The sequence below is a fragment of the Callospermophilus lateralis genome, unplaced genomic scaffold, assembly GCF_048772815.1.
Source record: "Callospermophilus lateralis isolate mCalLat2 unplaced genomic scaffold, mCalLat2.hap1 Scaffold_194, whole genome shotgun sequence".
Classification (NCBI taxonomy): Eukaryota; Metazoa; Chordata; class Mammalia; order Rodentia; family Sciuridae; genus Callospermophilus; species Callospermophilus lateralis.
In genome coordinates, this window is record NW_027512953.1 from 487,382 (window position 1) to 631,560 (window position 144,179).

General features: G+C 35.6%; 1 pseudogene; it reads left to right on the plus strand.

Moving 5' to 3' along the window:
- The first annotated feature begins 28,281 nt into the window (after window positions 1-28,281).
- On the plus strand, window positions 28,282-104,184 carry LOC143640355 (kynureninase-like; annotated as a pseudogene).
- Window positions 104,185-144,179: the final 39,995 nt, after the last annotated feature.

Genomic DNA, 144,179 nt, shown 5'->3' on the forward strand with positions numbered 1-144,179 from the left:
CAGAAACCCTATTGCTAAAGAACTTTTGGTCCAAATCCTATATTCACTCTTCTTCCTAAACCTACCAACTATCTTCCTAATCCTACCAACTATCCCTTTTTGACTGGATGTTCTCTTCCACAATCAATCATCCAATGTACAAGGTCCTATGCCATTGTATATGGATTTATCTGAGACATCTGTGCAGAACGTAATTCAACACTAAGTATCACTATCAAGGGAACAATGCCCTTCTGGGCTTCAAATCTTAGATTTCTGTTTTAATACATATATTTCACCTATATATTCTTATAAATATCGCAGGTTTCCAATACCATTATTCATCCAGCAGAATGATTCGTAACACAAATTAAACATGTTATTAACACTAACCATACACACTTCCCTCAATCTAAATTTAAAGAAGAGCAGGGACAGAGTTGGTCTTACAATACAGGAATGTAGGGGATCTTCCACCTACTGAGAACCTCAAAGGTCCATGCAGGAATGATCCCTGGAGAAGATGTAGGCAGCTATGGAGGACCTGAGTGAGCAAAAGTCATTTTCCATGGTGAACAACCTGGTCAGGATGAAGGGTTGTGACGGATTAGCCACTCTCCTCTTAATGTAGAGAAGATGGACCGAACCAGGCCAGTGTGGAGAGCTGTTCCCGGGTGCTTATGGTTGATATACCATTCTAAATTGTGAAAATATCAGAGCAAGTAGGTGCAGCCTCCATCTCATGGGACCCTTGGAAGCAACTGTTAGGACATAGTGGTTGCCAAGGTAGTGACCTCATTCAGTTCCTGAAGGAAGTGACCTCACCTCACTTCCTTGGTGATGGAACTCTCTGAACTTGTGATCCAGGAAGCCAGGCATCCAGAGCCAGTCCCAGTCCAAGTCCCAGTGGTCAAACTTGTTTAGATTTACCAAGGACAGAGTCAGTCTTTCTTGGTACCTACTGATGTGAAGATGGCCAAATGGCAGGAAGGTCTGAAGAGTGGCCTTTCCTGAGAAAGCAGGTAGTGGCTCACTGCTGGCTCCTGACAGCTTCACAGAGTTGGCCACGGAGACCAGATCTGAGAAAGGACAGCCCATTATGGGGGAATATATTATGGCCCACCAGTCAAAGAACACTCCGTATTGTCACAGACCTACTTGGGCGTCTGTGTGGGTGTGGGTGTGGGTGTGGGTTTGTGGTTTTGTCTCATTTTCTGAGAATAGGTAGGAAAGTCGGTTTGTTTGGTTTGGTGTGAATTGTTTCTAGTAAGTTGTTTGACAAGGCGAGTGTTTCTGGGTCTGTGTATCCCACTGTGTCCGTGGTTGTAGACATTAGAAAAGATAATGCATCAATACATGTGTCCTGTTTAGGAGAAATCTTCCAAGCATTCATCCTGCCCAATTTATGAATGGTCTCCGGCTTGCCTTATGGATGCGCAACACCTAATATCTTCCTAAGTTCCTGTTTTCTTCCTGAATTCTGGCCAATCTCCAGAATAGGCTCATGGTTTTGAGTCCAAGATATGTACCAAGTCCACGCTGTGTGACCTGGCCCTGTACTGGATAGCTGACAGGAATGGTGAGCATCTCACAAAACTCAGATATCAGTGTGACCAGGAAAGACTCAGCGGAGAAACCCTGCTTTGGGACTTTGATTACCTATTGTTCTGTTGCCCTAAATATCAGGAAGGTCTTTGACTCAGGTCACCTTTTTGTGAAGCAAGAAGAAAGCAGTTTTCAAATGGAAATAAATGAGCATCACCTGTGGCTCTTTGCTTAATTGCTTTGGAAAGGGATGTGTCTGAATCAGCCTCTTGGCCCTGTGAGGCTGTGGCTTAGATTCTAAGCACCTGATGGATCTAAAGAAAGAAGCCATGTGTGCATCCAAAACCAAAATGGCCAAAAGAGCAGTCATTGTGGATGAAGCCTCTTGCCTTCCTCTGTTAGGGTACTGACCTCCATCAAGTAAGAATAGGGAACCTTTGGGACAAATGGGTTCTTCAAAGCCATGCAGTGGCTTGCCCATAGTGCTTGGGTTTTCTCATGCCTCCAATTCACAAAAAGAATCTAAACCCCACAGTCAGTAGGCCTCAAATTGGAGAAGCGGAGCAGTATTAATGGCAGGCCTATTTGATCACTCCTGGTTCACAGGAAGGGTGTCCATGCCAACCTGACTTTAGGCAAATGAGGGGCAAGGCAGCTTATTTTGGACACTGTCTTGGGCTGTGCCCCTCATGGAAACCTCCAGCCAGAGTTTATGATGAGTGTCTATATGGAAGAAGATGAGGGCCATGTGGGAGTGTTAAGGTTTTAATTGTGAGAGATGACTGGTTCCACCTGGGTTGAATTCTGGTGTGATTCCCCTTAGAGACTTAGTTCTAGAACTGACCTCAGAGAAGTATTGCCATGAATTGTGTTAAGATTTTAGGAGGCCATACATGAGAATCACCCTTGGAAACTGAGATCTAGGCCAGGGTGGCTTTCCACAGTTCACTGGGAATCTCAGCCAGATAATCACATGATTTTATTCTGAAAGACTTGGCAGCCACAGTTGAGAGTCAAAACACACATGGACCTCACATTGTAGACCTCAATGGGCCTGGCTTCAAGTGCCATTTTGGTCACTCTTTGGGAAGCCTTGCCTGTGAGAGTTCTCCAGAGCTTTCATTGAAATGAGCTTCCTCACCATTTAATGGTTTCTGAATAAATTGAAACCCACAGTGCCTCCAACTTCATCCTTGAAAAATGGTTACATAAATACCATGACTTTTTTAAAATTCCCATGACCAGGTGGCACTGGAGAACCTTAAAATGTCCTGTTGCTGATCATGAGTATACCAGACAGTGCCTTGATTGACTGGGTTTCCTGAAAATGGTGTAGAACAGAGATGCCAATAAGTTGGAGCCTGCTGAGTAGTGGGCCTAGAGCAGTGGTTGGAAGGTGTGTGAAAAAACATCAGTGGTATGGCCATGAGGATCTACCATTGGATTCCAAATGGCTTGTGACTGACATGGTGCAGCCAGCAGACCCTTCTATGTAAAGGCATCTTGTTATATGGAGAGGTTTCAGGGCAGAAGATGAGTGTCATGTGGGCATGTTTTAGTTTCAATTTTGGTCATTTGTGTGGCAGTTGGAAGAGATGTCTTGGTCCACCTAAGCTTGAACTCTGGTGTGATTCCCCTTAGAGACTGATTTCTGGAACTGACCTCAGAGTAGTATTGCTATGAATTGTGTTGGGATTTTACGAGGCCACTCATGAGAGTCACCCTTGGAAACTGAGATCTAGGCCCAGGGTGGCTTTTCACAGATCACTGGGAATTTCAGCCAGGATATCACATGATTTTATTTTGAAAAACTTGGCAGTCATTGTTGAGAGTCAAAACGCACATGGACCTTACATTGTAGACCTCAATGGGCTTGGCTTCATGTGACCTTTTGGCCACTCTTTGGGAAGATTTGCCTGTGAGAGTTCTCCAGAGATTTCATTGAAATGAGCTTCACACCATTTAATGGTTCCTAAATGAATTGAAACCTACAATGCCTCCAACTTCATCATTGAAAAGTGGCTAGATAAATACCACAAAATTTTTGACAATCCCATGACTAGGTGGCACTGAAGAACTTTTTGATTTCCTCTTGCTGATCATGAGTGTACCAGACAGTGCCTTTATTGACTTGGTTTCATTAAAATGGTGTAGAACAGAAATACCAGTAAGTTGGAGCTTACTGAATAGTGGGCCTAGAGCAGTGTTGTGCAGGTGTGTGATAAAACATCTGTCGTGGGGCCATGTGGATCTGCCATTGGCTTCCAAATGGCTTGTGACTGACATGGTGCATCCAGCAGAACCTTATATGTCTGAAACTTCTCCATATAAAGACATCTTTTTATATGGAGATTTTCAAGGCAATGTTCAGAATCAGTTTGCTATAGTCAAGGGGGCAATCTATGTGGGATAGAATCCTGGTTGTTGCATTCTCCTGCAGACCGTGACCCACCACACGTGACAGAACTCCCTCCAGCACTGGGTCCCAGTTGAACTCGTTGTATTTCATGAAGCAAATACCAAACTCCCAGTGCAGCAGGAAGAAACACTATGAAAAGTGGAGGATGACCAAATTGCTTCACAGTCCACATGGAGAGACACTTAGCCTTAAGTGGCCACAGTTTACCTACAAAGAGTGAATTCAGCAGTGCTACCTCATGTCCTTTGGAAAACAAGAAACCATGTCCTCTATGTCACATAGATGTAGACACAGCTTTGATGCTCTCACTAGAAAGGAAGCTATAGCTCCTGACAACAACATATATTTCAAGTGCCCAACCTCAGAGGGAGTTTCTCAAGAAGTCTTTAGGCCGGCAGAGCTCCATGTTTGTGGAGTGTTTACCTGTTAGACCAGAGCACAAAAAAAGACCACTGACTCCAATTAAAATCAAATTAAAGCAAGCTTATTATTTCCACTGGTCGGGCTGCGTCTCCCTCCCAAAATTCCGGGAACAATACAGCAACCCCACCTTTCCTATAGTCCAGCTTTATAGCCCAGAAAGTTACACAAAACGGGGGTTACATATAACAGATCTATGACAAGCATCACACTAATGGTAGTTTACATTTTCTTTTGCTGGCCCCAGTATCAGAATTTATGAGGACCATTAGAACATCAGAGAGGGTCGTTTTCTGGCCAGGGAAGGCCAATATTTATGAGGTGTCACTAAAGTTTCAGAGAAGGTTGCTATCTTGTCAGAGAGCCAGGCAAGGGTGAGTTCAAGGCACTGGCAGGCATTCCAAGCAGGTTCAGAATTTGCAGTAATTTATAGTTAAGCCAAAATTATCTTTTCATGGCTTTGTGGCAAGATGGCTCCCAATTTTAATAAAAGATCAGGGTGGGTCTATCATTCCCCCCTTTTCTAATGTGTCCCTTTCAAATCTTTGATAGGGTAGGGGAAGAGCACTGAGGAAATTTTAATCCCTCAGGTAACAGTCTCCAAATTTTTAGAACTCACCCAAAACTGAATTCCTGATTTTTCCTGACTTAATTAATTACTTATATTGATAGTCTATTTATTTTTGGCTTCATTGTTGTAAGAAGAGAGGCGTCACACATTTTGGCTTCTTCTGAGCTGAAAGAGGATGATGTGAGGGGGCACGGTGTGAGGGACATGAGTTGCCTTTTAGAATTCAGTTGAAGGACATGAGTTGCCTTTTAGAAGTCAGTTCGGTTTGAAGTCTGGTTGGGTACGAACAGGTTGTAAAGTCATCTGGGGATATGTTCTTCTATGAGAGAAACAAAAAACATGAGAACTGAATAAATGTTGCAGCAGATAGAACATGTCACTGTATAGAAGTTCCCTCACCAGTCTTTAATATTCCCAGTTATCAGGACTGTCATCTTAATATTTAACTTTTAGTGTTACAGTTGTCCTTCCACATAAGTTACAGTTTAATAATTTAATGTCACCTGATCTTGCAAAATCCTTCTACTAGTATGACCTCTGTGTCTAATAGAGAAATTTTTAATTCTGTTATGCAGGGCTGGATAATCGTACTAGCAAACACGAAGCCTACCTGTGTAGGTTAGGAATATCTGTAGACCTTTAACCAAAAACTTCTGCCTATGGCAGCTCCTCTTGATAGTCTCTTTTTATGGTTATCAGGCATTCCTGTCTGAGAATCCTTCTTTGTAACCTCCAGTCTTACTGATTTTGGGAGGCTAACATAAAGTGTATACCTTAAAATATTATTATTATTATTATTATTATTATTATTATTATTATTCAAAATGGACAGGAATGGCTGTATTTTGGTTTTCACTGTCTTTGCTAAGTATTTAAGATGAAGCAGTGAAACTGACTTTTGTTTCTATATATTGTTACCAGTCAGCTGAGCTTTTATGGGAGTCATTCCTGGAGAAACTTGAGAGCAGCTTCTCAGTTCTGTTAGTGCCATTTATGCTAGGTGGGTCCAGGTCTTGCTTGACCATTTGGCTTCCCTTGGAAGCATCAGGGATGTCTCCCTTCTCTGATGACTCTCATCTTCGTAACAAATGCACTGATTGGCTTTCTGTTCTCCAGTGGTCTCATTAATCTCCCTGATCAGGAGGTTATGTGGCTCAGAGATGCAAAGCTCTTTAGAGAAGTCCCCTGTTCCCTGGATTCAGACTGACTCAGAGGGCGAGAGCCAAATATTGGTTTTCTTGGCCCTTTTCATTTAACTTTAATTTTAAATCCTAATCTTAAACATCCAGCAAATAAATTTTAACAGCCTTATGTTAAGAGTACTGGGCTTTAATGTCTATAACTTTATAATTATTTATCTTTTTATTAATTGGGATCAGTATTATTCTGTCTGTATTGTAGGTGATGACTTATTATCTTGAATAAACCCATGTTGTGTTCTTAAAGCAACACATCTTTAAAACACTAACAGGGAATCTTTAGATCACTTATAAGAAAATTTCAAAATAAAATTAACAAAAGTAAAAATACTTAGTTCGTGTAATAGCTACCCTGAATTTTTTGGCTGAGTTATGCATTATATCCCTTGTTTGAGATCCTAGTAATCTTGACAGAAAAAAAAAACAACAACTTTTGAACATAACTTTAAATGAAATAAAATCTAACCTACTGCTTTCGTAGTTATTCTCACATATAGTAAGTTAGGACACAGAGCCTTATCTCAGGTAAGGCAGGACTCTTTATAAATCTTAAGTGTTTTAGTTCTAAAGCTGATCTTTGTTTTTTTAAATATCATTTTACAAAGTTTACATAAATTGTTTGAGATCACATGAACCTTAGCTAACATCATATGATATCACATTTAAAACGTGAATTAAAGAAAGGTTGAACGTTCTTAACCTTTACATAGATTAGGCTCTCATTAAATTAAAAATATATTTAAATTGCTCCCAATCTAAAAAGGAACATAAAACTTTACATATATTATTGATAACAGGTAAATGAATGCCCAATATATTTTTTTTTTACCATACAACTTCAGAACACCAGCTTGTTATAATGCTCTTTTAAGTTTCTACCTTACAGACTTGTATACCTGGAAGATATGAGCATGTTAATAGCATCAAAATTACATTGATGTTTCTACATTAACCCAGTTTAGCTTTTAAAGAAATGGCAGTACAGTGCTCTAAAATAACAGTTCTTATTTAATCAGTTATTTAATTTTTATTGTTGCTTGCTCTAGAAAAAATAAAACTTAATAAACACAATATTATGGGTAAACTTATGTTTTAAGAAATGTTTGTCTCTTTAACACATGACTGATTTTTACAATCTTATACATACTTTAGTACAAACTTATACAGACCTTAGTAAATCAGATATCTAACAAAAGTACTCATGAATGAGTAATCCCATATCATATTTCCTTAATTATTTATCAAAATATTAGACAAATGTATTGAACAGTGTAAACCATTTTTTTTTAAGGAAAAGTCCTAGAACCAAGTCATATTAGACATCTAATAGACATTAATATTTTATTAGATTTTTGAACACCTAGAAAAACTTTTAAGCTTAAATTTAAAGACGTTTATTATTATCTGTTTATCCAATTTCAATTGAACCATTTAAATCACGAGAATTAAAGATCTTTGGATCCACTTTTTAAAATTTGTTTTTATGAGCGCTCCTTATATATGTTAATTTGTGTATCATATGTATGATATATGGACATATGTATATATAGACATACAACAAATAACAAAAGTGTGCACACATAATAATAGTAAAGGCCTTGAGGCTTTTGGCAGGTTAAATCTCCATTGCAATGTTTCAAAAACTCTACAGTTGGTGAAAGATAGATCTGATCAGAAAAACATTAACCTAGGTCTGCAGGATCAAAATCATGAGCCCCCCCCCAAAAAAAAAATCCAGAATCTAAGGAAAAAAATAAGAGTCCTAGAAAAAATGCCTGGCCAGTAATTAGTAAATACCATCCAATTTACCATTTTTTCCCCTTACGCCTCAGATCAGTCTCCTACTGAGCTTGCAGGCTTCTTTCATTTGCATTTCAACATAAGTCCTGGCTTAAGTCTAGAAGGAGCAGGAAAAAACTGCTATTCTGAGCAGACACCTCAGGCCTAAGGCATTTTAACCATAATTTTCAGGTTAGTATGTTAAAAATTATGATACATGTTTAAGATACAATTCACAAAATTTTATATCTTTACATCTTGTTTTGTCAACAGATACCATACTATGATTTACTATCCTTGTCCAAATTAATGCACTGGTACACACAGTGACATTTTCCCAGGCTACCCAATTCAAAATGGTGAAAAAAAGACTGAATGTTTGGGAAGTTACTTGCCAACTTGGAAGTAGAGTTCTTTAGTTTTCCATCCTAAGTATTTAAGTTCTCTGTCATGAATTATCTGAAATCATAAACTAAACAATTACCTAAACCCAACTTTTAACTGCAAGATTGTGCAATGCTTCAAAAAGGCATTCAGATTCCAGATTGTTACAATAAAACATCATCATTTAGAAACACATTCAGCTAAGATCATTTCCACGAAACAATTTATAATATCAACACATTATTGTACATGTCTGAAAGGGCCAGAAACAAAGGAACAAGACAGACAGAAAGGAACTCCAGACTATGGGTGACAGACAGAAGCCTTTAAAACAGAGCAGATAAGAGAAAAATCTCCTACAGCAGTGGCAGCACAGATATCCCCACAAGGGGACCAGATGTTTTTACAGAGGAGCAACCTGAAATGTAAAACCAAGGATCTCCATGGTGACTTTACTGCATTTAGTGTCCCCGTTTTCTTTTTCTCTTTTTTTAACAAGTCAGAGGTGGCATAATCCTTACAGTGCAGGGAAGGAAGGAGGGAATTCCCTGAAGCAACAGGGCTTTAGCAGCTGCTGGGAGTCCCTCAGTCCCTCCTTTTACTTACAGGATTAGCTCTTCTGTTTGTGTTCCACCCCATGCATGCTCCATCTCCTAACATTTCAGTAGTCAGCTCTCAAAAAGTTCTGGTACCCTCAGGGTTATACAAAATTACATACAAGAGGTAGCGAGGGGAAAGGGAAAAATATTACAAGGGGGAGATATGAACTGCAGTAGAGGGGGTAGAGAGAGAAGAGGGGAGGGGAGGGGAGGGGAGGGGGATAGTAAAGGATAGGAAAGGCAGCAGAATGGCAATATATAAATCAATGGAAGTGTAACTGATGTGATTCTGCAATTTGTATACAGGGTAAAAATGAGAGTTCATAACCCACTTGAATCAAAGTGTGAAATATGATATATCAAGAACTATGTAATGTTTTGAACAACCAACAATAAAAATAAAAAAAAAAAAGTTCTGGTACGGGGGAGGGTATCAAAATTTGTAACTTAAAGTTTGGTTCCTGACCTTGAAACAAATTAAAGCCAATTTAATAATGAGGACAGGATTTTGAGAATAAGAAAATGGGATGTTTATTGCTTTTCTAACAAAGGAAAAACAAGGGGACTCTGCCCAAATGTTGTGACTCTTTTGATCTGGAGGGACAAGGGGTTTTAAAGGAGTTTCACTTGTTAACCTGGGAGATACTCAGTTCTTCGTTCCTCAGCAGGCACTGCCATCTGCAGTGGGTGTGCTCCAGACAGCCAGCTAGGGGCTTCTCTCATCCTGCTTATCAAAGGGTGGTAAAGTTCATCACAGTTCCTTAAAACACAGTCCAAAGGGGTCTCAGGCTTACTTGCTTTGTTACCCATTTTCACGTGCAATATCCTTAAGATTTACCACAGAAATCACACAACAAAATGCACAAAAATAAACAAACAAAAAACATATAGAACACAGAACAAAACACAAAAAAACAGAATCCCGGTGCCAAAACAGAAAAACAGAGGAGCAATGCAACGTCTTACTAAAGCTCTGGGGTAGGACCGCCCGCGTGCCCGTCGGCACCTCTCTACCTTTCCAGAGGAATTCCCTACAGAACAGAACAGAGGACACAATGATTCTCATTACTGTCCTGGACAGGAGTGTATGTGAGCCTCCCCAGGCCACCTCTCTGTCATCTGAAGAGATCTCCCTTAACCAGATATCAGAAGTTATAAAGGCGCCACTTACCTATGGAGGCCTCCTCCACCAGGTGCTTTCTAATAGTTTTAGTGCGGTGGTTCACTGCAGTGCTCCCCAGACCGAAGGCTCACTCAAAGGCCTTGAAACATCTCAAGTTGCACACCGCCTAGAGTGGCTCTCCAGCCCAGTGCCCTGGAGAGAAGGCCAGCTTCAGAATTTTCAGCAGTCTGGTCTTGTGATCTGGTCAGGCAGGGTCATCTCGCTGGGGAACTCCAAAATGTTGGACTAGGATGCAAAAAAAGACCACTGACTCCAATTAAAATCAAATTAAGGCAAGCTTATTATTTCAACCAGCTGGGCTGCCTCTCCCTCCCAAAATGGCAGGAACCAGACAGCAACCCCACCTTTCCTACAGCCCAGCTATATAGCCCAGAAAGTTACACAAAAGGGGGGTTACAGATAACAGAACTTTGAAAGCATCACATTAATGGTAGTTTACATTTTTTTGCTGGCCCCAACATCAGAAATTATGAGGACCATTAGAGCCCTAGAGAGGGTCGTTGTCTGGCCAGGGAAGGCCAATATTTATGAGGTGTCACTAAACTTTCAGAGAGCGCTGTTATCTGGTCAGAGAGCCAGGCATGGATGTGTTCAAGGCACGGGCAGGCATTCCAAGCAGGTTCAGAATTTGCAGTAATTTATACTAAAGCCAAAATTATCTTTTCACGGCTTTGTGGCAAGATGGCTCCCATTTTAATGAAAGATCAGGTTGGGCCTATCAAGCCTGTCCCTTACTTTTGGAAACTCCTCTACAACCTCCAAGGTTGTGAACCCCTGAGAATTTTATATTCCAGATATGTATTCACAGATTTTCTAACTCTTCTCCTGCAATTGTGTCTTACTTGGGGCGAAGGTAATATCAAGGCATTGTTCTGGATGAGAGTGGGAAGATTTTTGTGTAGCACATATTTGCATACAAATTTAGGAGCTCACTCCTCCTAAACATTGTTGGAACAGAAAATTCAATCTATGGGGGAGCTTCCTAGTTGAACATTATACATAAATCCAAGTTCATTAAATAAATAGTTTTGGATCAGTTGATGATATATATTTCAAGATGAATTTCAATTGGCATATATATTGCTACATTTTAATGTCCGTGTGTGTGTTTTGTTTACAATGTTTTGTGATTTATGTGGATTTATAATCAACTTTTCACAAGATTATTCTCAGAAATATTCATCCACCTGAAATACATATTTATTTTCTAGTACTGAAAACTAACTTCAGTGAATGGTGCATAAAAATCCTAATATTTTTACAGTAACTGACCCAGATTAACATCAATGCAAGTAGATTCCAATGGGACATGATGTGTATTTTGATGTTCATTTTTTATTCAACACTGATACATTACTATTTCTGCAGTTTATGCACATCATACTATATATATTTCATCCAAAAGTTCGAAAATTTATAGGCATGTGTTTCATGTTCAATCACTTCCTGCTTCAGAACACACGTATTTCTCCATGTTTATTGACTATTCTTTTCATGAGACTTCTTTCCAAACACATTATTTTTGATTTTCATAATCACTTTTGAAGCAAAACTCACACATCTTTCAGGATAAACCATAAACCTAATCTTACCATTAGATGTATAACTTGTTGGAATGAATGATTGTATATCAATATAAGATTTCCTTTATATTTTCAGATATCAATTCAATCCATTATTTAAAGTGGAACCAGTTATATTATTTACACACAGAATGGTCTATTCATGCATGATCTGCATATTCATAGACACAAGGTATACCTATTTATACTCCCAATACTAATTTTTACGTCTACAAAATATTGCTCCAGAAATGGTGAAAGAAATACTCATGTCACCTGATCTATATATACATTTTATCACAATAATATTCTGGACACAAAATGCAAAGGTCACACTTATAATTTTACCAAAGCCTAAAAGGAAAGTGAGCGTGGATTACTAAAAACATCCATGTCCTGGTTACCTAATGCTCTCAAAAGTCAATCCTATTTATGACAACATATTTGTTTCTTCCTAAGATTATATATTCAAACTCAACCCTGTTGAAAATGTCTAAACCAATTACACACTTTATACCTTTGCTGATTTCCTAATGTCTCTATTTATATCTGCTTTCCTACATATTATCCCCAGTTCATCATTGTGCCTGACTTTTCACATGTGCTGACATTTACATTCACTCTCTACCCGAAACCCAATTTGTAAAGAACTTTTGGTCCAAATCCTATACTCACTCTTCTTTCTAAACCTACTGACTATCTTGCTAATCCTACGGACTATCCCTTTTTAACTGGATGTTCTGTTTGTTATTCAATCATCCAAAGTACAAGATCCTATTTCATTGTATATCAATTTATCTGAGACATCTGTGCAGAATATAATTCAAAGCTAAGTATCCCACTCAAGGGCCCAATGCTCTACTTGGCTTCAAATTTTTCCTAGATTTCTGTTTCCATACTTATATTTCCCCTATATATTCTTGTAAATATTGCAGGTTCCCAATACCATTATTCAACCAGCAGAATAATTCCTAATGCAAATCGAACATGTTATTAACCCTAACCATACACTGTTCCCTCAATCTAACTTTACAGCAGTCCAGGGACAGAGTTGGTCTTACAATACAGGAATGTAGGGGATCTACCACCTGCTGAGAATCTCAAAGATCCATGCAAAAATGATCCCTGAAGAAGATGTAGACTGCTATGAAGGACCTGAGAGAGCAAGAGTCATCTTCCATGGCAAACAACCTGGTCAGGATGAAGGGATGTGTCTGAATCAGCCTCTCTCTTTTTAATGTAGAGAAAATAGACCAAAACAGGCATGTGTGGAGATCTTTCCCCCGGTAACTATGGTTGATATACCATTCTAACTTGTGAAAGTGTCACAGGAAGTAGGGGCAGCCTCCATCTCATGAGACCCTAGGAAGAAACTGTTAGGACAAAGTGGTTGCCAAGGCTGTGAGCTCATTCAGTTCATGAAGGAAGTGAACTACCTCACTTCCTTGTTGATGGAACTTTCTGAACTTGGGATCCCGGAAACCAGGCACCCAGAGCCAGGCCCAGTAACAGTCACAGAGGTCTCACATGTTTGGATTTATCAAGGAGAGAGTCAGTCTTTCTTGGTACCTAATGATATGAGGATGGCCAAATGCCAGGAAAGCTTGGAAGAGGGGAATTTCAAGAGAAAGCAGGTAGTGGCTCACCACTGGCTCCTGACAACTTCACAGAGTGGGCCAAGGAGTCCAAATTTGAGAACAGACAGGCATTTCAGGGAAACATAGTATGGCCCACCAGGGAGAGGACACACCAGATAGTCACAGACCTACTTGGAGAAAGGAGGTGCCTTTGTGGGAATGAGTGTGGACTTGTGGTTTTGTCTCATGTTCTGAGAATAGGTAGGAAAGGGGATTCCTTTGGTTTGGAGTGGACTGTTTCTAGTAAGTCAGTTGACAAGGCGAGTGTTTCTATGTCTGTGTATCCCACTGTGTTCGTGGTTGTAGACATTACAAAATAAAATGCATCAATGGATGTGTCCTGTCTAGGAGAAAGCTTCCCAACATTCATCCTGCCCAATTTATGAAAGGACGGAGGCTTGCCTTATTGATGGGCAAGACCTGCTATCTTCCTAAGTTCCTGTTATCTTCCTGAATTCTGGCCACTCTCCAGAATAGGCTCATGGTTTTTTGACCAAGATATGTACCACCTCCAAGCTCTGTGACATGGCCATGTACTGGATAGCTGAATGGAATGGCAAGAATCTCAGAAAACTCAGATATCAGTGTGACCAGGAAAGTCTCAGTGGAGAAACCCTCCTTTGGACCTTTTGCTTACCTATTTTTCTGTAGCACTGAATGTCAGGAAGGTGTTTGCCTACAGCCACCCCTTTGTGAAGCCTGAATAAAACAGTTTTCAAATGGAAATGAATGGTATCACCTGGTGCTTTTTGGGTAATTGCTTTTGAAAGGGAGGTGTCTGAATTAGCCTGTTGGCCCTGTGTGAGGCTGTGGCTTAGATACTCAGAACCTGATGAATCTAAAGAAAGATGCCATGTGTGCATCCAAAACCAAAATGGCCAAAAGAACAGTCATTGTGGATAAAGTCTCTTGCCTTCCTCTGTAAGGTTCCTGACCTCCATCAAGTGAGAATAGGAATCCTTTGGGTCAAATGAGTTCTTCAAAGCCCTGCATAGGCTAGCCCATAGCAGCTTGGGTTTTTTCAAGACCCCAATTCAAATAAAGAATATAAACCCCATATTCAGTAGACCTCAAATTGGAGAAGCAGAGCAGTATTAATGGTAGGCCTATTTGATCACTCCTGGTTCACAGGAAGGGTGTCCAGGCCACCATGACTTTAGGCAAATGACGGGCAAGGGAGCTTATTTTGGACACTGTCTTGTCATGCACCCCTCATAAAAACCTCCAGCTAGAGGTTATGATGAGTGTCTATATGGTAGAAGATGAGGGCCATGTGGGAGTGTTTTGGTTTTAATTGTGGTCATTTGTGTGGCGGTTGGAAGAGATGACTGTGTCCACCTGGGCTTGAACTCTGGTGTGAATCCCCTTAGAGACTGAGTTCTGGAACTGACCTCAGAGAAGTATTGCCATGATTTTTTTGGGGATTTTTAGGAGGCCACGCATGAGAGTTGCCCTTATAAACTGAGATCAAGGCCCAGGTTGGCTTTCCACGGAGTACTGGGAATCTCAGGCACAATATCCCATGATTTTATTCTTAAAGACTTGGTAGCCACAGTTGAGAGTCAAAACACACATGGACCTCACATTGTAGACCTCAATGGGCCTGGCTTCATGTGACATTTTGGCCACTCTTTGGGAAGCTTTGCCTATGAGAATTCTCCAGAGTTTCATTGAAATGAGCTTCCTCAACATTTAATGTTTCTTGAAACCCACAGTGCCTCCAAATTCATCCTTGAAAAATGGCTAGATAAATACGGTGAAATTTTTGAAATTCCCATGTCCAGATGACACTGGAGAATCTTTGAATGTGCTGTTGCTGATCATGAGTATACCAGAGAGTGCATTGATTGACTGGGTTTCATGAAAATAATGTACAACAAAGATGCCAGTAAGTTGGAGCCTGCTGAGTAGTGGGCCTAGAGCAATGGTGGGCAGGTATGTGATAAAACATCTGTGGTGGGTCCATGTAGTTTGGCCATTGGCTTCCAAATGGCTTGTGATGGACATGGTGCAGCCAGCAGATCCTTATTTGTAAAGGCATCTTGTTATATGGAGAGGTTTCAGGGCAATGTTCACAATCAGGTTGATATGGTCAAGGGTGCAAGCTATGTGGGAAAGAAGCCTGGTTGGTGCATTCTCCTGCAGACCCTGACCCAACACACGTGACAGAACTCTCTCCAGCACTGTGTCCCAGTTGAACTTGTTGTATTTCATGAAGCAAATACCAAAGTCCCAGTGCAGCAGCAAGAACCACCACGAAAAATGGAGGAGGACCAAATGGCTTCACAGTCCACATGGGGTGACACTTAGCACCCAGTGGCCACAGTTTACCTACAAAGAGAGAATTCAGCCCTGCTGTCTCAGGTTAATTGGAAAATAAGAAACTATGTCCTCCGGGTCACATAGATGCAGACCCCACTTTGATGGTCTCACTACAAAGGAAGCTAAAGCTCCTGACAACAACATATATTTCAAGTGCCCAACGTCAGAGGCAGTTTGTCAAGAAGTCTTTATGCCAGCAGAGCTCCATGTTTGTGGAGTGTTTACCATGTCCCTTACTATTGGAAACTGCTCTACCACCTCCAAGGTTGTGAACTCCTGAGCGTATTTCATTCCAGAAATGCATTCACAGATTTTCTAACTCTTCTCCTCTAATTGTGTCTTACTTGGGGCAAAGGTAATGTCAAGGCATTTTTGTGGATGAGAGTGGGAAGATTTCTGTGTAGCACATATTTGCATGCACATTGGATTCATTTTCCAATTTTCCATTCAAAATACTGAATCCCTGACATGAACCCATACCCTACTAGACTCTGACTACTATTCCTAATATGATGGAGAAAAATAACCCAAACAGAATAGAAATACAAGCAGTTCAGAAGAGGCATGGTGTATAGTTGGACTTGCCTTTTGCATAATGTAGGGTAGGTGTTATAAATCTTGTTAATTTTTAATTAAAATAGTTCTCCATGTGTTTTTAAAGTTAATAAATATGTGAATTCCTGTCTCCCTTTCTCTGTAACCTATTCGGCACATATATTTTTATATGCACATATAGAATCCTACCTGGTATCACATATACATTCTTGTGAGGTGGCTGACTTGGCAGATACAAATTATGAGAAGAGATCACTCCTCCTAAATGCTGTTGGATCTTAAAATTCAACCTATGGGTGACCTTCCTAGTTGAACAACATTATTCATAAATCTATGTTCAGTAAAATTAATATTTTTGGATCAGTGGACGATACATATTTCACCATGAATTTCGATTGGGAGATATATTGCTAGTTTTAATTTCTGTGTGTGTTTTCACATGGAAATGAATGGGCATTACCTTTGTGTTTTACAATAAAACCTTCACAGATTTGGCTCTCATTAACTTAAAAATACATTTAGATTGTTTCTCAGTGTAAAAAGTAACATGGAACTGTACATATCTTATTGATAACAAGTCCAATTATAGAACACAAATGATATACATAAATCTCCAACATGTTTTTCTTTTAAGCCTAGAATTACCATCCAACCTTAGAATACCAGCTTGATAGAATGCTCTTTTGAAGCTTCTACCTTACAGACTTGTATACCTGGAAGATATGAACACATTAACACCACAATTACATCGATGTTTTTGTATTAACCAAGTTTAGCTTTTTAAAGAAATAACATGGCACAATTTTATGAAAACAGTACTTTTTTAACCAGCTGTTTAATTTTTTAAGATTACTTGCTCAAAACTTACACATATAACCAACTTACACAAACCTTTTTTTATTATTTACTTAAACCCTTTTAATTACTTAATCATATAGACTCTCTTATCCAGAAACACATTTTTCCTCTATTAAATCTATATCTAGAACCTTTTAGTTTCTCTTTTCCATCTGCTAACCTCTTTATGTTCACATTTTGAAACAATACTTGTAAATTTATGAATTTAAGCAGATCATTTTATAGACATCAACATTTCATTAGGGCCTTTTTGAACACCTAGAAAACTTATAGGCCTAATTTTAAAGACATCTCTATTTTTATCTGTTTACCCAATTTGAATTGAAACATTTGAATCACGTGAATCAAAGATATTTGGATCCATTTATAAATTTTTCATGAGCGCTCCTCATCTGTCAATTGTCATATCACTGCATGATATATGGACATACACACATACAGACATACCGACATACAACACGTAACACAAATGTAACACATAACACAATAGTAAAGGCCTTGTAGCTTTTTCAGGTGAAATCTCGATTGCAATGTTTAAAAACTCCGCAGTTAATCAAAAATAGAACTGATCAGAAAACATTAACCCGTCTGCAGGATCAAGATCATGAGCTCAAAAAAAAAAAAAAAAAAAAAAAAATACAGAATCTAACAAAAAGCAAGAGTCCTAAAAAAATGACTGGACAGTAATTAGTAAATAGCATATAATATACTTTTTTGGTTGGGTCTAGTTTGAGTTCAGGTAAAAAGACACTTTTACTCCTTTGTATCTGTCTCCTGCTGAGTGCTGCAGGCTTCTTTAATTGGCATATCAACTTAAGTCCTGGCTGAGGTCTGGAAAACTGGAAAGACTGGAATTCTGAGCAGAAACCTCATGCCTAAGGCATTTTAGCTATAATTCATAATTTCCAGGTTTGGATGTTGAAAATTATGATGCAAGTTTAAGATGTAATTCTCAAAATTTTATATCTTTAGATTTTTCTACACTAGAAAAACTTTCTCACACAAAACTGAAAATAGGATCATTTTTTGATACTGTAAAAGCCACCAACAGAAGAAGTTACTATAGGATCATTAAGCCACTTTCTTTGTTCTGAAGTTTCTAAAGTAGTATTAAGTTACATTAAATTGGCTGAAAAATTTTTAAAAAGAACCACACACTACCATGTGTATCCGAAATTAAGCTTTAAAAATTTCCAAGACTGTTGCTAATTAATGTCATTTCAATAAGCCAGACTAATGTTTTAATTTAGCACCTTTTTTAAAAATCTTACACACTGACGGGAACAGATACCATATCATAATTTATAATCTTTGCCCAAGTTAATGCACTGGTATATATAGTGAAATTTTCTCAGGCTACCTAGTTCAAAATGAAAACTCTTTAATTTTTTTTATCCTAAGTATTTAAGTTTCCTAGCATGAACTACCTGAAATCAAACTAAACAATTGTTTAAACCCAACTTTTAACTGTATGATAGTGCAATGCTTTAGAAACCAATTTAGATACCAGATTGTTTCAATTAAAAAAAATCATTTTTTGATACACATTCAGCCAAGATCATCCCCAAGAAACAATCAATAATATCAACATATTACTTCATTCATTGTCCCGTTTGTTAAGTCAACAGAGGTGGAGTAATCCTTATAGTGCAGGTAAGGAATAAGAGAGTTCCCCACAGAAAAATGGCTCTGGCAGCTGCTGGGAGTCCCTTAGACTCACCATTTACTTACAGGATTAGTTCCTCTGGTTTGGTTTGACCCCCAGGCACCAGGCATATTCTATATCTCCCAACTTTTCAGTAGTCAGCTCCCAAAAAGTTTATCCTCTGCTTGCAGTTGTTTTGAGTGCGAGGCTTCCCCAAGAGGGCAGAGTGGGATTCATTTAAAGTCCCCTCTGGGGTGTCAAAATTTATGACTGAAGGCTTGGTTCCCATCCCCAAAGCCAATTAATGAAAATTTAATAATGAGGACAGGGTTTTGAGAAAAGTTTAAGCGATATATCAAAGTTCTTAGACCCCAGGCATTTCCCTCTGCAGTGGGCGTGCTCAAGCAAACTATGGAAAGAAAAGAAAACACTGATTCCCTAATCTCGCTTAACAAAGGGGAGTAAAGTTTATCAAAGTTCTTTAAAACACAGCTAAAAGAGGTGTAAAAGGTGAGAACCAAAAACCTGACGGTTCTATTGACTTTTGGTTCCTCACAGGAGAAGCATTAGGTTAAAATTTAGCTAAAGTTACTTCCACACATCTAAGGCAGGTTGTAACTCGGGACTCTGCATCGGTCCAAACAATGCCATCACATTTAACAGAAACAGACAAAAAGACACACAAAGACCACCATGCAGCTCCCGTTTGTTCACAACCCCAAGATCTACAATCTTGTGACTCAGGAAGAATGGAGGGAAGAGGGGGAGGAGCAGAAAGCTTGAGTGATAGGATCGTGGGCGAAGGGGTTGGATTGGAGGCAGGGACCAGGAAAGGCTTCAAGGAAAGAGGCATGGAATGGCTTTGTCCCATAATGAGAGTTACTCAAACAGAGACAAGGACAATACAAACGTGACACAAACAAGGACACAGAGTTAACATTTAACACGAGTTCAGAAGTAAAGATTAGAACCTAGTAACTGGCAAAACATGATGGGTTAGACCACAAAGACAGACAGTGAATTCAACCTGTGAGAAAAAAGTAGCCGGCAAGACCTGATGGGTTGGCAGCAGAGTCACCTAATGAGGGCTCATCCGTCCCTCCTCACCTAATGAGGGCACTTCTGTCCCTCCTCATCTAATGAGGGCACATCCATCCCTCCCCGAGTCCTCCAAGGCATCCCTTGCAAGGATGTGTCCTGTGGCTTTAGGACACATTTGTCCACCACCGCCAGGGGGAACTTACGCTCTCCTCTGGCAACAACTCTGCCAACCCAAACCGAAAACCGAAAAACCGAACCTGAACATAAAGCTCTGAGCGATCGCAACGAAAAACGGAAAGAGGCGCCTTACTTACCCCCAGAGGGATCTGTTGGGGTCTCCTTGTCCTGCGTTGCATGATTCCCGATCAACACACCAAATGTAAGGGTCAGGCAAAGGTCGGAGGAAGAGACCACCAAGAGACCGTGGCTCATGCAACAGCAAAAGGCGTTTATTGAGGATCCAATCCAGCATGCTGGGGCTACGTGCTCACTCAAGAAGGGAAAACAGCCCATATCCCCGAGCAGGGGTTGAGCAGTGCTTAAGTAAACTTTTTGGGGAGGGCAGGACTTTACATATATCACAGTCTCCTTTAAGAAATCATCATACACCACTGGAAAATCAAACAACAATTCATAAACATGATTAGTTCTTTCATTGGTGGGAATAAGTTAGGCAAGAGTGATAGGTCAGTTCTAAAGCGGGGTACACATTCAAACTGATTGGTTTAGGCCCTGCGATGCCTATGTGCCAGGCCACACAGGGTCCTAGGTTATTAAAAAACCAGGCAGTCAGGGAGAATATTTACTGGGCAGTCCCGGAATTGTCCTACAAGCTACAAGAATTTCAGGTTTTACGTGTAGCATAGGAACTTAACAATACCTGGTCCTTTACATTTTAACTCAGGCCTTGCAGCTTAGAAACTTTACAACACCTGGTCTTTTACACTTTAACTTTTACGCTTTAATTTCAATTTCATTTACCCTTACAGATCACTCCTGGTTCACAAGAAGGGTGTCCAAGCCACACTGACTTAGGCAAATGAGGGGCAAGGGAGCTTATTTTGAACACTGTCTTGGGCTGTGCCCCTCATGGAAACCTCCAGACAGATGTTATGATGAGTTTCTTTATGGAAGAAGATGAGGGCCATATAGGAGTGTTTTGGTTTTAATTGTGTTCATTTGTGTGGCGGTTGGAAGAGATGACTGGGTCCACCTGGGCTTGAACTCTGCTGTGATTCCCCTTAGAGACAGAGTTCTGGAATTGACCTCAGAGAAGTATTGCCAAGAATCGTGTTGGGATATTAGGAGGCCACGCATGAGATTCGCCTTTGGAAAATAAGATCTAGGCCCAGGGTGGCTTTCAACAGAGCACTGGGAATCTCAGCCATGATTTTTTCTGAAAGGCTTGGCAGCCATAGTTGAGACTCAAAACACACGTGGACCTCACATTGTAGACCTCAATGGGCCTGGCTTCATGTGACCTTTTGGCCACTCTTTGGGAAGCCTTGCCTGTGAGAGTTCTCCAGAGCTTTCATTGAAATGAACTTACTCACCATTTAATGGTTCCTGAATGAATTAAAACCCACAGTGCCTCTAACTTCATCCTTGAAAAATGGCTAGATAAATTCCATAAAATTTTTGAAATTCCCATGACCAGGTGGCACTGGAGTACATTTGGATGTCCTGTTGATGATCATGAGTGAACCAGACAGTGCCTTGATTTACTGGGTTTCATGAAAATGGTGTAGAACAGAGATGCCAGTAAGTTGGAGCCTCCTGAGTATTGGGCATAGAGCAGTGGACTATAGGTTTGTGAATAAATATCTGTGGTGGGTCCACGTGGATCTGCCATTGTTTTCCAAAAGACTTGTGACTGACATGGTGCAGGCAGCAGACCCTTATATGTAAAGGCATCTTATTATATTGAGAGGTTTCAGGGCAATGTTCAGAATCCGGTTGCTATAGTCAATGGGGAAAGCTATGTGGGATAGACCCGTGTTTTTAATATTCTCTTGAAGACCCTGACCAACCACATGTAACAAAGTCCCTCTAGCATTCTGTCCCAGTTGAACTCCTTGTATTTCAGTAAGCCAATACCAAACTCCCAGTGCAGCAGTAAGAAACACCACGAAAATGGACGATGACCAAATGGCTTCACAGACCACACGGGGAGACACTTAACTCCCAGTGGCCACAGTTTACCTACAAAGAAAGAATTCAGAACTGCTGCCTCGTGTTCATTAGAAAATAAGGAAGCATTTCCTCCAGGTAACAAAGATGCAGACCCAGATTTGATGGTGTCACTACAAAGAAAGCTAAATCTCCTCACAAGTACATATATTTCATGTGCCCAACCTCAGAGACAGTTTCTCAAGAAGTTTTTAGGCCAGCAGAGCTCCATGTTTGTGGAGTGTTTAACCTCTCCTTTACTTTTGGAAACTGTTCTACCACATCCAATGTTGTAAACTCCTAAGAATTTTCAGTTCCACATATGTAATCACAGGTTTTCCAACTCCTCTCCACTAATTGTGTCTTACTTGGAGCGATGTTAAAGTCAAGGAATTGTTCTGGATGAGAGTGGCAAGATTTTTGTGTAGTACATATTTGCATACACATTAGATTCATTTTCCTATTTTCCATTTGAAATACTGATCCCTGATACTAACACATAACCTACTAGACTCTGACTACTAATCCTAATATGATGGATAAAAAGAAACCTAACAGAATAGAAATACAGGCCTTTCATAGGAGGCATGGTGTATACTTGGATTTGCCTTCTGCTTTATCAATGGTATGTGTTATAAATCTTGTCAAATTTTCATTGTAATATTTCTCCATGAGTTTTATATGTATGTATGTATATATATATATACACACACACTCTAGATTTTTCAAAATATGAAATATATGTGTCTTATTAAACACTCCCTAAATTCATTCATGTTCATGTATGTGGATTTATAATCAACATTTCACAAGATTATTCTCAGAAATATTCAACCACCTGAAATACATATTTGTTTTCGAGTACTGAAAACTAACTTCAGTGAATGGTGCTTACAAATCCTAATATTTCTACAGTAACTGACCCAGTTTAAAATCAATGCAAGTAGATTCCTATGGGACATGATGTATATTTTGAAGTTCATTTTTATTCAACACTGGTACATTACTTTTTCTTCATTTATGGATATCATAGGATATATCTTTTCATCCACAAGTACACACATTTATAGGCAATTGGTTCACTTTCATTCACTTCCTCCTTGAGAACACATGTATTCCTCCATGTTTCTTTATGATCATTTCACTAGACTTCTTTCTAAACACATTATTTCCGATTCCATAATCATTTTTGAAGCAAAACTCACACACTCTTCATGATAAACCATAAACCTAATATTACCATTAGATAGATAACTGGTTGGAATGAATGTATGTATATCAATATAGGATTTCCTATATATTTTCAGATATCAATTCAATCCATTATTTAAAGTTTTAAATAGTTATATAATTTATTCAAAATATGGTCTATTTACGCATCATCTCTCTATTCATCAACACAGGGTACAACTATTTGTATCCCCAGTACTAATCTAAGTTTTCAAAAAATTGCTCCCCGTAATGATGGAAGTAATACTCATGTCACCTGATCTACATATACATTTTATCATAGTAATATTCTGGACACAAAATATATATTCTGGATGTAATATTCTGGACACAAATGTCACACTTATGATTTTACCAAAGCCTTTTATGGAAAGTGAGCATGGATTACTAAAAACATCCATGTTCAGGTTGCCTAATGCTCTCAAATGTAAATCCTATTGGTGACTACATATTTGTTTCTTCCTAGGATTATATATTCAACCTCAACACTTGAAAATGTCTAATCCTATCACTCACTTTATACTTTGCCTGATTTCCTAATGTCTCTATTGATATCTGCTTTCCCACATATTTTCACCAGTTCATCATTGTGACTGACGCTTCACATGTGCTGACGTTTACATTCATTCTCTAACCGAAACCTTATTGCTAAAGAACTTTTTCTACAACTCATAGACTCACTCTTCTTCCTAATCCTAATCACTATCTTCCTAATACTATGGACTATCTCTTTTTGACTGGATATTCTCTTCTACATTCAATCATCCGAGGTACAGGGTCCTATGCCATTGTATATCGATTTATCTGAGACTTTGGTGAAGAACATAATTCAAGCTAAGTATCCCAATCAAGGGCCCAATGCCATCTTGGGCTTCAAATCTTTCCAAGCTTTCTGATTTCATACTTACATTTTACATCTATATTCTTAAAATATCACAGGTTCCCAATACAATTATTCATCCAGCAGAATCATTCCTAACCCAAATCGAATATGCTATTAAACCTAACCATACACTGTTCCCTCAATCTAACTTTACAGAAGAGCAGGGACAGATTTGTTCTTACAATACAGGAAGGTAGGGGATCTTCCACCTGCTGAGAACTTCAAAAGTCCATGCAGAAATGATCCCTGGAGAAGATGTAGGCAGATATGAAGGACCTGAGAGAGCAAAAGTCATCTTCTATGGAAAACAACCTGGTCAGGATGAATGATTGTCTCTGAATCAGCCTCTCTCTTCTTAATGTAGAGATGATGGACCAAACCAGGCCTGTGTGGAGAGCTGTTCCTGGGTGCCAATGGTTGATATACCACTCGAAATTGTGAAAGTGTCACAGGGTGTAGGGGTAGCCTCCATCTCATGGGGATCTTGGAAGCAACTGTTAGGACAAAGTGGTTGCCAAGGAAGTGACCTCATTCAGTTCCTGAAAGAAGTGACCTACCTAACTTCCTTGGTGATGGAATTCTCTGAACTTGGGATCCAAGAAGCCAGGCACCGAGAGCCAGTCCCAGTCCCAGTCCCAGTGGGCTCACTTGTTTGGATTTACCAAGGAAAGAGTCAGTCTTTCTTGGTATCTACTGATGTGAGGATGGCCAAATGCCAGGATAGCTCTGAAGAGGGGCCTTTCCTGAGACAGCAGTGAGTGGCTCACCGCTGGCTCCTGACAACTTCAAAGAGTAGGCCAAGGATACCATTTCTGAGACAGGACAGTCCATTTTGCGGGAAAATAGTATGGCCCACCAGTCAGAGGACACTCCGGATTGTCACAGACCTACTTGGGGGAAGGAGGTACCTTTGTTGGTGTGGGTGTGAGTTTGTGATTTTGTCTCATGTTCTGAGAATAGGTAGGAAAGGCAGTTTGTTTGTTTTGGAGTGGACTGTTTCTAGTAAGTCATTTGAAAAGGCGAGTGTTTCTATGTCTGTGTATCCCACTGTGTCCGTGGTTGTTGACATTACAAAAGAGAATGAATCAATGGATGGGTCCTGTCTAGTAGAAAGCTTCCCAGTATTCAACCTGCCCAATTTAGGAATGGAATGTGGCTTGCCTTATTGATGGGCAAGACCTGCTATCTTCCTAAGTTCCTGTTTTCTTCATGAATTCTGGCCACTCTCTAGAATAGGTGCATGTTTATGTGTCCAAAATATGTACCACCTCCAAGCTCTGTTACATGGCCACGTACTCAATAACTGAAAGGAATGGGGAGCATCTAAGAAAACTCAGATATCAGTGTGACCAGGAAAGTCTCAGTGGAGAAACCCTGCTTTGGGCCTTTTGCTTACCTATTGTTGTGTTGCCCTGAATGTCAGGAAGGTCTTTGCCTCAGGCCACCCCTTTGTGAAGCCTGAAGAAAACAGTTTTCAAATGGAAATAAATGGGCATCACCTGTGGCTCTTTGCTTAATTGCTTTGGAAAGGGATGTGTCTGAATCAGACTCTTGGCCCTGTGTGAGGCTGTGGCTTAGATTCTCAGCATCTGATGGATCTAAAAAAGAACCCATGTGTGCATCCAAAAACAAAATGGCAAAAAGATGAGTCATTGTGGATGAAGCCTCTTGCCTTCCTCTGTTAGGGTACTGACCTCCATCAAGTGAGAATAGGGATCCTTTGGGTCAAATGAGTTCTTCAAACCACTGCAGAGGAGCTTGTATTTTCTCATGACTCCAAATCACATAAAGAATCTATACCTGACAGTCAGTATGCCTCAAATTGGAGAAGCAGAGCAGTATTAACCGCAGGCCTATTTTATCACTCCTGATTCACAGGAAGGGTGTCCAGGCCACCATGACTTTAGGCAAATGAGGGGCAAGGAAGCTTATTTTGGACACTGTCTTAGGCTGCGCCCCACAGGGAAACAACCAGTCAGTGGTTATTATGTGTGTGGATATGGAAGAAGATGAGGGCCATGTGGGAGTGTTTTGGTTTTAATTGCAGTCATTTGTGTGGCGTTTAGAAGAGATGACTGGGTCCATCTGGGATTGAACTCAGGTGTGATTCCCCTTAGAGACAAAGTTCTGGAACTGACCTCAGAGTAGTATTGCCATGAATTGTGTTGGAATATTAGGAGGCGATGCATGAGAGTCGCCCTTGGAACCTGAGATCTATTCCCAGGTTGGATTTCCACAGAGCAGTGGGAATCTCAGCCTGGATATCACATAATTTTTTCTGAAAGACTTGGCAGCCATAGTTGAGAGTCAAAACACACATGGAACTCACATTGTAGACCTCAATGGGCCTGGCTTCATGTGATCCTTTGCCCACTCGTTGGGAAGCCTTGCCTGTGAGAGTTCTCCAGAGCTTTCATTGAAATCAGCTTCCTCACCATTAAATGGTTCCTGAATGAATTGAAACCCACAGTGACTCCAACTACATCCTTCAAAAATGGCTAGATAAATACCATGGAATTTTTGAAATACCCATGACCAGGTGGCACTAGAGAAACTTTGGATGTCCTGTTGCTGATCATGAGTGTACCAGACAGTGATTTAATTGACTGGATTTCATGAAAATCTTGTATAACGAGATGCCAGGAAGTTAGAGCCTGCTGAGTACTGATGTGGTCAAAATATTTGACTAAAATGGGTGGTCAATGTCTGTGTTCAACTGTCTCTCTTAACAATTATTCTGATTAAATTACTGATAGAGAAGTGGAGAACTTTAATCCCTTCCTGTTATAATGTTGATTTCTGAGTTACTATTTGGAGTGGCCCAAGATATAAGCTATTTGATATGAGACTCAGTTTTTCTTCTCCCCAGTATGAGGTTTAGTGGGTTAAGACATAGTCAGTATTTAAGTCAGTTTTTTTTTTTTTTTGCTTTGATTGAAAGACCTGACTAGAACAATTGTATGGGAAAACTTTATTTAAGGCTGTGATTTCAGAAGTTTCAATCCATAGAGAGCAGGCTCCGTTCCTCATGGCTCCAAGTGAGGCAGGGACATCATGGGGAAGAATGTGGTGGAGGGCAGCAGCTCACATGATGATCATCAGGAAGCAAAGAGAGAGATTCTATTCTCTGATACAAGATATATACCTGATAGCCCACAATGAACTACTTCCTCCATCCACACTCCATGTGCCTCCAGTTGCCACCCAGTTAATCCCACCAGGGATTAATTCTCTGATTATGTTAGGGCTATAACCCTATCATTTCTCCTCCAAACCTTCCTGCACTGTCTCACATGTGAGCTTTTGGTGGACACCACATGTGAACTGTAACAGTTTCCGTTTTGACCCTTCCTACCAGATCTGTGCACTCCTAGGGTATTGTTTCTGCAGCATATTCTCTGAGGGGGCGATCAGGCAGGCGGTGGCACTGAGATATATTTGGGCCTCAGGTATTGTCAGGTATTGTCAGGTGAGACTGAAAGGTGCCTTCTTTGGAGAGACCAGGTTGAAGTGCCCCTAGGGCTACACTTTGGCTGATTGCTTCTGTGGGTTTGGTTTTCAGGTGCCTCTCAATAAATCTAATTGTGTGTCAGTACTGCTGATCCCGCACTCATTTTTGCTTAGGAGTTTTGCTTTCCCAGGTGTAGTTCCTGAGTGAACTCACCCCTGCCAGCTCTGACTCCACTCCTGGGCTGCTTCAGCTGGTCATGTGAGCCACCAGAACAAGGTTCCCCTTTGCCATTCCAGCTTACGTCCTCCTAGGTAGAGTCCACCCCATGTGTGTTTCTCTCACGTTATGCCAGACAACACCTAAGTCCTTTGCTAGGCATCTGCAGGAAAACTGGAATATTGTGGCTGTGTATGTAGGTATGTTTTCTCCTGAGTTCCACTGATGTCAGCACAGGCTTGCTTGCCCCAAGATGGCTCCCACCTCAGCAATCTGCAGCCAGTCCGGATTCAGCTTGCTTACCCAGCACCTAGTGTGCTTGTCAAGAACACGGGTTGCTGCCCTGCCTCTTAGTTCAGATAAATTCAAGCAGTGTTTTTGATTTCAGATTTCTCCACACCCGTAGGCGCCACAGCACCACCTGAAAGGCGGCTGCCCCAAGTCCTCCTCCCTTTGTCGGTGGAGGGTTGTCTCTGGCAGCTGGAGCCCACAGTGGGCTTTCTTTTTTTATTTTCTTGTATCCAATGTTCTGAGTCCCCAGGCTGCTCTGAGTGTCCAGTATTAAATTCCAGTGGAATCCCTCTTTCCCCCTACCCACATCACCATGAAGTTGCATGTCTGCTACTTTGGTCTCATGCCACGTAACAGCTTGGAAAGCAGTCTACACTACTCTGCCATCTTCCCAGATTCAAGGTCATACTTCTTGGACAAGGTGATTTCTGAGGTGAGTCAGGCTGAATTAAAATTTATTAGAAAAACTGGATATAGGAGAGATTGTATGCTTTCACATAATTTGGTAGTAGTATAGGTCAGTTTAGTACACAGAACAAAAACAAGACAGGAGAACCTGTAGACTTCCTGTGGGGTAGGGGGGTAACTTATGGTGTTAATCTTAGCCTATAGGGAATGTTTTAGGAGGAGAAATAATTGCACCAGACTTTCTTTTACATGGGTCATTTTTTTTTTGGTTCTGGAGATTTATCCCAGGGGTGCTTAACTACTAAGACACATCCCCAACCCAACAGGGTCTCACTGAGTTGCTTAGGGCCTTACTAAGTTGCTGAGGCTGGCTTTAAACTCTCGATCCTCATGCTTCAGCTTCCTGAGCCACTAGGATTACAGGCCTCCACCACCTTGTCTGGCTCATTTTGACAATTTTGACCAGAGAGAAGACAGAAGAAATAATAATTTGGTAGCAGTTACAGTTTGCAATCCAGAGGAGAGAAGGCCTATGTTGGTACACAGCCTGCAGAAATGGAGAAGACAAAGAAAGGGGCAATGAATGTTGAAGGTGAGAGATAAGAAAGAACCAAAAAATTTCTGTCAGGTTCCCAGGTCTAATTGTGGGTGAATATTGAAGGAAGAATCAGGCAGAATGATGAATTTGACACATTGCAGATTTCTAGGTAGAAATCAATATTCATCATTCTCTTGAATATATATGAATCTGAAACTCAAGGAAAAAAATCTGTGTTGGAAATAGAGAGCTATGATTATTAATAAGTCAAAAAGAATGAGATTATTCAGAGAAAAACTAATGAGTAGAACAGTGAACTGAAGAAGTAATGATATGGATAATATAATCAAAGTCTAGCAAGGACAGAAAGAAAGAAGAATTGGTGGTTACAAATAAAATATAAAGAATGTAATAATAAAACAAAACTAGAGCATAGACTATTTGAAGAGAGCAATAGTAAATAGTAGAATCAGGGAGAGATAATAAGGTAGGATTGGTACAAGGGTTGTAGGACTAGTAATTGGAAAATTCTCTTAGCACTCCACTGAGGGTAGTTCAAATATGACTAGAGATTTCTTATCTCCAGAAGTGTGTTATTTCTCCTGCAATTCTTAGCCAGCTTTGTTGGCATTTTAGTGGGAGTAGAAATGAAGAAGGAGGGGGTAGGATAAAAAGGAGGAGGGGGAGGAGAAGAATAGAAAGAAGAAGGAGTATAAGGAAAGGAAAAGAAGGATAAGGAAAATAAGGACGAGGAGATGGAGAAGAGCATTAAAAGAAAGTAAGCAAAACAGAAATTCGAGCCATGCTTGTAAGCTTGAAGCTTGAAATCAACTATGCGACACAGACTGAATAGAGATAGAACAGAGACTGAAATAAAATACAGGAATAATGAACTCATATAGGGGTCACAGAAGAGGATAAAATAGAGGTCAAAGTTCTTTGTTCTGCTGAAGACCATGAAATCAAAGCTCAGTGCAGATGGAGTTTGGGAGATGAAGCAGGACAAATGAACAGGGTTAGGGGGTAGCTACTGGAGTTCCATATTTTGAGTTAATATTTGACCTTAGATGAAGGTGGACTGAGGAATAGGTGACTAATGTAGAAAGAAGTTAAGACCATTTGGTTTAAGAAGGTCCAAATGAATATTTTAGTTCATTCAAGCTGTAACAATGAACTATCATAAACTGATAGTCATTTCTCACAGTTCTGGGAAATCCAAGAACAAGATGCTGGCCCTAGCCACTTGGAAGATAAATATTTTTATCTTTTAACACTTCAAATTTCTGAAATACCAAGGTTGTCTTTTCTGCAACTTATTCCTTCATCAAAAATTATAGCTTCAGGCAGGGACTGTGGGTTTGTGTCTGCCTAGCACAGGCAGGACCCGGGTTTGATCCTCAGTACCACATAAAAATAAAGGCATTGTGTTGTGTCCATCTACACCTAAAAAAAAAAAAAAATATATATATATATATATATATATATATATATATATATATATATATATATATATAAAATGATAGCTTTGGACTGGGGTTATGGCTCAGTGGTAGAGTGCTCACCTAGCACATGTTAAGGCCCTGGGGTCGATTCTTAGCACCACATAAAAATAAACAAATAAAATAAGTATTTTGTGTCCAAATACAACTACAAAAAAAGAGATAGCTTCTTTTTTAAAAACGCCCCTTTCTTGTCCCGTTTTGTCTAATGCAACAAATGGTAACCAAGGTACCTATGTAATATTTACTTTTGCAACCCCGTTTGTGTAATACCACGTGTTTATTACATGTGTCATTTCCCTCCAGGTTGTTTTGTCATCGCATCCTATGAGTTATCATTTTTCTAGGCTGCAAATATAGTTTTCTTAATATAGACACTAATCTTTAAAGCAAAGCCATAATTTCGAGTTTTGTTATGGCAGTGCCTTAATTTCACCTATGCGTCTTTGTACTTGTCAATTTTCCTGAGATAACAACCCCAAACTTAAATGCTTATATTTCTAGATTTTTCTTTCACTCGCATAATTACATGTTATTTATTGTACTTTGGCTCTTTGTTTCTGCTTAGCTCTGCTCTAGAACCTAGGCTGCAGATACCTTCGATAAAGGACATGCCAGTTTTGTTTCTGAAGCAAGATGGAGGGAGTTTAAATACAAAGGAAGAGGAGAAGAAGGGGAAAAATATACAACCTTATATACAAACTAAATTGACCTCTCTTTCTAATGACTTAAATTTGTTTTCATCATGGGCTGAGTTTCTTTCCCAGAGATTTTTCAATGTTACATGCAACTGGGACAAGTTAAAACAATAAGAACTAACATATTTTCTAAATTCTAGAACTATTCTAAGAAATTCCCAAATATTATTTCATGGGTAACTGAGAATTATTATACCTATTGTTACAAAAAAAAAAAACAGCAAATGAGCCATGAGTCATTTAATAACTTTCTCATTGTAGTGTTAGGGGAAGACTCAAAAGCTAAACCTAGGTGTGTCTGACAATAGGAACCATGCTTTTAACTGTTGTTCAAGCTACCTGTGGAAGTTACATCTGTCCAACATGGGTTCTAGCTGGGAAACTACTGGAGAAATAATTATGAGTTATGTTGGTAAAATATAGTATAAAAACGAACATTAACTATAGGATATATTCAAAAGTCATGAGTTGCAGAAGAAAGAATGGGTGGAATTTTTCTATATCTACCATATAGAATATAGAATACGGTGAGTTTATGTTAAGTAGCCATAGCTGTAAATCCGAACCCTGCAGCTATCAGTATGGCATTTGGACCCAGAAATGAAGAGAGAGAAGAGAATAGAAGAGGATAGGATATTGATGCACTAAAAAGCAATAGTATTCAATAAAATGGCCAGATTTGTATATCCTTCTGGTCATCAATCACCTGCAGCATTTTTTATACATTTAATATTTGTATTTCCTGATAGAAAATAATTGCTAAGTTAATCAAATATTGCTTTTAAGAGACAGTATAATATGTTTTGATTCTTTTATTCCTGGGGAAAATCTTGGATAAATGACATTTTCACTGCTCTCAATTTCTATTTGTATGTTTCAACCTATTCTGAGTGAAAGCAAGCACTTAAATGCACTATCAAATCGAAGATAGACCCTCAGGAAAAGTGGTCTCATTTACATGCAGCTTATAGTGCTTTTTGTAAGAACATGTTTGACTTTGCACTTTTCCTTGGTAGCAAATGGGAACAGAATAAATGTAGTGTGTAGAATTCAGTTGACATCTTAAAAACCTTAATAGCCTTTGGTTCATTTTATGCTATATATTTCTAACAATGCAAATTTTCAGGAGAGTAAAATCTCTGGTATTTTAAAGAGAGGCATTTGCATGATTTCAGATTTCAAAAAAAAAAAAAGTAGCTCATGTGATATTCCCAGTGCCTAACAAACATTTTAAAATAAAGGACCCATACACTTAGTTCTCATTCAGTTAAATTAAATAGAAATTGAGTATTTGAAAATGTGTGTGCTAAATGTGAAAATCATTCTTCTAATGATTTTTCTACTGACCTGCTGAATGAGAAATTACTTAAGAATCCTATAAGAAAATAAAAATGTAATGACATTTTCTTTGTCGAAGATAACCTGTAAAACATTTCATATGCAAATAATTTGAAGTCAGAACAAAGAATAATTCTATTTTAAAATGTAGGAAACAATTGCAAATGGGCTCAGCTTTTTTTTTCCCCATGAAATAGTTACAAGAATAAGTAAACTATAAATGCAAATGATCATCCAGTATACAATCTAAAGATATGAACATGAGGTCACATAAATAATTTCAGGTGAATTCTCTTTGTTGACTTAATTGAAGTCACTACGCAGCTGGCGTTTTGACCCATCTATGACTGTACATGAAATTAGTGGGCAAATCCTTGGAGCACCTGGAAAGCCACCTGGAAACAAAATTCAGCGTCCCAATCAATCTCAGAGTTTGTGTGACTCTGTATTTGAGCAATGGTCTACAAATTCTTTTACATGAAAGTTGTTTGCAGTCTATAATTTGCAATTTTTTACTTTCTCTGGAAAATGTCTGTTAATTGGGAAGAAAAATGATCAGTAACTTAGGAATGATTATTTGTAATTAAAAGTATGATCCTGGCTTTGAAGCCACTTCAGTTCCTTTGGGAATTGGAGGTGGAAAAGATGAGTGGATTGTTCATAACTAAAAAATAGTTTTTTGAAACTTTTGTCAATTCAAATTTCTCTTTTATCAATTCCATTTTACTATCAAAATTTGCTGGTAGGTGGGGCTGAGGTTGTGGCTCAGTGGTAGATCACTTGCCTAGCATGTGCGAGACACTGGATTCAATCCTCAGCACCACATACAAAAATAAACAAGTGAAATAAAGGTGTTGTGTCCAACTACAACTAAAAAATAAATATTTTTAAAAAGAAATAAATAAAATAAAAGTATTGGGTCCAACTACAATTAAATAATATTTTTTAAAGAATTTGCTGGTAGCACACCTAACTTTGAGCACATTGCTGCATGTATTTGCATTGGTCATTTTCATTAAAGAACTGTACTATGTTTCTTCAAGTTTATCAAACACATTGACACAGTCATTCTGGCTTTCTTTCATTAAGTGAATTCACAGTGATTTAAAAGTTATACTTGACCTCATAGATATGAATGATAAACGGGAGTGTTAAAAATATCTTAGATCATTATGATAGTGTGTTCCCAGTGGTGGAAATTTGGGGTAATGAAAAAAAAATGATACAGCAAGAGCTGTTTCTTAAAAAACTTTTTTGGAGACCCTTCAAATGCACATGCAGTTATAAGAAATTATATAGGAAGATTATCTATAACTTTAATTTCTCTCAGTAATAGCATCTTGCAAAATTATAGTACAATATCATAGCCAGAATATCTACATTGAGTAATTCATTGGTCTTTATTTTTTTTTTCTTTTTACAATTTTACTTATATTCGTTTGTATCCATAGGTGTTTGTCTAGTTCTATGTAATTTGATTATATGTCTGGGTTCATGTAGCCACCACCACAATCAAGATCCAGAATGGTTTCATCACCACAAGATTTTCTCCTGATACCCTTAAAACCATATATCCTTTTCTCACCTACTTGGCCCATACTTACTCCTTTGCACCCATTAATCTATTTTCTATTCCTGTGAATTTGTCATTTCAAAACTATGATATCATACAGTATGTAAACTTGGGATATTGGCTGGCTGACTTTACTTGATTTTTTCCCTTTCCCTACCTGCTTCTTTCACTCCTTCCTTTCTTCCTTCTGAAGCTGGGGATTCAACCTGGGGTGCTCAACCATTTAGATACATCCCAGTTTTTTTATTGTTTTATTTTGAGACAGGGTTTTAACAAATTTCTGAGGCTGGTCTCAAACTTATGATCTTCTTGTCTCTTTAGTAGCTGGATGACAGTGATCATAAATAGTATATATTTTTTAAATTTTGGTTTCCACAGTTAATTTTTAGATTGCATAAAGAATTTCATAATTTGGTCTTGTATCTTATAACTTTGATGAGCTTATTTATAAGTTCTACAAACTCTATAAATCTGGGCAGCCCTTAGGATTTTCTGTGTGGACAGTTATGTTATTTACAAATAAGAATGTTTTTACTTCTTCCTTTGGGTGTCTTATTTATTTAACTGGCCCTATTTCACTGGCTGGAACTAATACTGCATTCAATTTAGAGTTGTGAAAATTCACATTCTTGCTTTGTGCTTTGCTTTAGGAGGAAAGCACTTAATCTTTTACTGTTTTGGTCAGGGCTCTTCAGAGAAACAAACAAACAACAACAATAACAACAAAAGAATACAAATATATTCATCACAAAATTTATAATAAGAAATTGATTCACACATGATTGTGGAGGCTGTGAAATCCCACAATCTCTGCAGCCTGGAGACCCAGGAAATCTATTGCCACAGATCAAAGGCCTGAGGGCCGGAGAACTGCTGATAAGTTCTCATTGAGGGTTGGAAGGTCTGAGAACCAGAAGTGACAAGGGCAAGAGAGGGTCCATGTTTCTGCTCCAACTGTTAGGCAGAGGGAGGGTGAACCCAGCCTTTCTCCACAATTTCTGTTCTAGTGAGGCTCTCAACATCTTGCAGATGTACACCCACGTCAGGGAGTTCCATCAGCTTTACTTAGTTTACCAATTCAAATGTTACTCTCTTCTGGAATCACCCTCATAAACACACCTAGAAATTATGTTCAACTATCTCGTGTCACAGTCAAATTGACACAAAATTAATCATCATATTTACCATTATATATGATGTTAACTGTGAGGTTTTTTTTTAATCAGGTTTAGCAAGTTTCTTTCTATTCTACTACTAGTTTTTTTTTGAGTAATTTTATCAAAAAGTGGTATCAACAATGTAATTCTGCAACCTGTACACTCAGAAAAATGAGAAATTATATCCTATCTGATTCAGATGTATGATATGTCAAGATCATTGTACTGTCATGTGTAAAACAAAAAAATGTGGTCTCAAATTTTTCAAATGCTTTTTCTGCATCTATGAGATGATCATGTCATTTTGTCTTTTGTTCTATTTATGCCATGCATTGTATTAGTTGGCTTTTAAAATAAAATTCTCCAGTAAACATACCTTTTATTCCTGATGTAATTCCCATTTGATCATTGAGTATAACTTTTTTACATGCCACAAAAATGTGTTTTCTAGAATTTTTTAAAATTGCCTCTAATTTAATGAATTATTTACTTATAACTTTTTTTAAAAAAATGTCTTATCTTCTATTTTAATTTCAGGGTAATTCTAGCTTCATAAAATGATTTGGGAAATGTTCAATCTTCTACTATCAGTGCTATATTATATAAGATTAGTTTTAATTCCTCCTAAAGTATTTGTAAATTTTTTGTGAAGCTATCTAGTCTTGGGAATTTATTTGCAGGGGGGGGACTTTTAAACTGAAAAGGAAGTTCCTTTCGTGATTATGAGATTATTCAGGTGAACAGTTTTTTATCCTGATGAAGTATTTATCAGTGGTCTTAATTAAAGTATTAATCTGTGGTCTTCTACCACTTGGTTCATTTCTTCTGAGAGAAACTTCTCAGTGCTCATTGCTGTTTCTACTATTGTTCTTATCACGGGAAAGATCTGTAGGGATATTCCCTGAATCAAACTTAGTACTTAGGATTTATTTCTTTTCTCTTTTTATTATCTGTTCTGATAGGGGTTTATCAGTTTTACTGATATTTGAAAAAAGTAGCTTTTGGTTTCATTGACATTTTTATAGCCACGTCTGCTTGTTTATGATTACCTACCACAATATAACATTTTCCATCTATCTCATTTTTACTACTTATGTTTGTGTTCTAAATCAGTTTCTTTTGGAATAAAGTTAGGTCATGCTCTTAAAAATCACCCGTGCAAATCTCTTTGATTGGTATATGAATGTTCTTCAATTCAAGATGGTTTGTTTGACTTAATTTTTTTTGAATTTTATAACAATATCAAAGTGTTACATCTTCAGTAGAAACTTTCCTTTGAACTATGTATGTGAATCTTTTATGAGCTAAGAATACTCTCATGATGTTGAGCAGTGAACAACTCTCATGAGAGTAAACAACTGATGATCTACAGTGTGTTATGTTCCTCATGTGTGATGTTTGGGAAATTAGTGTATTAAATGCATTTAAATAAAGATTTTAAGGTTATTTTATTATTTAGTTATAAGCACAAAATTTGTACATATTTATGGGATACTATATGATATTTTGATGCATGCTACATATTCGCAATAGTTAAATCAGGATTAATATATCCTTAAATATTTATGATTTCTTTTGGTAAATACATTCAAAATTCTTTTATCTTTTTTAAATAAGTAGCACATTATTGTCATCTATACTTACCTCCCAAACAATATTATTTAGTAACCATTGATCATCCTTTCCCCATCTTTCCCTTCCCCTTACTCTCCCTAGCTTCAAATAACCACCATTCTACTGTCAACTGCTCTGAGATAAACTTATTTTTTTAAAGATTTTACATATAAGAGAGACATACATGTCTTTCTGGGTCTGTATTAATTAATTTAACAATCTCCGGTTCCATTCATATTGTTGCAAATTATAGAATTCTATCCTTTTAAATGGCTAAATGGTATTCCATTGTGAATATCTCCAAAATTTTCTTTATCCTTTCATCAGTTGATAAAGTCTTAGGTTATTTCCATTTGTTGGTTATTGTGAATACTGATGCAGTAAACATGGGAGAGTAGATTTGATGTATGAGGTTTTCAGTTAACAATGAGTTTGTCTGAACATAAACTCATCATATGTCCAAGAGCAACTGTGTTCTAGACATTGATCTTAAAAGGAATTATAGATATGTCTGCCATTCTATTTGTTGTCTCTTTCTTTGCTTCTTTCTCTTTCTCAGTTTCCTATGAATAATTTTTAGGCTCTATTTTGTCTTATGAATGTTGCTTTTTGGTAAATAATGTGTGCCATTTTTCTATTAATTGCTCTCTATAATAAAACATATGTAACATCACAGTCTATTTGTACCAGTGCTTTATCACTGATGAAAATATTATATTTACTTTACATTTTGGTCCCATTACACTCTTCCATTATTAAAATAGTCAAATTATTTCTGCTACATGTATTAGCATCACAACAGATAGTATTTTAATTTTTGCTTCATACATCAAATATAATTCTTAAAACTAATAAGACAAAAAAAGTAATTTAATATAATTTACCTCTGTTTTACTTATTCTGTTTTCATTCTTTGTATTCTAGAATTTCAAGTACATTCCTTTATTATCATTTTTTTACTGTTAGGAGAGTTTCCTCCAACCATTTTCTACATTTATGCCTGCTGGTAACAAATTTTCTTAGTTTTCCTGGGTAGTATAATATTTCTCTTTCCCCATTAGGCCAAGATATAGCTTTCCAGACATAGAATTTTTGGTTGATGAAGTTTTTTCATCTCTTAGAAAGCATTGTTCCAGTTCCTCCTGGCCTGTGCAGATTCGGATGAAGAATGCCCTGCCAATGGAATTTATTCACTTCTGTGTAATATGCATTGTTTTCTCTAGTTGCTTTAAAAATTTTTCCTTTTTCTTTAGTTTTTAAAAGTTTAACTATATGTTTTGGTATAATAATGAGGCAACAATTTCTTTAGATTTATCCTACTTAGATTTCACTCAGCTTCCTGGATCCATAGAATTAAAGAATTTTACCAAATTCTGAAAGTTTTCAGCTATTTTTTGAGTAGTCTATAAGTTTCACATCTTTCTAATCTATTTCTGAAACTCTAATGATATAAATATTTGATTTATTTGTTATTGTTTTCTGTCCCAAAAGTCCTAATGCTCTGTCCATGTTCTTTATAGGCTATATTTCTTTTGATGTTCAGATTGACTAAAGTCTATTGATCCTTTCTCAAGTTCACTATATCTCTCTTCTATATTCTCTATTCTACTTTTTAGCCAAGACTCCAATTTAAAAAATGTGTTATCACATTTTTCATTTATATATTTTCCATTTTGCTCAATTTTATATAATTATTTGCTGCATTTTCTACTTTTGGATTTGTTGCACAGGAATTCAAAATTCCTCATTGATCTGATTTAATATATTTATCATACAGTCCCAACATTTGCTCCATCTCAATATTGGTGTCAGTTGATTTTCTGTTATCACTCCTGTTGCAATTGTACTCCCTCTTGGAATGGCTGGTGATTTCCAATTGTATCTTAGACATTTGATACCTTAAATTGGGTGACTATATATCCTATTTAGGTCTTGTATGTTAGCTGAGAGTTATCCTGTCTAGATTTAATAGGTAGCATCTAGCCTAACTTTGTTGGCTGTGTTCCAAAGAAAATGCAGATTGGTGAGCTCTTGCAATGCTTTTCTGGTCTGCTTCATTCTTCTGGTTCACTTGAATTCTTGCTGAATCACTGCTTGTTCTGCCTTTGAGGGCAGAATATGCTTCTCCAGGCTTTCCAGTGTTGAATAGTGTCAGGTCCTATGTAACAGTTTATTCAGGGCTGCACAAACTGATCAATGAGGAGATTATGAAAAAACAAACAGACACAAAAGTGGATAAAAAGATGGGCATGGTGGTTCAGCCTGCCTCTGGTGGAAGATATAAAGATTTATTGAGAGAGAGAAAGCGACTTCAAGATAATCAAAGCTGAAGTTGAGGGTAAAAGCAGCCCAATTAGGGCTTATCAGCTTGTGCGTATAATTGTCTACCTCCAGGCAGCAGGTGTTTGAACCCAAGGTTATGAACTTATAAATTCTGTGGCTGGTACAGAATCTCCCTTTGAAAATGGTGTCACCATATTGATTGGGAAATCTTTAGGTGCAATACCTTTTAGGTGCAATACCATTGCACCTAGAAATTCCCAAGGGAGGTTTCACCTCTGTGTCTGGTCAGTTCAAAGACCCATAATTCATTTGCTACTCCTGACATGTTAGGACACAGGGTATCCAGATATGGAAGATGGAAAGTATATTCTCTGGTCTGTTCTCTCAGCACTCAGTGCTACTGATTTTTCTCATTTATCTCTGATGTTTTCTTTCAGGGTTGCAAGACATCTTCTGTCACAGGGAAGAGAGAGAAGTAGTAGGGTACAACTGGTGTACTACCAATAAAAGCAGTTTTGGGAGATCCCAGGGCTAATTTATCTTCTGTTTTGGGGTAGAGGCCTGGGAGATAATGGGCCTGCTTGTACCACCAATGTGGGTGGAAGGACTTGCATACTGCCTGCCAGTAATGGGTGTGGGATGGGTTGGCAGGTTGAGATACACTGATGGTGCTACTTCAGACAGATTGGGTTCCTGCCTCCACAGGGCAGTGGGTCTTACTGCTATGTTCCTGCTCACCTTTCCCTTTCTAATCAAAGAAAGAAGATTTGTATGAAAGATTAAAAGAAGATTAATGAGAAATGAAAAGAAAACCCGGGGCTCCAATAGTGTGTCTATCCTCAAGTCCATAGGATATATTTCCTTCAACTTTTCATAATCTCTTAACTGCTTTTGTAGCATTTAGTTATATTTAGAGGGGAGAAGAATGAAAAAGTGAGTCTATACCATGTTGTTTTTGACTGAACTTTATACTTAAATATATTGGCATAGATCTAGAAGATTACTGCCTGTCCTTTTGTCTTCCACCAATGTAATATTTAGATCTCTCATTGGCTTTCAATGTGATAAACCATTAAAAAAGTAATGAAAATCAAAGACAATGACCCTGAGATAGTTAAGTCTAACATCATCATTTTTTTCCTTCATCAAAGTTTTCCTTCATCTCTTTGGCTACTTTCTAAAATTATATTTGATCAATATTAGCATATTTATCAATAAACACTTATTCATTTATGTGACAAATATTGCTTAAATGACTGCTATGCTACAGGTTCAATTCTAGATAAAAATATACAACAATAAAAAAAGGATTAGAAATGTTTCTCACAGAACTGGCATTCAAGTGGGAGGAGTCACCTGGTTTGGTAGTGATTACCTGTTATCCCAGCTATTCAGGAGCATGAGAAAGGAGGATCTCAAGTTCAAGGCCACCCTGGGCAATTTAGCAAGACCCTGCCACAATATAAAAAATAAAAAGGGCTGGGAATGTAGCTCATTGGTAAAGTGCTTCTGGGTTTAGTCACCAGTACCAAATAAAACAAAAACACAACAAAAAGAGTGGGAAGAGACAGTCTTTAGAAATTAAATGGTAAAATGTAATATACTTTGTTTGATATGTGATCTTGCAAAAATAAGCCAGTCCAAGAGGGAACAAATTGTATTAGGAGTATGGGAATTTTACATTGGGAGATGATGGACAATCTCACTTAGAAAATGTTTGAAAAAAGACCTTCATCTAGTAAGGAAGAACTCTTTAGAATCATCTTTGGAAGGACTTGTGCATTAGTTTCTGAGAATTGGGTTATTTTAAAGACTATTACAAATTAATCCTATGAATGATCAGAAAGATGTAGCTCAGTTACTTAGCACTTTTCCATCAGGGAGGACTGTACTAAAAAATTACAGTCCATCATGGCCCCAAAGCAGAGCCAGAGTCTATGTTACATCTCCTAAGATATTTGATTAATGTTAGCCAATTGAATATCAGGTGCTGCCATTGTTGGCTTTATCCTAATGTTATGAAACTTTAGTTTTGAAATCACAGTGACAGCATCCAATAAACTCAAATAAATAAAAACCTTACATGTTATAACAGGATCTGAAAATTATAGCTCATAGCTGGTCTAAAACCAACCTCCCCTGTCTGTAAACACTCTCTACTGCTGCTTTCTTGGCTTAACTATGTAGGTGAGTAGTTAGCAGGGAGGCTTATGGTCTGCAAAACAAAAAATACCAACTACTCAACCTTTCTCAGAAAAAAATTTTCTTACCCTTGCCATAGAGGTAGGAAAACTTTATTAATTAACTTAATTATTTAATAATTCAAAACTTTTTTTTTACTGCACAGGAAATCTATTTAATAATTTACATGGCAGATAATTTTGTGTGTATTTAAACAAATAACAACAGTTATTATTGCTTTAGCTATAATCACTTTTAATAGTTAAAATTCAATTTTAAAATATGTGACACTATTCTGAAAGGCATAATTTCACACATCATATCAGGAAACAATAGGCAAAATTTCTCACTCAATCTTTTTTTTTTTTAAGCTAAGCACTTTGTCCCAAACAAATGGTACCATGTGTATGACAATAGTATTAGTATTAGTATTTTAAATCTATAAATATTGAACAGATGAATCTTAATCCTATCACATTGATCAATATTTATTGAGCCCTTGAAACCATGTTAGATATTTTCAGAGGAACAAATAAATATTTGGGAGAGGAAGTGATTGAGTCCACTTGTTGTAAATAAATAGGATAGCAAGAGGACTAATTCAGGGAGAAAGTGTAGAATTTAAAAATAGAAAGAAATGGAGGGGAGGTCCCGTTTTGTTTGTACATTAATGATGAAAAAATTCTTTCGGTTATGAAAATAATGCAATTCAGTGCTAAAGATGTGACAGGGCTTCCTAAAAAGGTCATTATAACTGTCACCATTATAATGCAGCTATTTCATTCTTCAGGGTGATCTACTTTGATTGTCTCAAGAGTTACCCTTCTGGAAGCTGTCATAGAGACTTCCTGTCTACTTGTAGTCTGTGAATGCAGAATGTAAACACATTCTTTAACTATTTTTTGTTTGTTCCATCTTATTTGTCAAGATATAAGGCTAAGGCCATGTAGACACCAGTAGGCTCTAAACACCTTAAATTAAAGTCTGCTGTAAACTATAAGGTTGAAGTCTGAGCCATCAGCCTTTCCTCCAGATAAGCTCCTAAATTGTCACATGCCATAAAGTAATATCTTGCCCTTAGCAATATGGACCTGAAGCAATCGTTCAATTAACTTTTAGCATTATTGCATATTCTGCCCAAGTCTACATTTTCTAAGCAGATTCTTTCGAAGAGAAATCAGCATTGCCAACCATGGGTTTCTGGACTCTGATGTATTGATTGACTCAATACAAACAAAGAAATAGTCAAATGAAACTTACCCATTTTATTAAATTAAATCATCCTCTAGAAATGGAGAAGAAACCATAATACTTGAAGTGATAAAAGAGAACAACTTTTGCCTTCTAACTGCACCTAATCTAATTGAAATCTTGATAGCCAACAGCAAAAAACCATTTTTCATCATCTAGGAACTGCAAATGGAGCAGCAATAAAAGGGACAAAGATTGATCATTCAGTTCACTAAAATAATTATGACATTATTAATTTTTATTTTCAGAATGAAGAATTTAAGCAAAAGTTATAAGATTTTCAAGCATTCAGAAGGTATAGAGAATAATATAACAACCACTTACATCACATGCACCAACCTGTTTTGCTGACTCAGTATTCTCTCATATTTGTGCCAGACCCACAAAAATCTTTACAGGCATAGTTTAAATTCACTGTATATCCTTCTTCATCCTCTCCTCTCTGAATTTTCAGATAGCTACTATCCTGAATCACTTCTATCTCTTACAACATGTATATACTTATGGGTTTCAGCCTTGTGACTCCAAAACATGGCACTTTGGCATTTGAGAAAATTGCAGATGCAAGAAGCCCTCCCTAAACTTCCCTTGCCCTTCTTCCCTGGAGCATATCATAAAACTTTTATTCTAGAAGAATCCTCCATGTGCCTGGAGAAAAGGAATTCCTCTAAAGGCATAGGGCTACAGAAAAGAATCAGAAAAGAGTACACTTTGCTAGATTCCTCCCAGTTTATTAACATCATACTTCCTCATGATTATTCACTTCTTCATCAAATTTAGCAGAAAATACACAGATGCTCTTCTGAAGGCTCCTGTGTCAAATAAAACAAATACATTCATGTTTTTTTCTCTTATTATTTTGTCCTTTATTAGAGGTTTCTCTGCCATGAACGTAGCAATGGAAGAGGAAAATATTTTGTCCTCTAGAGTATTACATTACTATATATACTAAGAAAAAAATATATAATCTGTTTGTATGTTTTAACACTTTATGTAATCTAATACAGTACATATTCATATTTATGTACTGTATTTATGTAATATATTATTATGTACTATATTTATGTACTGTATTATTATGTACTGTATTTTGAATTTTTAAAGTTTTAATACATGTAGATCTAGTTCATTTATTTTCATAACTTCTCACAAATCTATTAAATGAATAACTTCATATTAATTTCTCCATTATTCAGGTTAGTGAGCATTTACATTGTTTACAGATTTCTTTTAGTATAAATAATCTTGCAAAAATTATTCTTTTCCACAAATTCTTGTGTACATGTGCATGAATTTTGTATAGTTTGTACCTAGACATGATATGCTGAGTTGTAAGATGAAATTTTTAAATTATTTTTTAAGAATTATAGTACTTTAAAATATTTCAATTTATTGACATTTCTTTTTTAAGTTAATATTATATTTTAATTTTCTCAAAATGATGGGTTGAAAATGGTGTCTGAATTTCCATTTCCCAGATTTCCAGTGAATTAGAAATCTTTTAATGTCTTGTGACTTTTATTATGTTACCTGCTTTTGACACATCTGGATCGTTATAGCTGCCTTTTGGGGGGAGGTAATAATTTTTGTCTGTCTCTTCCTCGCTTACTGTGTGGTTGCTTTTAATATTTACTCTTTTTTCTTTTAGTGTTTTGCAGTTTCTCTACCATATGTCTAATTGTGAAAATAAATTTTCCTCCACTCTCAGAGTTTTTGTTTCCTTCCTGAATCTTGAGTTTACCTTACATCAACTTTTAGAAAAAAATTTAACTATTGTATATTTTGATATTTCTACCCTCTTATTTGGTTTTCTTTCTCTGAAATAGCTCTTTTATGTGGTTAGAAAATTTTAATACTTTTTTTCTTCTGAACGTCATTGTTTTTCAACTATCAGTCTCACTGTGCTGCCTACTATTTAATTTTCTCAGGTTATCTACCAGGTTGCTAATTCAGCTTTTTAACCATATCCAACCTTGTAATTAACCTTTCTGTTAGGCTTTCTTTGTTAAATTCTTAATTCTTTCAAAATTTGCCTCTAATGTATTTAATTTTTACATGTTATTTCTAGTACACTTTCAAATCTGTATCTCTTTTTATATTATACACCATATGTCATTTTTAGGCTTTTATTCATCAATTGATTCATTAATTGATTTATTCATTTAATAGTTACTTACTCATCATCTGCTTAGTGTCAGATATTGTTACAGTGATAAATGATAAATCATTGCAAATCAGACAAAGCCACCACCATCATGGCACTTGTATTCCAGTCAGAAAACAGAAAGTAAGCCTCTTATGGATTTCATATTACTTGTTAATCACACTAATCATTTGGAGTCACTAGAACACTAAACAATTATCCAATTATTCAAAATGGATCAATTCTAGTTTTTTTTTTCAGAAATAGAATCATTACCAGGGTAAGCCTGGCCATATTGCTTTTCTGCTTCATAAGTTCATTTGAACACTATATACTCTTAGAAGGATCTTTCCTTTTTTTTACCTCAATACTCACAGTCTCACAGCTCTTTAAAATCCACAGAAACAAAACCATAATTATATATCCCAGTATCAGTCACAACACAGGACTCAAAGGTCATTCTCTGGATTTAAATCTCTGTTGGTTTAAGTCATTTCTTTAATTACTAGTCTTGTCTTACAACTCTTCAACCATTTAAAACCTTCTACTCTTCAGAACAAATGATTTGTCATTCTCTGAATATCGCTGTTCATCAAATTCTCTGAAGAGTCTCTTTGACTTGTTCTAACTAAATAGCTTTTACTGATTTCTCATCCACACACTTTGTAGTACTGAGCCAGAATTGGGGGGAACTTTTCTCTTTTATCCTCACAGATCTTGTAGAGGAGGAAAAATATTTTCTCCCTATAATTTTTGAATTCTTAGTTAGGACAGTTCTCTGTAACAAAAGGTAAATCAATAAGAGAAAAGCAAGTTTATTAACATGTATACCTCATGTGTACACTTGAGGATCTCAGTGTAATGAGTAAACCTCAAAAAGGTAGCTTGGAATTCAGGAAGAAATATGATCTATGACCTGCAGAAAAGTTGACAGACTGCTAATAAGAGGGTGACTATGAAAAACAAAGAAAATAAGGGTGGGATTTTTTTTTTTTTTGCAAATTCGAGGTGGTATCTTCTTCATTGCCAAGAGAATCTAGTGACCTAGAATCTTCTCTTTCTGGAGCAGAAAGGGACACATCCTTACAGATGGCGATTTTTTTACAGATGTATGTTATGTTTCTTTTATAACTTCTGCTCTGTTTTCAGTGTTTCTTCTATGTCTTCAGTTTTTCCAAATAATCCACTCAAAATAATCCTATGCCAAAAGAGCATATGCTGGAGTGGTACAATCTCGTTTCCTCCACCTTATGTGTGCATGCGTGCACACACACACACACACACACACACACACACACACACACACATATATGTATAATTTTTTCTCTTTCCTAAATACCCCATGCTTGAATCTTGTTTCATAAGATCATAACACAGTAAAGATTTCCAGATATAGTCACTATAAATACAAGATGCACAGTTAAGATTCAGCTTTTAAATGATTATTTTTGAATATAAGTATATGCCAAAAAAAGGAAAATTGTTTATTTGAAATCTAAATTTAATTGAGTGTCCTGTATTTTGTCTAACAATCTGACTCTTAGTATCTTTATTTACTGTTATCCTGAAAGTAGCAGTCACCTTTCATTGAAGAATTTGATTCCCCTCTCTCTTTATTATTTCCATCATCACTGTTCCTTTTGCTGATTTTGGTGATTCTGCTATTCCCATAGATGATTCTTCCAATATTCTGTGTTCTAAATTGTTGACCTCCTTTTCTACATGGATTTCATCTTCCACCAATCTTATCAGGAGCATATATCAGACTCCACCATTACCATTAGCTACAGAAATTACGTATTTTTAATTTCAGTCATTCTGTTCTAAAAGCATAGCCTCCTCAATTTCCAGCTCACTGCCTTCTACTGCTTTCTATAATTATCCCATATTGAAAGACCTAAATAAGTTCATTTTACAACCACTTGACTTTTCCTCATCACTCATATCCTCATTTCTCTGCATACTGTTGAATTATGGTATATGTTCTTATAATCACTTCCCTCTTGTGCATATCCCCAACTATTTTATTTCCCCTTGCTTAATTGTGCTTACTAGCAAAACTCTAGCCTTGATTAAGTTAACTCAGAACATACTTCATACCTATGCCACACACCTAAACATAACTTTCAAAAACACATATCCTCATAAATGGTCTCAATCTAGATCATGGCCACTAATCTCAAGTGGTCTTATGGGAATTCCCAATAATATTTTCTTCATATATTCACTCTTTTCAGAAACTATTTCATACATTCTTCTTTCTTATAAAACTTTAAACCTCTACCACTTATTTGTTGATAAACCAAGTAAAAAATTGGAACTAAGAACAGATCATTGTGAAAGGAATGGATGAGGTTTATGAGTGCTGTTTTATTAGTCTGAAAAGGAAGAAAACCTTGCTAGAATAGGATCTAAAGAGAACTGCAGAAAAATTAAGAAACTAAATATGGTCAAATCTTTCCAGAAATTTTATGACATAGAGAAACAAATAGGGCAGCAGCTGAAGAGAAATAATGGGTCAAAGAGACTTTGATAATGAAATAAGTTATAGAATGTTTCCAAGACCATGAAAATAATCCTATAGGTAAGAAAAAGCTGCTCATCAGCAGATTTCTGGTAGTTGATCACTTGCTCTCCCATCTAAAGCTTTTCCCTTGTTCTTTTTCCTATTTCACTGGTTACTGATTAGGGTTTAGGCATTTTATATACTATTATTTACATCCGACATGCTCTCATTCAGACTTGGAATGTCACTCATACACTAATGACTCCTAAATTTCCATTTCCATCCAGAAGCTCTCCATCAAACTCTACATTTGCATTTCCAAATGGTCTTTTATGATCTTTCCTTGATGAAATTCAGCATCTCTGAAACTCAGTTCTATTCATCTTAAGTCATTTTCTCATTTGTCTTCAATATCTCAAGTTAATGGTTACACAGTCCTTTGTGACTTTTGTTGAAGTCAAACATCTTGATTTCATTTTTACTTTTTTTTTCTCCTTAATTTCAAGTCCTGTATGCAGTCTCATTCTCTCTTTTTCAAAATATTTTCTTAAATTCCACTTTTACCAATGTGGAGCAAGATACCATCTTCTCCATGTTGCGATCTTGCAGTAGCCCTCAATTAATCTTTCCTCTTTCTTTGCTTCTTTCTAACCTTTTTTGGAAACACAATATAGAGTGGCTTTTTTAAATTTAAAGGTCAATTTATTCTGTGAGAACTGGTTTATGTCTCCTTTCTTTACTGTATGTCCCCAATATCAAACACAGTGTCTGAGAATCAGTGAATGTGTACTTATGTACTCTTCCAATGGGGGCTTTAGCTATTGGAAGATTGAAGCATATTTCCTCAAAGAATTCTGGTTCGGTTTCTTCTAAATGTCCTTGAGATTAGACGAGGTTAGAACTATTTTAAAACTACTATCTCACAGAAATTTCTGGACTGTTTAGATAACATAAATTCAAATTCTAAACCCTTGTAAAAATAGGTCTCTGGTTGTGGCATTCCACTTGAGACAGGCCAGTTTCCTTCCCTCCTTCCCTCTGCCCCTCCCTCTCTCCCTTCCTTCTTTCTTTCCTCCTCTTTAGTGATGATGAACCATTCACAGAGTTGTGAAGGAGTCTAGGATTTTTCTGAAAAATCTTGGTTCTAACTTTCCACCTCACTCAGGCCCACGATTACCCAGATTGAAATTATCAGTCTACTCACCAGATTTGACTCTAATTTCCAACATTTATTAAAATTTGTAATGTCAGTTCATTTTATCAGTTTTATTATAAGCTTCCTTGTTAATTTTAAAAGATAACCTTAGTCTAATTTAGAATTTATAGTTGGTCATAGACATTTTGCTTGCAATATTTGAAACAGAGAGAATTTTCCTCTCTTAATTTAGATTATATAATGTTGGTAGTAGAAAATCTAAAATTATTCGTACGTTACTAGCTATTGTTATTGTTACTGCATAGGTTAAAATAAAAATTAAAGAAAAAAATCTAAGCTTTCATTAGAATTTGAATAGAGTTATTCAACTTAATGAGCATTTAAGCCAAAACATTTAACCCTGAAAGAAAAAAGTTAACACCAACAATATCACTACAAATGTCCATATTCGATATCCTTTATTTCTTCATTTAGAAAATTGAAACATTTCAGGGCTGAGAATTGAGCACAGACCACACATTGATTTAGGAAACTTAGCTGAAAATCTTAGTGAAATCCTATAATTCCTAGAGGTTGTGAAATAAATACCTGGGTTGCTAAGATATGACAACAGCCTCTGGCCAGATTAAACTTATTTCACTGTTTTTCAAATGAATAACATATTAAAGTGGTATTTGTTTATACAAAAAATTCTTTCTATCTTATTTATGTGACAAAATTTTCCACTACAAATATATATGAATATATTTTTTATATATTTGTTTTACACACACACACAAACACACACATATATGAATATTTGAATGGATACAAATTCAATGGTGTAAATCAATTGATGGATCTTTCTGAGAAATGTACATAAGAGTAGATTTCTAAAAACGGCTCTTAGTTTGGCATATTCTACAAATAAATATCAGTGGAAGAGGATGTGTAGTCTAGAGAACAGAATAAAATTTCACAAAAAGACTAGTGTTAATCTAGAATTTGAATTGATACAGCACACTATGCAACACTTCAATGGTCCAGCACTGTTTCATTTGGCTTAATAAAAAGAACTAATGTGGGAAACTTTTAAGTAGCTTCTAGATAGGAAGGAGGAGAAAGAAGTTCAGATGAATTTGTAGAGGAGGAAAAACATTCCTTTCTCCTCTCATCTTAGATTCTCTGACTGGGACCCTGAACACTAGGCCAAAAAAGACAACAGAAAAGATGCAGAAGTTTATGGACATGTGCACCACACATACTATTGGGAGAACTCAGTGATAAGTAAGTCAAAAAAACTGGTTAGAACTTGAGCTCATAACAGCATCTTATCAAAGAATAATAATTTTGCAGAGAATTGATAAGACCAAGATCCTCGGAACTTCTAGAAGTGGCAAATAAAGGAAAGGCATATAGTGAAAGACAGGGCTATTTAGGTTTGTTTTGTAGATTTCTCTACTGGTATCCCAGGACTAGGGATCTAGAGAATTGTAATATTTGACTGGGGTGTTGCTCCATGGTAGGATGCCTGCTTAGCATGTGCAAGACCCTGAGTTTACTCCTAGCACTGTGAACATACACATGCATACACACTCACTCACTCTGTCTCTCATAAACACACACACACACACACACACACACAAACACACACACAAATTGTACTTTTCCTTGCTGTATTTTCCTTGCTGAGGGAAGTAAGATAGAGTTTTCCTTGTGTATGTGTATCTTTTTAATTGCCTTTAGTCAAAATAATCCTTATGTCAAAATGGTATATTTTGGGATGTCATACAATGAACTGGTTCACAAATATAATATTTTGCAGTTAATGAAAGTACATGCCCTGATTCAACTACAATATTATATTCACATTTATATCTTGTATCATTGAAAAAAGAAAAGCTATAAATCTGAACATGCTACAGCTGAAGAAAAATATTTTTTAATTAGTTTGGCCTAGGGTTAAATATTTTTGAATTAAAAAAAATTAAACGGAACTTTTTCACAGCTTTTTTCTTTTGAGGTAAAATTGGCAAATCAAATTTATACGAATTTATAATACACAATGTGGTGTTTCAATATATGTGTCCATCACAAAATGATTAAATCAACCTTAATTAACATAGGCATCACCTCAAACACTTATTTTTTGTAGTTAAAATTACAAATTGCTACACTTTAGCAATTTTCAAGTTTACAATACATTATTAATAACTACATCACCATGCTGTAGAGTAAATCTCCAGAATTTATTCATCCAAGCTATACTTTATGCCCTTCCTCAAACACCTCCTCTGATCACCCCTGCCACCCGCTAGCAGTCACTATTCTACTCTCTGCTTCTATAAGTGGGGCTGCTCGGAGTCCACATATAAGTGAGATCATGCAGTTTTTCTCTTTCTGTGTCTGGATTGTTTTTACATAGCATAATATCTTCCAGGTTTTTTCATGTCATTGCAAATGGCAGAGTACCCTTCTTTTTAAATACTGAGTAGTATTCTTTTGTATGTATGTGTATGCTTCTGTGTTTGTGGATTTTCTTGATTCATTTATCTGGTAATGGATACTTAGGTTATTTCTGTATTTTGGCTACTGTGAATAATACTAGAATATAAATGGGAATGTACATATCTCTTTGAAATACTAATTAAACTTCCTTTTGATATATACCTTGAGGTGGGATATACTATACTGTGTAGTAGTTCTATTTTTAATTTTTGATAATCCTCCATAGTTTTACCCTAATGGCTGTACTAATTTACATTCCTACCTACAATGTAAAAGGGTTCCATTTTCTCCATATTCTCCCTGACACATCTTTTTGACAACAGACATTCTATCAGGTTTGAGGTAATAGCTCATTGTTATTCTTGCATTTCCCTGATGATTAGTAATAATGAGCATTTTCTCATATTCCTTTTTGCCATTTTGTAACCCATTTATGTTCTCTTATATTGAGTTTAAGTTTCTCATATTTTGGATATTATCTCATTATCAGATGTATAATTTGCAAATATTTTCTCTGAGTTCATAGGTTGTCTCTTTCTGCATGTTTCTCTGCAGATGCTTTGTAGTTTGATACAATCACATTTGTCTTTTTTGATTTTCTTGCCTGTGCTTTTGAGGTCCAAAAATCATGCTATCTAAAAACCAAGACTATTTTGATTCCTTTTTTCTAATTTGAATGCCTATCATTTATTTGACTTGTCTAATTGCTCTGGATAAAACTTCTAGTATTATGTTGAACAGAAGTGGTGAAAATGGTTGTATTAGTTGATTTTGCATTACTACAATAAAATACCACAGAAAATTAAATTTATTAAGATAAAAGTTTTATTAAACTTACCATTCTTACCATTTTGAATGTTCAGAGTCAAAAATAGCATAGTATAGGCTTGATAGGAGTTGCCTCTTAACTACATAATGGCAATGACTGGGAATTTATGTTAGAACAAAATGCTCACAGCTCCTCCTAGAATACAGGGAGAAAAAATTGTGGACCAGGCTCTCCTAATCCCTTTCAAGGGCACACCCCCAATTACCTAAGGGCCACCCAAAATTCCCTACCTCCTAAAGTTTTTATCACCTCCATATAGCCAAGTTTTTGGCACATGTGCCTTTCTCATCAATGAAAATAGAAATATCAAAGTATATATCTCATCAGTTTGCCTTGAGGATAGTGTGAGATAATACTATTGACAAAAAATAATGACTGTGCTTTAATGGATACAAGAAAATATTTTAGCTTGAGCCAAATATGAGTGACCATATCACAGGAACATTGATTCAAGTGACACTGATTGGCATGTTTTCATATACATGGAAGAGGACAGATAAGCTTTTATAGTCACAGAGAAAAAAAAAGTTCTAAATAAATATATTTACCAATTTTATTGGTGGAACCAACTGTCTAGGAGGAAGACTACAGCAAGGTGGGGAAATCACAGGTATAGGTTTTATAGCATACTTAACTTTAAGGTTAGTGGAAGCTACAGGTCTGCTAAGCTTAGCAATATATTCTGAGAAGCTCATCTGATAGTTATGAAAATGTCAGGTCAGATACCAAACTTAAGGCACATGGCTATTTAAGTGGCTATGACAGCACAAGATAATTTTGTTTCAGAAGTAGCAGTAAGAATTCATACCATAATATAAAGTATCAGCTATAATAAAGCTGTCAGGATTTTGGTTTTTGACCACACTTCAAAGAAATTTTCTTACTGTAGGAAAGACATATGCCACTCCAAGCAATGTGAGCTTATTGTGTCCATCTAGTATGCCTGTGGGGCAGGATTTTATTTAGTGCTGGAGATGTAAAAGGAGACTATTCTCATTGCCTTGATTTCAGACATTATTCACCTTGCGATGAACAGGGAAGCACCTTTTAATTCCTACCACTTGTTCACCACCTTGTAGTATCAAAGGGAAAAATCAGTGTGGAAATAGGAGAGGAAGGTTTCCTTGATGAGGTGAAGATGGTCCCTTCCTTAAATGGTTATGCTAAATCATAAATTCCTAAATTGACTACATATTTCCAACGGCCTCTCCTTGACAAACCTTATCCTGGAATCAATCTAATTGATTTATTATTCTATTTACTGTCTATTGTTTTAAAATGGAACTCTATCAAAAATATGTCTTTGGATATAAAATGTGAATTATGTTTTCTTAACATCTAGTGCAGCCTTATAGACATTAAGGTACATTGCCTATTTTTCTTAGTGTTGGTGAGAAAAACATCATTCCTATTACACAAGTCTAATTACCTTTAAGAGACACCATAAGAACTCAGAATAATGATGGCATCATTACTGTTATTGCACTCTGAATTCTTAAGTGACCATTGTATTCTCTGTCTTTGGGTCTCTTTCTAGTGCCAAAGCCCTCACTCAAAGGAATTAGATCAGACTATGATTGTGTAGTGGATATGATATCTTTGCATGCTTTCTCATTGGAAAATATATGTCTATTATGACTGTTAACTATAGTGCACATATCATAATTTTAAGGCATGTAATTATGTCAGTTTTAAAGTTCTAGTGCATATGAATAGATCCCAAAACCATTTATGCTATTGTATTTTGCTATGTAGCTATTTTTTTTCAAGCAAAATAAAATGGTTCATTATTTCTTTTTGCTACTTACAACTTCAAAAAGGAATAGAATTTTTAGCTAGTTATGTGTTTGTGACTCTAGATATCATTTGATAAAATGAGTCAAGTGGGAAACTTCCATTTCTTTATGATGATACCTCAAATGTGTCCTTATCTCTAAAATCAGTAAGAGGGAGGAAGTACAGAAATCCTCCTACCTTGTTTAACTTTCATGCATCTTTAGAACTTATAATAAAGGAACTAGATTTTGATATGTTTATTTTGCAGGAGCCAAGGAGAAATAAATAGCCCTAATGAATGCTTTGACCATTAATTTACATCTCCTACTTGTAAGTTTCTTTTCCCACCAATGTTTAGAATACACTCATTTATGGGATCTGATGTATTTCTATTTTTAATTCATGAGATTCTGATGGTTTGCTTATTTAAAAATAAGTTGTGAGGTTATGTTCATTTTTACCAGGAAATGATGGCCCATGACATAATGGTTTCTACATAATCATGGAAAAGTTGACTCTTACAAGAAATTCAGAATAATGAAGAGTTCTTAGCTCAGAACTAAAAAAGAGAGTCATAGTGGATAAAAAGAAACACTGCTTGCAAGAACACAAAGCAAAGATGTATAGTTACCAGCAAAGCACTGAGTTTTTCAGAAAGACATTATCTAGTACACAGATCTTTAGCAGAGAGAGATTATGGATCAGTATACATTTTTATAGTCATGGTTGAGGAGAAGCTTAAAAATACCTGAAACACAGAAAGTAAACTGTTGAAAAGAAATATAGTACCTTAAATGAGCTACTGTATTTAAAGTACTTCTTACATGTTAAATATCTAATAAATAATTTTATCTCAAAATGTCAGATGTATTCAGAATTTGGTATGTAGTGTCTATTGTAATTGATGCTTTGAAAAAAATTGACTTCACTTTCTTTAGTATTATTTGAAAACATATCTGTAAATCCAGGCATAACTCATTTTGACTCCCAGGTATGTTATTTAATGTCCATTTGATATTGGACAAAGTTTTCATCATCTGTAAGTTTTAAAGTTCTTCTTTCTAAAAATGACAATAATACCTACCTCATAGATCTGCACAAGGTTTGAATGTGATATGTAAGAACTTATTAAGCAGTTGGGCCAATAATTAACAGCCAAAATATGGCAGCTGTCAATCTTATTATTATTGTCAAACTCCTTATCTAAGAAATATGTGGAGAAATGAAGGGGCCCCCTGGCCAAATGAGTACTTTGTGCTAGTGCCTCTAAAAAAGACAGCTGCTTCATGTTAAAGCTGAAGTAGTTTTAGTTGGACCTAAAATAAATGCCATAAAATAACATTGGAAAAGTGATGTATTAGAAACAAAATTGGTAGTGCAAGATAAGTCATTGTAAATAAAACACACAAAGAACATGATGTTTCAGTCTGATACTAGAGAATTTACTAATAAATACTTTGGGAAGATAATTTTTCAACTAACATTTAAGTATACTTTGGGAATTTGTTTGTATCTGATTTACATTTCCCCCTGAGTTTGCTATTCCATTGATAAACATAATGAGCTGATACCTTCTTCCTTTCATCATTCATTGGAAACAGGGCTAATTGAAAAGCTACCCCTGACAGATATCTTAGATGTTTAATTAATTAATGCCTTTAAATTTTGAAGATTCTAAAATGAAAGTGTGGAATCAACTGAACAAATGCAGAAATTGTATATTAATGCTTTCTCAATAAATCCATTTCATTGCAGTTATCATTTTTTAAGCCTACACCAAAATGGCATAAAATTCTTCTAGAAGCCAAAGCCTTCCCTTCTGATCATGTAAGGATTTCTTCAAATTACATTTGTGCTCTTTCTACTCTTCCTAGAGGGACATGATTTGCCTGACTTGAATGTTTATTCACTAGTCTTTTCTGAATAATCTTACCCTAAAAAGATCTGTCAAATGCTTTTGATTTAAGAATTGTTTATAGATTGTAGATTTATTTGTTTTGTTCAAGTAAAACATGAGTTAAGGGAGGGAAGGATTGAATAGGAACATTGATTTATTAGTTTTTTTTAAAAGACACTGAAGAAACCGCTGGTCTACATGAAATACTCTCTCGTGTATTTCACCTTAAGAGAAGTGTAAGGCCAAGTTGTACACATTTGACATATAAACCCCTGCAGCTTCTATAATTTGGCGCCAAGAAAGTCACACAGAATGATTAATAGGTTTCACATATGATGCTCCCAGGCTATTAAGCCAATATTTGAACAATTACTTCTTTCAGTTCAGAATTACTGTGAAGAATTTAAAGACCTGCTCTCTTCTCTTCTACTTGCCAACATGCAGTAAATTAATGGAATGAAAAGTTCTTGCACCACTGAGAGAATATCTGTTTCACACATCCTACATGAATTGCATATTTCTTGCATAAATGATAGAGTTACTATCAGAGGCTTTAGTTGGAAGTGCCCACAGTTTGAAGTCTTATGAGTTAATTGTAATCTTGAGACTCATCTTTTAGCATTACTAGATGATAACAAGTTAGCATGAATGAGGGACATGTCTTATCATGGAAAACAGTTTTTCTTATTTGCTTATTGCTGCTTCTTCAAAGAAATAACTCATGAACTAATTTATATAGTACTTTCCATTACTCTTTCTTCTTAAAATTGTGGTGGTTAAACCTTATTTGATTTTTTAAAGAATAAAGAGTTTCGGGACTGGGGTTGTAACTCAGAGGAACAGCACTTGCCTTGCATTAGTGAAGCACTGGGTTTGATCCTCAGCACCACATAAATATAAAATAAAGATATTGTGTTCACCTATAACTAAAAAATAAATATTAAAAAAGAATAAAGAGTTTGAATTACCAAATTTTTATTTTTATAACTTAGATTTTTTTCTAATAACTACTGAAATGCTTTATAGCATATAAATACATTTCATTTAATTACGAGATTTCAATATCTATCATACTCCCATTTTATAAAGATTCCAGTCTTCTTGTAGTAGAGAGTATATTACACACACACACACACACACACACACACACACACACACACACACACAGTTAACAGGTAAGGCATTTGACAAATAGCAATAATTATAAAAACTTAAAAGTAAATGGAAGGAGCCAGCACAGTGGCACATGCCTATAAAATCCCAGCAGCTCAGTAAACTGTTGCAGAAAGATCATGAGTTCAAAGCCAGCCTCAGCAACTTAGCAGGACTCTGTCTCAAAATAAAGTACAAATATGGCTGGTGATGTGGCTTGATGGTTAAGTGCCTCTGGGTTTAATCCTTGGTATGATCAATCAATAAAAATAAAATAAAATAAATTTTATTAATGAGTTTTCCTCCAATATTAATGTAATTAGTCTACATTGACTTTAAAAGAAGTCAGATTTAGCACAGCACAAAACTGATAAAAACTTGGTGTATATCTCAATTGTTAGGCTACAAGTATTGAACTGATTTCATTCAGCTCAAGTTGTTTACAAGTCTAAATATAGATTCATTCATATTTTTTACTAAGTAATCATCATTAGTTATAAGGTGATATACTAATTATTTGTAAATTATTTTTCTTTATGTTTGGATCAGTATCTTTCAATATGGAGAATATTTTACTCTTAAGTTAGAAATATTAGGTACTATTCAGATGAAAGATATGCAAGTGATGCTTTTTGGGAAAATAGTATATTGACAAATGCAATATTAATTTCCAACAGATTTCTCTTGCTATATGATATTCGATGGGATTGCACTTTTGGGTGTTTTATTGGATGGGTGTGATGAGAAAACAACCAATAGGTATACAAATAGTAAAGATTAACCTAAAACTTGAAGAACAAATAAGCAAGTATACTTTTGTAATGACTTGTACTTTAAAAAGAATACTTCTATTTTATTATAATTTCTTTTTAAATTGTCATTTCTTATAGAAAAAAGTTCAAATTCTGCTCATTATTAAGGTTTTGAAGAGCATTAATGCAGTGGAAAATTTTCACCTTTAGTTTTCCTTATGGTGAGACAGTTCATGCTGAAATTATAAATATGTGATAAGAGTATTATTGTCAATATTATGTAACTTATACCTAACTTGACATAGGGAGAAGAAATATTAAGGATGGAGGATATTCTTGAAGTAATTGAGAAGGAAGGAGACTCTATTGCAGTGATCTTGTTCAGCGGGCTGCATTTTTACACTGGACAGCTCTTCGATATGCCTGCCATTACAAAAGCTGGACAAGCAAAGGTATGCACATTATTTTCTCCTTCCAGCTCACCCAGCCATTGCTTCACCTGCACTTCTAGTGAAGTACCTTGGTTTCTGGCACTGTGAATTTATTATAAGGAGTTTTTTTCTTTAAAAAAGAGGAAGGCTGGTATAAATTTTAAAAAATGCACTCTGTTCTTTTTTTGCTTTTGATGTCTCTATTTAAAAAGCCAAGTTTTGCATGTCTGTGGTCAGCTTCACTTAGGAACAGCTGCTGTCTGAAGTCTGCTTCTAGTGAGCAGCACAGGCAAGCTCCCCACAGGTGATGTCACTGGTATTCAGCTGCTCAGATAGCAGGAAGCAGAGCAAACACCCAGCCTTGTAACTCCATGTGAGGACTGATAGATCTTTGCCTTGATACTTTGCCATTCTGTAATTCATCCTAAATATAAATTGGTTCTCATTTAACCCTAGATACATAAAGATGGAGAAATGTAGGATCAAACTTTATCAAGAAATTGAGTATTCACTCAAGGTACTTAGGAAGGCCATTTAATTTCTACGAATCTCAAGAATTTTTTTCCTTATACATTACTACATTAAACTTAAATTTTTGACCACTTCTAAATTGTGTCTTTTTTGTAAATAAGTGTTTACCCAGAGTGCTTCTGGTGTTTATCTCCCTAATAAAATAAATAAATAAATAAATAAATAAAGGGAGTAAAATTCAATGCTCATAATTTACATTTAAAATTCTAAAGTAAGAATTCTATTTGATTCACCATGTATTTAAAAAGATGACAATGGAATTTTATTCTGGACATTAATTAGTTATGGAATTCATACGTATGTTAAGTCTAGTTAATATATTCAGTTATTGAAGCTAATGAGTGGAACTAATGAAAAGAAATTTAGCACTGTTATCAGCAGTCTCTAGGAATCCCCAACCAGGACTTCCAACTGGTTTGATGGATAACTGTGAAAGTGGTGGAGTACAAAAGATATAAAGATAATGTATTCTTAGTTTAGACATTAAATGTTAAGCACCAAAATAAAGGGAGGCCAATAAAAAACATCATATTTTAAAATGTTATGCAAATAATCACCAGTCCTTGATTCTTAGTATATATACATCCACGTGTTATTTAACTACCTAAATATGAGACAGAAAGAGAAGAAAGGCAATGGATTTTTGCATCATCACACTGTCTAATGTTCAAATCCTGGCTAGGTCATTTAATTATTATATGATAAAGTCAAGTTTCTTGACTTTTCTGAGTCTCTATTTTTAAAAATACTAATCTGAGATAGCATCTACTTCAAATTCAGTATGCAAATATAGAGTACAAAACACCTCTTTTCTATACCAACTAAATGTATATACACCTCATTGTTCTTTGCCTTCCTATCCCTAATGATTTAACTACTACTCATCAACTCAACTACTACTACTACTGCAAGAAAGCTCTAGTCTACTCTTAGAGCAGAAAACTGTCACCCACGCTCATGTACCTGCTACACCTGGATGTCCTATCCTATATGCACCTTGAGATCAGCTTGGTTCAAATAGATTTGTCTCCCACAAAATGTTCCTACTGTTTTATACTACCATTCGGCTACACCTTCAGATTCATCTCATCCCTCCTGTCATTAATCACTCACTTTTTAATTCCACTCTTAGAGTCTGTCTTTCCCTTCATCTTGCTGAATCAGGTAGGAAGCATTTCAGCTGCAGTAAACAACATCCCAACAAAATCAACCAAAAAAGCAGGAATTCCTTTTCTAACCACAGAAGACTTGAGGTTGTAGTCTGACTGGCATCTCCAGAGTTCTCTTCAGTTTTCTCACACTTTTCACATTACAGTCCTAAGGTGGAGTTGTCCCAAATCCAGATATCCCATTTCTATTTAAGAAAAAGAGAAGAAAGAAGGGAGAAGTATCAGTGCAGCCGCTTCATCTGTCCCTTTCATCTGAAGTGCTAAAGCTTTCCCAGAAAAACCTAGCAAATTCCTTCTTGTGACTCACTGCCTTCTGAAGTGGCAGCTAAAAAAGAACATGGGTGAAGAAAGAGTTCACATTTATAGCCCCATAGGAGAGAAGGACTAGGAAAAAGTGGTTGGAAAAAGATTTGGGCTTGATAAGGCACAATGTTTCCCATTTGTGCGCCGCAGGATCTCATGGTTTCTAACTAGGTCATGTGGCACTTTCTATTTGAGTGCAAACATCTGTTAGACTCAACCACAAGCTGTATTTATTTATTTATTTATTTATTTATTTATTTATTTATTTATTTATATTATGGCACTGGGGATTGAATCCACAGGTGTTTTGCATCTGAGCTATATCCCAAGTATTTTTCCCCCCTTTGAGACAGGGTCTTGCTAAGTTGCTGACACTAGCCTTAAACTTGCAATCTTTCTGCCTCAGCGGCTGAGTTACTGGAACTATAGGCATGTGCCACTGCTCCTGGCTCAGCTATTTAAATTATTAATAAATAAAAATCACAGTCATGGCCCAATCAGTCTGGAAAAAAATTAATAAATAAAGTACTGGGTACAGTGACATGTACCTCTTGTTCTAGCCACTTGGATAGCTAAAGAAGGAGGATCACTTGATCCCAAAAATTTGTGGTCAGCAAATCTCTCTTAAAGAAAAATAAAAAAGGCAGCAGCAGAATATAAATGAAGACATTATTAATAAGGTATTTTAGTAAAATCAAAGACACCCAGGTAACATTCATATAACCTTCACATATAAACATTAGCCTCAAGGAACCATCTAATTAAGAAAAATATAATTTTTTTCTTGAACAATTTTGAAATTCTTCTAGGAGATAAATAAATGACTGATCAAAGTTTTGACAGAAAGCTTGGCTATTATCTTTCCAGGTCTAAAAATAAGGAGTGAGCTCTCATGAACTATTTTTATAGAAGAGTATCAAAAATATTTGCATATGATATCATGTGAGCAAAGAATCGACTAGGAAAAATTATTATCAAACACAACTGTATATAAATATAATAAGAATTGGCATGGTTTATGGATTTCTATTTATAATAAATTAACCTTGCTGGGCAAGATGTCACATGCATGTAATCCCTGAGACTCCAGAGGTTGAGGTAGGAAAATCAAAATATTGAGTTCAACCCAAGCAATTTAGCAACAAACTGCTCCGTGGCACATAGCTATAATCCCAACTTCAACTACTCAGGAGGCTGAGGCAGGAGATTGTAAATTGGAGACAAGCCTCAGCAATTTAGTGAGACCCTGTCTCTCTCTCTCTCTCTCTCTCTCTCTCTCTCTCTCTCTCTCTCTCTGTAAGTGAAGATAACCTCAACATTTTATTAGTGTAATGAAACAATGAAGTTTAGAACTTGATCACTTGGCCTTTTCTCATCTTATCTTCTCCCAGTTCCAAATGCTTGTATCTCTCTTTTTTTTTTTTTGAGAGAGAGAGAGAGAGAGAGAGAGAGAGAGAGAAATTTTTTAATATTTATTTTTTAGTTCTCAGCGGACACAACATCCTTGTTTTTGTATATGGTGCTGAGGATCGAACCCGGGCCGCACGCATGCCAGGCGAGCGCGCTACCGCTTGAGCCACATCCCCAGCCCTTGTATCTCTTAATAGCCAGCATTCTCTTAGATCTGCACTTAGGCTCAACACAGTCAAGCCTCAATACAACCTTCTTTGTAGTTTAGCTTTTTGCCACTCTGTTTCCTGTCATATGCCATTTTCCCTTGTGCATACAGATAATTCTTGCCCTTCTTGTACTGTGTCACTTTATGACCTTGGCATTCAGTACATTTCTTATAGAACATCCAGTGGATCTTAGGAATGTTCACCATATTTGCAGGAGTCTTATCGGCAAGGAAAATAAAAGAAAGACCCTGTCTCAAAATAACAAGAAAAAAGGGCTGAGAATGTAACTTAATGACAGAACATCTCTTGCTTCAATCCCTAGTATTCCAAGAAACAAAAAGAGAAGATGTATAATAAATTACCCATGGCCTTGAACTCATCCATGCAGGAGCCAAACATCAATAACCTGAAATATGTTAGGGAGGCTCAGTCCCCAAGAACCTAAGTTTTTGAAGCTATTGCTAAGAAGTTTTCAGCAGGTGTTTTATTTAAGATTTGACTAAATGAACCATGGGAGAAAGAATGATTAATTCTCCATGGAAGAGAAACATGGAATCCAGATGTTGTTTTAGGATTACAGATATGGGGAAAATCAAGCCTCTTAGTTGTCAATCAGAATTTGTGATTTTGCAACCACTCTTTTCAGTGCTATCAAGGATAACTGTTTCTCTTTATCAAGCTTCATAACATCTAATTTCAGTATCTCCCAAAGAAGACATTACATATAGAGTTTCTGTAAATGATGAGTATTGTATTAAAAAAAATTAGTTTCTTAAGGGCCAGGATATTTTCTCTAGTATTCCAGTTTTCATACCACTTAACAAACCAAGGAAGGCTAAGTCTATGTTAAGCTGAAAAATTGAAAGTGTTTCAATATGGAAAGTATACAACATTTGATGTATGATGGTTGAATTTCCTACAACTCATCTGATTTTTTTTCACTTACTTCTTTAAGAATGGAAAAAGAGGCTTTGTGTCATAGCAATCAAAAGGAAATTCCAAATGATCTTAAATGGGAAAAAAATCCACAATAAAATATGAGAGATTTCTCCAATAGAATTCCTCACACTCTAGTTCTTTCACTAAATTATTTAGGCAACAAGATTAGGCAAAAGTTAGTTGAGTTGAGGAGAACATATCTTCCCAGCAAATAATTTGTCCTAAGGAAAGTAGCATAAAAAGAAGAAACTATCTTATTGTCTTTAAAAACTGTTTTTAAGTGGACAAATTTAAGAGAGAGATCTTCAAGAATTATCCCATAGACTTTCATGCAATATTGTCAAGTTTGACATAAATTAAATATTAAAAAAACAGATTAGGTTGAGGAATTGATTTTTGAGAATGATAAAGTAATAAGTAGAAAAAATATTTTATGGGGAGAGTATACTTTGATCTCACACTTAATGGGACTGTCTCCATACATAACTATGGATACCATCTATATAATTATCATGGGTACATTAAGTAGGTGCTTTAAATCTACTTTATAATGAAACTGGCCCGCATTAATAATTAAATGTTAAAAGTCATCATGCATCTGAAAAGTCAGCTATGCTTTCTTAGGAGGGCTGCAATAGGTTAAATACATGTCCTGGTTGAATTTCCTAGAACTCACCTATCCCAGCTGATTACCATCACTCTTCCACTTGTGCCACTCTTGTGGCATAAATATTCAAATCTTTGTGATTTGGCATATATCTAAATTGTCAATATCATATTTCCCACTGCTTTTCTTTACATAATTTGTCACATAATTTGTGTATCATCAAAGCCAGACCCTGGGAATGTCACCCATACACACAGGGAATGTCCAGATAAGAGACCTTCTGCCTCCATGTTTTGTATTTGTGTATTTGTGTGTCTTTGTTTATGAGCAACTAAACAAAAGCATAAAAAAAAAATAGAGAGATGACAAAACAAAAGCATGAAAGATATGTTTGTTTTTCATGCTTATATTGTGGCAGTCTTGCAGTAAAGGGCAAAGTGAAGTATATTTTACAGGCCCAACTCGTATTTTACTTGAATGACTCTTGTAAAAATCTGAATGTGAAACACTTGACCTTCATTATTAAAATTTTCTTACTCCTATGTGCCAAGATGAATTTATCTTCCTGTTGGACTTCCATAGCATGATGGAAAATGTCTCGCTGACTACCTTTTGCATTGCCTTATAATTATGGCTGTGCCTATGCTAACTCTCCAATTTAGAAAGCTAAATTGTCTGTAGACGGTTCAGTGACTGATTAAGGATGAACCCTGAGAACCTCACAGACTCCTGACAGTGCTTTGTCCACAATGATTTATCTTTAAACACGTACCTGTACCTTTTAGGCCAGCAAATGGTTAAGAGTATGTATATCAGCAAAAGTGTTGGTCAGGCTAATTTGATGGATCACAGTGTTCCAAAAACAAAATAAAATGAAACAAACAAAACAAAAATAGCAGAACTGTGTTCATTAAATATATTTTGAAATTTCTGCAGAATGGTTTATATGGCTACTTATTCTGAAAATTGAGATACTTTTTGTAAATTTCTTCAAATTCCATTTGTATTCTTTGACTCAGTTAGGACATAATGATTTTTTTTAAGTCATTAAAAATTAAGTGAACTAAATTATGCTCGGAAAATTACCTTAAGCTATTTCCCCATTTTGGACCTCTGAAATAAATCAAACAAACTATTTTGTGTGAGGTCCTTCACAGGCTAGAAAAAGCCTGTGGAAGAGAATAATCAAATAGTCCTATAGAAATTGTTTTCTTTTCCTCTTTTTTCTACTTCTAAGTATAATTTTAAGGTCTGAAGACTGGTTTGCTTTACTTTCTCGTGTGTGTGTGTGTGTGTGTGTGTGTGTGTGTGTGTGTGTGTCTGACTATGGATTGTACCCACTAAACTACATTCCCCAGGCCTTTTTTTAAATTACTTTATTGTTTGGAGACAGGAGCTCACTAAATTGCCTAGGCTAGCCCCAAACTTACAATCCTCCTGCCTCACCTCCAGAGTTTCTGGGATTATAAGTATGAGCCACTTCATACAGCTGGTTTTTCTTTCCAGGTCTCCCAAAACCTCTATTCTTACTCTCCACACAGCTATTATCTCTGTCTCATTTCTTCTCAATTTACACATTAAATTTCAGTAAGAAAGTGTTCCCCTTCTCTCCTTCTCTAACTTCCTATTTCTGAATTTGCCAGTCTCATCAATATCTCCTTTCCCTTTCTTTCTCTTTCCTTAATTCATTCCTCCTTTCTTCTCTCCCTCCCTCCCTCAGTCACTCCCTCTTACATGGAACCCAGGCCCTTATGCCAGCTAGGCAAGTGCTCTGCCACTGAGCCATATTCCCCCTCTCAATATCTACACTTTAAAAATAGAACTAAAATGAAGATCTATTTCTGAAATCATACATTGTACAAATGGCAATAATATTTGCTATTGCTAATAGCCTACAGAGCTGCAGACACTTGACATGCACCACACTACACTTATATTTTCCAGCAACTTTAATAGTCAACATCCTGCACTATGTCTCAGCAGACACAACTGAGCCTGAGAGAGGTGAAGCACTTTTGCTTGGCAACTTAACCAGCCAGTGAAACCTGGAACTGGCATCTACTGATGCTGATGCCCAAGTTCTTTGCATTGACTGGGAGAGAACTTTCCCCTGCATTGTCTCCTTTTATATATGCAAACTAATCATGTAATGGCAAAGAGTATTTATAAAAGTCAAAGAAAAAAATATGTAACACCCTCCATTTTTTCTTACTTTTTTTTTTTTTAAATTGGAGACCTCTGTCTCTATAGTTGATGTAATTGTTGCTTTTACAAAGATGGAAAATATAGGGAATGAGAAAAAAAATTCTGCCTTTAAAAAGCACAGATTCTGACTGATGAGATACATAGGAAATTTCTTCAAACACTGCTTTAAAGAAAGATCCACTAATGTGTCTTAGATTAACACAACAGAAATTATAGTTATGCATGTTCAGATTCATTTATCCTTATGACTGGTCCAAAACCACATCCTCTGAATTGGCTCAAGGAGATACATTCCCACTGAGGTTCAAAAGCTGTTATTTCTTTTTGGCGGCATCTTTTCTCATAATTAGGGAACATAACGTAACATTGGTGCCAGATTGTTCCATATCAATTTTTCCCACAGTGTAACTGACTAGTTATGTACATCTCATTACTGGTAAACTCCTAAAAATCAAATAATCTCTTAGATTACATGTATTAATTTCAAAAATATGCAAAAGTACCCTTTTGACAAATAAATTGAGCCCAGAAAGTTCTCCAGAAATTGTGATAGCTTGGCCACCTTCAACATCTGAGTCAAAGTCTACCATCCTCATTCATGAATCCAGGGCTTTCATCCAAAGTCAAGGTCCCTGACTTGCTTTTGTCCTCTCTTTTCTTTCCAACATCTTATGCCCTGTTGATTTATTTTTCAACAAGAAACTTCCATCATATTTTCTTTTATGGTAACTATAGCAATAAGTTACTGCACCTTATAAAAATATCAAGGATGGCTTGATATAGATGAATGTAGTTTGATAAGAAATAAAATCTTAATACTATGTTACTCTAATATTTTGTTACTGTAATTTGCACAGGTTGACAAATAAGTGCCTACTTCAGGAAGAATTTCATTTTCATTTTTTAGCTTATCCTTGAATACAGCCAGAGTTTTTAAATCACCAGGTTAAAATGTTTATTCTCACTTTGTTCTGATTCCAAGTTATAGGTAATATTTTTTTTAATACAACAAGTCCCTTGATTTCTGTGCAGATTTCTATTTACACTTTTTTATGACAGACTTTTTAATTCCAATTGCTCTTTTTTTTTATTTCTTATGTTTAAAATCAAACTTTCTGGAAACTCCCAAGTATATTCACAGCAGCTAACTCCTTAACATGAACCTATGAGTGTGTGTAAATGACCATTGTTCACTTTATAAAGTCCTGTTGTCTCCTCTGTTAGCACATGCTAAGTGATATCAATCAGCAGCTCAAGGACAAAGGATTTTCTAGTCAACTTATTGTGTATAATGTTTGTAATATTTCTCAATACACAAGATATACATTTAAAGTTACTAGACCTTAATCTATTTTTTTTAATGGCAAGGGGTATCACTGGGAGGCATCCTCAGCCTTTTTATTTTTGATTTTTGAGAGAGAGTTTTGCTAAATTGCCCATGTTGACCTGGAACTTGTGATCTTCCTGCCTCAGCCTTCTGCGTAGCTGGGATTACAGATATGCCTAACTTTACCTGGCTATCACAACTTACTCTTAGAGTAATTCATCAAAAGTATGAAGATGAAATTTTGTCAGCTGTCCTAGTTTACCTTTTTGCTATTCCTGTTTGCTCCTGAACTTCATTACAAACATTTAAAATTATCACATTGTGGGATTCCTGGATAAAATGCTGTGTGGGTTATTTTTTCTGCAGTGTATGTTATGATATACTTTTTTTTTGGTCTCATGTATTATCTATAAGAGCCTTAGGACTAATAAAACCAAGTAGCATGACAGCTCTGCCTTGCAGAAAATTACCCTTTGATTCTGGCTGCCATGCTGTTTGGTTTCTAAAGTCTTCTTGGAGCTTCACGTGAAAGATTGTATCTTGTCTCTTTCCCTTGGTATGTTTATTTCATTCTGTATTGTTTTCTATTTTAATAGGGAAGACTTCCTATTCTTACTGAGCTATTGGCATAAATAAGTAAAGGCTGAACATAAAGCACTAAAAAGTAGCAGAAAACAGGATCTTCTATTTCCAAACTAATTTTTGGAAAGAAATTGTGACCCATATAACACATTGACTTTTAGTAGAGAATGAACCTATTACAAAATAATACTTAGTTGCTTCTTATAAACAGAGTCAGAAGAAAAGGAAAAAGAACAGGGATTTTTGAAAGCACTGATATATGAAGTCTGCATGAAAGGAAGTACTTTTATTCACTCAGAAATGAGATATTTAAAGAGCTGCTAGAAGCCCTCTTTCCCAAATTGACTGTTTTTGTTTTTAACATAGCATCTATGTACACTTTTTAACCATAACACCTGAGTGTATTTTGAAAAGTTAAATGCTCTTTCTGATAAGAAACCTTATGTCCTACTCTTCATTTCTTGCTAACATCATCCAGCAAATCCCTAATTGTGGACTTCTTAGGGAAGTCCTAATATCAGAGTTGACTAGCCAAAGGTGTATTATTGTTAATACACCGTTTGTCTACTCATTTATATAGAGTCAATCAGCATGTCAAGTGCTCACTCACACACTTCCCTATAACATCCCCACCACCCCGCTCAGTGCTGGAGATTGATCCAAGGGTTTTGCACAAGCTAAGAGTTCTCTTTTGTGTATTTTTATTTTGAGACAGAGCCTCATTAAGTTGCCCAGGATGGCTTCAAACCTGCAATTCTTCTATCTAAGCCTCCTGAGTAGCTGGGTTATAGTGGACACCACATATCTGGTTTCCCTATAATTTGGAAAAAAGTTATAAATAATATTGGAAAAAAACATTACCTTAAATTTTCCATCACACCCTTTCTTCTTAAAATATATTTTTTAAATTTATATCAGTGTAGTCCTATCATTATTTCCTATTGCTTTTGTATAAGCAAAAGAATACCTAAAGACTTTGTTCGTTGGTATGATGTAGAAGCTGCAGTCTCAGTCATAAGAAGGTCACATAGGAGTACCATCTAGTGGAAATTAATAGCATCCAAGGGACTATGGGGAAACTGGAATTCACCCACCATAAAGTTAGTGAAACTGATGAGGGGACTATCACATCCACTGTTGTCTGAGCAGTGTCTAGCAGTGTACGTTCAGCGACTGAATTTATGAATAGCCATAGGCATGCCTTACAGGCACCTCCCAGGGACTACAGGGCTACAATAATGGGTGGTTAATTAAGTGGTTTGGACAAAGGCTATTTACCTACTTTAATATTTTGTTTTTTCAAGAATCCACAAGCATACCAGAGCATATTTACCCTTATAATTAAATCTGCCACTTATTAATGGTCTTTAGAATTCAGAGAAGTTTTTAAGGTAAAAAATAAAATTAACTGAATAATAACAGTCAACAGTCAATTTGTTACAGAATTAGTAAAATTATCCAAACTTTAATACCTTTAAAAAACTGTCAGCTACACCATTTCGTATTTTATTTTAATAAATAGAAAAATAATGAGTCAAAATTGAGAGGGAATGTATAAGGTCTTCCCCTAGAAAGTTTAGCCCAATCCATATGTATCATAGTACTCAACTGGTTAGAAGAAACCTTGGTGCTGCAATAAGGAAGATGGCAAGAGCAAAGCACGTGTGTGATTCCTTATTTAGGGGGATTTTGAACATATTTTTAACTACTCTTTTGCCCAAGATACTTTATTTTAAAAGAAGCCACATCTGAACAAGTAATGTATATAATAAAATAGCATCAGAAAGACAGAATCTCAAAGAATATTTTATTGGGGGTGGGGGTACTCAACCACTGAGCCACATACCCAGCCCCCTTTTTTTGTATTTTATTTAGAGATAGGGCCTCACAGAGTTGCTTAGTGTTTTACCATTGCTGAGGCTGGCTTCTAACTTGCTATCCTCTTGTCTCAGCCTTCCAAGCCCCTGGGATTACAGGTGAGTGCCACCATGCAGCCTCAGATTATCTTCTTTTAAAGTTTAACATCAGTTGAAAGACTATCTGTTGACAACTGCATGGCTTTATTAATTGCCAGATGGCTGGGCTGGCAAGATGAGCTGAGTTCAAAGGAGCTGGATGCAGCAAAGAATCCATGCAAAACATGAACATGAGTTTCTAAGGACAGGGTAGGACTGCTCAGTTACCCCAAGGGTCAGCTCCACGCTGGGCAGTGCTGGAAAGAACAATAAAGCAAACCCCCAGCCCCTAAACCCCCTATTCGTTGGGTAGAAGACATTTGATAGAATATCCCACCCAAAAAAGGCAAGGGGTAGAGTTTCGAAGGGTGGAGTCTTGCTTGGTGATGTTATGTTGTCAGCAGATTGACTGACATCTTGGCAAGCCACACCCATCTCAGGTGCTGTGTGGGATCACGGTAGAACTAGATGAAAGGCATTTGCATTACACAGCCCAATGAGCGTGCAATGCCAGACCATCCCCTCATATGCTCAAATGCACACACAGCCCATGGATGGCTCACAATGGCTCACCTTTATTTGTTCATTCATTTACCTATTTTTTAATACTTTGTGTACATATTGTGCAAAAGTAGGAGGTAATGAGATTATAAAATGCTGCAAGAGAGGTAAACAAACAGAGCTGTAGGATGACAGATAGGAGAGAGATGGCAAAAGAACTGCCCCGTAGAAATTATCTTGTGAACAATATCTGAGTTAGGCAGGTGTGTGTCTTAGGTCATTATCTGTGAAAACTATAGACTGGGTAGTTTATAAGGAATAGAGCTTTATTCAACTCATGATTCTTGCAGGCTGGGAAGTCCAAGAGCAAGTCACTGGCACCTGCTGACAACCTTCTTTCTGCACCATAGCATAGTGGAGGGCATCACATGACAAGGCAGAGCAAGTGTGCCAGTTTTGGTGTCTCTTCTTCTCTTTAGAGTGCCTGTAATGCAATCACGAGGGCCTCATTCTCCTGACCTTCTTAAATTATAGTCACCACCAAAGGCTTCACCTCCAAATATCATTAATTTGAATTTGGGGATTGAGTTCCCAACACATATAGTCGTTGTAGACATTCAAAACATAGTACCTAGCAAATGAGAAAAAAGAAGCCACATTTGCAAATTAAGGGAGAGTGGTGTGGGGACTCTGAGGCAGAAGAGCTAGAAGAGACCAGGATTTAAGAGTATAAAGAGCCATACCAAGGATTTTGAGTTTTATTTAGAACATAATGCAGGCACTTTCTTGGAATCTGGGAATCCTTTCTATTCAAATGTGTGATTTAGAGAGTTGCTTAGAATAAGACAGGTTGTGAGTTTACAGATTAGTTGAAAAATTACTGCAATTGTTTAGGGATTGACTATAAAGTGTGATAATGTGTTGACTGAACACTTCTATGTTATTATGGGTTGCATCGATGTGAGTATAAACACCTATGGGTAATTATAAATAAAAATGAGTTGATAAATATTTTTATTTTAAAAATTGCATAAAGGAGGAAATCAAGTGCAGAGTATCTGTTTGTGGCTATGTACACAGTGTAACTACTCTTACAGGTAGAATAATGAAAATATCTACCAGGATGACTGTAGTTTGGGAGTTATTCAGTTTTATTCTTTATTTTTAAGATGCTGCCATCTAGTGACACTTTTGTAAAATCACTTTGTGGTAATCTCAAGTTTGCATCTTCCAATCTTTTCTTCCAAACAGTCCCAATTTAATAATTCATGCTTTCTGCCATCCATACGAAAAGGACTATACATGCATTAAAACATATTGTAGAAGCTGCAAGTGATTTTTTGATGTGATACCACAGCTGTGGCCACAGGACTTTTAATAATGGGATCTACTAGGTGAAGTTTTGTGGTTTCTTGGTATCTTTTTTTATAAATAATTAATAATGAAATAAAAGCACTGCCTTTCCTATCCTTGAGTTTTCTAAGAAAAGTTGAGTTGTAAAAAAAATATGTATGGAACGTTTAGTTAAAAAGTGCTTAATAAAATATCATTGTTCTTATTAGAAATGTTATTCAGTAGGAAAAGGATATCAAATTCAGAGAAAGCTTTAACTTTTTCCAAATGGAATTCCAGTACTTCATGTCCATCTTAAAACATGAACAAACTAAGTATATAATGACTATCAAACCTCAATATTGTTCTACAACTTTGATTACCTCTAATTCTGGATGAAAATTAATTATATTTCTTCTCTATCATTCTCAAAAGTTACATAAGCACAGAGAACCTCTCTTATATTATATATTATTATTATATTGCACTAAACCTTGACAAGTGAGAACTTCTTAGGTGTTGCTTTATGGAATGTGAAGAAAAATCACTGAAATCACTAAACTTTCTGTACCTTATTATATTAAAATCCATTGATGTATATTAAATATGATTATACTGAATATGTTATATATTGAATCTATACATGATTTGTAACATCAAGCAATGATCATTTGGAAAATATTGGTTCATTGAATTATATATGTTTTCTAAATATTGACATTTAATTATAAACATTTTTAAAATTATACTTTGTGACTAAATTTATCAGAAATATCTCAATACTGGGAAATAATCATGCTCAGAGAAGTGGATACCAGTTTTCCACAATTCTAGTTGGTCTAGGAAAGTAATTTTATCACTTGAGTAAAAATACTACAGGCTATTTTCCTTCAAGTGAAACTATACATTTTCAAAAGAATGTCTGTCAGATACCCAGTATGAATCACAAGTGTTTGTCTATCACTTGCTTTTTCATGCAAAACTGGTTCTCCATCCATGAAATTTTAAAGTGACTAGTTAAGCTAACAACCAATTACACCAGTGCATTCCTTTGTGGTCACCATCCAATTTCTAAATGTGGTCACACATCAAACATTAAAAACATGAGAAACAAGTCACTCTTGTTTAATAAAAATTGATCCTTTTTGTAGCTTTAGTAAGGATAATTTTAGGTGAACGCTCTCTTTCCCCCTAGTGAGTGGTGGGACAAATGCAGTGACTTCTGATACAGTCTGGTGCTAATGCTTTGTGTTCTGCTAAGGTGCCAGATTTTAGATTGTTGGTGCAAATGTCAACCTAGTGAAGAAAAGGGGGGAGAATAGTCTTTGTGAATCAAAGGTTGAACCATGACTTATGGCATAACAGTTTGCTAAAAATTTACTTAAAGATATTTGTGTTACTATTTTTAATCATTGCAATAAATTCAGATTTTTTCATGTTCTTTCTTAGGGTTGTTTTGTTGGCTTTGATCTGGCAAATGCAGTTGGAAACGTTGAACTCCACTTACATGACTGGGGACTCGATTTTGCCTGCTGGTGTTCCTACAAGGTAAAAACAATTTAACATATTTATAGCCTTTTATTTCACATTGATATTAATCTAAAGGAAAAACTGGCTCCATGGGCCAATTTCAAAGATTGAAGTTACTTTGCTCCATTTCTTTCATTACTGTATGGTCTGATTTGGGTTATAAGTAGAATTGTATGAAGAATGATATGATATTTAATTTTAGCACTTCCATCATTACAGAGAACATATTTCTTTAATTCCTAACCTGTTATGAAAAAATCAAAAGGTTCTAGAGAAAGAGTCCCACAATTAGAACTTAATTCAAATTGATTAGGATTCTTAGTGTTAGTAAGCTGTGAAATTTCTACATATGTAAATATAATTCTTAGGCAATCAGCTTGGTATTTGAAGAAAATTTAATTAATTGGTGAAAATAAAACAAATTTAATATAGGCATTTAAAAATGTGATGCTTTTATTATTATTTCAATATTCTTGTGGCAAAATAATTTAAATATGGGAGCTTTGAAATTAGACCTCAATGGAACTATCTACTAACTGAGGAAAAATTTGATCAAACTTTTAAAAAGACCAGTTTTGTTATCAACCTAACAATACAAATTTTCATTAGGTTTTCATTTAATAAGATTCCCCAGGATTCTGTTTTATTTCAAACGTTCAAAAATTTTAAAGTAAAATGTTATATTTTTATTTAAAAACTATGATATTGTTTATTTTAATATATTTAGGTAGATTCATAAAATTTAACTTATTTTCCATCCAGTATTTAAATGCAGGAGCAGGAGGTCTTGCTGGTGCCTTTGTCCATGAAAAGCATGCCCACACAATAAAACCTACGTGAGTACCATCTTCAAATTCTTCTTTGGCGATGAACAAATAAATGCATTTTCATAGTATGAAAAATTTACAGAAATTTCTAAGATGCTATCCAATGGGAATCAGGATTGGATTGCAATTATTTTACTACTCTATTAACATTAAAATGTTTTATCAAAAATAAACGCTTTTGAAAGACTTCAATTGGTTGAACAAGAAATTTAGTCATAAAAGGGAAGCTTCAATGCTAAAATGAGCCACTGCAATCAGCTAGAGCAAATGGTTATATGAAAAAAAGACTGCTTGAATTTGGTTTTTCAAAAATTAGACTTTAGAAAATTTTGGATTCCTCACAATGATGAATAAATCAAAGAATACCAGAGCTGTGCCTAATAGAGGCTTGAACGTGGCATGTTTTATTAAAATTAAATCTACCTTTAAAGCTATAAAATGTTACAGGATGGCTTGTAGGGAATATCTTTTGTCCTAAAAGATTTTATTTTCCATGAAACCTGAAGAAGCTAAACACTGAACAACACTGATGACATAAAAAAGTAGTACTTTTCTATTTTATATAACTCTCTTTATGTTTTAAAGAAAGTATAAATGCAAATGTAATACACCAACACATTTACACATTTTTATTTGACTGAGGAACTTATAACTGTTCCTTTTATTTTTATCTGGTATGGAGATAAAGGAATAATATTCTGAGAAGTCAGGGGGGTAGCCTTTTTATTCTTGTTGTATTGGAATGTGTGTGATGGGGAGACTGTCTAGACTCCCAATAGATAACATAATAATGTTTGATTAGTTTTCTGAATCCTTTCAGACACTGGCTGAGTGGTATAATCTTTACAGGAATTGAAGTGGAATTAGTAATATGTCTTGCAGCACCTCACATTTCTGAAGTTATGTGCATATATAAATCCTAGGAATTTAAAATGGTTTTCTATTATTTATTTAATAGTGTCTAAAATTTCTTCACAATTTTAAAATTTTTAAATTAAAGAGCACATTTCCTTTAGACAGACATTTAATAAGTCATACATCTTCATTGTTGTTACTACATTAGATTTTTCTCTCTGTCTCAAATACTCAGAGAACATTATCAAGTATATATTATAAGGTTAGTATACATATTTTAAAAGTCCTCTTCTATATTTTTAGCAAATCCCATTGATAGCATCTCACATAGCACAATTATTTTCCACATAGGTGGTACCCAAGATGTTTCCTGCTTTTGTATGATGACTCACCACCCTAGCCATTTCTTATTCTCCTTTAATTAAATTATAGTAGACCAGGTTCATATTCTAGCTTGACTTCTTGCTGATCTGTTTAGGCCTCTTAATGGAAATATTATCAGCATTTACCTCATAGTCAAATTTTGTGAGAAAAAAATGAGATGATGCATCTAAAGCACTAATTGTAAACACTTCAGCATTTTACTATATGTGATTGATACTTGTGGAGCTATATTTTAAGAATCCAAAATAAGAGAAATTTTAAAAAATGATGGGTGACATTTTTAACAATGTCATTGGGGCATTCTTTAATGTTATTCGGTAATTATATAATATTTACTCCTAGATATTGTGTTTACTCATTGTAAATTTGTATACTAACATACAGACTTCTGCCCAGTGGAGATCATTTTTTTCATGCAGTAAAGATAACCTCTAGAGTTACAGTTTGTGACATTATAGGATTTTAAATAATTTTTACCTGTCACCAAGTTTATTTCAACAGATCTTTCCCCAACTGACTGTATAAATCCCCATTCCTGAACTTTCTTTTTTACTGCCCTTTTCATCTCACTGGTTCTCCCATTAATTACTGAGTTGAATGACATATTTCTTGCGTGTTCACTTTGTATTTGTGTGAGAGCAATGCTTTTAGCTTTTTTGAAAATATATGCATTGCATTTTATCCAATTCACTCTGGAGACAGTTGGGACTCAAATCAGGCTTGACTAGTAAATTCTGCCTTAAAGGAAATCCTGTTCTTAACCACTGAGCTCTGAGGCACATCCCCAGCCTTTTTGTTGTTGTTGTTGTTGTTGTTGTTGTTTGTTTGTTTTTGGTTTTGTTTTTTTGGTATTTTAGGGTCTCACTGAGTTGCTTAGAGCCTCACTAAGTTGCTGAAGCTGGCTTTGAACTCATGATCCTTCTGTCTCAGCCACTTGAGCCACTAGGATTACAGGCGTGGGTTACTTACTGCACCTGGCTGGAAACCCTGTTCCGAGCTTATTCATGTTGTTTTCTCACATTCTTAACTTTTCTTAATGTGATGCCTAGTGACTAATTCAAGTGCTGCCAATTTCTATCCTTAATTTCCTCTCCTCTACAAGGTATCATGCAATGTATTTGATTTGTGTTAGAGAATTAGAGCTTTTTAATTACTGATGGAAAGTAGCAGATTTATTTATACAAGGATCTGTTATTTTCATATAATCTGTTCAGTATCCCTGAGAGAAAAAGAAATGCTTTGCCAAACTTTACTTTGTGTTCCATAAATGTATTTTACTTTTTTATGAAGCTACAAATAAACACCACCTTCCACAAGAGTGTTAGAGTAAGCAACAGGAAGACTTGAAAGGCAAAAATATCACGTTGAGCAAGACTCATTGTTTAGATGTTAGGATAATATTCAATAAGTAAAATTATTTTAAAAATGAGGGGAAGAAACATTGCTTGTGGAAAATATGTATAGCGCAGAGATTAAATACAACTTAAACTTCAAAAGTTCCTGTATGAGGACTAACTCTTGCCAGTTAATCATTATATTTTAGCTGTTAGGCTTTGAGGATCAGCTAATTAAATATGTTTAACAAATCTTCCATCACTTGTAATTTTTTTTTTCAATTTTCTTAGAACATTAGAGAGACTATGGAGAGTTTGTGTTGTTAAATTATTCAGTATGATAGCTGAGAACCATATGGAGAACATCGAGTATACCAGAATGAATGTAACTGCTCATATATATATTACACTTTGTGAAGTCATCTTTGTTGCTCAAAGAAAGGTGACATCTAGTGTCTAAATATATTATTTCAATGAAATGCTATCCAAATAACGTTTCTTGTTTTAATTATTCACCCTTTAACAAGTACTTTAAAGTGTGTGTGTGTGTGTGTGTGTGTGTGTGAGAGAGAGAGAGAGAGAGAGAGAGAGAGAGAGAGTGTGTGTGTGTTTAAATGATTGACTATGTGTTTAATAGTACAAGAATTTCATAGTTAAAGCCTTGAAGAAAGAGGAAGAACAGGATGAAGGTGAGAGTCCACGGAAGGGGGAATTCCTTGTGTGTGCTTAAACAGCAGGCTTAGACACTAATCAAGGCTGAGATAAGAAAAGTATTAAGGGAATGGGCAGTCCCTTGGTGCAGAGTGGATTCCAGCAACGTAACAGTGAATTGGAGAGTTTAATATTGGTATGTGATTCTGAAATTGTCATTAATATAATGTTTCCATTAGCATCTGAGAGAATTTATCAAGGAATCCTTAGTAGATTAGGTAAAAGAGATTTGATAAGGTACTTCAAAAGCATATGACTTGAATATTAACAGTATAAAGAAAATGCTGAGTAACTAAAAAAAAATCTTTAAAAACTATTACCTTAAAGGTCATGCTGAAAAGTTAAACATAATATGAAGTGGATTATATTTTGCTACAGTATCATTTTGTCAAAGTACATGCCAAAAAAAGAAACCTATATTTACTATATTGTCTTTTTAAGATGAGCATATTATAAATTTAATCTAAATGTTGTCAAATTATAAGTTTAAATCTTTTATAATTTTTAACTTTATATTTTAATATGCATTTCAGTGACAATTTTTTTCTTTGCTAGGTTTAAAATTGATTTTATTAAGAGACATTTTCCCTTTTGTCTTTAGATGATGAGAACTTCCAGTATGTCTGTATGCATATGAATATGTGTGCATATATGTATGCACGTGTGTGTGTGTGTGTCTATTTTCTATTTCAAAAATTTAATAAGATAAAGTTCACATTTTACTCTGACACAGGTATTTTTCTAAGCTGGTCATTGTTCATGTAAAATTAAGGAAACAATCCTTAATTGATTAAGAAAGCATAAGCAAATATAACCAAAAAATACTTCTGTGCAAAAATCTTTCTTAAAAAATAAAACTTTTGGACTGGGCTTGTGGCTCAGTAGCAGAGTGCTTGCCTTGCACATGTGAGGCACTGGGTTCGATCCTCAGCACCACATAAAAATAAATAAACAAAATGAAGATATTGTGTCCATGTATAACTAAAAAAAAAATTTAAATAAATAAAACTTTCTTGATGGAATTAAAAAAAGGTTATTGTTTATGATTTTTAAATCTTACTGGCCTTTTGGAGAGAGATCACTTAAATATTCAAAGAGTGAGATAAATGACAGAAAACCCAAAATTAGAATATGTGTCCTAAGGCAACTCTAATTAATGGGCCTGGAGAATTCTCAGACTAATTTTTCCATAGTAGCTGTGGAGACAAAAATGACTAACTCAGAGGTTCTTGGGAAAAGCTTGAGCAAGGAGGTAGGAAACTAAAGACACAAATCCTCTGTAAAATAGAACACAGTGTTAACTAAGTGAATAAATTCACTCTCTGTTACTTTGAAAGCTGAAAATGTTGCCTATAAGAGAGATTCACTTCATAAATTTCATAAATTTAAGAAGGTATAAAAAGAAGAAAGAATTATTTAAATGGCATTTTTTAAAGGGATATGTCAAGTGATCTTTTCCTCTTTATCTCTTTACTAGAATTTTTATGGAATCTGAGTTATTGACTTAACATTTTAAATTTTGCCTCATTATCATAAAATATTTTAGAAATTATACATGGTGGTAAAATCAGGATTTCAAGCTCTCACTTATTTCTAGAGCCACACTCATGCATTACATCTGTCCTCTGTCTTGGTCTTCAAATTGTCCCTCCAAGGGGTCCAGAAATGGGCAACATACTTAAAGAACACTCATCTGTAGCATCATAACACATAACCTAAACTTATTTTCATTCAGAAACTGTTTTATAAAAATTGTTAGGAAAGGATTTCTTGTTTTCTTGGCTTGACAATTTCAACTATGTAAAATTTTCCAAATAATTTTCCTGTATGGTGAGTTTAAGCTGCGATCATAAAAATAACTTATTTGTTTGGAAGTGTGATCACAGTTTAAAATAAATTCAGTAAATAATCTATTTTTTGTTTGTTTGTTTTTTGCTACTCAGGAGATAAAATAATCCTAGTTCTTAAATTAAGCCAAAATAGTAATTATCTGTATTTAAAAATACATTAAGTCCACTTCTGTTCACAAATCACTACTCTCAGATAATAATTACATAATCATTAATTCAAGAACACTGAAATCCTTTGAAACCTCAAAATTTATTTTTTGTTCTAAAATGCAGTCTGTTGTCTCTGAAGATATATGGGGGTCAATGATCTTTTCAGACATTAAAAGTAAAACTTATCAAAGAGCTTCAGCTTTTGTTTTAATTGCTTCAAGTTTTTTCCTGAAAGAGACATTTGAAATATACAGGTTTTTTTAACTAACTTGCTAATTTTTAATGTATTCTTATTTACAAAGTGCATGTATTCATCATGTTCTTTATGAGTGCCAAAGGAGCCAGGCTAGAGGTTTGTTGTCATGTCACATGTACTGTGTATGTAGGTGGCTCTTGTATGTGGACTCTTCACACACAGACCAGTGGGGGTCCTGAGACATCGAATACTGGGGTTAGCTTTACAGACCCCAGGACACTTGGAATATATGCTCAGGACAAACATCTAAACTATGGGATCCATTTTATCTTTGTTTACCTGCTTTTACTCTCCAAAGAAGATAATTTGGGTAGGAATTACCCTTTAATCCATCACTTTTATGATCAGCTCCTGTACAGGTAGCATGCTGTTGGTTCCCACATCATTTCCTATTCCCATCAGCTTTGGTCAGGGCTCAGAAGATTTGACATTGACCATGGCAATATATGCCTAAAAAGTATGTGGAACTTTTTTAATGTAAGGGGAATATGATCCTAGTAAGACTTTATCTTAAGTGATATGATTGAAAAAAATTGATTATAAATTTAAACCTTCAATTCTAAATTTTTGCATGCAGGGATATTTTCATTAATATTTCTTTAACAATCCATAGTGATCAAGAATTTTCTCTTGAATTTTGTTAAATATATACCTCTTTACTCTCAGCATAATAGACTAACCATTTTCCAGCATATGGAAGATTTTTACTTTGCACATTATTCTGAAGGTGGGTGTGACTTGCAAAACTCTGACAAATTAAATATGCATTTCCATATGCTTCTGTGAAGACCAAATATATACATGAAAATTAGCTACATAGTTAAAATTCTTCATGAGATTTTAATCAGCATTGATGAACAAAATTCAAATTACATTGTCTCTTTTTTTGTGTGTGGGGGGGTGATACTGGGATTGAATCCTGGGGTACTATACCACAGAGGGTTCCCCCAACTCTTTTATGTATTTATATTTTTATTTTGAGTCAGAGTCTCATTGAGTTTTCCAGGCCTGGTTAAACCTGCAATCCTCCTGCCTCAGCCTCCTGAATAGCGGGGATCACAGCTGTGCACCAGTGTATCTAGCTTTGTATAGTTCTTTCTAAAGTCTGAGATTGAGACATCTTTCTCTTTTTGTACTTGGAACATCTGTATTTATTTCAAAGCATTTCAAAGCATTATAAACCTATATTTTAAGATAAGACAATTCAAAAAGTATATTCAGAAAAATTTCAAAGGCTTTTTTTTTCTGTGTGTGTGTGTGTGTGTGTGTGTGTGTGTGTGTGCCAGAGATCAAACCACCCAGGGGTACTTAACCACTGAGTTATATCTCCAGTCCTTTTTTATTTTGAGACAGGGTTTTACTAAGTTGATTAGGACATCATTAAGTTACTAAGACTGGCTTTGAACTTGCAATCTTCCTGCCTTGGCCTCCCAAGCTACTAGGATTATAGGCTTATGCCACCATGCCCAGCCAAAAGCTTTCTGATTAGTAATGTAGTTATATCAAAAATATCAATTTGGTTCTTATAAGAACAGCATATTATCCTGAGACTTCAGAAAACAATTTTCATTATCTGCATTTTTTTTTATTTTAGGAAGTGCATTTTAATGAGTATGCTTGTCATACTGTTAGCTCACTGGACATATTTGAACGGCTCTTCTACAGAGTGGGATTTGAGAAGGCAATTGAGTATGAGCCCCCCTGTGTATTTACAGGTGGGTGAGCAAATGAGAGAAAGTAAACAAATTGAACTTAGTAAACTTTCTTCAAACTACTTTCTAGAGTAATGTTAAATCACACAGGTTAGAACAGAGCCCAGCAATTCTGAATAAACAATTTTTTTTAGAAAATAGAAATTGATAGAGATCTTCTCTCTGCAAGGAGTGAGGTGATATTCCACCTACTTCCTGTCATGCAATGTCAAGCCTTATATCAGCTATGCCTATGGCTGGCTGCTGGTGTCTAGGGATGAGTATACAACTTATCAGTTGAACCAACTTATTTTGTCAGTTTGAAAATTTTTTTTTTGTTTGTCTGTTTTCCTTAGGACCTTTGAATCTGTGTTTATCACCTAGCCATGCTTTTACTTTCCTCACCAAGGTGCTAATTTACAACTTCCTAGCTTTAAATTCTTCTTGCTCTTTTTCTCACTTTTTTCTATTGTGATTTTCGACCTTGTTTTTAGTTCATACCTAATGCCCTCTGGTCTATATTTGTATGGACTAGCATTACCTTCTTTATATGTGTTTGAACTGCTGTTATTTCTGAACTCCAATATCTACTGAAGTGTAGCAAGTGTTTCTCTGTTTTCCCAACTTTTCTACTCACTGCAAAGATAGATTAAGAACATTAATGCCCTGTCATGAAGTCATGGCTGAAGAATTTTACCAGGGAATTTATGTAGCTATGCAACCAAGCCCAAACCCTACCATACTGAATGCTTGCCAGAAGCAGACTTCCATTATACTCAAACCCACATTAGTTTACATTTGGTTATACAAATTGGATTGATTATCGATCACTTTGGCTAATAATAGAAAACAGAATTTGGATCAAACAAAAAGAAAGAGCAAATAAGTCTAAAATGTTGTTCATGAAAGAAGTTGATATTTTCACTATATGCTGCCGAAGAATTTTGAGTTTTATTTCTTGAAATCACAGTTTCATAATGCCCCTGTGCAACATTTACACTCATTAAAGATATATTTATTGAGCATCTATTATAACACTCCAGGAATTTTTTTAAGTCATTTGGAATATACCAAAAAAAAAAAAAAAACAAAAACACTCACACAAAATAGAGTCTCTAACATGATGTCTGAAAAATCAGTACGTCTTATAGATGATTTTTAAAGTATAAGGGGGAAAGGAAGTATCAGAACATACTAGTGGCATGCTTATCAATGTGACATGCTTATCAATGTGCAATATTAAAAAGGCATTCATGAACGATCACATTGAGAAAGTAAGAATCAGATGAAAACGTGAAGAAAAGAAAAAGAGGGTGAAGCATTTACCTGTGGAAAGAATTTTGGTTAGAAGAGGCATTTTATCAAAGATTCTAAGACAAGTGTACATCTTGGATGCTTGAAGAAAAGCATATCCACAAGCTGCAATAGATTGAAAGAGCTGGAGACAGATGGACAAGAGATAAAAGCATGCAAATGATGCAAGCCCTTGGTTGGCAATATGGAGACTTGAATCCATTGCCTATGTTGACAGAAGAGTGACCCTGACATAAAACTTTTAAAATGATCACACCAGGGGCTCTGTTGGGAATAAACTGTAAGAGGGTTAGGAGTGGACTTTGGAAGACCAGCCAAAGCACTATTGTGGATAACAGGCTAGAGATGAGTTCAAAGCAGAGGGGTAGCAGATGAGGTGAGGAGAAGTGGTAGGACTCTGAATCTATTCTGAGATATATAGCAATCTTTGCAGAGTTCAAAAATAGAAACATGATGAAGTTTTATTTATGTAAGTTGATTACATTCTGGAGAGCTTTACAATATTGTGCCTGTAGTTTCACACAGTGTTGTACACTTAAATTTGTCAGGAGGATGGGGTTACATGTTCTTACCATGATTTTTAAAAAGTAAATAAAATATTAAAATGTAAAAAAAGAATAGAATTGGAATGTCAGTTAACTGATGGATCTTTGCAATAATAGAAAAGGGAAATGCTCACTATCTAAAATGCAGTAATGGCATATGGGATGGAGAAAGCATTACAGTTGACAGTTATTAGGAAATTGAATGAAAAGGGCATAGAGAAAAATTTGGATAGAGGGACAAGAATGAGAGAATAAAGATGAATTTGATGTTTGTGCAAAAGAATACTAAGTCATAAGTCCTATATCATATACTTATTTAATAACTATGAAATGTTTTTCTTAAGCATCTACTATGGGCAGAACAGTAGGCAAGAAATCATTGAAGACAAATGAACCCTCTCATTCTGGAACTTACCACTCAGTGTGAGCATTCCAAGGCAAGAGAAAAGCTGGTTAATTTTGCCAAGGTGGGGGCATTTATGCTGACTGGAGACGTACTGTTAACTCAGACTCTGGGGGAACAGGGAAGAGTGGGGGACTAAGACAAGGTGGTTTCACATGCATCTTAAGCAAGGGCAGAACTTTAAGGTTCTTATGTTCCAAGAAGGGAATTTTAGTTTTATCTTAAGGACAAAGGGGAGCCACTCTTTGTATGGAAAAAAAAAAGATTACAAATTCAGCACTCTTCATCTTTCCAGTCTGTTTTTGCTTATGGAAAAAAAAAATAGATCATTCTGAAATTATCTTTTTTAACTTTTAAACTTTGTGATTCTCAAGTGATAAAAGTAAAGCATCAGGTTAAGGTTGGAATCCGCCTGCCACTGGCCATATCTGTGGCTGTGATGACTCTCTCCATTCTCCCTTTACTTTCCTAAAATGTGTTCAGAAAACTTTATCCCAAACTCTGACATACTCAGTTTTTTGCTTTACTCATGTACAGAAAGGTACCTTTTATATATCTCTGTTTTATTAATGTGGATGTGCTTTGTTATTTTGCTGCATAATAATTATACATATTGAAGAGATGCAGTGTGATTGATTCATGTATACAATGTGTTAAGATGAAGTTAGTGTTATTAGCATATTTCTCACTTTAACCTCCTATTGTTTGTGGTGAAGCATTCCAAAATCTTCTTTTCTGACTATTTTGAAGAATACAATACTTGTATTTTTTTAATCAATGTCTTACCATGCTTTCCAGACTGGTCTGGAACTTCTGCACTCAAGTGATCTTCCTGCTTCAGCTCCTGTGTGTTGGGACTCCAGGTATACCACTCTGCCTGGCTATAATGCATTCCTTTCTGTTTCTTTTTCATTTTTCTTTCTTTTGTTCTTTTTAAGATATGCATGACAGTAGAATGTATTTTGAAATATTATACATCCATGAAGTATAACTTATTCAAATTAGGATCCCATTCTTCTGACTACAATGCATTTCTAATTGACTATAGAAACACTGTGTATTGTAAAACACCAGAATGTTTCTTCCAATCTAACTAGTTGGATACTCATCATTCACACTCCAATTATTCTCCTTATTCCTTACTTTTATAAGCCTATACTGTTCTCCCTTCTATGAGCTCAACTTTTCTAACATTTACACATGTATGAGATCATGCTGTATTTGTGTTTCTGTGCCTGGCTTATTCCATTTAACATAATATCCTCCTGTTTCATCTATGTTACCATGAATGACAAAATTTTATTTTTTTTTGTCAAATACTATCTCATTGTGTATATTTTCTTTTTTCATGGACAATTCTTTATCATGGGCCATTTCAGCCAATTCCATACCTGAGCTACTGTGAATAGCATTATAATAAACATAGGAGTGCAGGTATCTCTTTGCATGTAGATATTTTTTAAATCAACCTGCCAATGTTTTTACCATGAAAATTAAGAATATAGCTGGACTCACTGATGAAGATCTGTGATCCTAAGGACTAGGAGGCTGAGACAGGAGGATTGGAAGTTCAAGGCCACCCACAGCAACTTAGTGAGACCCTGTCTCAAAAACAAAACAAAACAAAACAAATGGATTGGGGATGTGGCTCAGTGATAAAGTCTCCCCGGGTTAAAAAAATAATAATAAGAAGAATATTTTTAAAAATATTTTAATTAGTAAATTTATGATTATTCTTTGAAGAAAACAAACTTTGTAGAATTTTGGACTCCATGAAACATGATGATTTGATGAGTAGTTTATTTGAAGTTAGCTACAGAAGATGCTAGAATGACAGACATTCTTACTTATCCTTAAATATTTATGCAGATTTTGTTTATATTCAGGTTAAACAATTATGTTGTACTCACATGTTCCATGATTTTGTAGTGCTATAACAATTTGTCTGATTCAACACATTTAAAAAGCTGTGAAAGTGGTAAAACTATTCTATTTACTTTTAAGTTGTGACCTTGAGACAGAGAGAGAAGAGAGTGGAAAAAGAAAGACTTCTAGTCATGCTCTCATTCTTAAACACAGAAATTATTAAGTGTGTGGTCATAAAATGTCAAGTTAAGAGACTTCATGAAATTAGCATTTCTTGAATATGTTCTTAAATAATATCTGGTTTTATCACATTTTGAGTTTTGCCCCAATGATGAACTAGATGTTTATTCTAATATAAGTAACAAAAACTAGAATGTTGTTTAGTTTTGTTGAGGTTTGGGGTGAGCAAAGGTGAGGGGTTTAAAAGATAATTTAATTCAGTGCATAAAAGATTTAAAACTAATGCCAAAAGTTGGGCCATTAAAGGTTTGTTGAGGAGATCAAGATTGGCTGTTTCATTTTGTAACTGAATCTGGTGATGCCTCAAAGATGCCTTTATAACAAGTCATACTGTTGATTTAACATTTATTTGCAACTCCTTTTATGTAATTTATGATGTTCAAAGAACACAAAGAATATCACGATCTTTACTTTTTATTTACTGGCTGTCTTCTAGCACCTCACTTCTCGCAAAATTTTGTTAATTATCCCCATTCGAAGTAAATTAAATTCCTGCTTGGTTTTCAATCTTTGATTAAAAAAAATTGAATTTCTTTTCCAAGTTCAAGGAGATTATATCTTGATTATTATTGTTTATTTTCAATTTTTAGGAATGATTTAAGCTTGTTATGATAATAGCTACTTAGAACTAATTTAGTTTTCTCATTCTGCATTGTTAGGTTATAACATTGAGATTTGTTGCTGTTGTTGTGTAAACCATGCTAAGGTTTCAGTTTAGATTACATTTCTATTTTGTTTTGATTTTGCTTTCTCTACATTCCAAGTAGAGGGCTCATAATGAATTGAATGTTTTCCTAGGTTCTAAATGTGGTACCTTTTGAGTGAATGTATCTTGAAATACTTATATGTATTTGTTTTGTTTTGTTTTTGAAAGATTTTAAACAGTCCTCATTTCCTTTAGTAGGCTTGAAGGTATAACCTACGGAAGACCATGCTTATTCAAGTTCACTAGATCACACATCTAGATTTACCCATTTTGAAGAAAGAGAATTGACTACAGAGATTCTGGAAGAACAAAGAAGGTCCAAAGAGCAGGTTTTATTTTAGGAGGGTACATTGTTCATACTAAAAAGATTGTGGGAGTTCTGCCATCTAAATTGTGTCAACAGTCTGGCATTCTCCCCCCTCAATATTCTAAGTGCAGCACTTAGCCTGTCCTGGATGTTGTTTCCATGGAATTACCAGGGCATTGAAAATGCTTGCCCTACATGACTTTGCATTTTATGTGAATATTCTGATATTTAGGGTCAATCACTACAGTTGGGCTTCAACAACTAATAACTGAGGAATCTTAGGCTACACATCAAGCTACTGGAGTCTCACTTCCTCATCTTTACAATGAGGAGAATACTAGTTTCTACTTCACAGGAGTATTTTAAAGATGGAGTGACTGCTTAGAGTAGTGTCTGACTTAGAATGAAAGCTCCGTTGATTTTTGGTTTTGCTGCTTTCAAAATCACTAAACAACTAAAATAAGCTAAATCAGGGAAATAAAACTGCAACCTGTTTGCCTGTTTTATAAGAGTTTGGTTAAATATTTGGGGAGTCATCAATCACCCAAGTTCGGGCTGTTTGCTCTCTTCCATAGAAAGATAATTTGGGGGCCAGACTTGATCTCTTTCACATGTGGTTTTACTAAATAGAATTCTTTTTCCTAATTTTATTTAAATTAATAATATTTTATAAAACTTCCAGCTAGTTTACCATATATTATCATGACCACTTAAATTAAAAGTATTATATCATTGATGTTGTTCATGAAAATATGCTGAATAACCTGGAAAATACTGCACATCAAAGAAGACAGGCCAAGAATTGTATATCCAACAGGAGTTTCTGGGAAAAAAAAGCAAATTTTAATAAGATAAAAATGGCACCTTCTTGTTAGAGTACATGGTTTAGATGGTTGAATTTCTTTTTATCAAGTGAAAATGTATAGCAATTAATCTTAGGAAGTTGAAATTTTTCCAGAAGAAATAACATTTAGAATTTCATTAAGATTAAAAAATGGATACCACCAGTGATTAAAATAACAAGGCAGTTATTAACATTATACATCAGAATAAAGAATCAAATGAAGAAAAAATCATTCAATAAAAGCTAGTGGGCCACCAATGATCCTATTACTTTATAGCAGTTAGAATATGAAAAACCCTCTATCCCTTCTTTTTGAGCACCATATGACAGAAAACTATGCAAGAATTTGCATCTATGATTTGAGGGTTTTTTTTAAAAATATATTTAATTGCTCTGACTGCTGAATTTAATGACATCATTGTCATATCAAGATATTAATATTTCAGTCCTATTATAAAGAAAACTGTATTATTATCCTGGTTTGCAGATACGATCCTATTTACTACTTATAAATAGAGAATTATCTTTGAGATCCTATTTACTACTTATAAATAGAGAATTATGTTTGAAACAAAGTCTCTATAGAGAGCTGCTATTTTCTTCTATTTTTCTTACTTCACTTCCCCCTTGAGGCAGAAAGACATCATTGTCATATCAAGATATTAATATTTCAGTCCTATTATAAAGAAAACTGTATTATTATCCTGGTTTGCAGATACGATCCTATTTACTACTTATAAATAGAGAATTATCTTTGAGATCCTATTTACTACTTATAAATAGAGAATTATGTTTGAAACAAAGTCTCTATAGAGAGCTGCTATTTTCTTCTATTTTTCTTACTTCACTTCCCCCTTGAGGCAGAAAGATCTGGAGTTCAAAGCCAGTCTTAGCAACAGCGAGGCACTAAGCAACTCAGTGAGATGCTGTTACTTAATAAAACACAAAATAGGGCTGGGGATATGGCTCAGTGGTTGAGTGCCCCTGAGTTCAACCCCATATACCCCCAAAATAAACTAAACTAAAATAAATTAGTATTCACATTGATGAAACTGAAACATCTTATCTTCCTGAGTTTCTGTGTTCATTTCTTTCAGGACTTTAAACTGCCGAGTTCATATTTCCTTCCTGGTTGAATATGTCAGCATCTCTGTCTTTTTTAGGTATAGTTCAATATCATACATCTAGCTTTGACCCCGTTTCCTTTTTCTTCATTCTTTCTAGCTCAAAGTGTCCTCCTTTACTCTGCTTCATGGGTGTGGAGTCCGAGGTTCTGCTTTTGGTCAAGAGGACAGTTGTTCCACAAAGGCCCAAACGCCAGGAGACAGGGATGGGAGCTCCTTAGGAGTCTGCCCACCACACTTATGCTGAGTTAATGCCTGTTTAAATTGCCCACTACCCCCAGCCACACACCCACCCAAAAGACCTTAGATTCTTGTGGTAGGGGTAGCTGGCTTCTAGTCAGGGGTCCTATTAACTGTTCTAGAGAAGTAATTAAAGAAATATAGAAAAATATAATAGTCCTCAGGAAAGAAGGGTGATTTAGTTAAGAGCATAAACTATAAAAAATCATCCTTGTTAAAAAAACAAACCCTCCCTAATTTACCATTATTAACTATTTTGCTTTATCGAAGTCTGCCATTTATGTCTTCTCCTCTACTCGGCTCCCAGAGATTGAGCATCTCCTCTTCAACCTGCTTACTGGCTTGTTCAGATACTTATTTTGAGACTTCATTCAACTTCCTTCTGAAAATATTATATCAACCACAGCTCCTAGCTTGGGGTTAGTGTTCCTGTTCATCATGAGTTTTGTTAGCTGTGTCCCTTTGGAGGAGTCACACAAGTTCTTTAATCCTTATTTCTCTGAAATCTGAAATTATGAAAATGACATCTATTTTAAGTTGTTATTATGCCAAGATTAAGCTAGAATACAAGAAATCTTTTGTGCTCATTTCCCAGAAAACCTTTGTTAGTTTTTGTTCTTTTTCCCTTAGCAGTTAGCTGCTCAAGAACATTGCTTAATCATGCCTTTGGAATAAAATTTCTTAAGGGCATGAGAACCAATAATCTAATTGGCCAGACCATTCCTTAATGCTCTGTGGGATTATATAATTTCCTTCCTAGGGTAATAGATCCAAATGCTGTGAGTGTCTGGAAAGGAGATGGACAACAAACAATTAGCTTCAGTGGAGCTGGGCTAGGGTCCCGGGGTCTCCTCATGTCCTTTGCCATTGGAAAGAAAAATATAATGTCTTTAGTGAATCAGTGTAAAAGAGAAATACCAACATCAAATTATGAGGTAAACAACTTTGAAATTCTTCCCTTCTACATAATCATATTGTATTTGCACATTTAAAATGTAGTTCAAGTACTTTCACAGCTTTAGTAAATAAAGCCTAAAAAACGATGATGTGGCCTCAGTTGAGAAATCATTTATGAGGTTTTTCTCTAAGAATAACACATCTCCCCCTTTGTGCAGTCCCTTGTTTATTTCATATTTGGTTTATGAACATGTCATCTTCTATTTTCAAAAGCAAGCTATTATTTCCTCCTGTGATACAGTGTTGGAACACCAGGTCTTTGATGTTTCTGTTAGATACACCAGCAGCCATCATAACTCATGCTCTTGAATTTTTAATATCACTCCACAAACTGAAATGACAAATACCCAGTTCTTCAGTGAACACACAAATATGAAAGAAAAGTTTACTAAATAGAGAAGATTGAAATCTCTCTTCCAATTTTTGTTTTGATCCCACTGAACATAAAAGGAAAAAGAATTGTGTCGCTATGTTTTTTTTCCCTGCTTTGTCTCAGTTACCATTTTTGCCTCAGATTAATAGAAAAAAAAAAAGAAATTGCCAAGAGGTATATCTGTTTCCACAGAAAGCATTATGTATGCAGTCCTGTATTTTTTTTAATACGTGACTAGAAGAAATATTTCTCTTTAACAAATTTTAAAAATTTATTTTTTTAAAATATGAAAAATTATAATAATGCTAAATTTATATTTTTCAATTTCCAAATTGCCTATTTCTTCATATCTGAAATACTTTTAACATCCTTTATTTTTTTCTCCAGATCACTCAAAACCTGTTATTTGCCTATCAATCTAAACAACAATTAATTCTAGAATATACCTTTTTCTCAAAGCTCCATCTGTTGAAATATTTGTCAAGTTAACATTGAAAATAAAGCTTGCCCTGAAACTGAAAATGCAAATGGATATATATATATATATATATATATATATATATATATATATATATATATATATATATATAAAGTATTAAGTTAGTGGCTCTAATATTAAACTTTACAAAGTTACAAGATCATTTCAGTTAGAAGGAAAGAACAGTTCTTCACATCTGAGGCAAGATCTCCTCTACAGGCAAAATTCAATTTTCTTTTTCTCATAGAAGCATCTTTCAGTGTTAATATGTAAACTAGGGCTGGGGATGTGGCTCAAGCAGTAGCGCGCTCGCCTGGCATGCCTGCTGCCCATGTTCGATCCTCAGCACCACATACAAACAAAGATGTTGTGTCCGCCGAAAACTAAAAAAATATAGATATATTAAAAAATTCTCTCTCTCTCTCTCTCTCTCTCTCTCTCTCTCTCTTTAAAAAATATGTAAACTAGAAAACAATTTGGTTATTTCAATAGGATTATAAAGCTCTTTCTTCTATGTATACAGTATAAATTTATAATGTTCTATGTGAACATGGATATTATAAATTATTACCAGAAAGAATAAATAAATAAATCATTATCAGAAAAACATCAGATACATTTTATTTCTGACTTTTAATTCTTATTTTCAAAATTAATATCCATTGTAATTATCTTCAAAATCTCATATGAAGAATTTAATCATAATATTTTTCTCCTCCTTTATCCTAATGAAGAAGTTCAAGGAATTATATGAGCTTCTGTACATATTATATTACACTTGAGAAAGTTCTGACTTAGCTGCTAAATATACAACAACAACGATTAAAAAAAAACTGGATAATTCTGCTTTTATAGTTTGACTAATTTAAAAATTTAAAAGCAATTTTTAGAAATTATTGGATGTATTTCAATTAATTTTTCTTCAATACATACTGACTACATTTCTCATGGGTGGCATAATTGCCATTTATACAACATGGAGAAGTCTTCTTTGGAAGGAGTGTACATTTTTGCTTGTTTGTTTTGTGGTGCTGATATTCAAAGCAAGGACATTGCACGTGCTAGGCAGCAGTCATCGGTTTTGGGAAGGTCACTTAACTACCAAAGTTGCTTGCCCTTTCTCAGCTCTGGAACCTTGTACATGCTGCTCTGACTGTGTAGCAAAAGGAGGAGAGAGAGTCCTTCCCCTTTTTCTAAAACATACACAGATAGTGGATAAGGTCCTGACGGTTGCTCCCTGTCCATCTCCAGGTTGGCTTAGTTGTCCTAATTTGTGTTTCACCTGTCAACTGTTTGTCATATGACATCCCATCATCACTCTTACTTTTCCTACAAATAAGTACCAAGAGGTAAGTCTCTGAGCTCCTGAGTTTATATTGTAGCTGAGGAAGAAAGAGGAAAGCAAATAAAGCAACAATTATTCAGTATGAACAAATGATATAATATGTTCTATTCTACACCTTTCCTACTCATTCACTTTTAACCTAAAATTGCATAGTATTTATTATACAAAATTACCACAGTTTATAAAATCAGCCTCCGAGTAAAGACAATGTAGTTTCCTTTCAATCCTGGATTATCACTAAAAAGATGCAGTGACTACTAACACATAATTCACCTCATACTTCTGTAAGTACTTCTCCAGAGTAAATTCCAAAACATGAATTTTCCAGGTTAACTGTTATGTATTTATCACTTTTATGGCTTTATTCATTTGTTTCCCACAGGAAGGCATCCAGTTATACTCTCATAATAATATGCTGGAATTTTCCTTTTTCTCACAGTCATACCAATGGAGCATATTAATCAAACTTCTGACTTTTTGTCGATCTTAGAGATGAACAATGTTTTCTCAATGTAGTTTCAGCTTGTATTCTTATCATGAGTAGGTTGATGATTTTTCTTTTTAAATTTTAAGAGTCATTTTTCTTTTCAATAAGTGATATATTTAGATCTTTGGCCTATATTTGGGTGTTGTCATAAGGCAAATCTTAAGATATTTTTTTCATTTCTGTTTTTTAACTGATATGTAAAAGTGCAAAAATTGTACATATTAGTGGGGTACGACACTTTGATTCATGTATACATCATGAATCAGGTTAAACATATCTGTCTTCTCTAATAGATATTACTTCTTTATGGATAGAATGTTCAACATCTTTTAATTAGTATTTTAAGGTATGCAGTACACAGCCATCTGAACTTTTTGCTCCTGCCTCATGATAACTGAGTATCTATCGATTAACTTTTTTTCATCTCTCCCTTCCCTGTACTCTCAGCCTCTAATAACCATCATTGTTCTCTCAATCACTTTGAAATCAGTTTCTTATATTTCACAAATGAGTGATATCATATGGTACTGTATTCAGCTTATTTTACTTGCCTGATGTTCTCCAGGTCTATCCACGTTGCAGAAAATGTCAAGATTTAATTCTTTCTTATGGCTGAATACTATATCTAGGTCTTTTTATACCTAGAAGATTAGCTAATACATGGCAATAAAATTGAAAATGATTTTTTAAATAGACTGTTGCTTGACATTATTTTCTTCTTATTCATTGATCTATGGAAACAATACCAAGTTTCCCCTTAGAGCTGTTAGTACAAACGACTGCATATTATTGGATTTGTTAACACAACACCACAATGTTTGAATTAGCATTTTTACTAAATACTAGCACCTTGTAGAAATATATCCCTCCATTGTTCTTATGGTTTTATGGAATTCTTATTATATCTTTTGTTTTGTTTTTTTCCATATAATATTAGAATCCATTTCTCTATAGTTATAAGTAAAAAACAATAAACAAAAATATACTTTCATTTTTACTTGGATCATATTAAAGGTATACATTAATTTAAAGATAATTAACTTTTTTTCTTAATGTTGAATGTTACTCAAGATTTTGTTTGTTTAAGATGTAAGTCTTAAACATTTCTTGGTAGTGACTTTAAATTCAATTTTTCATTTTTATTTTATACCAAAATGCAACATTAAATTATCCTTTTGTTCATGGCAGGCACAAAATTACATAGTTTGAAAATGGTAATAATTTGCTTCCTCTTTTTATTTTTTGCATCTTTAAGTAAATTCTTCTTATTAACAAAAGTACCTTTGGTATTTCGTGGCTAAGTTTGACTTTAAGGTTTGAGATAGGTAGTTTCCATTATTATATTCTTTAATTTTTTAATTAAAAATTGTTCTGAAAGGGTGTAAATGTCTTTATAGGGTCTGTGGAGATAACCCTATGATTTTTCTCTAACACATATAATAAATTGCATAATAATAAATTTGCTAGTATAGAGCTACTCTTGTATGCCTGATATTAACTCCACTGTTCATAATGTATAATTATTTTAATGTGTTGTTAAAATCTGATTGCTAATATTTTATGTAAGATTTTATATTAATATTCTCAAAATTAGCTTATATTTTTAAATATGTGCAATTCTAAAATGGTTTAATATTAACATTAATATGAGTATCACAAGTATGCTAATTTTTTCTATAACACTGTTTTGATTTGTATTTTGTTGTCTGTGCACTGAAATAATTTTAAAAACATTGGAATTGGGCTGGGTTGTAGCTCAGTGGTAGAGCACTTGCCTAGCATGTGTGAGGCACTGGGTTTGATTCTCAGCACCACATATGAGCATATAAATAAAGGTCCATCAAAAACTAATAAAAATATTTTTTTAAAAGCATTGGGATTAACTGAAAAGTTTAGGTAGAATTTCTCTATGAGACCACCTAATTTTAGGAGTTTTAGATGTTTGTGATTTTTCTCTACTGCTTCTATTACTATCTGTTGATTTTGATTTTCTCTCATTTTAGAATTAAGTTGAATATTTAGTATTATATTTTAACAGTACTATTTTTATTTAGTTTTTTAAAATTAATATAATTTTTATGATATTCATCTTTTCCCTATTTTGTGATTTTTCCCTCCATAAAATGTTTATACTTCATGCTTACAATTGTATTATCTTGATTAACTGACATCTCTCCCCCACCACAACTGAAATTTGATCTATGTATCAACATAATTGTTATTTGTTATTTGGAACAATCAGTTTTGACTTTTCTTAATTTACTCATTATTTGGTTTCAGTTTTTCTTGTTTAATAAATTTTTCAATTTTTTCACTGATTTATTTCAATTTCCTGAATTGTTCTGAGATGTAGTGTTATGAATTGTTCTTTATCTACCATCTAGCAATACCAAAGTATTGATGTTCCTACATATTGTGTATTTTGTGTTTGGATAATTAACCTCTTTTTTGGAACCAGGAATTGAACTCAGGGGCACTCAACCACTGAGCCACATCCCCAGCCCTATTGTGTATTTTACTTAGAGACAAGGACTCACTGAATTGCTTAGCACCTTGCCATTATTGAGGCTGGCTTTGAATTCACAATCCTCCTATCTCAGCCACAGGAGCCTCTGGGCTTATAGGCATGCACTACCAGGCCTGGCCTTAACATTTTTATTAACAATATGAAAGTAATCAATTTCTTTAGAGCTTTCGTTTTAGAATACCAATGAGTAAATAGTGCTTTGGAGCTACCATTTCTCTTTAAAGATTGTGAAAATATTATATTAATGTTTTACCTTATTGTGATTTTAACTTTATTTTGAAATTAACATACTCCTTAACATTTCGAGTCATTTTAACTAAGAAAAAACTACATTAAATAGATGATTTGCCGTATAAAAATTAAATTGATTTATCCTTACTTTTGACAACCTTGCCTTCTTCTATCATTTACCTTTTATCTGTTTAAATATTTCATAACTTAAAACATAAGTGATTTTAATATGCTGGCTGATTCCTAAAGTAATAACCATTTGTGTAGGCCAAAACATCTAATGGGTACCTTATATTTTAGGTTAGTGGGATGGTTTGGCCATGAACTCAGCACCAGATTTAAAATGGATAACAGTAAGTATATTCAATTTTATTTCATAAGTCACTTTATTTTAACTTCATTTTAATTTTCATCTATGTGTATAACATATATAATATACATACCCCATGGAAATTGCACTTTGAAAATGTCACTGAGATTTTTTAAAATAAGAAATGACATTTTCAGTGTGTAAGAGTGTTTATAGATTTTAGCATAATTTTGAGCCTATTCATTTGTAGAGAGATAAAAGGAAATGAAATTTAACTTATGGCCCATGTGGCTTGATCAGATCCTCTCAATATGGAGTGCCCAAACCATCAAGCAGTGGGAACAAGAGGGAATTGGGTACTCAAGGTCAGACCCAGAGAGTCTTGGGTCTTTACTGTGTAATAGTTTTGTGATGCTGCAAATCACAGTATTCATCTTGTGTCCTTGCTGTTTTGTTCCACATGCCTAATATGAATAATATCTATTTTAGGCTCTTGTTTAAGGGTAAGTCAAATTCAAAACTGTAAACCAAATAGCATATAGCAGTACTTTTAAATATGATCATATTTTTACCCTGTTTTTCCAAATACTTTTTATGGCTTTTGCCATGTACCAAAGAATGATGTTAACCCCAGTGAATAAAAATAAAACTGTGCTGTATATTTGTCTCAAAGAGTGCCCAATTTTATTTCCTAAGTGACCCTATTTTTAGTCATATAGAATACAGAAAGCATTGTAAGTGCTTTGAGAATTCATTGTAAACTAAATATTTCAGAGTGCTTCCAAACCTATGTATATATTTGAATTTGCAACAATTAGGATACAAAGGATCCCAGAGGGCAACTTTAATTAAATCATGAAAGCTTTTTATTTTTTTTAATGTGGTTGTTGAATGATTAGCTCTGTTATGACTGTTACTTAAATTCTTTAATTCTTTGAGATGGGTTTTCTTATCAGTAAATAAAGAAATTTGATTAAGTAAGGAAAAACATTTTCTATCACAAAAGACATGATAGGAAAAATTTTAAGTTTTTTGTGTTATATTTGTCTCTGAGAAAATATTCAGCTCTGCATTGTGGAGCTAAAACAACCATAGATATGCACAGATAAATGATTTTGATTATATTCATCAACTTTCCATCCTTGTGACAAAATAACTGAGAAGAGCAAGTTAAAGGAGAAAAGATTTATTTTGACTCAGTGTTTCAGAGCTTTTGATCCATGGTTAGCTGGTTGCATGAATTTTGGGCCCGTGGTGAGGCAGGATATGATGGTCAAATAGCAGGTAGAGCAAAGCTGCTCACCCGTGGTGATCTAGAAGCAGAGAAAGAAAGTGTGTCAGAGGTTAGGGACAAAATAAACTTCAAAGAAATATCCCTGGTGACCCACCTCTTCCAACTCAGTCCCACCCTTCCCAAAAGCATCATCAACTGAATCCTGAGTCTTAAATACATGAAACTTTGGGGTACATTACAGAATCAAACCATAGTAATGCCAATGTTCTAAAAAAAATTTTATTTTAAAAAATAGGTGGTAGATTGGATTTGACCTAGGGGTCACAGTTAAACTTGCCCCAGATTAAAAGAATTTTTAAAGACCTTTTATTTTTTTTAATATTTTCTTGGTCTTACTTAGTTTTAGTTTTATTTCTTCCTAGCCATCTTACCCTGTTGGATTTAGCTTGCTACAATTTATTGTACTTATTCTAACTGGAATAATATCTTTTATCAATTAATATTTCCAATATTTCATACTTAGGCAAATTTTTTCCCCTTAGTTCTCCTCTTTTTCCTAAGTAAGCTACTTGACCTAATAATCCTGGAGTTCAAAGTAAACTTTGCAGTTTATTTTATTCATTTTTCTATTTTATTCATTATTCATTTTGGGTGACATTATAATTACATAGCATTCATATCTTGATATTCTTTTTCAGTCATGCCTATAATCCTAGCTACTTAGGAGGCTGAAGCAGGAGGACCGCAACTTCAATGCCAGTCAGAGCAAACTTAGCAAGAGCCTGCTCCAGAAATATAAAAATAAAAAGGACCAAGATATGGCTCAGAGGTAGAATGCCCCTAGTTTCAATCCCAGGTACTGAACAAAAGGAGGAGGAGGGGAGGGGGAAGGGGAAGAAAGACATTGCTCCATGACAGAAAATCAAAGCATGGGGTGAACAGGAATATTGGCTTGGAAGTTTGGAAGACAGGCAGAGGAGAGAGTCAGTAGAAAATTACCAGAAGAGGTTATTTTTGTTGTTTATTTGCTTTGTTTGTTTTTGAGATGGGATCTTGCCCTGTTGCCCAGGCTGCCCTTGAACTTGGTGTGCTTCTGCCTCAGCCTCCTCTGACTAACTGGAATTACAGGCATGTGCTACTGCACTCAGATTAATACACGACATTCATTTTGTATATAAGGGCTGTATTGATTGGTAGTTTGCTGAGAAGGTAGGAACAGGAGAGATGGGAATTGCCAATGAAAAGAAAATATGCCAATATTTTCACTCCATTAAGTTTCTTATCTTAGGCATTCCCTCTGAGTAATAAAAATATTTAAGTCCTAATATTTTACTGTTTTTTCTTGTCTTGTTGACCCTCTTGAAAGCATATTCTTTAATAAAGACATGATATTAACTTTTCAGAACTGCAGTTAATCCCTGGGGTCAGTGGATTCTATATTTCCAATCCTCCCATTTTGTTGGTCTGTTCATTGCATGCTAGTTTGGAGGTAAGAGATTTGTATGTCAGTCTTTCCTGTCTTTACTTTTTCTCCTTACCTGGTTGCCACAGGTTGTAGTATTTTTTTCTGCTAATAAGCAAGATTATAAATGTACACTTTACATAAATGAAGGACAAAAGGCAGCATCTTCCTATTGGAAAGGTGACTATATGGTGATTGCACCTGTCTTTTACATTTTCTGCCCCAGACTCAGTGCTTGGCACATTGTTGGAATGTAGTAAACACTAAATGGAATTTAGCTAAGGAGACATATATTTTGGTTCCACTTAAAATCTGTGTGAATTTGAATAAGTTATTTGACCTTCTCTCTATATATAAATAATTTAGTGTTCAGCATTTAATTCTTCAGTAACTCACTCAAACAGCATGTATTCATTGAGAAAATATTTATGTGCCAGGCATGATTGGATTTCTGGGGATTCTGTTTCTTCTACTTCTGTGAGCCATTGAACTGACAAAGTGAGTGGTGACAAAGCTATAAATGACTTACCTTTAGGTGAGAGGAGTTATTAATAATTAGAAAAATGAATTCTATTATATATAAATTATTATAAAACATCAAATTAAAAAATAAATAAATTTTTGTTCTCTTTTATAAAATAATAATATTAGAGTAAATCAAGAATTCTGTATGATTTCCTCATTAGACAGAGTTCTTGCTTTCCTGAGCCTTCTATGCCATTATACAATCTATACTATTGTGACTTAATATGGTCCTTTAAATTAATATTTTATTTAAATTTAGTTTCACCATAAATTAATATTTACATAATGAGTTAAGTTTTATATATATATATATATATATATATATATATATATATATATATATATATATATATGCATATATACACACACATGAAAATAGAAATATATATATATATATATGTATATAAACCAAACTAATTTTTTTGATATTATTTAGGAACAGATTCAATTTATTTGCATAAATATAGATTGTTAATAATTTTATGCTATATGATTAACAATCTTAATACACATATTAATTAAATTATATATTGTATATACAAATATTTGGGTAAAATATATTTGATGTAAATGTACATACCTATTCTAATAGAGGTTTTGTATACATAGCTATTCAAATAAGGCTTTTATTTTTTCTTCAGTGCCTCTTAAAATCATCAAGCTCATGATATTTTGGGAAATCAAATTGTGGAGAATACCAGAATCAAATGAGTGACTGAATAAAGACTTCCAAATCCCTTCTATGCCCTAATTGTCAAATACTCATGGCAGTTTCTCATTATGACCACTGGATGGCAATGTCAAGTTCCTTTGTTTTTATTCAAGTTCACCACTATGACAATGACAATTGCCTTATATTCATTTCATCACAACTTAGAAAGCACCTACTCAGGTTGACCACTTGATGGGGCATGAGCTGTTTTCACTTTGGGGCAGATTTTTTTTTTTTTTTAAATTGGATTACACACCCAGTGACAAGATTTTTCAGACAGATATTTTTAAGTAAATATCTTAGTAATTCATAATATTTTAGTTGCTTTATAATATCTACTTAGGAAAAAAAGTGTTTCTCAAAGAAACAACATTTTAAAACAAAGTGAAATGTCAATTTACTCTGCAAGTTTGTATCAGGAAGATGAGTTACAATCTGAAAGACACCAAGACATATCATAGAAAGACTAGAAAATAACATGATTTTATCTGATTTTCTTTATCTTTACAAATAATTTTTCAGACAACTAGAAATTTTCTTTTATACACTGTCTTTTTGGTATGGCCTGTGCAGTAATCTGGTATTTCCTCCAATAGTCACTCTTTCTTCTATGGAAAAAGAGAGGATTCTTCTTTTTCTCTACCTCTAGTTTCCTACCAAACTGCATTAATGGAACCTAGACAAAATTTTATTCTAAGACTCTGAAGACTGATTTTTTCCCTTTAATATATAAACTTAAACCTAACCAAAGGACCCTAAAAGCCATTAAAAGGGGAATATAGACATCCATGGAACTTGTCATCACTTAATTATTAATTCTCTAGAGCCTTCTATCAAGGTCATTCACTGTAAGACTATGTTCTGACCATAAATATCTTTAGTTAGTCAAGCTTTATTTTTGTGAAAGGAATGTTCAAAATCCTCCCCATTATAAATTGTAAAATGTTTAAATTACAAAGTAATAAATGTTCCACATTGTGTGCTTTCTAATATGCACAGAAGATCAGAATCCCCCACACACACAAAAAAGAAAGAAAGAAAAAAAGAAACTCACCATGTTTCTTCACACTGCGTTAGGGACCTAATTTTAAGAATGTAAGAGAAAAGTATCACAACTAAAAACATCATACTATGTGTACAATTTTTAGTTAATCTTATCTATCTTTTCCAGATTTCTGTTTATTTTACTCAGTAAGAACAAAATAGCCCAAGTAGTTAAAACTCTGCCAAGAATTCTCATAAGCTGAACATTTTTAAGCTACATTAATTTTTTCTAAAAAATTTTTTTGAATACTGAAAACATAAATTAACAAGAAACAAAAAGAAAAGAGATTATTTGTTTTATTTTCCTGTTAACTTCTATTAGCCTCTATAGTATTTTTATGTGAGGACTCAGAATAGACTTTTATATTCTGTGAGAAAAAATTAAAAGTGCTTCAAAACACAATTTGCCCTTGTTGTGGTTGTAATGTGGAAAATATTAAATTAAAGGTTATATTCTTATTAAAGAGTAGCAACTCTTTAACATTTTAACATTCTACATTCATACATTCTACAGTATGTTAAAATCAAGACTATTTGCCATTTAAAACTGATTTCTAATTACCAAGAGTAATCTAGAAGAGCAAAATCTCCTAACTCACTTTAAAATTTTATAAATGTAAGTAAATAGTGCCGCAGTCTGTCTGGGCACAAATCACGAGCCACCACACAGCTTGTAGATTCAAACAGCAATTCTTTATTCCTGATCTCACACCGGCCTTCTACAAACACGCTCTGGGGAAATCCACGTTCTCTGCCCAAATTCACCTCCACTGGGCTTCTGTCTCCCAAAATATACTGTCTGACCCTAAGAACTCAAGAGGAGCTCAGGCAGCAGGATACGCCCTATTCTAAACAGGGAACACCCTAATCTCCTATTACGCTAAACTGGAAACACCCTAAACAGGGATCCGCCCTGGTCCTTGAGCAAGGTCACCTTTCAGGAGTCCTTCCACTAGACAGCATGGGAGTACGCTGGCAAGGAAATTGTCATACCTACTTGGCTGATAGCTCCCAGCAAAATAGTACCTAAATTTTACAAACCTTTGAATACAAATTAATTATCATTGTAACTATACAGGCAACCCTCCATATCCACAGACTCTACATCTATGGAGTTCACACTTGAGCTGAAAATAATCATGAAAAAATTTTTGCTTAAGTACAGATTCCTGTTTTCTTGTCATTAGTCCCCAAATAAGGCAGTATTGCAACTAGTTACACAGCAGTTACATTATACTGAGTACTGAAGGTAATCTGGAAATCATTTAAATTATATGGGAGGAAGTACATAGGTGATATGCACATACTACACGATTTTTATTCAACAGACTTGAGTATTGTGAATTTTGTTATGCAGGATGATCCTGGAAGCAATCCCCTGTAGATTCCAAGGGACAACTGCACTTCACTCATTACACCCATCTGTATTTTATGGCGCCTATAGTATAACCAAAAATGTTTCTAGAATTATTTATTAATTAAAACATCTTAGCATATTGTTGATCTCCTAAGAGTCTTTTTTATCTATCTCATATTTTTTTTTATTCCAAACTTATCCAGCAAGACTTATTGTGGGCCCTGCCTTGTGAGGCTCTGCTCCTGTCCTCTGGAACTATGTTAATCCAAAAGTTATTGAGTTCCCTTGAGTTTTTATTGTTTGAAGTCTACCTACATTTTGCTTTACATAAGGAAATGATGAAATACCACATATCAAATTCCATGAAATCTGGGTCACCTAAGTCTTGAAGCAGTTTGCTTGCTTCCAGATCTTAATTGTCCTTCTGAAAATAAAAGTATCAGTCTCCAATGGTAGCTGATTACCTTTGCAGGCCTATAAACATGGTCCCTGAGGTGTGGTTGGAGAGTCATGTTATCATTTTGTCTTTTCTGCCCCACCCCCACTTTTTTAAGAAACCGTTACCTTTTAATACAATTCTCATCTTCTCCTTCAGCCAAATTCAAAAGCTCCAACAGTGTAGTTCCTGAAAATATATACCTTCAACTGAGCCCTATTAGAATGCCAATCCACACATGTCACATATAAATACAAAAAAAACTGTATTTGAATACTTGAGGAACTCTAAATATCACCACATTACCCTATCTATATCCTTAATAGTTTTGTTCATAGTTCAGAAAAGGGACATTAAGTGTCATGCCAGCACATCATGGTGTTTGAAGTCTATTCAATTCTTGTGCATAGGATATATTTTTAAACTTTATTTAACCTTCAGAGATAAGCCAAAAAAGCATGTCTATTCTTACCCTAATGTTCCAACATTTGGTATTGTGGGTCCTTGTCACTCATCTTAATGTATGACATCTCCGGCAGCAAATGGTACTTTTTTTACAACAGTGCTTCTTGAGTTTATCAAAGAAAAAAATTATAAAATAAAAGAAATAAAGAAACAAACAAACTATCCTAATGCTTCAGTAATAATAAGTGTATTATGTGACATTGTTTGCTTCTTGGTCCAAGAAAATGTAGCTTCCTTATTTAACTATTTGTTTTCTAATAAATCAGTTAAAAATGACAGATAATATTGGTAACACTGCCTTCACATAAGCACATATATTTATCTCATATTGCACTTTTTTTCTAACCAAACCATATATAAGATAAAAAAGGTCTTTTTTTAATAGGTGGGCACAATATGTTTATTTTACTATTTTGTTTTTATGTGGTGCTGAGGATCGAACCCAGTGCCTCATGCATGCTAGGTAAGCACTCCACCAATTAGCCACAGTCCCAGCCCTAGAAAAAGTCTTTTTGATTATGATTTTATTAACTGGTTTTGAGAGAAACGTTTAAATTTCAAAATATTTGAATGCATTAAGTTATGCTTTACTTGGTGATTAAATTAATATAAAATAACTCTGAAGTCATATGCTATTAACTCAATTTTTCTTCTTTCACAAGTATTGTTTAAATGATATTTGCAGTTTTCCTCTCATGGAAATTTGTCTTTATATTTAATGGTAAAATACTTAGAAAAGGACATGTTTTACAAAAAAAAAAAAAAAAGATTAGCTAAAACTGAGTGTTTGTTCGATAGGGCAAAAGTCAGCATCTCCTTTTTTATGCATGGTTTACACTTAATTTTGGCTTCTTTGAAGATCACTAAAATACTGCTAACCTGATTGTTTGTCATTTGCCAGATCTTTAGGTAAGCGATCATAAAAGCACTGAATAAAAAATCTATTTTGCTAACTGGTTATCTGGAATACATGATCAAGCTTTACTTTAACAAAGATATAGGAGGAACCAAGAAACCTATTGTGAATATAATTACTCCAACCAATATAGAGGATCGGGGCTGCCAATTGACACTAACATTTTCTATTGCCAAGAAAAATGTTTTTGAAGAACTAGAAAAAAGAGGAGTTGTTGTAAGTATATTTTCCCCATTGCTACCAGGATATTTGTGTTGCAATTGGGGGTAAATTTTGGATTTGTTGGTTTATTCATACTTGCATGTCATTTCACATCAATCCATTAGGATAAATTTGGTGCCAAATAAGCTTTCAGCGCACTGCTAATTGTAGGGCACAGAGATGTATCTGTCATTTCTGATAAAAGAGAAGATATCACAAATTTTTGTTGTGAGAAATGCTGTTATATAATTTACTCAGTTTTAAATTATAGTGCAAAAAGAAATTATTTCATTATGATGCATTAGTATATGTTTTTTATTAATTCAGTAGATTTAACTCAAGAAAACTCCAGTATACCTTTATTTAATCTATGAAACAAAAGTAGTTAGTGAAGGATAAGAAATAAATTGGTCTTACTTAGAAGCCTAATAAACTCAGTTATTTTTACCCGTGTCAAAAAGATTTGGAGACAATTCTCAAGAGAAGTAACATTGCAAGGAATATATAGTTTTTTAACCCCTGGGCCTATGTGGACTTTAGTCTCCTGAAGAGAAATACAACAAATGATGGGAATTGAATAGGACAGTGTGCATAGACTATATATTATCTCCTTGACTTACAATGTTGTTTCTTGAAGTAGGCTATAGTGATCTTCAGGGTCAGGCCAAATTTTCTAGTCCTACAGCGTTTCTGCATATAGCCAACTTCTTATCTGTAACATCAGGGATTAGATAATTAAATTTAAGGAAAATGTGCTAACACTCCCAGTAAGAATATCATTCATTTAAATTTGTCCAAGGATTCTACTCTGTCCAGGATTTCCCCACAGAAAAAAAATGAATATATGATCTATTGGATGGTGAGAGAAGATAATTATTGATTGGACCTCAGGCCCAACCCATTATTATTTTCATTATAAAGAAGAAAGTGATTCTGCAATCTTTGTAATGTTTTGAATAACCAATAAAAAAAGAAGAAAGTTTCAAATTACAGAAACACCATGTTTTACTGAAAGTGAAAAATTGCTTATGCATTAAGTTTCAAGGAAGCCAGCATGAATGCTTTATGGAAGTTTATCTTGAATGGATATTTTCAGTATGTGCTAAAATTTTTGTGACTTTATATTATTTTATTTTTCCTCCAGTGTAACAAGCAAGAACCAAATGGGATTCCACTGGCTCCAGTTCCTCTCTACAATTCTTTTCATGATATTTATAAATTTATCAATTTGCTTTCTTCTGTACTTGATTCTGTAGAAACAAAAAAGTAGCAATGTTCTTATTATTAACTTACACAAATTTACTGAAAGATGCCTTATTTTACTACTATTCAATTTTTAATTTTTAAAAATAAATTTTAATTATTAAAAATATTTCAAAATTGATTTCTTTTATTGATTCTTTAAAAAAATAAATGACAGAAGAATGCATTACAATTCTTATTACACACATATACTACAATTTTTCATATCTCTGTTTGTATATAAAGTATTATGACACCCAATTCGTGTCTTCATACATATACTTTGGATAAGGATGTCTATCACATTCCACCATCTTAGCTAATCCCCTGCCCCCTCCCTTTCCCTTCAACCCCCATGGAAGGAATAGATCAAAATTGATTTCATGTAGATGGCAATAAATCACATGCTTTATATTAAAAAATTGTCATTTTTCAAAATATCTGTGTCCTTGTGAAATCCACATGGTTATCCAGTTTCTTGAAATTTGGGGAATCAAAGACTATGTGTATCAACCATTAAGAACACAGTCTTAATTAGCTATCACATTTCATGGTTATTGAAATGTTTTCTGTTTAATTTATAATTTGACAACTGCATAATTCTTATGGAATTCTTATGTCAGTATTGGAAATGTATTAGTTTTAATTTATCAAAGAGTACATTTTAAGACCTGAGATTGAACTGTCATATATATATATATATATATATATATATATATATATATATATATATATATATATATATATATATGATTTTACAATGTTCCATCCAGTTCCAGGCAAAACAAGTACATTGTATTGGGCAATAGCTTTCAATTATTTTCAGTCACGATCTATAATAAGAAATATATTCAATATCAGAGACCCACATTTATAATGTGTACATCATACTTTATTGATTCTAAGACATTTTTGTCATGTTGAACATCTCTGAAATAGGACATATCTTTTTATTTTCAGAAAACAGCTTCTTGAAATCACCATTAGCCCTGCTTTTATGATCTCTCACAATGAATATATAGTATCTTGGATTTTATTTAGAAAATAGTATAAGTTACAAAAGATTCATAAGTTATTTGGCTGTGCTCTAATTTTATTACTTTATTTTATCTCATTCAAGAAATGCTGGTAGCTGGGCATGGTGGTACATACCTCTAATCCCAGTAACTCTGGAGGCTGAGACAGGAGGATCATAAGTTCAAAGCCAGCCTCAGCAACAACAAGACCTAAGCAACTCAGTGAAAACCTGTCTCTAAATAAAATATAAAAGGGTTGGAAATATAAATCAGTTGTTGAGTGCCCCTGAGTTCAATACCTGGTACCCCCACCCCCACCCCCCAAAAAAGAAATGCTTGTTATAAATAATTCAATTGATTTCCCTACCCACACTTGATCTTAGTTGGTACTTTTCAAGAATGGTCTTTTATTTATATTATCATTATTTCTAGTTTCTTCCAATAGGAAAGTCCCCTGACATTAGATACTACTGTCTCTGAAGTACTGAATATTTGCTATTGAGGGGAATTAGGAAATGTGTGATTCATCTTTCAACTTCTTTATCCCAAATTTTTGGACCTTTCTTATCTACTGTGAAAACTAAAGTTATACTCACCTCTGTTAGACTTCCCTAGTTTTCCCTTATTGAAGCCACAATAGTATATATAAATTGACCAAACATGAGTGTACATAACCAGCAGTAAAAGGCCCATATATTATGATTCCTCTTAATTAAATAAATTTGAATAAAATAAGCTGACTTAGACAACTATTTTGGAGGGTAGAGTTAAATAATAAGACATAAAACTCCAACATCAACAACTACCAACACTGACAACTACTCGTATTTATCAACATCTTGTCATGCACCTTGTTGTGATATATGTACTATATCACTTAAGTGAATGATTACATAATTGCCTATGGTAAATTTCCTACTTCTTCACAGGGTGAAATTCATCTTCAGCGATGGAAGAGTTCCCTAACCCTTAAAACTCAAGCATGAGTGGCCCCATATAGGAGGAACTGTTTGTGAACCTCCCCAGGATGAACGAAACAGAGCAGGTGCCCGTTCTCAAGGAACACACAGATTAGTAGGAGAAACAGATATTAAACATGGAAACACCCAAGTATGTGACTGCAAATTATAATTTCTAGGAATGATGAATTGATGACGCTGAGTTATAAAACTGATGGTATTAATTAGATGGCTGAGTGACAAAGTGCTTTTAAGAGTATATGATATTTCATACTAATCACATTAAAATTATATCCAGTTATACATACAAAACAGCCAAAGAATTAATAATCACCATGGTTCCATTAGTAAATAGAGCATTAGAAGTCCTTTCCTTCTAGCTCACATTCACCTCCATCTCAAGAACCAGAGATAACCAATATATTCACTAACTTTGCCTAATTATAAATGTAATCACAGGGCTGGGTGGGGATGTGGCTCAAGTAGTAATGCACTCGCCTGGCATATGTGAGGTGCTGGGTTCGATCCTCAGCACCACATAAAAATAAAATAAAGATATTGTGTCCACCGAAAACTGAAAAATAAATATTTAAAAATTCTCTGTCTCTCTCACTCTTCTCTCTCTGTCTTTATAAAATATAAAATTAAAAAAATGTGATCACATTTTATATATTCTGTTTTTGCTCAACATTGTGGGTTTACTGTTTTTTGGTGGAGTGATTCATCCATTAGTTGTCACCTTCATTGCTGAATAGTATTCTATTCTAATATTCCAAGTTTTACAAACATTTTAGAGACGATTCATAAACCATCTAAATCACCTTTACATCTGAATACAACTAAAATATTTTTATAAATGGTGGGATGTGATAAATCTATTTTATTTCCCCAATCGAGATTATTCATATGATCTGTAGTTCATTTTTTATGTCAGTTTTCTGCTTGTGTGTGTGTGTGTGTGTATGTGTGTGTGTGTATTTCAGAGGTATCTGTACTTTCTGATTGGCCAATTTGCTTGGTATTTCATCAATTCCATACTGCCTTAATTACTATAACTTAGTGTGATCTGGCATCTGCTCAATTAAATGTCTCAGTTTCTTCTTGTAAAGATTGCCTTGGTTATCCTGGGCCCCTTTATTTTTAGTTATAAATTTAGAATATATCTAGTTAAATTTAGAATACATTTATTGTGCTCCATAAAAAACTCCTGCTGGGATTGCAATTGAATTGCAATTAAATCTTAATTCAGTTTCACAAGAATTGACTTATTTCAATGTTGAACCTTTCTACCAAGAACATAACATTTATCTCCATTTATTTATGACTTCTTTAATGTTTTTCAAAAAGTTTTATTTTCTCCATTAAGGAACTTCACATTTATAGTTCAACATACTCCTATTTATAAGTGCATTATTATTCACATATCTTTTATAAATGTAATGTTTAACTGATAGTTGGCACTACATATACACATTTGATAAAATTTGTACTCATTTTTTTATCAGAGGTACAATTCTTTAATCATTTAGCTATTGATTCTTTTTATCTGCAATATTCATTATCTGTGAATCAGCACAGTTTCATTCCCTTTTCAATTCTGTTATTTTTTCTATTTTTCTTCTGGTGGTTTGAGGTGTGCATGTGTGCATGTGCTCAATCTGATATTCTACTATGTAGAAGTACTTGTTCTTTGTTATGTTATTAAACTTTGGCTATTTTAACATGCATGGATGACAAAGTTTAAATTAGCCTTTTTGTTCTTTCCCTTAATCTGTTGAAAATTGAGTGCTTTAACAGTATAGCATTTCTGGTCCAGATTCCCACTCCCACACATCTATATACACACATTGAACACTTTGCTCACTAGTCCCCTTTCATCCATATATGGATGAAATTTATTTAGAATTTATTTTAATGATAATTATTCATTAGTAAATTCTATTAGTCTTTGGGGAAAATACTTCAATATTTTTCTCATTCTTAAAAATGGTTTCACTTGCAGAATTCTATGTTGACAGTATTTTTCTGTCAGGAAATAGAAAATATTGACTCACTCTACTTAACCTGGGATTATTGCTGTTAACTTTTCAGCCTCTCCTTAATCTATTGCTCTGCAGTTTTATTATGATTGTCTAGGAAGTTTTTTTACTCTATTTTTCTTTTCTTTTTTTTTTTAATTTGCTATACTTCCAAAATCTCAGAATTAGTTCTCTTTTTAAGTTATTGGAAATTCAAAGCTATCATGTCTTCTATGACCTATTCTCTATTTTTTCATATTGAAACTTCAATAAGATGTATATTAGACTTCTTTTTACTCCATTCAGGTCTTTAATCTCATATTTTCTATTTCTTTAAACTGATTTCTCTCCTGCATTCTTGAATAAAAATTTTATTTTTTATTTATTTTTTTAACACAAATTTTAAAACATATTTTTAAGTTTCTAGAATTTTAATTGTACTCTTTTTCAAATTAGTTGGGTATTCTCAATCTTTTGAACCTGCTTCTGTTTTTAAACATTTGTAGCGGGCCTTGGGTGCACATCTAGATGCCCTTCACCAGCTGCTGTGTGTGGTGTCTGCCAACCACCTCCAGCTGCCTCCTTTCTCCCATTGGATCAGGATGCATAGAATCATTGATTGGGAAAAGAGTAAAAATGGAAATAACTTACCCTTTTGCATCAATGAGTGGTGCAGATCTTCACACTGCTGTATTTGCTTCAAAAACCTCCTTCCACTTGTGGATTAAGCCAAGATTAGAATTATACCTGAGACTCTACATTGTTCTGAACTTTCTCTTCACTATTTTTCACTCTCTCCAGTTTTCCAGATATCCAAATCCCAGTGTCAAGCTCTATGTCCTGGAGATCCAAGATAAGGGAGATTTTTCTCTTCTATTTCTAATAATAATAAAATCCTTTATACTTGTTACCTAATATATAATGAATATACAGTTCAGTTGCTATTAGTTTTCACATCTAATGCCACCTTTTCCTCCATATTTTGTGATTGTTGACTTTGAGCTCTTTATTTGTATTGACCCCTTTGAATTCTTTGAGGATTGACTTAAAATTTGTTTTTCCCAAGATTACTTATATTTGCTTCTGCCAGTTGCTGAGGATTACTGACAAGAAAATTTTAAAGTGATTTTGGGGGTTTTTTTAGACTATATGAAGTCCATGAAGCTTAATACATGAATCCATGTGAAAGTCAAAATGTAGTGACAAATTGTCAGGAGGTACTACTCTGGCTGAACTGTTTCATATTCCTTTGGTTGCCAATATTATGCAAGGGTTTTCTACCAACTTTTTCATCTTGGACAATCACAGGTTTTTTCATAGACCATTTGATGAACACTAAAGAAGCTCGATGTTTTTTGGATTTGATAAAAACTCTTCAGATGAAAGTTGGCTTTGAATGGTGACTACTTCCCTGCCTCCTGATTTCATTTCACATTGGGGTTCTGATAATTTTAATTTCATGCCATTTAATTTCAATGATTTATTTATTCATTTTTTAAAAAAAAATTTGTACCACGTACTTAACCACTGAGCCACATTCCCAGCCCCATTTATTTTTTATTTTTGAGAAAGAGTCTTGTTGTTTAGAGTCTTCCTAAGTTGCTAAGACTGGATTTGAACTTGTCATCCTCCTACCTCAGCCTCCAGAGCTGCTGGAATTATAGGCATATGCCAGCACACAGGGCCCATTTTATTTTAAAAAGCTTACTACTTTTTTCTGGTATCTAATCCCCTACAACTTGCCAAACTGTCAAAAAACATTATAAGACTAAAAACATAAAATGTTTTCTACTAAAAATTTTCTTAAGTAGAATAAGTAAAAAAAATAAATTTTAGTATCATAATAACTTAAGAAAATTTATAAAAATACAAATTATTTTATTGTGATGACCTTGGGGGCTATTATAACATATAGATCCATTTGTGAAACATTGTTATACTTTTTTATAATGCTTTAATTTATTTAAAAAAAAACTGACTCAAATACAAACTATATAGTCAATATGTCATTAACTTAATTACAATGTAAATAAACTTTTTCTATTAAGCTCTTTTTACTAAGCTAGTTTCTGCTGAATATCTTTCAACTTACTCTCTAGGTTTATGTCCAAATTATATAATTGTTCCATAAGCAAATTTGTTAAAGCAGTGATTTTTTTAAAGTAAATGGATTTGAACAATGTTCAGACAGAAACATGAAAACACCCTGAGAAGAATAACATCAATAAAATGCACCTGGGATTCTCTGTATTAGTATACCCTAAATATGGATTTGATACTATATGGGGCATTTTATCTGCATGGTGTGCATGATATACCCTCTGCACACTAATAACATACATTTTAATCTAGGTAAGATGTATTTTCAGAGAACAAGATATTAAATGAATCATTATAAAATTGTGGTTTTAAATATTTCTGATGTTTTTCTTTTATTGCAATAATTGTTTTAATTCTCCAATTTTCTAATTTTTTTTTTACTTTTAGAGTGACTCTTGAATCTGTTTTAACACAACCCCAGCTATTTTTGATAACTTTGTTGCTCATGAAATGGCAAGGTAGAAGGCTTTCCTTGTGAATATTTTTAGCACAGACTTGATATCACATATTTCTCTAATTTATCCAATTCCTTTCAAAAGGAAATGGTATGTAGAAACCAAAATCTTAACAGTAAGAGTGCTTAATGTAATTGGCCTGATCATTGTTTTCAAGATTATTTTAGTTAGTAGGAAATACATATTTTTTAAAAAGAAGTTAGATTTTTATGCCATAGTAACATTTTAAATTTCATTTAGAATAACAAAATTTTAAAAATTAACATTTGATTTTATATTTTTGTTATATTGAAAAGGTTAGTTCTAATTATTATATTAATTTAATTACTGGCTTTGTTATATATGTTACCATTCTCACACATGCAATTTTAGAATTATTAGTCTCAAAGTCATAATGAGTAATATGTTCTTTATAATGAACCAGCAGCATGACTGTTTCCCTGAGTTCTACGAGACATTGTAGTAGTTAATTGAACTTAGGTGCACCTCCTTGGTCAGAGCACAGGTAAAACAACCTACGGCATTTTGGGGGGGCATCAGAAGTGAGAGGCAGCCTTTTAGGACTGAGGCTTCAACCTGTGGAGTCTGATACTGTTTCCAGGTTGATAGCATTAGAATTGAATTAAATTAGAGGACACCCAGAGGATAACAACTTCAGAATTGGATGCAGGTGGAAAGAAATTCCTAGTCACATTGTAATGACCAGAGGTGAATTATTCTGTCCTGATACTGAATGATAGAGTAGTAAAAACACTGTTCTCTTTCTATAAACTTACAGCCACTCATCAGATGCAAAATTTAGAATTTTCATTTTTCTTCATAAACCTTAATGGTCTCCTTTTTATTTAAAAAATATTTTAACATTAGGTAAAACATTTTGATGGTTTCAAATTAAAATCTGCAACATGAGATATAGCTCTAGAATCTATTACTACTCCCTGCATTCTATTCTCATCCATGTATAAGCATCTTCCCATGTTTTATCTTCCTACTATTTTTTGTTCCTTTGTTTGTGAGATTTTTATTTGTGGTTGAGGGATTTGATTTTAGGAAGTCACACACACTAGGTAAGTGTTCTTCCACTGAACTGCATTTCAGCCCCTTTCATTTTATTTTTGGTCTGAGTTGGTCCTGCTAAGTTGCAGGATTTTAACAAGAATGGAAATTTTATTCAATCATTAACTGTAATAATAGAATTGTGGGAATGAGGCTGGCCTCAAACTTTTTATTCCTCCTGCCTTAGCCCCATGAGTATTAGAATTCAATATATAATATGTATAATAGGCATAAACACACACACACACACACACACACACACACACACACACATATACTTATGTACTTAGTACACAGACATTTAAGATTTTAAAGTTCTCTTGATGAATTTTGAAGTTGTTTATCTCTGATGATAATTATTATTCTAAAAACTATTTTGATCAATATTGATACAGTAGGTAAATCTACTTTGTTATTCATATATACTGATTTATGTATAATATTTTGTAAGGATTAATCATATATGCAATCAATGCTTAATATATGCAATCAATGCTTAATATTTAATACTTTTATACACACACATACATATATAACTTTCTAGGATATAATATAGAATATAGGAGCATATTATAAAAATTTCACTTATTATACTAGGGGCTCAGACCCAGGATCCAATGAAGTAGAGAGGAACAAGTTAAATGATACTACAAAAAAGAAAATGCAGAGCATTTAACATGTCAGCTGGTTTGGTTTAGTCAACAAGCCAGTGACATAACTAAAATGGCACAAAAGGAGAACTATCCTGAGTTTGAGACTGAAGAAACACAATTTAAAAATTGTAATGTGTGGGCTCAATTTAGATCTTGATTCTAAGACCAACTATATAAATACACTGTTGAGGGAATTGAAAAAACTTTAACAAGAATGGCAATTTTATTCAAATCATTAACTGCAATAATAGAATTGTGGGAATGAGAAGCTATTCATTATTTCTAGATATCTGTCTTTAACATCAAGTGCATAGGAATGAAGGGATATGAAGTCCAGAATTGGTTTCAAAAATTTTTGGTAAAAATATCAAAGAATAAACTAAGGCACTTCATTAGTTACTTATGGCTACAGTAACAAATTGCTACAGACAGTGGTTTAAAACAGCATACATTAATTACCTTACTGTTTCATAAGTTAGAACTGTAATATGGGTCTTCATTGGCTAAAACAATGTGTAGGCAAGGTATCTTCACTTCTGGAGGCTCTAGAGAAAAAATACACTTCATTAAATTTCTGAATTCTAGAGGCTGCCCACTATCTTTGGCTCATGGTCTTCCTGCTTCTTCAAAGCAGAATTGTTACCCATCTCTGACCATTGTTCATAGTCATATTGCCCTCTAAATTGATTCTTCTTCCTCCTCCTGTTTTTATGAATCTTTGTGATTTCGATGGGAATTATTGTATTAACCAATTTTCCATCACTATATTAAATACCTGAGACAATCAACTTACAAAGAGAAAAGGTTTATTTTGGATCTCAGTTTTGGAGGTTCCAGTCCATGGTCAGTTGGCCCCCACTGCTTTGGGCCTGTGTCATGGAAGCAGGGTCACATGGTGAAGCAAAATCACCTACTTCATTACCAGGAAGTCAAAAGAGAGAACAGAGAAGATGTGCTGGGGGCATCTTCCAATCCCTTTGGGGGCGCACCCTCAAAGAACTAATTTCTACTAGAACGCAGCTTTCAAAGGTTTCACCATCTCCCAGTCCCACTTCTGAAGAGATAAAGCCTTTAACACATAGACCATTGGGAGACATACGATCCACACTGTAGAAGCACCCAATTACATGATCCAGGATTATCTATCTTGAGCTAAAATGATCAGTGTCTCACATAAATATCCATAAATTTGGGTGAGACTTGGATATTTTGGGATGTCACTAGCCTTCTTACTAAAAAAGAAGAAAATAAAGAAGTGAGAAAAGAAAGAAGGGAAGAAGGGAGGGAGAAAAGAAAAGTGGGAAGGAGGGAAGAAAGGAAAGAAAGAGGGAAGGAGAAAAGAGGAGGAAAGGAATAAAGATGAAGAGAAGAAGAGAATGAAGGGAAGAAAAGTACCTCAATCTTGGCTCAATTTGCAATGGTGATGGATCTTTACAGCTTTTCCTTTGTTAAACCACATGAAAAATTAAGCAAAACTATAAACAGTGATGTGATTAGGATAAGACTCAATTGCACCTGTATTCACTATATGACTTCAATAGTATCACACACATCCTCTTTCCCACCATATATTTTTATGATGGAAATAATTCCTTCTGTCTCCATATGTCAGTAGGTTGGGGGTGTTACTGGGGATTGAACCCAGTTGCGCTTCACCACTCTACCTCATCCCCAGCCCTTTTAAATATTTTTATTTTGAGGCAGGGCTTCACTAAATTGCTCAGGGCCTTGCTAGTTTGCTGAGGCTGGCTATGAACTTGCAATCCTTCTGCCTCAACCTCCTGAGCCGCTGGGATTACAGGTATGCACCACTGTGCCCAGCTGTCAAATTTTTTTATCTGTAATTTTCTTACATTGATCATTTGTTTTATTTTATTTTAACTTAGGGTATGTAAGATGGAGAGCACCCACCAATATTTAGAAGGAAAACAAGATGTGCTGCAGTCTCTGGCTGGGCACAAATCACTGGCCACCACACAGCTTGTAGATTCAAACAGCAATTCTTTATTCCCGAACTCACACCGGACATCTACAAACACGCTCTGGGGGAATCCACGTTCTCTGCCCAAATCTACTCTCTGCCCAAATCCACACTCATATCTTTGCTGATGGTGTCACCAGTGATAGATTCCTCCACTTTGAACTGCTTACAGAACTTGCCTAGACTATGTAACTATCATTTGGTACAGCGAATTGTGGTAATGCTGGCATATCTTTGCTGATGGTGTCACCAGTGATCTTTGCTGATGGTGTCACCAATGATGCAATTTTTCGAAAGGAACTGTCAATTGACTTGGTGTCGTGGCATTTCTGTATCCTCCTCCCTTCTGCTAGTGATGGTCTAAATTTGGGAGCCAATGGCTATATGCTGGACCGGTAGTCAGTGACGGGTATGATCCAATTGCAGTGATATCAACCTAAGACAGGAGGCTGACGCCTAAAGGTCAGTTGCCTAAAGGTCAGTTTTCCAATGACAGGTAAGAACCATATGTTGAATTGGACAACCTACCAGGCATGGTCCTTAAGCCACATTAACCTCACTCCCCCACTGCCACCAAGGCCAAATTTGGGGGCCAACAGAGGTGAGGCAAAGAACCTCACCCCCCCACTGGTGCATAGACCTATCCACAAGTATGGCTGTATGCTGGACCGGTAGTCAGTGACGGGTATGATCCAGTTGCAGTGGTATCAACCTATGACAGGAGGCTGACGCCTAAAGGTCAGTTTTCCAATGAGGGGTAAGAACCATATGTTGAACTAGACAACCTACCAGGCATGGTCCTTAAGCCACATTACTTGTTGTTTAATTAATCAGAAGGGGGGAGATGCTGGGAGCCATCAGCCAAGTAGGTATGACAATTTCCTTGCCAGCGTACCCCCATGTTTCTTTAGTGGAAGGACTCATGGAAATAGGACATTTTGCAGGACATTGCATGTAAGGTGACCTTGCTCAAGGACCAGGGCGGATCCGTGTTTAGGGTGTTCCCCCTTTAGAATAGGGCTGTTTAGCATAATAGGAGATTAGGGTGTTCCCCCTTTAGAATAGGGCGGTTTAGCATAATAGGAGATTAGGGTGTTCCCCCTTTAGAATAGGGCGGTTTAGCATAATAGGAGATTAGGGTGTTCCCCCTTTAGAATAGGGCATATCCTGCTGCCTGGTTTCCTCTTGAGTTCTGAGGGTCAGACAATATATTTGGGCAGAGTGTGGATTTGGGCAGAGAGTGGATTTGGGCAGAGAACGTGGATTCCCCCAGAACGTGTTTGTAGACGTCCGGTGTGAGTTCGGGAATAAAGAATTGCTGTTTGAATCTACAAGCTGTGTGGAGACTTGTGATTTGTGCCCAGCCAGAGACTGCGGCAAAGATGTAAATAGTTTGTTACTTACAGGTCTTTGAGTGAGGACACAGCATGCCTAGAGGCACACATCAGAGGGCGAGTGGACAGAGAAGAAGGCTCCATGAGCTAAGTTCTTATTGGGATTCAAGTTTTATTCAAACATGTTTCCCACCGTGAGTCTTATTTATTTATTTATTTATTTATTTATTTATTTATTTATTTATTTATTTATTTTAAAAAGAGAGAGAGAGAGAATTTTTAAATCTTTATTTACCAGTTTTCAGTGGACACAACATCTTTGTTTGTATGTGGTGCTGAGGATGGAACCCTGGCCCCATGCATGCCAGGCGAGCACGCTAGCTACCGCTTGAGCCACATCCCCAGACCCCACCGTGAGTTTTAATTGGTGAATTTAAAGCAAGTGGAAAAGAGTTCCAAGAGGTCACAGAGCGATTAAGAGGAGGTCGGAAGGGCATGTTCACACAGCCCGTGCAGGGAGTGTGGCCAGCAGAGCTGAGTAACTTGCATCCAGCTGTCCCACAGGAGGGTATTTTCTAACAGGAAGTTGACTTAAGCAGGTATCTGGATCACCCACACTGAAGAACTTAAATGAGATACAGAAGAGGAAAGTGGGTCAAGCATGACTGAGCCCTGCTGCTGGCATGAGTCCAACGTATATTTAAAATGAGTGACAATGCCACATAAAATTATCAGAATTCACTACAATTTTGAAAGGAGCATTACGTCCTACACTATATTTATGTACATGTACATGTGCTTGTCCTATCCGTAATGTACTCTGCTCAATGATATGGTAAATGTACTGGTTTTCTCGAACTGCTCTCAAAATTTACCACTGTGCTGCACACATAATTAGCCCCACACCAGGGGGGTCATTAACAAGAAATGTATGGCTCTAACAAGTCATATTTGCTGTACATATTTACTTTGAGGCACCCAGTGCGGCCTTTGCCTCAAAAAGTAGCTCATAGAAAATCCTTTACAATTGAATCTGGTTCAGACTTGATACCCCCTCCCCCCAGAATATGGGAGGAACATATGCTACATAGAATACCTAACATAAAAAAACTACCAGTTTTCCAAATGTACAAATTCAGTTTCATTGCTATCCAGTTTGGAGATAATTTAAAAATTTTTAGATTCAAGGCCATCGAAACACACTGATTATTCAAATTTACTATGACATTTCAGTTTCCTTGTCTTTCAGTGCCTCACCTGAGACTAAATATGGGAAGGCTTCATGGCCATCAATCTAATAAAAACATTTTGATTCACTTCTTCTCAGAAAAGGCAAACAAGCTAATATTCGATTGCTTGGCCTCATGGAAATTTTAATTTCATATACTTAGACGATATTATTTTAGGTGAAAAGAACTGCATTTTGTGCCAATATTTACTCAAGAGAGGTCTTAACTTTTCCTCTTTTATGGTACATGGGAGCTTCACTTCACACAGCTCTCCTTCGTTCTATTGTGTTAAAACAGCAAACTTGTCAAGAATGGAGACATTGCAGTGATAGTCACAGTGTATGGGAGACATTTTCTATGGGTTAAAGTAAGCAGTTGGATCTAAGTCAGGACATAGATGCTACAGCTGGTCTGGGAAAAAAATGGCAATTAAGAGGGAAAAAAAGAACAGAAAGAGAGAATCACAGACAGTCTTTTTTTAGGTGGCAACAACAGAACCAGACTGCTTGAAACTGGTAACTGACTCCAAATGTCACATTTTTCGCTGAATGCTAAATAATATTGCTATTTTATAACTGTTACTTGGTTATGCTGGTGGCCATATTAACTTATTTCATAACAAACTTGTTACATATATTTTTTGTAGCTATATGTGTTATATTTTTCCATGTTTCTTTGTCTCAACAATACTTAGGGGATTGAAGGAAAGCAATTTAAAAATAAAGGAACAATTCTTTTGAATGGTTTTCAGTCCAACAAAAGCTGACAGGTTCACTGTGATCTATTCAGGCACTCTGTCCCATTTAACATGCAGTACTCATGACCCCCCCAAAATATTTTAAATGAAATAAGGCAACAAGACCATTTCTGAAAGGTAGTTGCTTTTAATAAAAACAAAATGAAACAGACTACAATTCCCATTTTGAGACCATTGGGATCCAAGAATTGTGCATGGAACCTAGTGCATTGTAAAGATTCATAGATGTTACTTCCCATCTTTTGGAATTCCCTAGCTATTTGAGTTTGGCTAAGTCAGTTAATCATTCTGACCTCAGTTGTTTCATTGTTAAAAATTATGTTCTTTATGAAATTAGAAATAAAATTAAATATATGGAATCTATAATGCTAGGTGATGGATGGAACACAAACCTTAATAATCAAGACTAATGTCTTGAATAAACAGTTGAGAGAGCCACCTGCTTCATGATCTTGTGAGAGGCCCAGGGTCACAGTGTTCCTGTATGTAACCTGGGTCTGAAGTCTGTTCCAGTGTTTTTCCATAACATATGTTCTTCTTCTAGTTCAGATATTTCCTACGTTATCATCTACTGATTACCCAATAAATGCTAGGTGTGTAAGATTCTTCATCTCATGACCTCATAATAATTCTGCACTTTCCTAATTAAAAAAATAGAAGTTCACAGATTTTTGGCAGAGTGCCCTGGTCATATCCTTAGTAAATGGAACCAAAATTAGAACCCAAGAATGTCTGACTTCAAACTGACTGTTCCTGATGTCACAGGTTTGAGGCCTGAGTATAGGGTCAGCAGCCCTGAGAGCCCAGCTAGAGTGACCTCTTCAGACTCACCTTGCTCAAACATCCTCCTTAGAGCATCCTGGAAATCCCCTCCTATAGACATCTCCACCCAAAACCTGCTGTGGGAGAGGGACCCTTGCCTTCTTTGACTGGCTCTTTCACCTGAATGTCCCACAAGTGTAATTGTGACTCCAGGTGGCCAGGCAGTATCATGATTATTTTCCCACTAGGAAACACACATAACACACATGGTATTCCAGGCCCCGGGCGGTGCAAGACCATCACAAGTATCCTGTAATTTTAGCTGCCTAAGAATTATCTCTTCGAAATACCTTTTTCTAAAGCCTATATCCTTCACCAAATTATAGAAAGCTAGAATTATGAATAGACTTTGAGACCTAACACATTTTCCAGAAAGGAGTGTGTATGATGAGGTTTGCTCTTCCAACAAAATTTATTGTGTCCTACTAGGTGCCAAATGCTGGTCTTGTCCCAGAGTGTGCCAATATGAATAATAGATGCCCTTTGATTTCAGAAAGCTCACAGTTCAGTGGCAAAGACAGATACCAATATATGTTATGATACAAAACTGGCAACTTTATATGAGTGGTATCGGAAAATGGACTTTTTGTGACTGGAAATCTGAAGGCGAGACATTACTCAGGAGCATTGCTCCCTGACTCAGCGTTCTCCCTTCTTGAGGACATGCTACCCAGGGGCTGTTTGGTTTGTGAACCAGAAGAGCCTGCTCATAGCTAGATGGTGATGTCAGCCCAAGTATAGGACGGCGACCATGTGGCAAGATGGCAGCTTCTTTCTGGAATACAACTCCCCGAGAGGATGTAGCATCAGGATATAGCTGTACAACCTGTGGGAAGTCAGCAACAAGGGAGAACTGTTTGAGAATATGCTGAATGGGTTCCTTTTCTGTGTATCCACTTCCGTTAAGTTCTGTATTTAGCCATTACCTAATACTTTGAGAAATTAATGGTGTGTGTGGTGGTAGGGCTCAACCCACGGATCCAGAGCCTTTCCTGTTGGGAATGAGGACAGAGGGCTATGGGGGATGTTCTTTGCATGACTTGATAGAATAAATAACATCTCATCCAGGCCTCGATGAAATAGTTTGTAGTTGTAGAAGTCGGAGGGGAGAATTCTAGGCAGTGGAACCAAAAGAGAGTGATAAAAAGGCCCAACACACCCATTGTGCCTGGGAGAGATTGTGTGGAATATAGGTTAGAATCAGATGATGAAGGCCAGAGAAGAAAATTGTACCAATAAGGAGCCAATGAATAGTTTTAGGCAGAAGAGAATGAGATGAGATTTGACTGTTAGAGGGATTGAAGGCAGCAATGCAGAGGATGGATTGGGGAGGAAGAGAATAGCATGGGAAGAAAACAGACAGGTCTAAGCTATGGCAGAGAGGGCAGGCTGGGTCAAAAACTCTGTCTGATCTGGAGGTCGAGGAAAGAGTTGAGAGTGATCCCATGGATTCTAGCTGGGCTGTCAGTCATTACGTTGGATGAAAAATGTAGGAGACTGAGTGGATTTGGGATTTGGCGGTGGAGGGTAATATGCAAATAATGTGAAGAATTTTGCAGGTGCTTAGTCTGAGGTGTTTATAGGATTTTGGATGAAGATAGAAACAAATGGAACTGTAGCCCACAGGATGGAGATTTGGCAGTCATTGGCTCACAGAGTGGCAGCTGAAACTTGGGAGCAAGGTCATCCATCAAGAAGACGAGGAGTAAAAAGAGAATAACTGAAGAGGGAACATCAAAGTTTAAAGTAATATAGAAGAAAAGCCAGCAGTGGAGATGTTGGTGTTGAACTCCAAGAGAAGTAGAGGACAATGCTCTCCTAGAAACTGAGAAAGAATTGATGTATTTAATAATAGTCATGGCTTGACATCTTAACTTCTGTTTCACACAGAGCAGAAAACTAAAGTAAAATCGGGAGAAAGAAACATATGTAATCATTACTTTTTTTTGGTACTGGGGATTGATCCCAGGGGTGCTTAACCATTTTGCCATATCCCCAGCCACCCCCGCCCTTTTAAATGTCTTATTTAGAGATAGGATCTTTCTGAGTTTCTTAGAGCCTCACTAAGTTGCTGAGGCTGACTTTGAACTTGTGATCCTCCTACCTCGGCCTCGTGAGCTGCTGGGATTACAGGCATGTGCCACTGCGCCCAGCTGTAAGTTACACTTTGGAGTTCTAGCTACATGTTCCGAAATTTCTCATGTTTTCTCAGGGAGTTCTTATATTAGTTTCAAGAATTAGGTGTTATTGTCCTCATTCTTGATAAAGAAATAAAAACTCAGAGAGGTAGTAAGTGTTTCCCCAACAAAGAAGAGAGGCTGATAGAGTGACAAAGGCCTTCTAAATCCATGTCCAGAGCTCTGTCTGTTGAGCCACCTCTTTGCTCCTAAAGTAAATCAAGAAATGACCAAGAAAATAAGTTTCAGAAAAGATAAGGAAGAAGCTTCCCTTAACTTTCTGCTCATTATTTATACTTTCTTGAGTGTTAATTAGCATGGATCAGAAATTAAAATTGCTCCCCAGCAATAAGTTTTTATTTCATGCTATGAAATCATTCCCTGTACATCTGTTTTGGTCTGTAACTCTTCCCATGTCTGAAAGATGGGGAAGGGAAGTCCATGTACCGGTTCACCTTTGATTTAGTTAAATTTCCATAGCTTGGCTTTGACGTTCCCATTTTTACAAACTAATAAAGAATAAATTCATTAGAGAAGAACTAGAAAGTATAAATAAAAATTTAAACATACAAAAGCAATCCATACTACCCCTACTAGGAGAGGATTAAAAATTCCAGATTTTTCTTTTAGGCACCGTAACATTTAAGATGAAGTCACTATATGCAGTTTTGTAAAGTTGTCAACCCTCTGGGTCAGTAAACTTAGATTTATATCTTTCTTTCTAATGACTGTAGACTTTTCCATTTTATGATTCTAAATATAGAATCATAAATATAGAATCATATGTTTTTTTTTTCTCACCCAGCATTTATTAGGTGTTCCTGAACTTTGTTTTATACAAAACGCCAAGTAGACTTTGTTTTGTCTTTTGCGATCCTGCATATTTGACCTTATTTGCCTTCCAAGTGGTAGCAGATTTGGATTCATGATTTCATAACTACCAACTACCTTAGTATTGAGCTGACCTGATAGAAATTGCTGGAATAGTCCAGAGAGAAGTAAATAGTTGTGTAATACTTATTTCCAGCACGATGCCCTACAGTGAAGCACCGGATAAGGAGTGATTAAAGTACAGATCAAAGTGTCTCTGAGTGAAAAGCATGGGTCATTGGTTTATTGCTTTTCATATAAAAGTGGAAATAAAAAGGAAAGAAACTCATGGATAAAGTGTAAATGAATTTGACTCACTAACCCTTGAGAAATTTGGGATTTGAGAACTGAATCTTAAACACCTTCAGAGACACATTGAGTTCAAAATTTAATAGATCAAACGAGGACATGGGAAGATAAAATCAAAAGCATCCTCAGGCCTCCCTGTGCAATGGATATCTCTTTTGAAAATTTCAGGGCATCCGTGGGAAAATTTGCAGGTCTGTTAGTAGCTGGAAATTACTTATTCTGAGCAAAAGAGAAGGATGAATCCAGGGTAATGATAATCACTGTTCTTACTTACATTTCTTAAGCACATTTAAGAGAGGTAGTCCTTGATGTGGGAGAAAGGAAGCAATGTAATAGAAGACTAATTAAATTAGTAACCAGGGGAGCTGGGTTGATCCTTTCTCTGACTTGTACGGGTCACGTATCCTCTTGGTATTTCAGTATCTTCATGTATAAATTGGAAATGATGCTAACCCTGGCTTGACCTACATTATGGACAAATGTTGAGAATCAAATGACATGATGCTATAAGGGGTTTGGAAAGACTTTGAGAGCTCTGCAGATGAGGCGGTTGTGAAAAATAACAATAACCTTCTTTTGTTTCCATTCAATCCAATAAATGCCAGGGTCTCTTGTTCACCAAATTCAATATTTAAACACCAGAAACTGTTTTCCATGCTGGAGCTCTGCAATTGAAGATCTGCCAGCCCAAATGGTAAATATCTCCAGATTTAGTTATTAGTTTAAAAAATGGATTTTCAGTGTTTTTTTAAAAATATAGTTTCATGTCTAGAAAATTTATAGCATCAAGGTATTTACAGTAAAACATAAGACCATTTCATTCAAAAATGGTCTCAAAAATGGAAAGAATGTAGTTAGCTAAAACATAAAAAAAAATCAGCAAGAAGTAAATGAACATTCTGCTCAGCTAGTCCAAAGACTAGATTATTTCCATAAACAAAGGCTACATATTTTAAAATAGGTGGAAAATATTTTAGAGGCGGTTGACATTTTTATGAACTAAACGTGTGTGAGTGTGTGTGACTGTGTGTGTATAATGCACATGTGTCTGTGTGTGAATAATGCACATGATTTCTTTAATATTTCTGTGTCATGTATATTAACCAAGAAGTTAAACACTTTTTCCAGCCCCTCCTCCTCTAGTTCAGCCTCTTCTTTTCCAAAGTAACTCCAGACCGGGTGACGTACCTTCATCAGGTGGTTTAGTTTGATAGGGGTCTTATTAATCTTTATGATGGTCATTTAATATATTTCTAAAATGTAAGGTATTATAAAATGCAAACAGCAGTTTACAATGACTAGTGACAGTTGGTGTCTTGGTCACTGAGGGCTGTTCCTTAAGAATGGTGAGATCACATGAACACGTACACTTGCATCAAAACTAAATTTTTTAAAAATCATCTTTCTTAAACTGTGGGAAATTACACTTAGAATTTAAAGGCACTTTCATTTCGTGAGCATCTAGGCTCATTTCCTCTTTCTTTTTGCACCAGGGGTTTGTACTATAGGTGACATAGGGTGCGACAGAGAATATAAAAGCCTTGATTCTGCCTTTGAGATCTCTGCATGGTACCTCACTCACTCAAAAGACTTAATGCCCTTCCCCAATGTGAGTAATTTTCTCTTTATTCATTGGTAGTATCTGTCCTAGATCAAAAAGTTCAAGGTATAACAAGGAAAGCTAGGCCTTGAATTCAGATATTTAGTTCCTCGATTTAAATCAGGGACGTCTCCCCATCTCCACCCAAGAAATTCAGCTTATAAAATTTCCAACAAGAATCAACAGATGAAGTTGGATCTGGAAAAGTACATTTATCATTTTTTAATAGTAGCTTTTATACAAGGATGACCTTTAATGTTTGTGTGTGTGTGTGTGTGTGTGTGTATATATATATATATATATATATATATATATATATATATATATATATTACTTTGAAAACATCCATATTCCACATATCTAAAGAAAATTTAGAGAAGGAAAATATGTTTTGTATGTTACCTTAGCTTTGGGGGAGGTGTTTGAATCTTGAAGTAGTTTTCAGTGGCTTTTTCCCATCCTCCCACCCTAAATCAAGGTCATGATGACCTTTTTCCCCCCGGATCCTGATCCAGGAATGGGGGTAGATTTAATTGTCCCACATGAAGAGAGACTACTGACTCCATGTTGTTTTCAGAGTGGCACATCTTCCAAACCAGCCTTTCATGTCTTCTCTTAGTTATTGGCCCCTTTTCAGCATTCTTCCTTTTTAATCAGCTTTACTAAAATATATCTTCTTCATCAGTGATGAGGACCAGAAGGAAATAAGTGGATGTGAGGCTGGAAGACCTCATCCTGCTGCGTACATTAGCTATTGGAACTCTGCAGGTTGGTGTTCAGTTGCTTGATAAGAAGATTCACCCAGATCCTGTGGGATAGCAAGAACCATAACAGTCTTACAATGACTTGAGTTCATGGTAAACATCAACCACTTCCTAGGAAACATCAGTAACTATTAGTGTCTGAAAACACACATCGTTCTCAGTTTATTGAGTAGTCAGGTGGAGGGAATGAGAAGACGTTTCAAGTTCACTCTTCTCTTTCTCCAGATGTTTCTACTCATGCTGCTCATGGGCCTTTTACTTCCTGCCCCCTTTTGTTTCTTCCTTTCACCATCAGACCCCCAAGTTTAGCTTCTTTTTACCCAAAGTAACTCCAGACTAGCTAAGGTGACTTCATGAAGTGTGTTCACTTGACATGGGTCTCATCCATCTTTATGTGGGTCACTTAAGGTGTTCTCCATGAAGCACAGCCAATTTTAAGCAAAAAAAAAAAATCATGGAGGAAAAATTATAAAGTAAAAAGAAGGAGGAGTAGGCACTAAAAACAAACATCTCAGTACCTTCCAGTGCCTGTTTTCACAATTTCTTTTCACTATTTTAGGAGCCATTAGAAGTTTCATCCATTCTTGATGCATGCTAACATTTTTTATTGGAAGGGACCAGGTACACTAGCTCATACTAAAGTGTAAATGAACAATGGATAGCTCCACTGGTCCTCTCCCCCAGCATTTGCATATGTCCAGAGCCATATGTTTGAACAGAAACATGTTGTTGCTTCTAGAAATGTTATGTTTCATCCACCAAGCAGATTTTATGTTCTTAGCATTCCAGTTCCATATGTAAGTTTCCTTAAGCAGATTGGCTCTCTGTCTGCTTGGAGTGCATTCTGATTTGTTGTATTTACTAGAATTATTGACAGAGTCTAAGGCAAATTTGAACTGGAGTTAATTATGGAAAGATCTATTGGTCTCAAGTTAGAAATAAAATATACAACCAGGGGTAATACTCACATACGTCTCTTCAGGACAGCTGCGGTTTTCTGTTTGCTTATGCCTTTCCTCCCATCTACCTACCTACATACATTCATATTTTAAATAATTCCCATTGTAATATTTATACCACATGGTGACCTACTTTTTCCTTAAGATTGTTATACATCCTCCAGGATTTCTTGCAAGTAAATTTTAATGAATGAATAACAACCTAGGCCAACGTATTTAGTTGTTTTTTTTGCCTGTGTCCCACACTGAATATATATGAATATATATATATATATATATATATATATATATATATATATATATATATATATATTTATTTATATTGTACTTGGTTTTATAATTTAGAATTTTCCCTCCATGATTTTGCTTAAAATTGGCTGTGCTTCATGGAGAACACCTTAAGTGACCCACATAAAGATGGATGAGACCCATGTCAAGTGAACACACTTCATGGAGTCACCTTAGCTAGTCTGAGTTACTTTGGGTAAGAAGAAGCTAAACTTGGGGGGTTTGACAGTGAAAGGAAGAAACAAAAGGGGGCAGGAGGTAACAGTCCCATGAACATGAATAGAAACATCTGGAGAAAGAGAAGAGTGAACTTGAGATGTCTTCTCATTCCCTCCAGCCCACTATTCCATAAAGTGAGAACAATGTGTGTTATTAGACACGAAGAGTTATTGATATTTACCCACAAAGTTGTTGATGTATACATGCACAGGTGTATATACAAAAAGAGAGGATTCTTGAGATAATTCTTACCTCACAAGGTGTGATGCACTTTGATTATTTTCTCTTCTGCTTTTTTTTTCCTATTTTATACTATTTTCTTTTGTGAAGAAAAAAAACCCTTCTGACTTTGACCCACCGTAATATTTTCACCTCTTATGAATAATAACTTGTGGCTTGGAGAATACTGTTCCATCTTTTCCTATACTGAAGTCCATCCCCTCTTGTTGGGCATTTGGGTTATTTCCAGCAGTTGTTTCTTCTTCCTTTCATCCCATTCCTGGCCTTCCCAGTGTGTTCCTGGCTCTTCTTTTTGTTATTACAGGACATAGTGCTACAAATGTTACACCAAATATCTCATTATTGTTTGTTTAAGTAATCCTAAGAATAGAATTACTAGGTTGAAGATTTTTTTTTTCAAGTATGGGCCTTGTATTTGTGCAGTTGAGTAGAGAGTATTTCTTCCATGAGAGGGCTGAATGGCTAATCACAGAATGCAAGCACTTCATATGGGTGGGTAGGAGTCAGGTAGATTTTCAATACAGAAAGACCTATTTTTACAGACATCTACCAGATACTTCATAATTGCTGGCTGGGCAGGATAGTGTTATGTGAGAAGGATCAGAGTCAGAGCCCTCGGTGTCAATCTCAACTTTGACATTTGCTGGTTTTGCATCCTTGGGCAGCTCCATGAACCTCAATGATAGCTCCCTCCCTGGGCTGCTGTGAGTAGTAAATAAAGTAATAACAGACTGAAAAATGTTAGATATTGCTTTATTATTACTGCCTCTATCCTTAAGGCTAAGTCTGGACACCGCTCTCCTAAGGAAAATTCTCTTCCCCATGTAGTCCTTGGGGCAGCAGAGAAAAATTGAGCAAATCATAGCTCCTTTGCAGCTTTCTCCATGTTCACAGACTGGGAATGATTCCCAACTCCTCAGGCATTGGCTGATGCTGGTGGTCCTAAGGTCATGCTCTTTTGTTCCCCCCACTGGGATGCCAAGCTAAGAACTGAAAGAAGAATGAACTGAAGAAATAACTCATCAGAAAGCAAAAGAAAACTCATAAAGCCCCTCTAAGTAATATTGACCTTCTTTCTGAATGCATTGGAGGGACATGTGTGTATTTTTTTTAAAATATTTTGCATTTGTCCTAAAACTATCATTTTCTGGGAAAATGTAGCATTATTGTTGGGATTCTAATACATGTGGCCCATGTTTACCTAGGGTAATTTTGATTTACTTCACTGTTTTGAGTTATTGAGGGTTTCTGATGCAAGTTGACATCTATGGTCAATGGTGGAAAAGAAATTTTTGCTTCAGATCAGGAAACTCTCATTGTGAGGACAAATTAATGTTAAAAGTTCAAGTACAGTCAATATCTGATCTTTCCTGGGATTGACTAGTTTGTGGGTTAGCTAGCTTTTACTTTTTCCACATATTACATCTCACTTGTTATTTATTTATTTATCATTGGCTTTACTTTGTGTTTACAATGGAGAAGATGATTTTGTAAAAGAATTCACTGCAAACATTTGGAATTTCCTACCTGATTTTTCTGATAAAAATGGAAATTGTAGTGGATTAGTGACTATTATTTATAATAAGGCATCAGTGAATTTCAGTTATCTCATGAAGGGTAGAGATGAGGATTGAATGAAATAATAATTGTAAGGGTCCAAGTTTACCACCTGATAAAGAGATATTCTGATCCTTTGGTTGAAAAAAAAATATTACTGCAAACACAAATACCCTTATCTTCTGTTCTTTGTCCTTTTATCTTCTGGGGAACTAATATCTTCTAATTACTTTTTAAATCCCATTTTGATGCCTAAGAGTACAGCACCTCAAAATCAAGATTTCTAAACTTATTTTGTACCTTTTGGTACAACAATGACTCAAGAACTCTGGAGAAATTTTCCTGAGGAAACTTATTTCAAGGAGGTTCACTGAATTTTTAATATTTTTTTCCTAGTAGACGGACATAATGCCTTTATTTTTATTTTTTTGTGGTGCCAACAATTGAACTCAGTGCCTCACATGTGCCAGGCAAGTGCTCTGCTAATTGAGCCACAATGCCAGCTTGTGAAGTATTGTTTTTTGAAGTGAAAAATCAGTCTGTGGAAGAGCAAGGAAAACATGACACTCATATTGGATTATTGCATAACTGTTAAAAGAAAAGAAATAAATGTATATGTTCACTTGACCAGAGCTCTAACACACAATTTTAAATGAAAATCTCAAGTTTTCAAATTACAGAAATAGTAATTTACCCATATATTAATCTAATGAATAAGTTTTTATAATCATATTATTATGAGTAATAATATTGAACTAGCATACATGTATTTATATAAAGAATTAAAAGACTTTAAGGATAGGGCTGGGGATGTGGCTCAAGTGGTAGCGTGCCCATGCCTCGCATGCGTGCGGCCCGGGTTCGATTCTCAGCACTACGTACAAACAAAGATGTTGTGTCCGCCGATAACTAAAAAATAAATATTAAAAAATTCTCTCTCTCTCTCTCTCTCTCTCTCTCTCTCTCTCTCTCTCTCTCTCACACACTCCCTCTTTTAAAAAAAAGACTTTAAGGATATATGTTAAATTCATGATAGATGTTTCTTTGGTAAAAGAGGTGGGTAGAATAGAACTAGAATATGGAGAGGGGATCCAAGATGGCGGGCCAGAGGGAGGCAGCATTCTGTGTCCCTCCATGACCTGGGACTCAAGTAGTGAGACTATTGCTTCTCTGCAAGTGATATTCCTGCTCTCGCACAGGAATTACAGCCACTGTGCCTATGCATGGCTCTAGGCCTCAGCATCAGAGTAGGTCTCCCAACTACTCGCCCATGCAGCACTACTGGGTGCCCAAGCAGGACCATCAGCATCAGCACTCATGCAGAGCTGTTGGCCACCCACCTGAGCAAAAATCCCAGATGCTGCTTCCACGCAGGACACACAGCAGCTACCCACATTCAGGAACTCTGGCCCCACTCCTGTGTGGACCTCCATCTACCAACGTGGGGCTACCCTTGTTGCCTCCATCTTGGGACTCTGCAGCAACAAAGATAGTCCCCTATGGGTGTTAGCCTGCCTTAATCTGGGAACTTCACACAGGCTCTGAAGACAGCCAAAACCACACACTGCATGCCACAGAGTTGTCTCTGAACACATCATCCACATCCAACACCATCACCTGGCTCCCTCCACCTGACCCAACACCCCACCACTGAAAGCAGACACCTCCATCTTGGGCCACCTTCATCACCATCTTTAGTGGGGCAATTCCCAATTTGGAATTCTGGCTGGCCAGGTACCCAGTTTTTAACTCCTGCCTTTCCCCAGTAGCCACTAACCCAGCACAGTGACACCCTGATTACCTTCACCATCCAGAGGGCAGAGATAGCAGCTAATAACAGACAATCCCATCTATTGAATGAGAAGGGAAGCAGGAAAGATACTGTTCTCCAACCAAAACAATCCTCGTTTCATGATTTTTTTCTTCTTCTCCTTCCCTATTCTCCCACACCTACATCCCCAACATATGCAAAACTAAGTACTTTGCATGAATTAGGATTTTGAGAACTGGGACACAAAAGGGATTACACAAAAATGGGATTATAGTTATGTTGTATATTCTTTTTTTTCCCCTCCAATTTTTGCTATTTTAACATTTTTTATTTTTCTTAATATACATGTGTGTTTGTTTTATGTACTCTACTGCCCTCCCATTTGCCTGTCTACCCAAAATACTTCCTCTCTATTCTCCTGCTACTAACCTTCTTCTTTAGATTTCTCTTCCACACTTCCTAAGATATAATAACTCTATATCCTCACCTCCTACCCGCTCAGCATATCATCCTATACCTTACTCTTGGTTCTTTGTCCACCATCAGAAACTATAAACCCTTTTATAGTTTACTAATTATATTGTAAATAATAATTAAATTCACCATTGCTTTATATTGTGACCAAAGTGTAAACATCTTAATAGCAACTAATTGTTTTTAAGGTTGTATATTGTTTATGTTGGGATCTTTTAACATTGTCCTTACCCTCAAAGGAGAGGTAGTGGAACCCTACAGGGACTCTATAAGTCTACAGGGTAAAAACAGAATCCTTGGATCCACAGTGCTAGAAGGGAAGACATATAAGCAACATGAAAGACAAGGGAGAAAAGTGACCCAAACAAATCAAGACATCACATTATTAGAATCATTGGCCAGAGCAGCAGAAGAAATTACAGAGAAGGAGGTCAAGATGTAGATAATTAAAATGTTCTGTGACTTAAAGGATGATGTAAGAGAGCAAATACAGGCAGCAAAAGATTGTTTCAACAAAGCTATGTAAACAAATATAGGAAGCAAAAGATGACTTCAATAGGGAGGTGACAGTTTAAAAAAAAAACAGAAATCCTTGAAATGAAAGAAACAATAAACCAATTTAAAAGTTCAATTGAATGCACCACCAACAGATTAGACCACTGTGAAGACAGGATATCAGACAATAAAGACAAAATATATTATCTTGAAAAGAATGTAGATCACACAGTGAAAATGCTAAGAAACCATGAGATGAATATTCAAGAAATATGGGAGAGCATAAAAAGACCAAATAAAAAAATTATTGAGATAGAGGAAGGCATAGAGTTCCAAACCAAAGGAATGACATTTTATTCAATGAAATAATGTCAGATAATTTTCCCAACACAAAGAATGAATGGGAAAACCAACTTTAAGAGGCTTACAGGATACCAAATGTACAAAATCACAACAGATTCACACCAAGGCACATTATAATGAAAAATGCCTAATATACAGAATAAGGAGAGAATATTAAAAGCCACATGGGAAAGGAATCAGATTGCATATATGGGGAAACAAATTAGGATATATGCAGATTTTTCAAACCAGGCCCTGAAAGCTAGAAGATCCTAGATCAACATGTATCAAGCTCTGAAAGAAAATGGATGCCAACCAAGAATCTTGTATCCAGCAAAATTAAGCTTTAGATTTGATAATGAAATAAAAACATTCTATAGAACTAGAATGTGGATATTTCAATTATTTTCTGCATTATTATATTTCTTTTTAACAGAAGAATTGTAGTTCTGAAACAAACATTCAAATGAAAAGACAAATAGTCACAGTATCCTAGAAATTACTAACCCCCATTGAAAATGCCACTATTGCTGAAAATATCATCATTTTTCAGATTATCTAGGCTTGAAAATCTCAGAATGACTTTTAAAAAAAATGTTATTCTCTTTTCTATGTCAGCCTTTACTCTTGGTGTGTCACATCTTTTAAAATGTGTCCCAAATCTGTAAATTAATATTTCAATTCCTATATCATCACCCATAGCAGTCAGGGTCCCTACAAAAACGATGGCACACTTAAGTTGTATAATTGAGGAAGGATAATAAAGGGATTTTTTTTAAAGAAGTACACCTTACCTTGTTATAAACTATAGTGATTGTGCTATGCAACAGGATCTCAAAAACTTATTCCTACTAGTAGAAGCTTTGTACCCTTTGATCCCCTCCACCCCCATCTCTATTAATCACCATCTTACCCTCTGCTTCTATGAGTTTGACTGTTTTGAATTGTACACACAATTAAGATGGTGCCAAATTTGTCTGTCTGTGTCTGGCTTATTTCACCCAGCATAATGACTTCCATGTAGTCACAAATAATTGTATTTCCTTTCATTCTTAAAGCTGAATGATCCATCGTGTATGTGGGCCACATTTTCTTTATCCATTTATCCATCTGGTGGATTCTTAGGTGGTTTCCATATCTTGCCTTTTGCAGCCTGCCACAGTGAACATGGGTGTAGGGATCTCTTTGGTATACTCATTTCACTTCCTTTGGATGTTTACACAGAAGTGGGATTGCTGGATCATAATGGTATTAATGGACTCTTAGCAAACATTTGAGCATTGAAAAAGCAGGGAGACATGGGAGACAGGGAGTAAGGCCATGTTGGGAGGGAGAAAGAGAGCTGTATATACGTAGAGAGACTTACTAGCAGAATTCTGTAGCTTAGTAGAGGATGCCCCGGGACCTGGGGAATGCACATCCTGGCCTCTCTTTTGTCCAATCCTCTGTCCATGCATTCTATTGGATGATACAACAAGAAGCCAAAAGCAGGTACAGAGCTGCACTTTCCATAGGTCAGGTGCTGGGGTACAGAGCAACACAAAGAGTGGAGAGTGGATCTGGAGGCCTTAATGGAAATACTGGCGCCCTCTCTCATCTTCTCATCACTGGAATGAAAAAATGTGTGAGGACAGTGGAGGATCTGGTTCTGTTTTTTCAGATTTTCCAAGCCTCAGGGGTTTATTCTTACATCCGCTGTTTCCAGTGATGTGATCTGGAGCAAAGTACTTAGCCTCTCTGTTCAATTTTCTTACCTGTAGAGTAGACATGATCATCGTGGTTTGTCTACGGATGAGATTACATTATTCTTGTTCAACCCCAGCACAGAGCATAACATGTCATAAGCATATCCATTAAAAGTTAGAGTGTATTCTCTATCATGTTGAAAGTTATTCTTCAAGTCCAGGAAAACCAAGCCGCAGTTATCATGCTTTTCATTTATAGCACATGAATTAACAGTCATTAATTATTAATGTCTTATACAAGAGGTGAGATAGAGAGTCAAGGAGCATTGTAGGACTTGACATTCTCCACTTCTTTCAAGTTTGGCAAAAAAATTATCTTCTTTTTATAAAGTCTTCTTTGAGTTTTGCAGCCTCATAGACCTTCATCTTCACTCCTCTTAGAGACCAGACACTAGACTGTGTGATTATATATCACCTTGTATGAGGCTCCTGTTATAGAGACATATTACTCTTTACTCAACTAGGTCACGTACTTTCAGAGGACAGACAAAATTTTCTGAAAAATTCTTAGAATTGCATGTTAATCCATTTTTCCTTCTGTCCCTTCCTCCCTCCATTCCTCCCATTCTGCTTTCTTTCCTTCCTTGCTGTCTTCTTCTCCCCTACTTCCTTTCTTTACTGTATCAGTTAAGCCACATTAATTTATTGAGGATTTACCAGATCCTGTGCTGAGTGCACATGGATGGACAGCACGTGAACTCTAACCTCCTAGAGCAAAGGTCGGGCAGATAAACATGCTAACCATAATGGTAAGTACTCCATCAATGACGCTACACAATAGACAACATAGTGAGAACTATTAGAAAACCATAGTTTAAGTCCTCTTCTTATTTAGACTTGAGTGAGATGAACTTTGAAGAAGGAGCAAGACCTTATCAAGGAGGACTTTGATGAATGACTAGAAATTAAGAATTCACCCTCACTTCTTGCTATGGTGGGAGTGGGCCACATAGGCAAAGGGAAGGCTGGACTCTGCTATTACCACTGTAGGGTTTCCATAACCTGCAAAAGGTCAGTCTGGAGAATCTTACTTCAGTTAAGGGTTTCTTGAAGACATCTCCGCCCTGAGCTGTTTATCACAGCTTTCCAGATCAACACCTACAAGTATGAAGCTCTTTCTAACATAATTCATTGATGTTTCTGACAAGCACCTGGTCTTTCAGAATCAAGTTTGGAATGACAGCCTGGCACCAGTGAATGTCATTGCATAGATTTAATGACATTAAGATGCACAGACCAGAAATGATGATATGCAAGACACATCTTAAGTAAAACTCAATTTTCCAGAAAAACCCATATTTTTCCACTTCTTTTTTTTTGGTACTGGGGATTGAATTCAGGGGCACTTGACCACTGAGCCACATCCCCAGCCCTATTTTGTATTTTATTTAGAGACAGGGTCTCACTGAGTTGCTTAGCACCTCATTTTGGCTAAGGCTGGCTTTGAATTCATGATCCTCCTGCCTCAGCCTCCCAAGCTGCTGGGATTACTAGCTTGTGCCATCACACCTGGCCATATTTTCCACTTCTCTCTGAAAAAAAATCTGTATCAAAGTTCTAGGATTCAAAAAAGATGGGAGAGAGTCATGTGGTTGGTTATGTGTTGAACAGGACTGATATGGTTATTATAGGTAGAAAATAATTAGCCAATGAAGCAGTATCAAAGGAAATCAGAGAACAGGAGAAAACAGCAGTCGACACTTTCTGGAAAATATCCTGAGGCCTACTTGAAAAATGGCATGTAATACTCAGCATAAAACATGTCTGCAACCATGAATGGAGGAAGGGTGGATCCTGTGTTGTTGTCCATAATTTATAAAGTGGTTTCTTTCTGCCTATGAGTGATATCAGTCGTCAACATTTATGCACTGTCTGTGTGTTGACTCACACACGTAATGGCCTCTAGTTGATTATTGAGACAGTTCCACCTTAAGTAGCAGTTGGTTGAGAAATGACGACAAGTTATGAATATGAGCAACTCCTGAGAAGTTTGGCTGGGAGTGAAAGAAAAGACAGTAGAAGAAGATTAAAGTGTGTAAGATGCACTTTCTTTTACTTCTGACCTGTGCAACACAGGCACAGGTTGTTCACGTGACCCAAGAAGTATCTAACAGGTTCACTAAAGGATTTAATGTCCGTTTATTGGCTTCTAGGACAATATTGATATTCTCTCAAATCAGAAAAATGTGGACAGGAGGCTCCTGGTTAGACTTTTGAGAGAAGGCTGCAGAAGAGAGCTAGATTGTTCCTAGGAGCCTGGAAGAGCATTTGAACCTCAGTAACCCTCCGTTAACACACACAATAACAAAAACATTTGCAGGGCACTTACTACATGTTAGATGCTAATTGTACACCATCTTGTTTTATCTTTATAACAATCTTACAAAGTGTGTAATATTATGTTCCTTCTAAAGGTGAAAAAAATTTAAGCCCAGAGAAGTAAAGTAACTCCCCCCATATGATATCAGTACAGAATCTAGTCTTTGACTCCAAATCACAGATTAGCATCCCCTACCACCTCTTACAATTATCTTACTGGGGGAAGGGGTGGGGAAATGTATAATAAGGAGGTGTTTAAGGTCTTCGATTATCTGTTTTCATCTATCTCCTGATTGGGAAGCAGAAATTCTAGTCACTATTACCTGGATACTATATCAGGACAGATTCTCCTCTCTTCTTACATTGCCTCCAGACTCCTAGAGAATAGGCTTGATTTTCTTTTTGCCCAAGTCTGCAATGGCTGAAGTCTGCTTCATTGTCACAAATGGGTTAAAAAAATCTATTTTCTCGAATTCTAGTACATCAGATGTGAAGTGAATGCTACAAATCTGCTTAATGAGTCTTGAATGTGAACAGTGTATTGGCATATTTAAGACAAATTGCAATTGTCAGAAATTCCTTTGTGGTTTCCCCTCTAGCCTGTGAATGGAGGTAAGTTAACTCTGTTTTTCTGGCACTTTTAATCTCTAATATATAATTTTGTTTTCTTTTGGTTTGAAACCATGAAGGATAAATTATCTGCTCAATGCTCTTGGCACATAGAGGGGAAGCATCCCAAAGGTCTCAAAGTAAAAACTCTGTACCAACATATAGCTAGCATGATCATGCAACTTCCAAGGGTAAAGAATACTGTGCATTAAAATAATAATAATAATAAAAAATAAGGGCCCAGAAAGCTTTCCTAGGAGACAGGTTTCTTTGCTTTTGGGATTCATCAGTCATTGCCACACAAAGGGCATTTCTGGTGTTAGGAGATAGAGAATAACAAGGGGAATATTTTAAAGAATCTGCTCTGAAGTAGAAGACTGAAAAGCAAAGTTTAAGTGGAGCAGACAAATAATATTTCAGCCGGGCCATATTTTAATGTAGCATGTTGTGTGTTCATGTATGTCTGTTGCCTTGACATGTGTCTGTATGCTGGCCCATAATTTACCTTGTTAGAGGCATCAGCTGATTTAGGAGTGACAGGGCTTTTAAGTATTTAGGATATTTCCTAATTCTCTTGCTCCTCTGACCAGAGGACTCCAAGTGTGGCTTGGTAAGGGCCATCCCTCAGCACCTGCCATGAGGGACACTGTTGGGGGGTGGGGGGAGCCTCACCTTCCATCTGAAGCTCTCCCACTGAGTTATTCTAAAGTCCACTTCCTGGCAAACATCAGCATTAAAGATCAAAGTGGTGTGAGGCCATGTGAGAGAAAGGAAGTTTTGTAATCTGAACCCTGGGGCTAAGAGGAGTTATTCTTCCAGACTTTTTTTGGCAGAGGCATTGTTTTGAAAGGCAAGAGGCCAGCCAAGGGCTGAAAAATCATGGCCATTGTTTCTGAAAACAGCCGGGGTGTTGATCAGATAAAGCAAGGCCAGCAGGGTGCATTTTGAGTGAGCCCTGAGAATGCTTGGGAATGTGTCTGTCTTTGTGTATGCCACATCAGCCCCTGGGCCTTGGCTGTTGTCACTCTGATGGATAGCTGGAGCTAATGCTGTAGGTGCAAAGACAGCTGGAGGTGGGGAAGGGTGGCATTTTTGAGAGAATTCTGGTTTAATCTAGGGCTGTTTTTTCTGAAAACAGAGGTTTGGGTAGCCATAAAATAAATGTGGCACATTTTTCTTAGTAGTCAATTTTACTAGAAGATTTGGGGTGAAAACGGTCTTTCTTGAAGCTAAAAGGATCAACAAAGGCATTGTGAAATAGAAGGCAAAAACTGTGTGAACTTTAAATATAAATTCAGGTATTTTAAAAAAAGAATACATTTCTAGTAGATAGATTCCTGCTGCCTCCCCTATCCCCCCATCCCAGTGAACAGGTAAAAGCTGTAGTGTGCATTTATCAGCCCTGCATTGGACATTTTTGAGCAATTAGATATAATCCAGCATGAACCCAAAAGGGATTAAGGACATTTTGTTGATTAAAACAGAAGCTTTAAACTGAAACTTGAAGTTGAAAATTGTCAGTCCACAGGCTGAGTCTGACGCACAGGCCAGATTTAATCAACAGCACGTTTAGTGTGGTCTATGCTGTGTTAATTTTTTAAAAGTTAGTTGCTAATATTTGTAAATCAAATTCCTCCTAATAATCTAGTTTCTCTTTAAAAAAAAAAATGGTGGGGAAGGTTTGGCAGCAGGAAGCCCGGGATCTTGCATGGCAACACTTAGCTGGAGCTGCTTGGTTCACTGTGAGTGACAAGCCAGGCTGCTTCTCTCACTAGCTTAGCTGCCTAATCTCTGTAGACACTTCCTACCTGTGATCCCTCCCTCAGCTGAGATACCTCCAGAGTTTTTCCTGTGGTCTAATCTTTATAGCATTTACCCCTCTTTCTCATGTGGCCATGTGGCTTCCTGATGACCTTGGCTCTCATGGTAACCTAATATCTGGATTCTTTGTATTCTGAGGCCTAGTTCTTGGGTCTTGATCTAACAGTACACAGACAAGCTGCATGTATCTGACTGTGTGAAGACTCAGCCCAGACACTGGTGTTTGCTACTTTGGTATCAGAGACCTACAAAAAGCTGCCCATCTCTACTTTCACCCAGTGTTGGATGAGGTGAAGATAATCCTTTAAATATTATTCATTTTAGAACTTATTATGACAGAGGCAGGCAGCAATTTTGGTACTGGGGAGAAAGTGTAGAGAACTCGGTTGCTTGGCGGCTTTCGTGTTGGAGAAAGACTCTGATGGGGAATTAGGGGCCCTGAGTGGCCATCCTGACTGCACCTGCTGTACATTCTCAGGCTTGGGATTGAGTTGGTCATGCATGGCTTCTTCTCTGATGTGGCTCTTGTCTCCTGAGCCTTGACTACCTCACAAGCTTTCTGAGAAGCTCCAATGTAATAATGTCAATTAATTCTCTTAGAAGATCATAAGAACATTACAAATCTAAGATAACACGTTCCCATGAAAGGTGGGCTGTGCCTTTGCAATGTGAACAATAGAATCCCCAATACATTTATATGCTTAGCAGTGGTAGTTGCTGATGGTGAGGTAGTTTCCCCTTTTAAAGACTGAAAATTCTGTTACCACAAAAGATATCTGTATTGGCAAGTCGAGCCTTAAAATGATAAAAGAATATCTTGCTATCTTTTTGTTCAGTGAATACCAGAGTCACCTACTACCAGCTCCACTAAGAAATAATGGTTATATAAAAATGTGTTTGATTTTTATAGGCTCAGAGGTAACTGGGATCCAGTTTTATATTCATTATTTGCTAACACTATTTTCCTTTCATGTGCTATGGATTTGTGAGGGTCTTTTTTTTTCCATCCAGTCAGGAATACGAATTTGTTTTTTATTGATCTGCTTATGGCAGTTGGTATAACAGCATGTTTTAGCAGACGTTCTGCTAGTCATATCTCATTTTACCTTTTGTAAAAATTTTAGTGTTTCTTGTTGGTGGCAAAAGAAAAAAAAATCAGTGTTTCTCCTTGAACAATTCTGAACATGTCGTTTGATGTTTTCTGGCTTAGCTCTTAAATCTTGTATGGTGTGACTTTAAAAAGAGAGAGAGAGAGAGAGAGAGAGAGAGAGAGAGAGAGAGAGAGAGAGAGAGAGACATTAGAGATTCTATCATCAATCTCATTCTTCAGAGCATTCAAAAGAAAACTTTCAAAGGCACTAGGTTTTCTATAGCTGCTGAGATTTCTGGCATTTACATTCATAGACACGGGTTGGACAATAATCTTTTTCAACCAGAAAGCAGAACACTATTTGTTCCATTACTTATGGTATCCCATGGTCAGGATTTTTAAGCCATTGTAGAGTTTTAAATGTAGAGTTTAGGACCGTGGATACACTAGAGGCTGTATAAAATCTTACAGTTTTGATTCCATACCTATTTCATCGAGGAACCAAGAAAGTATTAAGACTTGCTTTTTAGACAGATTTAGCTCACATAAGTACTTTACATGGTGGGTGATACAGAATTAACCTAGACCCTGTTATACATAGAACCACCTAACTAATGATCAATACCTCATCACACACATGTGCACACACACACGTACACACCCCAACTGTCAGTTGGTTATGAGGTCCTGTGTTTCTTGAAGTGTGTTCTGTAGACCATTGGTTCTACGGATGCTTTCTCAAAGTAGGGTTCTGGGTTGAAATGAGCATTAACCCAGCTTGGAGTCAGCTCACAACTTGATCTCTCTTTGAATCTAGTTCCCTATCCTACAGGAGAACAGAGAAATCGTAGATAACAGGACCAAGAAGAGCAGTGCCATTATCTCCCTAGCTGTAGACAATATGTTGCTAACAGACTTTTGAGTTTAGTTTTCAACCTGATTGACATTTATTAGGAGCACAGGCTGGTACCCCTTAACTATGCCTAGGGCAACCACATAATCTATTATTTAAACTAACCACAATTTAGAGAGTGAAAAGGGGGGGGGTGCTTTTGATCATTATGCTTGACAAAAGGCATAATTGGGACTGCGTTGGATAAAGTAGGGTATAGAGTCACCCCAAGTCTGATGAACCTCAGAGCCCAGCTTACATCATAACTTTTCCATAATGCCTTTCTGATTTTCCCAATTGGAAGCCATTTTTTTCACAACATGGAAATCTCTTTTATTAAATGTATAATGTTCTACTTTGTCTTAATAATTACTTAGGTACCTCCTGTATCCCCCCTATTAGGCTCCAAGTTCAGACTCATGATCTGCATTTATGCCTTCTGTCTGTCTGTCTATAGCACCCTTTCATATTAGCCTGTCATGGTGAGTACAAATGAATACTGTTGTTTGAGTGAATGGATGAATAAAAATCTCAGCACCAAAAGTCTGGTGCCCTTCTCAACTCTACTGCTTTTTCCCCCTTAACAAATGGTCTACCCTCAATGTGATCTCATAATCACACATCTTTCATAAACCTTATGTCCTACAGGCAATTTTCTCTCTTTCTTATTTATTTTCAATATCAGATCTGTTCAGGTGTCTATTGGATTTGTGTCTTCTTCATTCCCGTGGTCACAATTCAGGCCCAAGGCTTTACTCTGTTCTTCTTGGATGTACACTAGCTTCATAGCTCTTTGCCTTGTTTTGAATTTCTTCTCAATTCCCATTTTGAACCTATACCTGCCCACTTTACCTGCAGTGGAATTTCAATGTTTTTCCCCTATTTTAGAGCCAAGTAACCTTTGCAATAGCCCCTGTGTTGAAATTCAAACTCCTTGAACTGGCATCGAAGGCCACTTAATTAACAGAATATAATTTATAATTTATAAATTCAAACTTTTGAATTTTTTTCCTCTTTTTTAGAATTAATTGTCTTCATCTGATTCTCTTATGTGAAAAACCAAGTTCTTTAGGGTAGAGATATAGCTCAGTGGCAGAGCACTTACTACTTGCTAAGCATGTTTTAGGCTGTGAGTTTAATCACCAGTACAGCAAAGGGGGAAAAAAGAAGATGAAGGACCGAGGAAGAGGAGGAGGAGAAGGAGGAGGAGGAGGAGGAGGAGGAGGAGGAGGAGGAGGAGGAGGAGGAGGAGGAGGTGGAGGAGGAGATAATGAAGTTCAAAATCTGGTTCTTTCTTACTTTTCCAGCCATTTATTTCTTCTGCTGTTTTTTTCCCTTTATAGTCTATACTCCGTCTACCACTGAACTATGCAATTCCCAGATTGTTCCTTAAATATCCATACTTTTGCATGTGATATTCATTCTGCTTAGAGAACTTCTTTTTATTAATACTGCATATTCTAACTCATTCCTTTAGATTTATCATAATATTGCTTGCTATCTTTGCAATTTTTTTCATTATTCTTTCTTCAACCACTCTTAGCAATTTGCTCTCTGTGTTTGTAAAGTTCTGGTACTATATGTATCCCAGTGAATTATTGACTAGTCTGCTTCTCTTCCACATTGAGAATTTCTTGAGGCCAGGGACTTTTTTTTTTTGCACTCTTTTATTGGGCCTAAGAGTGATTAGTATATAATAAATTATTAACAAGTATTAATTAGTATATAATAAATTCTTAACAGATATCAATTTGGGCACACACTTATTGAAAACTTGCTATGTGTTAGGTATCACCTTGTTCAATCTAATTTAATTTAATCACCGTGATTGGCATCTGACAAAAAAATTCATAATATCTCTGTTCTACACAGAGGAAATGTACAGACTCAATAGTAACTTATCCAAGGAGTACAACTTTGGATGACAGAATCAGGGCCAGAAACCAAGCTATGAAATTGCAAAGTACTGCCTATGTTCATCAATATCTATCTCTAAATCTTGGCTTATTCATGGAAGAATTTGAAGGCATAGGCCCAAATTTACTTCCTGATTATTTCTTCCAGGATTATATCAGCCATATCTTATTCTATATCCACTCATTTGGCCACTTGTGTCATAAAGTTTATCAACTTAACATCAGTGACCTGACGTGCATGATTTTCGTGTTTGCATGATGTGTTTTGCACCTGGTGAACAGAGGTCTCTCTGTTTCTCAGTGCTATGTCCTGAGCTGCTTTTCTCCTTTGTCACATCCTTCTGCCTTGATATTCTGCCTCACTCAGGCCCAGGGAAATGGAGTTGGCCATCTATGGACTCAGACCTCTGACAGTGTGCTGGAAGAGAACTGACGTCACCAGAACGAGGCGGAGGAGATAACTACATTGAAACCGGCGGCGGCAGATTTAGCAGTCCAATTTCCTGAGAAATGCTGGAGGAATTGGCTGTCAGTCAAGTGAGACAGATGAGTCTACTCGGTCTTACCAGGCAGTATCAGTTACCCTGCATCTCTCCAGTGTTATAACACTCATCACATGGTTTTGTTGATATCTATTTCTGTATTTCTATGTTCCTCCAAATTGGTGATCATCCTGAGGGCAAAATGTGACATTTCATCCCTACATTTGTAGGGCAGTAAATGTTATCATATGTTTAGTGTACGATAATATGTGTCAAGTTCATAGTGATTCATTTTAATTTTACAATGCTAGTCATACAATGTGGTAGGCAGGTTAGGTTATCTTTGTCTAATAGATGTGGAAACTGATATCTGGCATGAACGATGGGCAGATCTGAATAAAAATAAATGTATATGGTCCAGTTGGCAAAAATCACACTTTGAGCTCCTCAAATCTACCCTTCATAGGAAGCAGACATATTGGCTATGTCTTTGTGAGATTCACAGAACACACAAAGAAGTTCATTAGGTAATCCTTTCCAGTCCCATACATTGTTTTCTACCTGGACTCCTGTGAAACTTGTGTTCTTGATCTCATCACATTTGCAATAATCACTCAGTGCCCCAAAACTATGTTTCAGCTCCCCTATTTGATGGGGCTCTTATTACTCAAGTGGTTGGTTTATGCCTAATCTATTTCTGAGTCTTTGTTATAGAATTAATCTTCTGTCTTCTATATACAGAGAATGGATACACGGAGCATGGACAGGCAATGCCTATTTCTTGAATGGATGAATTAAGACATATAATGTGCAAATTTTATTTCACTGACTTGTGGACACTTGAAGATTTGAGATTCTTTTTTTGAAACATGGCTTGTTTATGTTGAAAGCAGGGAAAGCTAGGATTGACATTTTAAAGAATAAAGGCACTCTCCTCATATGTTTGTCTCATCTCTAGGGATGAACCATATGCTTTTGCAAGGTATTAAGAACTTTAACAAGAGTTAAAAATCTAACCTTGTAAAATTTTAATAAGAGCAAGGTGATCATGTTTCCAATATACACAGCCATATTGCTAATTAAACCTGACAGTGGCTCCCTGGATCACACATTGTCTAAGTGCCAAAATCAGGAAGAAATTTAAGTGTTCAGTTTCTCAATCTACTTCATCCTTTTGCCTTGGTTCTGGGAAAGCTTTTGTTTTATATCAGCATATATTCTTCTAGGGCTCTGTGTCTGGGAGAGTTTCATTGCATGCATCTTCCTCTGCACATTCTCTGTAGTAGAGGTGAATTATTTCCTCTAAGAAGACATCATTCCATCAGCTTCAATGACTATCAAGTGAAGGGACACTTTCAGGCCAGTTGGAGCCACAAGCTAGTACTTGCTAGCAGACATTTCTCTCTTTGGCAAATAATGTTTCTCAAAATACTTCTTCCTGTGTACCCTCCTCCTATAGTCTGCCCATTGGGTCAGGTGATCTAAAAAGACCCTTGGCTTTTATGCTTTTGCATGTTTTTGGACTTCACTGACAGAATAATTAAGAATAAGAAGCAGGGAGTTGTGAATTTGTCCAGGTTTATGGAAGAGGTGCCTTTCTTCCTATAATGACTTCCAAAGGCTATAGAGTGGGGTTAAATTTTACTACTCAAATTAGATTCACTTATAAAGTGCCATTTTAATTCTGCCATCTTCCACTCAGAAAACCCAGACCCTGCAGTTGCCGCATCACTTTTCTGCAGGCTCTGGGATTGGATCTTTTGTCCCTGAAGCTAGGCTTCTGAAGTGCCCTAGGCATTTCCAAGAAGAAGAAAAAAACTCTGTAGTTGTATTTATAGATGATTATTAGTTCTCCTTAAAATGGGGTGATTGATTAAATACTGAGAACACATTGGGCTCTTTGACAGACTTATTTCCCTGACTAGTAACACATAATAAAGTAAAAGCATCCTACTAGAGAGTCCTCTAGTTAACAGTGGGAGAACAATGTATCCCAGAAGATTTGGCAAATCTTAACTTAGATATACAGAAAACTTGAGAAATCAAGGAAATAAAATGCATCCAAAAGTCTATAACCCAGCAATATCTGAATCCTCAGATATCAAAGTAGATTAAATGCCAGGAAAGGATTTAAAAAGTGTTGATGGTTAAAATAAACAACAAACTAAAAGATATAATGAACTAAGAGAGATAATACAGGAGGTAAAAGATAATTTCAATAAAGACATAGATATCCTGAAAGGGAACTAAACAGATATCCTGGAACTAAATAAATCAATAAGTCAAATTAAAAATTCAGTGGAAAATATCACTAGTAGATCAAATAGGTATATAAAAAATTGTAGCATATATGTGTAATAAGAATTGTAATGCATTTCACTGTCATGCAATTCACTTTATTTTTTTAAAATCAATTAAAAAAAAGAACATGCAGAAGACAAATTTTCACATCTTGAAGACAAGACATACAATCTTGAAAACTTAACAATAAAAATGATAAGAGACCATGACCAAAATATTCAAGAAATCCAGGACTACATGAAGAGACAAAATATAAGGATCATTGGCATTGAAAAAAAAAAGTAAGACTAAAAACCAAGAACATGTATATCCTTTTCATTGAAATTAAATCAGAAAAATTTCCAGATCTTAGGATTGAGATGTATATTCAAATACAGGAGACATTCAGAACTCCAAATAGACA